Raw genomic sequence first — 144,179 nt, forward strand, 5'->3', positions numbered from 1 at the left:
GAATATTGTTCACTGTAACAAGATATCCTTATAATTTCTTTATCTTGTTAGATGAGTCCTGTATACACTTTACTACATTGGTACAATCAATGTAATAATTTTAAACATTACTATTCATTGGAATTTTTAATAAATATACTTGACATGATCTTCTGATTACCCTAAACTATTATAATTAAAACTATGCACAGGCAAATGTGCACCAACACACACATATACAATCCATTTTTCTCAACTAGAACATGATATGGTTTGGTAATATTTCAGCATCTGATGAAGCCTTTGACAGGCCAAAGCAATAGTAAACATTCCACAAAGATTGGGCTTTGTTTAGTGGAATTTGCAAGTAATATAAGAAGCCAAGTATGCCTGTATTCTGTAATGCCAGTGTTACATCTTTTATCCTTGGTCATTTGGAAAATTATAAATGAGTACTAATAGAACTATAGATTCAACATCATTCACAGTAATTGTTTTAAAAATAGAAATTTCAGAGACACATCCCTACTATTCCGTGTGAAGAATAAACATGAAATGTGACAATATTTTAAATCCAAATGTATCAAAAAGGATAGTCTTTCTCATTACCTTGAATCAAAATTAAAAAATGATTTTTAGTACTCCCAATTTAAGTATGTATTTAAAAGTTAATATTCTGCTAAATTAAAGGATGCAATTCACCTACCATATAAATTCTCTTAGAATAAAATTTCCCAATTCTAAATGTCGTATCTTCCTCCCTCATTTATATGGGATCAGAGAAGACTGGAGGGTCAGTCTACACATTTGTGTGTCTCTCTACTCTTATACTCTGTAACATATTAACTTAAACAGGTCAGTGATGGTGAACCATGCCTAAAGTGTAATATAAATGCCAATTTCCTCCAACAGGAACGTACTTCGTAGATTTAAGAGAAGATAGGGAAAATAGCTATTTCAACATTAAGTTTGTATTCAGATTACCCCATTTCAAATCAAGAATTTGTATTAGGTTTTTAAAAAAAATAGGAATTGGAAGATCTAACTTTAAAATGTGGACTTCAATTCCTAGAAATCCCTACCCAGCATGTTGAAGTACACATATCTTAAAGGTGCCAAGGTTAAGAAACACTGATCTAGGGGGAAATGAAATTTATTGGAAAAACTTGATTTGGCTTGTGCTTCAAAAAATTACTAGCTATTCAAGGCAGAAAGTTATGTTTCAAACACAAGAAAATTATGTTTACAAACACAACACAATAAATTGATCTGGGGACTGAATAAACACTTAAGATATAATGTAACTTAATTGAAATCCTTGTAAAATTGGTTGTTATAGAACAGAACTAAGCAACAGCACAGAAAATTTAAAGTGTTCTTAAAATGATCCTGTCCCCAAAGCTGTGATGAAATAATTATCTACATAGGAAATTAACCAAATACTTCTTTTCCATAAGACAAGATACTAATTTACCTGGCCACTGATAATATAATTCACTCTGATGGATTTCATATATCTGCCAATATTAAGGCACGAACAGCCTTTCATTAAGCTTTTCAAGGAACAAAAGTCCAATTTCAATCCCACACCTTTTGCATTTTGAATAACTATATCAAAAAGGATTTATGTTTTCAGGTCATTACCATGCAATTCTGTATAGTTTAATTTTGTAAGATACTGATCTTGAAGCTTAACAACCACATATCAAAGAAAAGCTTACCCAGTGTTGCTGGTCAAAATCCCTTTTAAAATAGACCAGTAACAAAGTAACATATTACACATTCATATATTTTTTTGCTTTGTGTAAATAGCAATGGTCTATCAGAAAAATAAAATCAGTAGTGAAGGCCTCATTTTTCTTGCATTTTATTTGAGCAGAAATGCAAAAAGCTTTTAAAGCTTCTTGAACAATAAAAATGGAGAGTGCACTTATATATGTATAAAAAGTAACTGACTTAGTAAATGGGGCAAATCAGTATAAAGATAACTGGAAATGCCTCACAGTAGAAAATATGAACAAGAACACAGAAGGACTATCAGCTTTAAAATTGTCATTTACCATCTTGTAAACATGAAAAAAAGCATTTCACAGATTAAAAGTTCATGGGAAGTAAACTTCTTTAAATTATTTGTCAGTTCAACCCTGATTCAAAAATATGGCTAGCAAAAATACAGATTTAATTCACTTATATCTTGAAGTGAGCAGTTGATCTTATTTTGAAAAATTGTTCCAACTCGTTCTTTGAAGATACATCCAGGGGGGAAAAATCTCATTTGAAACCCATCTCACAATTGTACATTTCTCATGTTTACACACACACACACACACATAGAGAATTAGGCTTGCTGCAAGATTTTCCATACTATAGATTGAGTCGTGGAGAAACTGATGGAGGAAAGCAAGCGAATTCTCTTAGAATGCTTCGTGCTACATCAAGATTATTCTGGGCTATTTCAAGGGCCCGCTTCACTTCTTCAAAAGAATAACCTTCTCCCATAAGTTTTGCAATCTTTGCATCAACGTTTTCTGTAGAAGTGTTATGTGCCTTCCTATGGTGTATTTCTGGAGCAGTCCTACGAGGAAGTGGTTTTGGAGGTCTGGCTGGTGCTTGCGAACAATCTACATAAAAAGAAGAAAAAAGAATGGTCATTTTTTACGGAGGCAAAGAAAGATATTCTGGCTAATACAAAATCATTGATTCTATTCAATTATCTCACCATCAAAGGTAATTTCTGAATTTGAACTGGACTGCATATTTGCACAGATAGGAGCAGAATTATAATTATTTTTGTTTAGTCAAGAACAAGCCCTACTTGTTGACGCAGCCTTCCATTCTTTTGAGGTGGTAAAATAAGACCCAGATTGTTAGGGGCAATATGCTGAAAACCTCTCAGAGAGGCTGTAAAGCACAGTGAAGTAGTATGTAGGTTTAAGTGCTATTGCTATTGCTATTATACATTACCAAACCATGCAAGAAAGATATAATTAAAATGACTTCATCTTAATTTTATTTGATTTTCTTTAATATTTTCCATGAATATCAGACCTTCATGTTTATGATTCCTCTGTTTTAGCAATATTTATCTCCACGATGTGCAGTTGCAAACATTACTATAAAGTATTATTGGCATTTATGAAAATCGGGGATGACATTTCAAAGCACAATTTAATAAATACAAATAAATTATTTCAGAAGTACAAGTAGTCCTTGATTTTTGACAATAGAACCCCAAATTTCTATTGCTATGCAAGACATTTTTAAGTGAAGTTTTGCCCCATTTTTTGCAAATTGTTGCCACATTTGTTAAGGGAATCACTTCCCCATTGATTTTTCTTGTCAGAAGGTTGCAAAAGGTGATGACTCCAGAACACTGCAACCACTATCATAAATATGAAGCAGTTGACAAGTGTCTGAATTTTGATCACATGATCATGAGGATGCTACAGTGGTCATACGTGTGAGAAATAGTCATAAGTTACTTTTTTTCACTACTGTTGCAATTTTGAATGGTCACTAAATGAACTGTTGTAAATCGAGGACTATCTGTAATTACATATCAGATTACCTTTCATTCTTTAAATTTTTGATTCAATGCATTCCAATAAATCAATTACAATGAAAGACAGTAGGGATTTTATCAACTTTCATTCCAAGAGGTTTTTTTTAAAATGCTACTGTCGCACTCTCAGCTCTGGATTTCTTTGTTCTATACAATCTTCATCATATGATTACTGTTACTATTAATGCTGTTCCCTTATATCTTAAGCATACATATAAATTGGATTATATAGTTATTATCAGATGTGGTCCCAGTAATCAAACTTCCTATAAAATTGATTTTAAAAAGTCTTCATTCCATCAAATGGCTCCACCATTTCTGATAATAAAACGGGATGAAATAAATATAGCACATAGTTTAATTTTTACTCAAGAATATATGTATTGTTCACAATATTTTATTTGATTTTAGTGAAATTCCATTAACATAAATTACAGAATCTAAATCTATTTTTAAAAATATAGAAACATAGAAACATAGAAGACTGACGGCAGAAAAAGACTTCATGGTCCATCTAGTCTGCCCTTTTACTATTTCTTGTATTTTATCTTACAATGGATATATGTTTATCCCAGGCATGTTTAAATTCGGTTACTGTGGATTTACCAACCACGTCTGCTGGAAGTTTGTTCCAAGGATCTACTACTCTTTCAGTAAAATAATATTTTCTCATGTTGCCTTTGATCTTTCCCCCAACTAACTTCAGATTGTGTCCCCTTGTTCTTGTGTTCACTTTCCCGTTAAAAACACTTCCCTCCTGAACCCTATTTAACCCTTTAACATATTTAAATGTTTTGATCATGTCCCCCCTTTTCCTTCTGTCTTCCAGACTATACAGATTGAGTTCATTAAGTCTTTCCTGATACGTTTTATACTTAAGACCTTCCACCATTCTTGTAGCCCGTCTTTGGACCCGTTCAATTTTGTCAATATCTTTTTGTAGGTGAGGTCTCCAGAACTGAACACAGTACTCCAAATGTGGTCTCACCAGCGCTCTATATAAGGGGATCACAATCTCCCTCTTCCTGCTTGTTATACCTCTAGCTATGCAGCCAAGCATCCTACTTGCCTTTCCTACCGCCCGACCACACTGCTCACCCATTTTGAGACTGTCAGAAATCACTACCCCTAAATCCTTCTCTTCTGAAGTTTTTGCTAACACAGAACTGCCAATGCAATACTCAGATTTAGGATTCCTTTTCCCCAAGTGCATTATTTTACATTTGGAAACATTAAACTGCAGTTTCCATTGCTTTGACCATTTATCTAGTAACGCTAAATCATTTACCATATTACAGACCCCTCCAGGAATATCAACCCTATTGCACACTTTAGAGTCATCGGCAAATAGGCAAACCTTCCCTACCAAACCTTCCCCTATGTCACTCACAAACATATTAAAAAGAATAGGACCCAGAACAGACCCTTGTGGCACACCGCTTGTAACCTGTCTCTGCTCAGAATACTCGCCATTAACAATAACTCTCTGATGTCTATGCTTCAGCCAGCTTGAAATCCACTGAACTATCCAGGGATTAAGTCCAATCTTCACTAATTTATCTATCAGCTCTTTATGTGGAACCGTATCAAAGGCTTTGCTGAAGTCCAGATAGGCAATATCCACGGCACCACCTTAATATTTTCAACTAGTACACAAATTTCCATTTAGCTTCAATATAAATTATTGATACAAGCAATTCTGCATTATATTACTTGCAATGTAACTAAGGAGATGGATATTTAGAAACACGTGTTTCAAATAGATATCTTAATATTTGAATAGCCTTATATTTTTTAAAAAAATATGTTTGAAGTTGTCAGCAATGAGAATCTTCCAGTATCAATGTTAGTTTGCTTACTAGTATCCAAAGTGCAATTAATATATAGGAAATATATATAATGCATGCCAAATTATGGATAGAATTAGCAAACAATGTAGAGTCCTTGGTGCTTCCCGGAGCTACACACCATTCAAGCCTCAGCAACATATATTATCTTCGATTGAAATAAATAATGCATGTAACTTATGCATAGCTATAGCTTATATCAAGTATACCAACATATACCAACTCTACATTAAAAAGATATCCAAATGATTTAACTTGTACATAATGCATATGGGAACATAATACATAAAATTCATGAAATTGAATTTTGAAAAAGTTCTGTGTACCTTATTGCATTACTATGGATACCTGTGCCTTAAACCAAGAGAAGGGGAGGAGATTGGGATGGTGGTGAGAGAGAGGCACGCCAGAGGGCGGGGTCCACTTCAGAGCAGGTAAGGGGAGTGCAAAACACGCAAGGAAAACAGGGCAGCCCAGCAAAGGAGGGAGGAGGGAAGAAGGCTCAACGCTGTTTTGCAAAGGAGCATTTTGCAGGCAAAGGGCAGGGGCGGGGCCTTTACGCTCCCCGAGGACCTACCAGAGCTGCTCGGGAGTCCGATAGTGGCAGCCGAAGCAGTCCCCGAGTTTCTAAACTTGGCATGGGGTTCTCCCAGCATTAGCGGACGCTGCTGCAGCTACCTCCACCGCTTCTTCCGCTTTGTTGTTATGCTGCCACTGGAGGATTTGGCTCTTGCTGGTGCTTTCCTGTCGGGCTGCGGCAAGGCCGCCACTCTGCATACGCACAGGGAGGCTGGCCTGGCGGGGGGCTGGGGGAGAAGGTGGTGACAGCCTCCCGCCCTGCCCCCCTTATTCTGAGTTGCGGTTGGGGCCTTTTAATCCCCCCTCAGCGGAAGCGGCTGCTTTAGGATCAAGGAGATGTCAAAAGCATGTGCTGCCCATCTGCTGCGACCAGAATTGGTCACAATGGAATGGCTCTGACAAAACCCGCAATGCAATGAGTCCATGAATGGTGAACCGCAAAGTGGCAAGGAAACACTGTAGTGCAGAATGATATTAAAAGCATCATCTGTTGGATCTATTTGCTCAGTATGCAATGTAATTAAGTGTAATTGAATTTCGTTTACTGGCAACAAACATAGCAACAGCAAACACACACACACACACACACAATCTTGGAGGATATGACTTGGTACAAGTAATACCTCTAACAGACTCCAGTTGGAGCAAAAAAGCTAAAATTAAGATTACTTCTCCTGAACTTTAGATACATTTTTTTAAACAGACATTCATGTACAGAATATCAATATAAAAATCAACATAGAATTTTCTGTTCACATTTTTCCAGGAATTTTTAAAAATCCAATTTCAGCCTTGTTTAGCCTTCCTCTTTTTTTTTTACACTATTTAATTGTTCAAGGAACTCTGGGCGATGAGTTAGGTCAGGACATCTGATTGTTAAAACATGATGTGGAACCTGTTGGATATTCCCTAATTCACCCAATTCTGTATTCTAAAGCAGCTTGTCATCAGAGTTGAAAATGGTCAAAATTTATTATCAGCTCCCCCAAAAAAGTACCCTGGAATCTCAGACCATTGTAGTAATTTGCAGATCATTTTAAAAATAAAATTTTTGGCATTCTACTTTTGACATACTCTAGTCAAGTATCTCTAGTCAAGTATGAGTTGATGGTGCTGTAGTACAATGATGTCACTTCTACTTGCACAGAGTTGAGTGACCATTTTTCTATCCTGGCAATAATACATTATCTTGTCCTCAGTGATACACAATAACCATATAAATTTGCTGAGAGATTATCTGGAGTTTGACGGTTAATAATGATCAGCATGTTGATGACAAAATTTCCTGTAACCTCTGAAGAGTATAGAGAGGCATATTCCAAACCAGGAGACAGCAATGGGATAAATAACAGCCAGTAAACGGAGACTTTATCGTAAGAACATTTTAGAATGGGTGATCTCCACATGAGAATTTCAGAAATTTGCTTGCTCTAAAAATGTTGCTCCTAACCATTACCACTACTGGAGTGACATATTTCTAGTTTTTTAAGTGTACTAATTATATCTTTACATGGATGGGGACAGTTTAGTTGTATTTGTTCAGGAAAGGGAAACTTTATATTTAGATTGCTGTAATATCAGCTACAAGGGTAACCTTGTGCTCCATGTGGAAAGAGAAGCCCACACAAAATGTGGCATAGCAGTTGCTAAGTAAGGCTCATGTTCATGCAAATGTTATGCTTCTGCTCCTTTCAAATCCAATATTATGTCAGGTTGAAGATTACGCTCTTTACATTATAAGATCCTAAATAATGTGGCACTAGGATACCTAACAGATCAATTATGCTATTACAGACCTGATTGATTGGTAAGATCATCATAGGAGGTTCTGCTGCCTGTGCCGAGACTGACTGATTGTCATCTTGCAGTTACTTGCAGAAAAGCCTTTTCTGTAATGATGCCTGTACCCTGGAATGCTCGGCCACCTGAAATTCATGAGGTACCTACTGTTACATCTTTTAGGTACCTTCTGCCAGGATTTCCTTCTATCAACCTTTGATGGCTAGTTTTGCTTTTGCTTAACACACCTTTACTTTGTTTGTAGTATTGTATTTAATCCTTTTGATTTTAAACAAGCCCAGCATATTAATGAACGAAAAGCACTTTAATAATAATGCATCTTGAGTTTGTACAATACTTCAGCACATTTAATTATGGATTTTTTCTTTGTAGTGACTGTGATGTTTTCTTCTCTTCTTATGCTAATAGCGAATATGTAGATTCTAACACCACACAGCAATTTTATTATAAACTACCGTAAATCAAGATTGACTCCCAGAAGTTTGCAACACAAAAACAGAAACTCAGAATAAAAACCAGGAATGAAAACAGTAGCACATAACCCTGATGCCAAAACCAAGGACAATAGTCAAGCTCTTTGGAAGTGATATGGAAAAGTTCTTGTTTTACTCCCTTGCAAACGGATTAAAGGTTAATACAAACTGGAGCTCTATAGAAGGGGAGGGGGGTTTGTTGATATCCTAAATCACATATTCTCCATTTTCAATTTTAATATATTTCAGATTTAATCTGAAAGATTAAAGTAACAAATTTATCTTTTTTTAAAATTATACAGAATATAAACAGTTCTGTAATTTTATTCCTGCATATTGGATTTTAATTACCTGAAGAAGAGGGCAGTTGGTCATAATCCTGGGATAATCTGTGGGCCTTTATATTTTCACTAGTTAATCTTCTAACAGGTGGTAAAGGAACGGAGCCATTTGTAGGATCAAAAAAAAGATCTGTCAAAGAAAAAATAAAGATCATTTTGTGTATTTCTGTTCAAAGGACATAAATTGACAAAAAGTTCATTTAAGGTTTAAAAATACACAACAAATGGATGGTGTAATATGTAAATTTTAATTTGATTGAGTTGAATTGTCTTCTAATGTGCACTTTGCCTTCTTTTTAATAGTTTGCTTTGCTAATCAGAAAAATTCTGGTTATTTTTAATCAAATACTGAGTTATGTCATAAAGAATTCATAGAAAACCTAAAGTATAATATCAAGACTATGCATTCTAAAAGTCTTAAACATTTAGTTTTCCTGAAATCTTTCTGTTCAGTTGTTTGTAGCTTTGTTTCCCACTATCTGCTATTGCTTTGTTGCAATGGTATTTTATAAACCTTTAACTTAGATCCACAGAAGATACACCCATGCAACAAAGCTTCTCAGAGCTTTCTTGTGGCCTCTGAAAAGAATTATGTGGCATATCTTCCTTTCAGTGGGAAGAAAAAAGACTCCCTAGATGAAGATACCTTTCATGAAGAGTGCTTGCCCGTAGAAGTTCATGTGAGATTTATGAAGAGAGCATTGAGAACAGAACTCTTGCAGAAATTGAGGAACACAGCTATTAAGTATAAAACAAAGAGATTGTTGCCCTAAAATAGGTACCAAGAAGAGTAAAATATTTAAGAAAGGAATATCAGCTCCTAACAAAGAAATTGATTGAGAGAGGAGTAAATTTCAGATGGTTGACACCGGAAGGTATAATGCTGGTAGGGTATGAGCAAAGACTGCAACTAGACAGGGTTAAAGGCAGCATTGACAAAGATTATACGTCCAAGATAAATTCTAATGTTAGATTGAATAACATAATAATAATAAAAGCTTTCACAAAACTATAAGAATGCAGAAAGAAACTGCCAGTCCAATTCAATAAATGATTGTTAAAATTAAAGATATTTCATTCAGGGAAGGATAAAAGAAAGGAGAGGAAGTAGGAAGGTAGAAGAAATAGAGGGTGGAGAGGGTAGAGAAGGAAGGGGCAGAGAACCATTTTCCAAAAGCGATCACTGCATGATAAACTTAAGCCACACCAAGATCCACCCAAATAATGCAACACTGAAATTCAACTTCAAAAAAGCAAACTATGACGCCCATCTCTCAACATTAAACTGGCAAACTCTATTCTCTAACTCTAACTCTACTGATGACCTCTACAACACATTCTTCCTAGAGATGAAAATACTCATCAGACTTTACGTACCATTTATATCTACCTCAATTAAGAAAAATAACCTCCCCATCTCAATAAGAAAATTACAAACAAGGAAAAAATCCCTCTGGCGTAATAACAAAAAATGACAAGTAGCAAACATCAAAAGCCGTTATAAAAGCATATGCAACCAAATAAAAGCAGAATGTCTCCACTACCACAGCATACAAGAGGAAAACCTCCCACGCACCAAATCCAATCAAGCCTTCTACAACTTTGTCAACAACAAATTCAAGGACTCTAGACCTATCCCACCTCTCAAAGGACCCAACAACAAAGAATACCTCGATGATTCATCCAAAGCTAACCTCCTCAACTCATTCTTTGGCTCTGTCTTTGTCAACAGCAATGGCTCATCCCCTAATTTCATCACTCGCACCTCAAACTCTCTCAACGACCTAACCCAAATAGACTTCACTGAAGACCAAGTTGAAAAAGCATTACATGACCTTAAACCTTCTCTATCAGTCATACCAGACGGTCTATGTGCATACTTCCTAAAAAAGCTCTCTTCTGCTATAGCTGAACTACTGAGCATAATTTTTGAAAAATCCTTCAGCACCAGCACACTTCTTAAGCTACGGTCGAAAGCAATGGTCATCCCCATCTTCAAAAAAGGAGACCCCTCTCTTGAAGATAACTACAGACCAATATCACTATGCTGCATCCCATGCAAAGTCATGGAATCGACTATAAACCAATCAACGACTCTCTACCTTGAAACTAATAATCTACTCTCTAACAAACAATTTGGATTCAGAAAAAAAACTATCCTGCAACCTGCAGCTCCTCCACTACAAAAGCATATGGACAACTCATCTTGATCAAGGAAAATCTATAGATGCAATCTATATTGACTTCTGCAAAGCCTTTGATTCAGTGGTCCACGACAAACTACTCCTAAAACTCAAATCCTATGGCATCTCAGGATCCCTCCACTGCTGGATTATAGCATTCCTTTCAAACAGACAACAAGTGGTTAAAATAGGAAGCACTATATCTACCCCCGTCTCTGTTAAAAGCAGTGTCACCCAAGATAAGCGTACTGGGACCAATGCTCTTCATTCTCTACATCAATGACCTTTGCAATCTCATCATAAGCAACTGTGTTCTCTTCGCAGATGATGTTAAACTTTTCAACACCACCGATAACACAACTACTCTCCAAAAAGACCTAGACTCTGTTTCTGATTTGTCTAACACATGGCAACTCCAAATCTCAACCAGCAAATGCTCTGTCCTCCACATTGGCAAAAAGAATCAGAACTACAAATACAAACTGAATAAACAAATTATCACAGATAACCCCCACTCGGTTAAGGACCTCGGAGTACTAATAACAAAAGACCTAAGTGCCAAAGCCCACTGCAACAACATTGCCAAGAAGGCTTCAAGAGTTGTTCAGTAGCTACATAGGATTAGATTAACAACTCAATGTTGTTGAGTTGTACATAATCCTATGCAGCTTCTGCTCTGGCAATCTTACCAGAGCTTACAAAACTTTCACTAGACCCATCCTAGAATACAGCTCATCTGTTTGCAACCCATACTGCATCTCAGACATTAACACCCTCAAAAATGTCCCAAGATACTTCACCAGAAGAGCCCTTCACTCCTCCACCCGAAACAGAATACCCTATGAAACTAGACTTACTATCCTGGGTCTAGAAAGCTTACAACTATGATGCCTTAAAGATGATCTAAGTATTGCCCACAAGATCATTTGCTGCAACGTTCTGCCTGTCAACAACTACTTCAGCTTCAACCACAACAACACAAGTGCACACAACAGATACAAGCTTAATATTAACCGCTCCAAATTGGACTGTAAAAAATATGACTAGAATAGGTAGATAGATAGACAGACAGACAGACAGACAGAAGTTAAAGAAAGTAGATGGGAGAGGAGAAGAGGGAAGGAAAGGAGGGTCAAGTGAGAAGATAATGGAAGTTCAGACTGGCAGACACTGATACTATTGATTTAGATTGAAGCCAAAGCAAGGTATTCTTGGTGATTTTTTTTATTATGCTTTGTTTATGGTGATATAAACATCTGATGTCTGGAGGAGGAAAAAAAATAAAAAACTTTATGCAAAAAAAAGAAGAGAACATATTTTAGATAGTTCCAAATTTCATCGCTGTTTTGCTGTTTATTCCCCACATTTTTAAGAAGTCCTTAGACTTATATTTAAAATTTTCCTTTCCAAAGGACTGAAGGAAACTTGCCTGGTGCTATATCCTCCAGACCCAAAAGTTCTTATTAGCCAAAAGGCAGTTAACAAGAAATTTCTTAATATGATTAGAAAAGGAAGTATGCAAACTTAGGCGTCAAGCACAGTTTGAGCAAAATTGCTATTCTCACATCTCCCAGAGTGCTAAACCCGCTGGAGACATTTGTGGTCTTCTCATAAGGAACAGCCGTCTGGGGCATTTGTGGGTATTCTCAATTCTTCTTGTCTGGCCACCTCTTCATTCCTCTGTGGTTGTTAGCTCTGGTTTTTGCAGAATTCTCTTTAATTTGCCATTTCTTCCCAGATGACAAAACTCCAAACATAAACTACTTCTTAACTTGAAGATCACTATACTATACCATTGCTACTGTATATTTTGGAAATGTAGGAAATTCATTTGCTTATTTTTCTACATAACCTCATAACTGATTTTATTCTGTATTCCTCCAAATTCATGGTTAGATATATGCTGACAGGCAGTTAAATATTTGAGAACATTTTTTATAACTAAATCTCTATAGTAAAGTAAAATAATTATCACCATCACCATCTCTTACCAGCGGGAGGGTGGTATAGTTCATGTCCAGATAGGGGTCTGTTTCCTACAACATGTGGTCTTGTTTGCTCAATGAAGCTATGGCGTGCAGGAGGTGGTGGAGGTGGAGGAAGGGAAGGTGGTGGATTGTCAGACAAATCTTCACCTGCATTAACAGAAAAATTAAATAAACCCATTATCAGATCATTTTCTAAAAGTTGATCTAATAGTATGGCAATTTTAATAAGTCATTCTCAACTTAGAATTACAATTAAACCTGGAATTTTGGTCGTAAATTATGTTGTTAGGTGGATCGCCACAACAATACTTTTTGGGAGGAAAGATAATCAGCACTATCTTAATTCAGTTATTTGTGACCAACACTTTAGGATTCCAGTCTAAACGTGTCCATTTGCAGGAACCAAACTGGTTAGTAGATAAATGATTATTATTTTGAACTAACTGTAGAACGTTAGTATTCCTCAAATTAATACCACTATTGAGCCCAAACTTTCTGCTGATAAGTAAAATATTTGTTAAGTGAATTTGTCCCATTTTACAATCTTTCTTGCCACAGTTGTTAAATTAATTACTGTAGTTGTTAAATTAGTCACACTTTTGTTAAGTGAATCTAGCTTCCCATTGACTTCTACCTGTCAGAATGTTGCAAAAGCGGATCACATGATCCTGGGACATTGCAATCGTCATAAATATGAGTCAATTGCCAAATGTATAATATGATCATATGTTTGAAAACTGGTCATAAGTTACTTTTTTAGTGTCGTCGTAACTTTGAGTGGTCACTAAATGAACTGTTGTAAGTTGTACATTCATAAAAATCAATGAGGTGTCATTTACTCTATACTTAGTGCAGGATCTTAGATTTACATATAGCTGTGTTTGAAATTTTTGTTATAAGGAGCTTGCTATATTTGAAAGAAAAAGAGAATATATAACCTGGAGGATGCACAAGCAAGTCATAATCAGACGACGTTCTATTGAGTACAGATGCATGTTTCAAATTTTCCCTCAATGGAGGTCGCAGAGGCGGCAAAGGTATTGGAATAGTAGACTCAAGGGCTTCTCCTAAATACCAAACATTTAAAATACCTTAATTTTTAAACTTCCAAAAGCAACATATTAATTTTTCCCTCTAAACATGCACTATTCATACCTATATCAGGTTGTTTCAATTTTTTCATCTCAGATGAAGTATTGTGCATTTCACTACTTATTCCAGAGCACTGACCATTCTCAAACACACTGAAAGCAAACATAAAACCTGTAGTTTTAATCACATAGAAGTTACATGGAATTAGATCAGAAATGAAATGCAAAATGAAAATACTTAAACTAGTACTAAGAAAATTTAACTTCAGACAACTTCAACTCTTTCCCTTTGCCCCCATTTTAATGATTATAACATCTTATTTTTAATAAAAGACAGCATCGTTATTTTCTAGCACCAACTGCACATGAACTCGATAGAGGCAATTCAGCACTCAAACCAAATAGTGTGATGAAATGACTGACAGTTAAAATTCATTTCATGTTTCTATAAAAGGAAATACGTACATGAATTTTTAATAAAATGAATAATAAAATAATAAGGGGGAAAGAGGGAAAGAGAATCTCATCTCAAAAGTCACTTAAGAAGTGACTCTGAAAAAAATTAAAATATTACAACATAAATATATATGAGACCAACTAAAATTTACTATACAGTTTGTACCCAGAGCCCCCAACAAACTCAAGGCCCCAAGCCTGGGCACAAAACCAAGTCTTCATGGATTTGCAAAATGGCAACAGGGTTAGGATCATCTGACAAGAGACATTCCAAAAGGAAGGAGCTACAGCAGAGAAGGGCTTATTTCCTTATTTCTGCCAGTCAATACTCCTTGACTGAAGGGATCTGTATCTTGCCTAATCTGCATGACCAAATTGGACACATAGAAACAATTGGGAGAAAATAATCCCTTTGTAAGCCAACTTCAGATCATAAAAGGCTTTTCAAGCAATAACCAGATCCTTGAATTGCAGCCAAAACCACACTGGAATACTGGTAACTCACAAAGCAGTGATGTATCCAACACATTTTACTATGCATATAGCTACATTCGGTATCAGTTGAAGCTTCTGAATGCTTTTTAAGAACAGTCCCATGTAGAAAGCATTGCAGTAATTCAGGAAAAAGGTCACAAGCCCCAAATATGCAAACGTGCTGTCTTTCTTGGGTTGAGTTGAAAACTAATGTATCCCATCAAGATTCTTACAGCCTCCAGGTAGAACAGGTAGTCCAGAATGGAGATACAAAGCTATTGATACCTTATCCCCAGTGATGGGCTACCAAAATTTTTACTACCACACTGTGGGTATGGATTATGCAGGACGCTGTGCATTATATTTCAACATCTTTCAGTGCAAATTGGGTGCTCTGGGTGGAGCTCCATTTTAGCTACCCCACTGCGTTCCCCCCATCCGGGCAGTAGCCCACCCCTGCTTATCCCAGACTGTTGGATCTCCTCATCCTATGTACCGTATTTTTCGCTCTATAAGACGCACCTGCTGATAAGACGCACCTAGATTTTAGAGGAGGAAAATAGAAAAAAAATATTTTGAGCCAAAAAGGGGAGAGGAAGAGAGGAAGGAGTGAAAGAAGGGAGTGAGGGAGGGAAGAAGGGAGGAAGGAAAAGGAAAGCAAGAAATGGAGGGAGGGAAGGAAAGAAGGAAGGAAGGAAAGAAAGAAAGAAAGGGGGAAGGGACAGGAACAGAGGAAGGAAGCAAGGAAACTTATGAAAGGGGAGAGTAAGAGAGGAAGGACTGAAGGGAGGGAGGGAAGAAGGTAGGAAGGAGAAAGAAAAGAAGAAATAGAGGAAGGGAAGGTAAAAGAGAGAAAGAAAAAGAGCAAGAAAGAAAGCAAGAAAGAGAGAAAGAAAGAAAATGAAAGATAAATAAAAATAGAGAGGGGGAATGAAAGAAATGGAATGAGGGAAGGAAGGAGAGAAAGAAAGCAAGAGAAAGAAAAAAGAATGAAAGAGCAAGAGAGCAAGAGAGAAAAAGAAAGAAGGAAAGAAAGAAAGAAAGGCAACTTCAAAGAAAGGCTCACTGAGCATCTCTCACTCTCTCTCTCTTTCTATCCCTCTTTCTTTCTTTCTCTTCCTTTCTCTCTCTCCTCTTTCTTTATCTCCTCTCTCTCCCTCCCTCTCTCTTTCTCTCCCCCCTCTCTCCCCCTTTCCCTCTCTTTCTCTCTCTCTCTTGCTATCTCTCCCCCCCTCTCCCTCTCTCTCCCCCCTCTCCCTCTCTTTCTCTCTCTCCCTCTCTTGCTATCTCTCCCCCCTCTCCCACTCTCTTTCTCCCTCTCCCTCTCTTTCTCTCTCTCCCCCTCTCTCTTTCTCTCTCTTCTTCTCACTTTCTCTCTCTTGTTTCCTTTCTGTCTGGGCAGATGGCTGCCTTCTGCCTTGGGGCGCGATTCGCCCCCTCTCCTCCGCCGCCGCCGCCTTCTGCCTTGGGGCGCGATCCGGCTTCTCTCCTCCTCCGCCGCTTCCTGCTTTGGGCGAGCAATCCCGGAGTCCGGGACTGTGTGGCTTTGCGCCATGAAGAGGAAACGGCTCCGGCAGCAGGGAAAAGTCGGCCGTTTTCTCTTCATGGCGTAAAGCCACCCTGTCCCGGACTCCCGGATTGCTCACCCAAGGCAGGGGGCGGCGGAGGAGGAGAGGGGGCGAATCGCGCCCCAAGGCAGAAGGCGGCGGCGGAGGAGGAGAGGGGGCGAATCGCGCCCCAAGGCAGAAGGCAGCGACGTTGGAGAGGGGGCAGATTGCGCCCCAAGGCAGGAGGAGGCAGCAGAGGAGAGGAGGCAGATCGCGCCCAAACGCAGGAGGTGGCAGAGGAGGCGGTTCGGGCGGGCAATAGGGCAGCGTGGAGAAGCCAGGGGCGCATTTGGCCGGAGGCACCATGGGGAGGCAGGGGCGGCCGCGGCTCCCTTTACTCCTATTGCCACACCTCCCCGCCCCCGCCCACCTCCCCGCGGGCTGGCAGGGGGATGGGGAGCACGCGCCCGTGGAAAAGGGCGCTCGGGTGTATTTGGGGGTGCACGCCTGCTCACGGGCGTAGCTTACGGGGAACGGTGGGCCAGGCAGCAGCTAGCCAGCCAGCCGGCGGGATGGCGCTTCCGAATTCGCAGCCTCCCCCCCCTCCCTGCCTGCATCTTCGCTCCATAAGACGAGGCTGATTTTTCATCCTACTTTGGGAGGAAAAAAACTGCGTCTTATGGAGCGAAAAATACGGTAAATAGGACAGGACAGAGAAATAAGCCCTGGGGTACCCCACAAAGTAGGGATCACGGGTTGGAACTCTATCCCCATCAACCCTAGCTGGAATGGAGCCTGGAGAATAAAGGAGAATCAGAGCAATGTAGCTCATTCCCCAATTCCCAAAGATGGTCCAGAAAGAACCATGATCAATGGAATTGAAGGCCACTAAGAGATCAAGAAGAACGAGGTCGGTTGCACTATTCCCATTTCACTACTGCCAGAATTCATCTAAGAGGACAGTCAATGCTGTTCCACTTCTGTACAGTCAGAACCCGACTGAAAAAGGTCCAGATAATCTGTTTCATCCAGTGATCTCCGCAGCTGCTACACAACCACCTTATTTACAAGCTTTCCTAAAAAAAGGGAACGTTGGAGACTGGACAAAAGCCAGACTGCTTGGGTCAGAAGATGACTCCTTCAGGATAGAGTGTGCTAATGCCTCCTTAAGAGCTCATGGAATCATCTCTACCCTCAAGGAGTTATTAATTACTGCCCAGACCTAATTGTGTTTATTTTGTTCATGTGTGTATGTACTTGCTGAAATATATGTTAAAAAGGTGATTATTCAGTATTTACGTATAAATATTAAAAGCTGTTAATTATATTCTGAGAATATATGTCAGCAAAAAGTCTATTATTTGTGCGTACAATGTTTAAAAATTTATCAGAGAGGTGCTGAAACCTGATACCAAAATATTTTAAATTCTATGTAAAGATGTAATGTTAAAGGTAACATTATGATTAACATCTATCAAATATAAAACTAAACTGAATGTCATGTCAAATGGTTCTCTACCATCATCTTCAAATAACCTTACCGAGTATGAGACTTCATATTATGGCAATGATGTGATTGTGAAGGCAAAGAAACAGGATGGGATGAAGGAATCTTGTACTCATCTTCTACATGTTCTCTTGATTTTTCAGAAAAGGAATTTAAAACAGCAACAGAAGACCTCAAGAGAAAAGTACACCAAATCCAGATGAGTTTTTGTTGGTACAGAAAATAAATATATCAATCACTGCATTTACAAATGGATTTAATTACATTTTTTTCTATTTTATTTCCACAACAAAGCCAAAAATAGAGTAGGTATGTGCATATAATGAGATACAAATGTGTCCCACTTCCTTATGGAGGTTGTGCACTTTGCTCTCTTCTTTCTTTTTTCCACAAGCCAAGGAGACACTCAGAAATTTGATTAACTGCAGCTTTCTTTGCAAAACAAATTCAGATGTCTCAAAATAGAGAGAGACACAAAGCAAAACTTAAGAAGTTTAATCCATACTATATTATTTTTAAAAAACTAGAGGTACTGAATATAAAATTAAGGAATCATAAGTTATATTTTCTTTAAATAAAATTTGAAATGCTGTACATATTAAAAAAAAACATTTGCTCCATGGAAATAATTCAAAAATTAACAATTCATTCATAATTTATAATGCAAATTATCACTAAAACATATATCAAAATACAACATACTATGAATCTATTTCCATAAGCTCCAAAGTCTTCCCATATCTGAGAGTTCAATTTCCAAAGATAATTTTAGGAACTGTCATTAATTGTGTATAGATGTTTTAAAAGCAGGCATTTAAGACATTTAGATAGCATTATAAAACTGAAAAGGTTCTGATTATAGTTGCAAAAACTCTAAGGACAAAGTTATGGCTTGTTAGTGTCCATTTTGGTTAGCTTTATGACAATTAAAAATCGAAACAATGGGGCAAAAATAGCCAATGCGATGCGAGGAAGTAAAAGAAATAACTAGTTCAAGCTATAATTTAAGGAGAGATTCATGAGAAAGGGAACATTTTTCTTCCAAAACAGGGTTTGAAATATTCATTTTCACTATAAGTCATTTTGTGCTACACAAACTTTAAGTGTTTCAGAACAGTTCAGGCTATAACCAAAAGGAAAGTGGTTTTTAAAATTAATTAATTTAATAAAAAGTAATATTCATACTTCTATTTCATTGAAAGGCTCATAATGATAAAATCCAAGAGTTTACTACTTTCTGTAAAGTCTCTGAAACAAGACAAAACAGATGTGTTTTTTTTAAAATGAGTATCCCAAATGAGTATTTAATTTGCCAGCAGGAACTTTATATAAAACTAAAGTAACTGAATTAATTGTATTAATGAAGATATATGTGATTCAAGATTATACTTGAACTGAAACTATTAATTTGGCATCTAGAATTGATCATTTCAGATATAACATTTATAGGCTCCTTTTCAACTATAAAAACGTCATCACGTGACGTTCCTGACGCTGCTGCTGCTCTTCGAAGGGAAGCCGCCAGAGCCGCCGCCGCCGGGAAAGAAAAAGTTGGTGCAGCTGCCTGGAGGTAACCAACTGAACCGCTGAGGAAAGGAGCCCCCCGAAGCTGCCAGTATTGCAGCCAACCCTACCCTTCCTGCAGTTTGGAGCAGTTACAAGGTAGAGACTGGGCGGCTGTTAAGAGGGCGGCCAGGAGGGGCGTGTCGGGATTCCGACTCCCATTCCTTCTCACCTCGTCCCCTCAGATCTTACATTTCAGATAGTAAACAAAATTTTCTGTTCAGTATCCAAATTTTTGTTCGGATACTGAAGCAAATTTTTGTAGAAAATTTTGTTCGGTATCCGAAATGTACGAAAACCAAGGCGTTTGAGAACCGAGGTACCACTGTATTTGGAAATTGAAAGCTGAAAAATTTGACTCACCCTAATATACAGTATGCGTTCTTAGTTTACAATGTTATGTTATTTGTTCTTGTTTTCTTGTTTTGCAATTTTAGTTCGATTTTATTCATTTCTATATCTTTAAACTTGTTGTTTCAATGTTTTTGAATGTTTTTTTAAAAACTGCTTTAAACATTTTAATCAAAATTCTTTCAATGACTTCTATAATTAAGCATTATTTGTGTGAATACGTGTCAAATCAGTGTTGATGCCTGGTGAGTGCCTGGAAATCTCTTTACAGTTCCCTTGGCAAGATTTTGAAACTGTTTTGCCATTGTCTCCTCTCTATGGCTGCAAGAGGGGGCATGGCTCAAGGTCACCCAGAGGTTTCATGACAAAGCAGAAATAGAATTTATAATATACTAGCAGTTGCCAGGATTTATGAAAAGTTGCAGAAAGAGTCTTTTGGGAGGTAAATCTACTCTTCCTCCATTTTAGAAAGTGTTTTTATCATTATTTAAAAATGAAACATTAGATCAACCTAATGACTCCTAAAACAGACTTTATTTCTCCAGGCAGAGCCTACTGTTTCAACAAACAGAGATGAAGGGAAGATGACTGGTTAATTATAGAAACTATTTTTTCACTTTAGTGAATCCCTTATTGACATAAAATTATTATTGCCTTATTAACTCATTAGTAACATTTTCAGAGTTTTGTACGCATCACAAATTCTGCATTTTTAAGACTTCAAGTAAAGATTTATGTTTTGTGATTATAATTATGCAGTGCCTGTTAATGGAATCTGAAGGAACTATGATATGGTAACTTTGAATATTTAGTCACAGCCTTCTTTAATGCTCTTCTAAAATACTTTAAAATATATATTTTTAAATTCATGTTTGAACAACACTTCTAGATAAATTAAGATCTGAAAAGTCCCAAATCTGTGAACATATTCTACTCAATACATAATTTTAATTCATAAAAATAAAAAAAATCTGCACCCTCATAATTTATATAATTAATGTTCTTAAATTGAACTTACTTCATATTTGGCATGGCTGAAACAACTGGAGGGGGAGGTGAAATGCGAGGCGGAACATCATATTCTTCATTACCTAGATGGCCATTTGAAAATATCTGCAAGAAAGAGATTGATTTCTCAGGATGGGAATTTGCAAACTATGTGCAAGTAAAATGCTCATTTACAATATTTTGAACCCATTCATCTTTAATTTCATGTTTCATTTTGCCTGTCATCAATATAAATTTCATGTGTTCAGCACTATAAATAATTCAGCTAAGGTTTCCTAACAATTTTTTTAACAGAACAGAATACTGTATGCAACAGTCAACGAAGCGGTGGAAGTGATGTGCCGGTGCCTGGAGGCTGTTGGGGCCTGGATGGGTGTCAACAGACTCAAGCTCAACCCGGATAAGACGGAGTGGCTGTGGGTTTTGCCTCCCAAGGACAATCCCATCTGTCCGTCCATTACCCTGGGGGGGGAATTACTGACCCCCTCAGAGAGGGTCCGCAACTTGGGCGTCCTCCTCGATCCACAGCTCACATTAGAGAACCATCTTTCAGCTGTGGCGAGGGGGGCGTTTGCCCAGGTCCGCCTGGTGCACCAGTTGCGGCCCTATCTGGACCGGGACTCATTGCTCACAGTCACTCATGCCCTCATCACCTCGAGGTTCGACTACTGTAATGCTCTCTACATGGGGCTATCTTTGAAAAGTGTTCGGAAACTTCAGATCGTGCAGAATGCAGCTGCGAGAGCAGTCATGGGCCTACCCAGGTATGCCCATGTTTCACCATCACTCCGCAGTCTGCATTGGCTGCCGATCAGTTTCCGGTCACAATTCAAAGTGTTGGTTATGACCTTTAAAGCCCTTCATGGCACTGGACCAGAATATCTCCGAGACCGCCTTCTGTCGCACGAATCCCAGCGACCGATTAGGTCCCACAGAGTGGGCCTCCTCCGGGTCCCATCAACTAAACAATGTCGGTTGGCGGGCCCCAGGGGGAGAGCCTTCTCTGTGGCGGCACCGACTCTCTGGAACCAACTCCCCCCGGAGATCAGAACTGCCCCTACTCTTCCTGCCTTCCGTAAACTCCTCAAAACCCACCTTTGCCGTCAGGCATGGGGAAACTAAACATCTTCCCCTGGGCACGTTGAATTTATATATGGTATGCTTGTGTGTGTGTATGTTAGTATAGGGGTTTTTCTTAAATTTATAATATTTTAATTAAATTGGATTATGTATTGGATTGTCTTTTCACTTGTTGTGAGCCGCCCTGAGTTTTCGGAGAGGGGCGGCATACAAATCCAAATAATAAATAAATAAAATAAATAAATAATAGATATCTAGGAGAGAAGCAACTCAAACTAAGAAATTTCCTGACAGTGAGAACAATTAACCAGTGGAACAGCTTTCAGAAGCTGTAGATGTTTATTTATTTATTTATTTAATTTGACTTCTATGCCGCCCAATCCTGAAGGACTCAGGGCAGCTTACAACAGTGTTCCATCACTGGAGGTTTTTAAGAAGAAATTGAAAAATCAGAACCGTATATGGTCTCCTGCTTGTGCAGGGGGTTGGACTTCCAAGGTTCCTTCCAACTGCTGTTCCATTTTGTTACTTAATTCAGCTAGGGTTCCATCACACACTTAAATAACCATATATCTTAAAAATATCTGATTTTTTAAAAGTTATTTTACTACACAATTTTCAAATAAATTATAATTAAATAGATCACTAAAAGATACAATGGTACCTCTACCTACAAACGCCTCTACTTACGAACTTTTCTAGATAAGAACCGGGTGTTCAAGATTTTTTTGCCTCTTCTCAAGAACCATTTCCCACTTACAAACCCGAGCCTCCGAAACTGTAACCGGAAAAGGCAGGGAGAAGCCTCTGTGGGGCCTCTCTAGGAATCTCCTGGGAGGAAACAGGGCCGGAAAAGGCGGGGTGAAGCCTCCGTGGGGCCTCTCTAGGAATCTCCTGGGAGGAAACAGAGCCGGAAAAGGTGGGGAGAAGCCTCTGTGGGGCCTCTCTAGGAATTTCCTGGGAGGAAACAGGGCCTCCACCCTCACTGTGGTTTCTCCAATCGCACACATTATTTGTTTTTACATTGATTCCTATGGGAAAAATTGCTTCTTCTTACAAACTTTTCTACTTAAGAACCTGGTCACAGAACGAATTAAGTTTGTAAGTAGAGGAACCACGGTACATTACATTTACCCTTACACTGAACTATTATTTAAACATTCATCTTAATTAAACTTCATATATTGTATTATGTATCTTCCAATGGTAATTCATGACATAAGTTATTGCAGAAATCTTGTATCATAACTCATGCAATAATGTTTTCTACTGATATCTGAATTTGCAGTAAGTCCAATTATCATTTCCTTTAAATGGCTTCCTTTTATTTAATTATTCCACACAGTTCTCAACAGAATGAGACTTCAATATTTCTAAACTTCATGCATCATACCATCTGGTTCTTACCTTGATACCTTCTAAAGGTAATTCAGGGAATCTGTGCTTTCGTAGAAATAATGGATCAGAACCCATACGACAATGTCTTCCATTCATATTTGAGCTTGCAGTAAGTCCAGGTTTGGGACAATTATCATTTGCTACTATTCGACATCCCACAATTTGATTATTCCCACACACTTCTCTGGGGCACCAGGCTTCAAGTGGCATTGATTGTTCTCTGGCAGATACACTTTCAGGATGATGCAAATGTCTACTTAACCTATTATCTGGAGGAATGGGTGGAGGCCTTTCAGGTGGAGGTGGAGGTGGATCTCGTATTGGTGGTGGTGGAAGAGGCTTGTCTTGTTTCCTCAACATACCAGGAGAAGACTGAGACATAACACAAGATAAAATGCTTCATTAAGTACCATATATTTGTACTATAAGATGCACCGATGTATAAAACGCACCAAGATTTCAAAGAGGCAAGTAAAAAGGTTTTGTCCTCCCCCACACGCAGAAACATTCTGCAAGCCTCCCAAACTCTCTGCGTGCACCATTTTTTGCAAAAATGGCCTGCTTTTCACCAATTTTTCTAGAAAAATGGAGCACACAGAGGATTTGGGAGCTCAGCAGAGTGCTTCGGGGGTAGGGGGAAGGCAAAAATGCTCCCATTTTTGCAAAATCATTTTTCACAAAAACTGGGCCTTTTTGCCTTCCCCCAAGCCCCAGAAGCACTCTGTGGACCTCCCAAACTCTCTGCACACTCTGTTTTTATGAAAAATGGGCCAATTTTTTTTTGCAAAAATGGGATGTGGAGGCGGGGCTTCGGGAGGCCAAAAATGGCTGTATTCAGTGCATAGGACGAACCAAGATTTCCACTCTCTTTTAGTATTGTATACTAAAGTATACCATATAATTTAAGTATATAATCTATACTTAGTGACAAATACAGTATATTGTATAGTCACTTTAATTCATACATCACTGGCTAAAATGATCAGGATGAAATAAACATTAATATTGCAAAATTATTTGAATGAATCAATACAAACACACCCAAATATAAAAGCAAATCCGTGTTATAAATAAATTAAGTCCAGAAGCCTAATCCTTCAGTGCCAATTAAGATAATAACATTAATTAAAATATCAATGAATAAACAAGTAAAATAATTAACTTTATAAAGGAACCTGTGATTTTTGAAAAGAACATAGACTAACTATCTCACTGACTTGAGCATTCCACTATATGGAGACATAGGATGGTATGTATATATAATTATCATAAAAAGTTACAGAAAATATCAAAATATTAACACAGGAAGGAGATTAGGCTGTTGGTTTGAGCACCGAGCTTGGCAATTTGTTTGCAAATGTTTCACCACCATTCGAGGAGACATCGTCAGTTCAAAACACACTGACAATGTCTCCTTAAATGATGACAAACATTTGCAGATTTCAACAGGAAGGAGAACAAAGAGTTCAACAGTGAAGTATACACCAGTTCATATGCTTTACTTATTCTAATTATTATTTGCTTTTCCAAATACACAAAATATTGAAAAGAGAAGCAAAAGCTTAGGTGTAGGAATGATCACAAGTTAATTGATTTAACTGGATTTGAATAAAAGCAGAAAAACCCTGAGTACAGGAACTAAAGAGGTCCTCAATATGCTTCTAAGAAAAATGTTAAATTCCTAAGTTCTATTAGTAAATTGTACTTTTACCTTTGGTGAGTTTGTTGGGCTGGCACAAGGGGATCGGGAAACTCCTTTCTGTATTAGGTCCAATCGAGGAGGTACTGGCGGAAGGGCAAGATGGGATCCTTGTATGGGATCAGGAAATGGTTTCCTTCTTTGAGCAAGAGGAGATGATCCTGGAGATGTCACTGGGGAATTCTGTCTTTCATTGCACTGCAAGAGAAGATGTTATGGAGCAACGTATGTCATATTCACCATTCAAGAGAAGCACCAGCTTGCAAGTTCTTACTAGGCACTTGTCAATTATAACAACATGAAATGTTCAGACTGGATTTTTGTCGCTCTATAGAGTCTTTCTCAAAGACCTGGGACAGGCGGATGTGAATATTTGATGGTGTTAGAGGTATCATCTCAGGATGCAAACTGTTTTGGACAAAGCTGCTTTTGTCCAAATTGACTGATGGTGAATTGGTCAATTCCAATACTGTTCAAGTGGTGCTCCAGTTGTTTTGGGATTGCACCCAAGGAACATATGACTATTGGTACTATGCTTGCTTGCTTGCTTTTTATTTCTATTTGCATGTCTTTGTATTTTATTATTTATTTTATTAATATTATTGCATTGGTATCCTTCAATCTCAAAAGATCACGGTGTCATGCTCCGGACTCCCCAGAGCATGAAGCCTGGGTAGGTTAGTGTGGAAGCCGAACCCCCTTCTCTATGTCTCTGAAATAATCCAATGGAATGGCAAAGGCCAATACTATTGGTTCCAGCTACATTACAGGAGTTATCAGAACGTGGCTGTACACAGTCACAAAATGCTTCAGGGACTCCGGCTCCAGATTTTGCCTCAAGTTTTACTCATGAAGCCTTTTCCAATGATGGATATAGCCATAAGAAAGTGGAGGTTTGTAGTCAGAGTTTCTCTTCTCCTATTGGTTGACCACGGCGTCTTTCATGTCTTGCTGTGCTGTTAGCATACCAGATCGCTTGCAAAGACTGCCTTTGTGACCATTGACCTAGTAGGTATATGGAGTGCTCAAGGAGGGTTGCACCTCTGGTGTAGGGGCATGTCATGCCCTTTTACCGCAGCTCATTTAGGGCAGCTTTTAGGGCAGCTCATTCACCTTTAGTCCCCATCTGTCACTCAGCTCTCATGTGTCACTTCTAGTAGCTGTAGCATTTGCAGCAGCCACATCCCAGGCAACAGCTTCGACAGGCTAGCCAAACCAGGCTGAGAGTAGCTGATGGGTTATTGACCTTCAGTGAGATAGAGACTTGTCTATCCTGAGCATGTGAAGACAGATTAATATTATATCCCACTTTTAAAGGAGCACTTAGCAAAACTTAGTTCTTTCTCTTCGCAATTTTATTCATAAATCACAGGCTCTATTCTTTAAATCAGAACAGAAATGGTTATTAAGTAAACAGGGGACCGAAGGAGAGACATGTTACAAAAATCATTTGTTGCTGCTCTCTCATTCAGGTAACTTCTCTCATATAGTGTCCTATGCCAGACCCGTTTTGCTTTAAAAAAAACCCAACTATTTATTCCTGACCTGATTTTCTTCACCGAGCAGCCCTTTCCTAAATAATAACGACAAATTGACAAATTGTGGCCTTAAATAGTTGATCCATCCATTGCTGCCTGAAACTTATTCAATTTCACGGTGAAAATTTGTTTGTCATGCCAACAAAATTTGGTAGAAAATATGTGCATTTTGATTTTTTGATTTTAAATGTATTATTACTATTGTATTTATGAAATTGCTTAAGTGCCACTAAATGAGGGATACCTACAGTTGTATCAGATTTGGATGAGAGCTTCATAAACTAATCATAATTTTGGTGTTAGGGTTGTTAGATACCTTCATTCTCATTCACTAAATTGTTTCCTTTGTGGGACAAAAAAGAGGAGAAATCACCCGCTTTTGCCAGCTAACATTCAGTATTTTGTTGGCTTTTAATAAATAATTATTGGCATTTTCATCCTCATGATATGTTTAATAACAAAGCAAGAGATGATAAGTCTGCTTATTCTTTTTCTATTTTTACCCCAAAGTTTTAATATGCTGCTTATTAATGAATGTTCTCTTCTATAATGTTTCTTTATATCAAGCCAACTCGACTACTGTAACGCTCTCTAGATGGGGCTACCTTTGAAAAGTGTCCGGAAACTTCAGATCGTGCAGAATGCAGCTGCGAGAGCAATCATGGGCTTCCCTAAATATGCCCATGTCACATCAACACTCCGCAGTCTGCATTGGTTGCCGATTAGTTTCCGGTCACAATTCAAAGTGTTGGTTATGACCTATAAAGCCCTTCATGGCACCGGGCCAGGTTATCTCCGGGACCGCCTTCTGCCGCACGAATCCCAGCGACCAATTAGGTCCCACAGAGTGGGCCTTCTCCGGCTCCCGTCAACTAAACAATGTTGTTTGGCGGGACCCAGGGGAAGAGCCTTCTCTGTGACGGCCCCAGCCCTCTGGAACTAACTCCCCCCAGAGATTAGAATAGCCCCCACCCTTCTTGCCTTTCGTAAGCTTCTTAAAACCCACCTCTGTCGTCAGGCATGGGGGAACTGAGATATTCTTTCCCCCTAGGCTTCTACAATTTATGTATGGTATGTTTGTATGTATGATTGGTTTTAAAATAAGGGTTTTTAGCTGCTTTAGTATTGGATTGTTGCATGTTGTTTTTACCACTGTTGTTAGCCGCCCCGAGTCTAAGGAGAGGGGCGGCATACAAATCCAATAAAATGAAAATGAAATGAAATTGATTGATAACTTGTAAAACAAGTGAAAACCTGCTCCTTCAACAGAGGCAAGAGTCAATATAATCCAGTCTATTATCTAAGTTAGACAACTAGCTTTATACAATTTGAAGTTTTATACTGCTTGATTGCCTCACTCTTTGGAATCTTGTAGTAATTTATGCTGGTCTATGACTATAATAAAGATTTGATTGATTGTAATGGCTTAAATTTAATCCTCAATCTTTGTTGGACCATTTAAGGCTGCTTATTTCTGTCAGTAATTTAGTGCTCTATCTTTAGTTTTTATTGGAGTTCTTTAAAATAAAAAACTAAACCTTAGCAGAATGTTCATCTTTACAGTTGGATGTTTTCTGAAACAAGGCTGTTTTTGCCTTCTGCAGTATCTACCATTATGTTTCTCAGGAGGTAATTCAATAAAAAAAGGTCTTAAATTACTAGGTATTTCATTTTTATAACAGTAATGCCATTTCAATTCTTTAATCTGATACTTTTATATTGAACCATACTGTGGAAGATCAATTCTAAAGTGTTCTTTAGATAAGTAAATGTAAAAAAGACTATCATTGGCATATAATTTCAATTTCTGTTCTCAGTTTACTAATTTGTTTCCTGAAAATATATCGGTGCTTATACACGTGTCTGCACATGTGTATTTTACATACACAGAGGAACATAAAATTATACCAGTGGCCAACTTTCTGCCTGGATATCAGCCAGCAGTCAGCATGGTCAAGAAATTCAAGCCAACCCAAATTGTGACGTTGTTAATGATTTCGTTTATATTTGCTTCCTTCTTTTACCATCATTTATTGGTTTCCATTTGCAAATTAAGTGGGAGAACTTCTAGAACTCTTTTTCCAAATTATCCTATATAGCAGTGGTTCCCAACCTTTTTAAATATAATTCCTACTGTTCAAAAAGTGAACTCCTACTCATGTGGAGGAAGCCTAAAAGACGATTAAGTTGGTTTAAACAATGTTCAAATTGCACCTATTAAAAATCAAATTGTCCTTCCTGTGGGGCGTTGGCCCCACGTTGGGAACCAGGGCTATATGGGCTAAGGCGACAGTATTACAGGCATAAACGCAGCTTAAATGCTATATACCCATTCAAAAATTTCTTCTACGTATGATAAGCCTACTTTCAACCAAGTTTTTTAAGTATCTTAGAATTTTTTGTTTAATCCTCAGAACATTTAAAATGGGTTGAAATATAGTAAAATAGGAAATATATTAGCAGTACATGCATAATCAGTTACGGAAAGAGCTTCAGCTATAAATAGCATACATATGTGAAGTGGTGACAAAATAGGTTGGCAGGAACCCCTGACTCAGCAGATGCTAAGAAACTACAATAGCATAGATACTAGCAATTGTAGTTCTGCAACATTTGGATTGACACAGCTCACTGTTCTACTGTAGAAATTAATCTTCAACTGTGATTAGCTTTATAATTAATGGAATAATATCTCTGATACCTGGTTTTAGATAGAAAACATAGGAGATACTCATGTATCCATACCTTTCCCATGGAAGCACTAAGATCTCTACAATTAGAAATAAGTTGTTGGACTAAATGGTACCCTATACAAAAGGATTCTTCTTATTTTCCAACACTCCCATGAAATAAAAGACAGAATGCAGTTTACAGCCAGTGAATATACAATGATGTAATTTAGTCTACTAGTTCATATTTTTATAGGTAGTCCTTGATTTAGAACAGTTTGTTTAGTCAGTATTCAAAGTGACAACAGCATTGAAATGACTTATGACCGTTTTTCATACTTATAACTATTGCAAATTTTTTAGGGGTATCAAACTCAAAGCCCGGGAGTCGAATCCTCCCCCAAAGTAGTTTGATCTGGGCCGCAGACCCACTTTGGAAACAGCGAAAAACTGGCCTGTGGTGCCAGTTGTCAGAGAAAACAGAGCTCAAGAACACCCCCATTTTCACTGGCAGATGGTTGTAGGAAGCTGTCGCAGCCAAAAACGGAGATTGGGAATGTGTTTTTGCTGGCAGAGTGCTCAGGCCACCATAGGTACCCTGACCAAATGACATCAAGCTGACCACACTCACCACAGGCACCTCATTCCCCCCCCCCCCAAGATCAAACACAACTCTGATGCGCTCCTCAATGAAATCAAGTTTGTCACCCCTGCTTTAATCGATGTATAAATTACAATTGTGTAAATATAATTATAATGATTATCAAGTCATTGCATATTTCAGGAAAAAGAAAAGTACCTTTCTCACAGAAGCTAATCGATTCATCATCAAACACTCTTCTCTGTCATCATCATCATCAAAATCAAGCATAGGAATACCAAAGCTGTCCAAAATACTGCAGCATCTTATGTTTTCATCTCTGGGATCAAAGGGATCTACAATTATGGGTTCAGTTCCCTTGATTTCGCAACGGCAAAAAGGACATCCTTGACCATCAGATTCCTGAATTATGAAAAACAAAAATGTTTAAATGCTGAGAAGTATTTAGCATTATTTTACTACATAGAAGATTCTTAAGGTAATGAAAAGCATATTAATAGTATTTTTGAAAACACAGATGTAAATATATAAAGATGTAAATATATAGAGAGGTGTGTGTATGGTTGTGTATATATAGAGAGAGGGGGGAGTGAGAGAGTGAGTGAGAGAGAGAGAGTGAGAGAAAGAGAGAGAGAAGGAGAGGGAGAGAGAGAGAGAGAAACCTTCAAATGGCAACACCACAATTTTCTATTACATATGATGTTGGGAAAGACCAATAGGAGTTGGACAGACTATCACACTTTGTTTTTACATTCATGCCTTTTGTCAATCTTAATATATATCTCAAACATATTTAGAAATAGGAAAAAATGATAACCAATTTCATTATATGCATAATGTTCAATGACAATAAAGGCTATTATTATTAAAAGAAGCATGCTGCTATTTGTGAGACTTTGGTTTTTATCTGATTAATTACATGGTGTTCACTCTTAGCAACCACACAGCTTAGTTGTGAGAAAATAGTACAAGATAATGATCAGGAACCTGTTCAATGCAGAATTCTTTTAAGAAATCTATATTCAATAAACTTATATTAATGCATTTATATTAAGAAAGTTAAGGCATTTTCCCTTTTAATTTTTACAAAAATCCTATGAAACAGATTATAGCAACTCATCAAAAGTTACCAACAGAATTATATGACTGTGCGGGTATACAAATATGGATCTCCTTAGTCTAATAATCACATTGCAGTGGCTTTATAATCAATACTGTTTATATATCATAGAACTCATATTTAATTTTCAGAACAGTGAAATTGCAATTTACATAGTGAAAAGTTTAGGCTGAGGAGTATAATCTTTAAATTACTAAGGACTAAACTGATGTTAAATTCTAAAGTCTCAGATCAGAAGAGCCATCAGAATCATTGTTAATCCTTCTTAGTCTTATTTAGAAATAAGTAGATTATATATTTAATTTTAAAAAAAATATAAATTAGGCATTTAATTTACTGAAGCCTTTTAAACATTATAATGCAAACCAAGATTTCCAAAATTCTTTTTACTGAGAGATTTAAACATAAATTGGACCTGGTCAGCTGAAAAATTGGTGGACGTCACTAGGCCTGCTATAACTAATGTAAGCGTATACAAATGAGCTATTTTTGTCTGTTCTGTTGAACTAAAACACAAAAGTATTTAAAATTAAAAAAAATACATGCACGCTCCAACCTATATTTTTCAGTTTGGGTTTTGGACAGATTCTTATCAGATTTTAAAATGCTTCCTACATAAAAAGTGCCAATTTATTCAGTGATTTCTGTTTTATGCTTTAAGGTAATATATAGATCTATGCAAAATTATATATCAATAAAAAAGCAAAATATAGCTATAGTACTATATACATAGAATTCAATTAGAAATCTTCATTTAGAGAAAAAAAATCATCTCACCTTACCTTATTTTAGTTGTATTTGTATTTCAGTTCCTTTAAAACTAAAGATACCCAACATGCACAGGGACTGATCGACCTTCGGCATAAAATATCATGCAAATGTGATTTTGTATTCACTATGGAGCTGGGAGTAACTTATTTTATTAAGTAAAACAGATGCTTTATTATGATAAAAAAAGTACCAGAACTCTCTTCTAAGGCATCTCTAACGAGCCATTATGACAGCAATTAAACATTAACTATTGGCAAGTAGAAACTGAACTGCTGCAATATATTCCCTTCATCAACTTGTTAATTATACAGAAGTTAAATGTGCAGGGAAATTTATTTTAAACAAAATGACTATTAATGAACGAAAACCTAATGTTCCATTTATTTGGATGTCACTTGCTAAAGTTACAGCTTGACTATATATTCAATGTTTTTGTTTTATTAAAACCTACATTCCCACTGATGTTATGACTCAGAAAAATTCTATGATTCTGTGTTTCTAATTCTATATTGTTTTCATAACTGCCCCCAAGAGAACATCCCTCTATCAACGAATAAATGGAAATATATTTTTTTAAAAGAGGATTCTTATCATTTATGCAGCTTCTTGATCTTATAGTTAATTTTTCTGATTAAGTCAATGTTGCAGATAAAATATTCTTAGTGACTGAATATTCATCTTAGGTGGGAGAATTATACTGTTGGTTGATTTTTGTATCATTTATTTGAGAATATTTTTGTTTCCGCACTCATTTATGTCCCTTTGCTTTTACAAGTGTCAAACCATTAACAGCTACTTACAAACAAAAAGTAATTCAGAGCATTCTTTTACAGGTTTACTAGAAAGGACAATAGAATTAAGTTACATAAAACATGGAAATGTTAAATTCAATACCCAGGTTTGTTAGTACCTAGTTTTTAAAAATCTTCTTGCTAACTGCCTACCAAAGCAGTGAATTTTCCTGATAAATAATATAAAAGAGTAGAAATCTTTATTGGCCAAGTCTGATTGGACACACAAAGAATTTTTCTTTGGTGCATATGCTCTCAGTGCATAAAAATAAAATATGCATTCGTCAAGAATCATAAGGTACAACACTTAATTATAGTCCTAATGTATAAATAAGCAATCAAATCATATTAGAAAACAATCAATATACTCTAAATTGTAAGGATACAAGCAACAAGTTAGTCATACAGTCGTAAGTGGGAGGAGATGAGTGATAGGAACGATGAGAAGATTAATAGTAATAGTCATGTAGACAGTGAATAGTTTGACAGTGGTGAGGGAATTATTTGTTGAGCGGAGTGATGGCGTTCAGGAAAAACCTGTTATTGTGTCAAGTTGTTTTGGAATGCAGTGCTCTATAGCGTCGTTTTTGAGAGTGGGAATTGAAACAATTTATGTCCAGGATGTGAGGGGTCAGTAAATATTTTCAGTCTTTTTTTTTTAACTAGTGCAGTATACAGGTCATCAATGGAAGGCAGGTTGGTAGTAATTGGTTTTTCTTTTCTGCAGATCTAATTATTCTCTGAAATCTGTGTCTGTCTTGTTGGGTTGCAGAACCAAACAAGACAGCTATAGAGGTTCAGATGGCAGACTCAATAATTCCTCTGTAGAAATGTATCAGTAATTCCTTGGGCAGTTTGAGTTTCCTGAGTTGGTGCAGAAAGAGCATTGTTTGTTATGCTTTTTCAATGCTGTTTTTAATGTTAGGTGTTGATTTTAGGTCTTGAGATATGATAGAACGTAAAAATTTAAAGGTGTCTACTGTTGATGCTGGTTTGTCTAGTATTGTGAGAGGTGGAAGGGTTTCTCTTAAAGTCTACCACAATTTCTACGGTTTTGAGTGTGTTCAGTTCCAGATTGTTCCAGTCGCACCACAAGGATAGTTGTTCAACCTCCCATCTGTATGCAGATTCATGGTTGTCTCGAATGAGACTGATCACTGTTGTACAATCTGCAAACTTCAGTAGTTTAACAGATGAATCATTTGAGATGCATTGGTATATAGAGCTAATTGTACAGGTATCTGATGTGATTCTACTTAGCTTCGCCTGTTGCTTCCTGTCTGTTAGTGTTCTATGTGTTCCATGTGTTCTATGCTTACAGTATTTTGAAAGAAGTTAAACTATTTCTTTACATATGAATAAACTATAATTTCAAGATTTATTTCTACAGCTAAAATATTAGTTAATGTATCAATACCAAAAAAAATGAGAAGTAGAAAAAGAGTATATATGAATTTGATAATAGAAAGACAGTTACCTGCCATGCGGTCAGGCAAGATGTACACATCAAATGTCCACAAGGTTCAATCTTCACATCTTTGTCATTTTCCGCACAAATTTTACAAAGCTGGAATGTGGAGCCCATTTCACAATATAATTCATATTGTTCCTGAAAAGGAATGACTGCAATGAAGAGCCTCTGAAAATGATAATATAAGAGCTACTTGGCTTAGCATTCAGGTTGTAACTTTTACATAATAACATATACTAGCAACACAAATTGCTACTGAATATATTCATATATGTTATTGCTTTTTCAAACAAATACATGTGAGTCTATTTATTTAAAAAATCTATTGCTCATAAACAACCATAATAAAGCACGCACAGAGCCTTGTAGCATCTTAACTAAAATAAGTTATTCTGACTGAAATCTGTTACACAAGAATCTACTTCATCAGAGAAATAAGGCATGATTTTGTTTTATTCAAACATAATCAGTAGAGACAGAATTTTTAAGCAGAAACAGAGAAAAAAAATAGTCTTTTGAATCCCATCCCAAAGTCTATCATCAACTGCATCCATTAATGATAACAAGACAGTAGTTCATTAAAATTTGGACAAATAGATTAATTCAGGTTTCTGAAAGCCCAAATACATTTTTGGTTTATCTAAATGCATCAAGCCTTTTAGAAAGGAATATTTTTCTAATATTTATTGGATTTAATAAGTAACTTTTTTGGTAATACAGTTGTTATATTGGTGGTAATAAAAAGCCTCAATCAGCATCAGAAACTGCGCTTAAAGTATATCTTTCTTTTAGAATTTTAAAGAAAGATTTGTTGCAGTCTCCTAGCCATTGAAATAAATACCTTTAAAATTGGGGGGAAATACAAAATATGAGTAAAAATCTCAAAATACTGTAAAAAGGTTAAATAGTAGAATCTTAAACTTCAAAGTGATGAATAACAGGAAAAAGAGAAGGGAGTAAAACTTAAACAAAATGATAAAAACAATTTTAAAAATCTTACCTGTCCCTTTGCCAGGATTAATTTTCAGAAAATTAAATGAAAACTAATTTGGGTTAAATTTTCCCATAGGAATAATAAATTCATTAAACTAACACATACTTAAAAGATATCTGAAATATTTTGGCAAATCTTTTCTTGGTATGATTAGCCCAGTCAAAGCTGGATTTTAAACTCATACTCAAAATTTTATATACAGATAAGTCTTTAATGAATATGAATAAATACATAACATACTGTAACATACACTCCGAGTGAATAATATACAATATACCTGTGTAACCTTTATATGATCATGTGGAATAGGTTCACAAAGTCCTGTCAGATCAGGATTATAACTTCGTCCATCTGGATAAAGATAGCTGAAATGGAAATAAATGTTTGGCTCTTCATTTATATTCTTATTGAATACTTAGATGATGAGTGAACAGTTTTGCTTTTTCTATTACAAATAGTCTTCAGTTAACTATGGTAATTGAGACAAGAATTTCCATTGCTTAGTGATGTGATTGCAAAGCTTGGTGTCATGTAGCAAAACTTAGTGATGACAGTTGCAGCAGTCCCAGTTGCCATCATTAAGTAAGGACTACATGGGTTTTTAAACAAGGATCTCACATGGCCATGACTTTCTGCCAGCCTGCCCATTGACTTTTCTCGTTGAAAGCCAGCAAGAAGTCACAATTTGCAATTATGACTGCAGATTATTGCAATTGTTGAAAATCTGGGCTGGTTGCTAACTGCCTGGATCATGATCATGTAGCTGGGAAGTTGCATTTGGCAAAAGTTTGATGACCAGTTGTAACTGCCATTTATTTAACACTGTCACCATTGCTGAATGAGTGATATTGAAAGACCATCTATATAGGTATCTCCTGCTAAAAATTCCTTTCTGGAAATGCCTGTTTTTTATTGAAAAGTCTATATTCTTAATGTCTTCCACAAAGAAGACCCTGCTAATTGCACCTCACTTTCCACTGCTGATTTCACTTAACAGTTGCAATCATTCTAATGCTGTTTACCCTAATTGGGGATACAAGAAAAAAATCTAAGTTGAACGTTTTAAGGGAAACTAAATTTCACAATTATGATAATCAAATCACATCAACAATACTTTAACTCAGGGGCATCAAACCCGATCACATCGCAGGCCATATCATGATGTATTGGGATTGTTTTCGTGCTTGCGAGCCAGAATGGGCGTGACCTCCACAGGCTATGCATTTGATACCCCTGCTTTAATTTGTGCCTGTTGTATTAGCAAACCATACCTTCTATATATAAATAATTTATACTCACAATCCTTCCCGGCTGCCATCAATTAGAGCTTGAAATAAAGGCTTATTGTGGGGTATTGTCTGTAAAATATTTCCATCACCAGTGACATAACCAATAGCCCACTGCCCAAGTCGAGTGCAACTTAATCTGAAAATGTAGCTATAAAACAAAGGACAATGATATAGTGAATGAAAGAGTTGATAAAGGCAGGATAAAAATAAATTAAAAATTAAGAAAGAAGATTTAGAATACAGTGGTACCTCTACTTACAAACTTAATTTGTTCCGTGACCAGGTTTGTGAGTCGAAAAGAAAATTTCTACTTAAAGAAAAGTAAGAAAAGGGAATTTTTCCCATAGGAATCAATGTAAAAGCGAATAATGCATGGAGGCAAGGAGTAGCAGAAGGGATGGGGGGGTGGGGGTGGAGACCCTGCACAGCAAAGCTTGGCTCCAGTTCCCTTGCGATTATCAGAGCCTAGAAACTTAAAAGTGCTTGTTTTGGCTGCTGCTCACAGTAGCAGCAGCCCAGAGAGAAGTGAATGTTCGTAAGTTGAAAATAGTTTGTGAGAAGAGGCAAAAAAACCATGAACACCCGGTTCGTATCTCGAAAAGTTCGTACGTAGAGGCGTTCATAAGTAGAGGTACCACTGTATTTGTGTAATCTAAATTTACCAATATTTTCCACTTTGGTTAAAAAAGTAGATAAATAAAAACTTATGTTGAGCTTTATGGAAATCTAACTATTTCTTAATTTAGTTGTAATCAGACCCAGCGTTCAGCTGAAACTTAACTGTTTGACTAACTGTGTATTATAAAGATTAAAGGCAGTTTCTTTACTATCAAATAGTTCTACGTGCTACATGGTTGCTCACTCAATTCCTATTTATAGTGGACATTGTTGTAAGTGGCTCACCATGTCACTAGTTTTCCTATCACACACTGTTTGGAAATGACAACAACACAAATCATTTTCTTTTTATAGAAAATCTAGTTGTTCTCTATAGACCCCTAGTTTTATATGTTCAAATGTTCCTGTTTCTACATATTGTTCATGAGAATAATTATTATGATTTTGAATTACTTCCTCCCAATCCCCCTGAACTAAATCATTCCTTCCTGCAAAGTTTCTGGTTGTAGTCCAATGTCATTAAATTATGAAATTTCTACCCATCCAGAATAGGCGTTGAATTGCTTACCTGAACGCCTCTTCTCGTACGGTGAGCGGGTACAGCAGTCACATGGGTTGCTCATGTCCAATCCGGTGGAACTGAGCCTAGTATTAAAAAAGCTTGCCGGATCCGCCCCTTCCCCAGAATTCGCGAATCCATAGACTAGGCTCAGTTGTGAAGCTCTGTAGTGTTCAACTCTCATTGTTAGAGGAAGAAAGATATAGAAAAAGGTAAAGAAGACACATACAAGGGCGGGAAGTGACTGCTGTACCCGCTCACCGTACGAGAAGAGGCGTTCAGGTAAGCAATTCAACGCCTATTCTCCGTACTGAAGGAGCGGGTCCAGCAGTCACATGGGACATACCCAATAGATGGTCCCTAGGGTGGGATTAGCTTGCTATCGTGTGAGATAACGGATTGGAGTACCCTTCTGCCGAAGGCAGCGTCCGCTGAAGCGTAAGAATCAATCTTGTAGTGCCTGATGAAGGAATTTGGTGAGGCCCAAGTGGCTGCTTTGCAGACCTCCTCCAACGGGGCTTGAGTCGCCCAAGCGGCTGAGGTGGCTGCGCTCCTGGTGGAATGCGCAGTGATGTTCCTTGGAACTGAGAGGGAGGCCGACTCATAGGCCTTAGATATAGTCCCTCTGATCCAACGGCCTATTACTGTTGAAGACACTTTGGCCCCCATGACTCTGGGATGATAGGCTACAAAAAGTGCTTCTGACCTCCGAAAAGGTCCTGTGCGTTGGATATATATTCTCAGCGCTCTGGTGAGATCCAGGGTGTGCCATCTAATTGCCAATGGATGGTCTCGTTGGAGGCAGAAGGAAGGTAGGACAATATCCTGAGATCTGTGGAACATGGAACTGACCTTGGGTAAGAAGGTGGGGTCCAGTCGCAAGACTACCTTGTCCTGATGAAATTGACAAAGGTCCCGCCTGATCGAGAGAGCAGCCAGCTCCGAAATGCGCCGGGCAGAGGTAATAGCCACCAGAAAGGCTACCTTAAAGGCTAGGTACCTGAGGGATGCCGATTTTAGGGGTTCGTATGGTGCCTGCGTGAGGGAGTGGAGAACCCGTGGCAAATCCCAGGATGGATACCTGTGGACCTTGGAAGGTCTGAGGTTGGCTATGCCCTTAAGGAATTCCTGAACTTCAGGGAAGGATCGGAGAGGCTGTCTGCGGGGACCTCCTAGGACAGATGAAATGGCTGCCAGATGACGCCGGAGGGTGCTGGTGGAAAGTCCTTTATGGAAGCCTTGCATAAGGAAGGAAATAATTCTGTGAATGGGGATGCACAGAGGGGAGATACCTTCCTGTAGACACCACTGGTGAAACTTGGACCACGTGTGGTCGTAGATTCGATTGGTCGAGCCCCTCCTGGCCTTTAAAATGACCTCCACTGAATCTGGGTCATGACCCCGCAGTTCTAAATCTCTCCTGATAACAGCCAGGCGGTGAGGTGGAACCACTCCGGGTCTGGATGGAAAGAGGCCCCCTGCCGCAGCATATCCCCCGAAACGGGGAGTCGCCAAGGGTCCTGGACGGACAGCTGTTGGAGATCCGCGAACCAGGGCCGGCGGGGCCAATGAGGGGCGATTAAGATTACTCTGGCCCTCTCGGTGAGGACCTTGTGAATCACGTCCGGGAGGATTGGAATCGGAGGAAATGCGTAGAGTAGGCCTGGAGGCCATGGACTCCGGAGGGCATTGATTGCTTCCGCTCCCGGGGATGGAAATCTGGCATAGAAGCGAGGGAGCTGGGTGTTCGCATTGGTCGCGAAGAGATCCAGGACTGGTAGGCCGAATCTGAGGGTGATTTGATGGAACAGGTCTTGATGGAGGTTCCACTCTCCTGGGTCTATCGTTGCCCGGGATAGCCAATCCGCCTGGACGTTGAGACTCCCGGAGATGTGATCGGCTAGGAGCGACTGGAGATGTTTTTCCGCCCAAAGGCCCAACTTGAGGGCCTCCCTCATGAGAGCCTTGGATCTCGTGCCCCCCTGTCTGCAGATATGGCTTTTTGTGGCAATGTTGTCGGTGAGAATGAGAACGTGCCGGTTGGGAATGCGAGGAGAGAAATGCTTCAGAGCCAGGGAGACGGCTCTTAACTCTAGCCAATTGATTGGCCTGGAAGCCTCCTCCGGGGACCACGTGCCCTGGGCTATCATCCCCTGGGCGTGGGCGCCCCATCCCGATAGACTGGCATCTGTGGTGATGACAAATTGATCCGGGCACCTGAACGGGGATCCTCTGTCCATGGCCGGAGACTTCCACCACTTGAAGGATCTGCGAACACTCAGTGGGATGACAATGCGTCGATTTGAGTTGCTGTGCCCTGATCTCTGAAAAGGCAACAGAAGCCACTGGAGTTCCCTAGCATGAAGGCGAGCCCAGGGAATGATGCCTATGCATGACACCATCTTCCCCAAAAGGGAAGATAGAGTAACTATGGATACTGAAGGATTAGATAAAATGTTAGAAATTAACTCCACTATACTGAGTTTTCTCTCGGGAGAGAGAAAAACCTGGGAGGATTTTGAATCAATAATGGATCCCAGGTGAGAAATGGAAGTGGAAGGTTGGAGGTGACTTTTATCAAAGTTGATGGAAAATCCATGGTCCTGAAGGACAGACATGGTGACAGCAAGGTCTGTTTTCACTCTCTCTAGGGAGTTCCCATGAATTAAAATATCATCAAGATAACATAAAATGTGAATGGGAGACGCCCGGATATAGGCCGCCAGGGACCCCAAGAGCTTTGTAAAGACCCGAGGGGCCGAGGAAAGGCCAAATGGCATCGCTCTATACTGGAAATGCCTGCCTTGAAAGGAAAAACGTAAAAATTTTCTGTGGCATTTGGCTATAGGGATGTGAAGGTAGGCCTCAGTGAGGTCTAAGGAGACCATGAAATCTCCTGAGTGAATGGCGGCCAAAATAGAAGACAGGGAGTGCATTTTAAACTTCCTATATTTGATGAATAGGTTTAGTTTCTTTAAATCCAAAATAGCTCTCCAACCTCCGGAGGACTTTGGAACCATAAATAGGATAGAGTAAAAACCTAGGCCCTTCTGACCGGCAGGGACCGGTTGAATGGCTCTGATGGACAAAAGATGAGAAATGGCCTCCTCCATACGGTTACAATCTGAGGATGACCTGGGAGAAGGGCAGGAAATAAAACGTTTAGGGGGAGGAGAAATAAATTCTAAAAGAAGGCCTGTTTGAACAGTGTCAATGACCCAAGGGTCCTTGGAGGTGAGACGCCAATTAGAGGCGAAATGAGCCAGGCGACCCCCTATGGGAATGGAGGCAAGATTACCATCTAGGTTTCTTTGAAGCCCTGTTAGAGGAAGCTCCCCTTTGGAAACGAAACCCTCTACCCCTGGAGTTCCTGCCTTGGGAACGAAAGCGGGGGGAATACTGACCTGAAGATCTCTGATAGGAAGCCGCTTGATCTTGCTGGCGCCCTGGGCGACGAAAGGACTGCGTTTTGGTAACCTTTTTTGTGGTTGGACCCAAAACCTTCTTCTTGTCCGTGGTCTCCGTGAGGAGTGGATCCAGAAGATCACCGAAGAGAAGGTCGCGCTTTAAGGAGCCCTGGGATAACTGCCACTTTTGGCGAACTCCCGCTTGCCAAGGGCGAATCCATAGGAGTCTTCTTGCCGTTGTAGAGGCTGCAATAGACTTAGCAGAAAATCTAGTAGATTGCAAGGTGGCATCAGCCACGTACTGGGCAGCTGCAAAGACCTTGTTGAAGTCTTGTTGACCTCTCAAGTCATCAGGAGGAATGTGCTGTTGAAGCTGGCGAAGCCACAGCAGCATGGCTCTGGAGAAGAAGGAGGCCGCTGCAGAACTTTTAATGGACCAGGAATCAGCAGTGAATCCTCTTTTGAGCATCAGCTCGATGCGCTTGTCCTCTGGACGGAGGACTTCCTCCGCCTCGCCTGGTACAGCCGCTGCCGAGTGAAGAATCTTGACAGGTTCATCTGGTTTGGGAAAGGAAAGAAGCTCTTCATAGGAAGAGGAGAGTTTATACAACTTTCTGTCCTTGGTAGAGGGATTAAGGCCAGAGGCTGGAAAATCCCACTGTTTGAGTAAGGCATCTTTAAACAATTTAGGCATAGGAATTACCTCGTTATCCTCCTGTTCCTCTGTGAAGTAAGGTAAATTCTCCTCCGGGGGATCAGTGGAAGTGGAGGCTTGTTTCTCCTGGGCCGCTAATCCCGTAGAAATTCTAGCTTTGAGGAGGAGAGATTTGAATAGTTGAGAAGGAAAAATAGTAATTGGAGGAGGAACTTTTATTTGGGATTCCTCATCCTCTGATAAGCCCTGAAAAGGGTCTTCATCCTCCTCTACATCCTCATATTCATCCTGGGAGGATTCTGAATCATCCTGAGTAGGAGCTCTGACCGCTGGGGAAGAACCCAAGGGGCGGGAGGAACGAGAAGGAGGAAGAGGTACAGGAAGCTCATTGATGGAGGAGAGTTTGGCATCAATGGCTTTGGACAACACAGCAAAAATAGATTGGAACTCAGGAGGTAAACTGGAAATATCAGCAGAAATGGCAGAAGAATCCCTAAAGGCCTGGGAGGATCCTGGCTGGGGGGAATCTTCAATAATATCTGGTTCCTCTGGACCTATGCCCCATAGGTTAGGTTGGGGTCTGTCTAGGTTTGGCTCATCCAGAGATAACACAGGGACCCCAGAAGGAGGCAGACTAGAGGCCTCTGGTGGGTCTTGGCTACTGATTACTTGGGCCTGCACTTTTAAACGTTTTGCTGATTTGTCATGGATTTTTTGTAGGGCTAGGTCCCTTCTCTTCTCGGCCCTGGTGACCTTGGTCGAGGGGCGGGCCCCTGGAGAAGAGGAGGAAGAGGCCTGGGGGATACTAGTAATCTCATCGCCTGTAGGCCTGGCCTCTCTGGGACCTTTAGTTGTGCCTCTCTTGGGAAAGGTAGCCATAGTCTGACAGTTAACAGAAGACAAGGCTGAGCCAATGACTGAATTAAAAGGAGAAGATTTCAAGGACTTCCCAAGAGGAATGGATCCTGCTTCGAGGCCTCGAAGCTGCTGAAACGTGAGGACAATCTGGGCAAACCCAGAGTTCGTGCCCCCAAATCCAGCGGGGCCAGCCTCCCTAAACTTAGTAATTAAGTAAACCAAGGCACTCTGGTTGGAGGCTTAGCCGGTGGAGAATTTAGCCTGGGACCCCCAAGGCCCGCTCCCGGATCCACGCGGTGGACTGAGGCCTACGCGGCTGGCAGAAGGCCAACACGAGAGGCCTAGATTTTAAAAAAAGGGCGCGAAGGCCTTCGCGCCGAAAAGATCGCTGCTGAGAATTTCTAAAGGGAAAGCGATCGACTAAGTCCAGGAGACTAGAAGGCGTCTCACTCCGCAGGAGGTATATTATAAGCCCTTAAATATTTATATACAGTAAATAATCAAATTTCAATGGTATAAATACTTGCACTAGGACCTCCAGGCCTAAGGATTAGAAGAATCCACAAGCGGCCGCAGGAATCGTAACCGGCAAAACCGCCGGGGGAAAACGAAACCGCAACTTCTCCCAAGGAAAGAAAGCCAAGCCGCGTTTTTTTCTTTTTTCCTTTTAAACGGCTGGCGCAATTAGTGCAAGTAATAAAATAAAGACAATAAATCTTACTACTTTTTGAAGGAAAGAACGAAGGGAAGGTGTTAGAATGTCGAACGAGCTATCACAATACAACCGCAGGATATGCGAACTGAGCGAATTCTGGGGAAGGGGCGGATCCGGCAAGCTTTTTTAATACTAGGCTCAGTTCCACCGGATTGGACATGAGCAACCCATGTGACTGCTGGACCCGCTCCTTCAGTACGGAGAAACTTGACTAACTAGTGGCAACCTTCCATAATCTACTGAAGTAAATTGGCAAAAAGTATTGAGTTCATTACCTTCCTGGTTTGGTGCTATATTTCTGTAACCGTGCTTTAACTTCATCATAAGTCAGAAATGCCATATATCCAGGATGAGTCACAGCTAGGAAGTTCCAGTTTCTTAATATTGAACCCCAAGGCTAAGCGTAAGTGAAATATATAAAATATGTATTTATATGTATATACTTAATATATTATATTTTTATCTCAATTTCCTCTAATAATAAAGGAAATATTTTCTATAACACGTGCTACATACCCATCAAAGATAACAGCCATTTAAAGTTAGTTACAGTGAAAAATAAGGCATTTTAATGTAATGTTCAGATTAGAAAATAGCTTAAAAGTGAGCAAAGAATTAAGAATCTGAATAGTATCACAAGTTAATAGAAATAATTCAAGACTGAAATAATCCCATTTCAGATCCCAAACTAATGAAAAATACAAGCTTTTATTAAAATGATGAAAGCAGTATCACACTGAAAGCCCTTTGAACTATTTTGTGAAAAGGAGCAGGGTTTCTGTCAACTGCTTTCATAAGTCTGCAGTTCACCCTGTACCATTTATATCATGCCTAGATTAAACCAATTTCATGTTCTGAATAAAAATGTAGAGTAATTAAAAATAAAAAATGAAAGCAGCGCATGAACGGAAATGGAATTTAATTGGTAACTTAACTCATGATTTACTAAGCCAAGATAATTATGCTATATCAGTTCATGTTTTCATGTGAATTTATTTCAAACAGTAATTTAAAAAAAACAATTGTCTGTGTACCTTTTAAGGTTTTATGTTACCCACAAAACTAGTAATATGATGTTAATTGTATTACCTCTGCTATGAAAAACGTAAAATATATCAAATTTAATAAGAGAAATGGTATAGTGAATAAAACACCTCCTCCTAGTAGGAAAAAATTACAAAATCCTTCCATTTGTCTAAAATTGCAAAATCCAGCTATGTTCAAATAATAGAAAAAAAGCATGTTCAGTATTATTTCAGTTTAGCTAAATTACCTGAAATAATCTTGTGAAGATATCAAATTCAAAAACTGAAATATAGTCATTGCACGTTAGATCAATAGTAGATTTCAAAGCCATTGCTTCCAGACCAGAACTAATCTGATGCACCTCATGAAGACATTGTCGAAATACTTTCCAAGGCACTATGGTCCTACAATAAGGAAACAATATATATTTGTGTATATGTATATATCTATATATGTTAGATAAGACACCATTTTTAATTAGACATAGCTGTCTTTAATAACCACTTATTTGGTAGTTAAAAGTTAAAACAACACTGAAAGAAGAGGAGTTATGGTAGGTTCCCATAATCATGGGCATCACAGTGTCTCCACGATCATGTTGATTATGATTTGGTTGCTTTGCAATTGGCTCACAATTATGACATGGCAGGATCCAGCAGTTGTGTGATTGTCATTCGCAATTTTCACTGCTGCCTTCTGATAGGAAATTTCTCCTCTGTTCTAGGTTGGTTGTCTCTTTGATTATTTTCCATCCATTGCTTCTTGTCCTGCTTTCAAGGGCTTTGGATAATCATCCCCTGGGATACTGGAACACTGGTATCCTTCTTTTCATTAAACTATACATGTCCCAACTCCTACACCTGTTCTTCCCATGTTTTAATTTTCAGTCCCCTAATCATCTTTATTGCTCTTCTCTGAACTCTTTCTAGAGCCTCAACATCTTTTTTATTGTGGCAACCAAAACTGGATGCAATATTCCAAGTGTGGTATTACCAAGGCATTACAAACTGATACTAAACTTTTGAAAAAAGTATTAACATTTCATGTGATTTTTTATTCTACCTCTTTATTAATGAAGCCTAGGACTTTTGGCAGCTACAACAAGTTGCTGGCTCATATTTAATTGATTGTCTAGAAGGACTCCCAAGATTCTTTTCACAGTTACTTCTAATGACCCAGGTATCACCTATTCTATACCTATGCATCTGGTTTTCCTTCCTTAAATATAGAATTTTACTTTTCTTACCACTGAATGTCATTTTGTTAGATAAAGCCTAGTGTTCAGGTCTGCTGAGATTCTTCTGTGTGTACAGCATATTTTCTAAAGTGTTGTCTATTTCTGACAGCTTAGTGTCAACTGCAAATTTGATGAGTTCCTCATTTAAATCATTTATGTAGCTATTGAAGAGAACTGAGCCTAACACAGAGCATTGAGGAACCCCACTGCATACTTCCCTTCATTAAGGATTTCGCACTTGAGTGCATTTGGTCAGCCAGTTACAAATCCATCTAGTGATAATCCACATTTTTCTATCTTATCAGGTAGTAAGCTACGGCCTATTTTATCAAATGCCTTACTGAAGTCCAAGTAAATTATATCTACAGCATTTTGCTTGTCCACAATTTGTCACATTGCCAAGAATGCAATAAGATTTTGCTTATCTATTGACTTTTCTACCAACAACATTTCTATTTTACTTGAATTTCATCTTTTTCATGCTTTTCAAGCATATTAATGAAAGTATTCAAGAATCAAGAAATCAACTTGGAATTGAGATAGCAAGGAGCAGTAGATTTGGAGACTACTAGGAAGTGGCTATTTCCTTATTCTAAAAAAGCAGGAATACCTCCACAGCACAGTAAAGGGTAAATAGCCAGGGTGTTGAAGAGTAGTATTACTTTCTGGAAACAACTGTAAAAGGGAATGGAATTGTTGCAAAACTGTGCTCCCAGGACCCAACCCTAGATTTATTTAGGAGACGAGCACAGCCAATGTTATTAAAAGCCATTAGGAAGTTCAAGCTAGCAAACTAGCAAAAACATATACAGTACTTCATATCCAATTCTTGGCAGAAGTTATCAACAAACCAAAGCAATTTTCTTCCAATTTCCTGATTGGAATGCCTGTTAAAGTAATTAGATATTTTTCTTACAAATGTACCTGGATTTACAAAGCCATTGCCTTCTCACACATTTTAGGCACATGTATTAAATTTAAGAGGAGATCTTCCTTATCAAAGAACATTGTTGCTCTTTTTCTAAATGGCCTTTTAGCCTACTTATTTGAACTGGAAGACAAGTGGTCTCCATCAAAAAATATATTAAATATCTCCCTGAATGGGACAAAATCCAACATGATCAGATATCAGCTAAGTTAAGCAAAAATCAAGTAAACAATTGCAGACTGCTTACAACTTCAATATCTACCACTATAAGAATATTCAATGTGATAAGATAGGAGCTTGCTGTATGTACTATGACATTTAATATTTGTGTCAGCAAGACATTTAACTATAAATAATTTATTTTAATTACAGGTAGTCTTCGATTTGCAAATGATCATTTAACATTCCGAGTTACCACAGCCTTAGAAAGGGTGCTTTATGGTCTATAAAGCTCTTTCAGCATTGCAATGTTATGCTGCCCTTCTCTGTGGTCACATGATAGCATTTTGAGTGCTTGCCATTTTGGTCACATTTACAATTGGTTGTAGTGTCCCTGTGATCATGAGGCTGTGATCTGCAATGTTTTTTTATGATTTCCTGTGTTTTTTGCCAGTTTCTGACAAAACCCACCCATTTAGGAACATGGATTCATACTGATTTGCTATTTAATTGATACATATTGCGATATGTAAAGACTTGTGATATATACAACAAACCAATTCAATAGTGTGCTCTTCTCATAAATCCTATCGTCTATATTTAGCAATAATTTAAAAGTTTATTTTTTTATTGTCTATCACAAGTTTCTATAAAGAACTTATCACAAGTTTCTACAAAGAACTATCACTTGATAAAATATACTAATAAGATAAAACAATTGAAATAAGATTGAATACCAGAGGCCATTTTCAAGTACAATGAAATACAGACTGTTGATTGGATTAGAAGCATTTAATACTTTATATGTTTTTAGTCTGATTACCATAATGTCTTGAAAGTTTGATTCGTATATATTTGTGCCCAAGTTAAAAAGAAAAAAAAAGCATTTTCAAACTAACTTTTCATAACAAATTTAGCTTCAAATATGTAATTTAAGGCAATTAGACTTTTTGATTAGAGGAGTTTTCATGAGCAGTAGGTTTCAGGTCTTCTTTAGACAAGCAATAACGCTATGCTTCTAAAAACAATTCCACAGCTGTTTATAGTCTGCTTCATATTAGCAATTTTTGGGAAGCATACTTACATCAACCATTCTTTGCAAACTATTACCAAAAAGATCCATTTTAACTGGGGGGGGGGGGAGAGAAAATGTCAGTTTTCAGGAATTTCTGTTAAAATATGAAAGTGTACCACTGAATTGTTTGTTGTTTTTTATTATTTATTTCTTGCATTTATTCAATTTGTAGCTCACTGAAAATAATTTGTCATTTATGATAATATTATACAATTTATATGAGTGAATGTGAATGAACTAAAAAGTAATAAAAAGACACTCATGAAATAACCACTAGCAACTCTACCTTCTATATTGATATAGCTGATACTTACTTTTCTCCAAAGAACTTCTTCCAGAATTCTGCAGCATCTGCTTTTGTGATACGAAAGTTATCACCCTGGAATTGAGCATTAGGGAAGATTGCCTTTATCTCTGCAAGCATATGACTGAAGATGAGGGACAATTTTGTAAGATTTCGTCTGCCAATACAAAAAAGAAAAATAAAGAAAAAAACTGAACAAAGAAATTTCATTTAACACATAAAAACGACTACAATCATACAATAGGAATTCCCCTTCCTAAAATTAGGAACTAGCAATGACTTATAATTGGAGAAGATACACCAATATACAAACAAGCAATGGAAAGGCAGAAGAGTAATCTGAGAATAAAACAGTTTAAATCATTGCTGACAAGCAAAGAGCTAACGTGGATGGGGTTACTGTTTCAGGAAGAAAGACAAAAAAATGAGGAAGCACACTTCTTTTCAAGTTATTTTGAATCCATCAATCCACATTGCTTTACATTAAAAAAACCAACCCTCACTTGGCTGTAGGAAACCAGCAGGGAGTCACAAATTGCAATCACATGATTACAATTGTTGAGAATCTGGGCTGGTTGGGAATCACATGACTGTGGTGAGCTGTATCTGGCAGAATTTTGAGGAACAGTTTTAATGTTTATTCAACACTGTTTCAAGTTTTGCATATCAAAATGTCTCAGAAAAAACTGTCAAACCTACTCCAACCAAATAGCACCATACAACTAGCTAAAATCCTCCTTAAATAATAACCTTAAATAAATAAAAGAACCAGCAGCCCTAGAAGAAGAAAAAAAGAATTCTCTACAATACACAGTAGTAACTGTAATAGCCACTATGTAGGATAAACAGGCAGAGGACTAGCAGAGTACATCCATGAACACCAATAGTAGTAACAAGACTTTATGAAAACTCTTCAATTTCACAATACAGGGACCATAATTTGAACTGATAGACTGTGAACATCCTAGACCAGTGATGACAAACCTTTTTCTCTCTCTCAGGTGCCGAAAGTGCGTGAACTATTGTGCTTGCATGAGTGCTTACACCCATAATTCAATGCCTGAGAGGGGAAGTGGGAAATGGCCCATTTCCCAACTTCTAATGGGCTTGTTTTTTGCCTCCCCTAAGCACCAGAGGCTTCCTGGAACCTGGGGAGGGCAAAAACACCCTCTCCTACCCTCGGAGGCCCTCCAGAAGCGGAAAATGTCTTCCTGGAGCCTCTATGTCAGCCGAAAATCAGCTAGCCGGTGCGCACATGCGTGCTGGAACTGAGCAAGGGCAATGGCTCGCATGCTGGCAGATATGACTCCGTGTGCCACCTGTGGCATGCGTGCCATAGGTTCACTATCACTGTCCTAGACCAACTAAGTCCAAAAAAGCAAAAAAATAAAAAATAAATTCAGGCAAATTAGTCATCAACAGCACATAGAGATAAAAATACTATTCAAGAGAGAGAAAGACAACTGAGACGCTAAACACAAAAGAAAAGGATTTGCCTTGCGACCAGCAATCAAACCCTGATAAGCAGAGATTAATACCAATATTAAAACTAGATGAACAATTAAGAAATAAACAATATCCCAATTAAGAAAGCAGCAAACAAACAACAACCTAAACAATCAACATAATCACTATCAAGAACTACCAAGAACACTCTCACTAGCAGACAGGACAAGCCACACAAATGATGAGCAAGCCCCATTCCCTTCTAGAACTCATGATGTTATTCAATTGGGTAATGAAATATCTGCAAGAAAATAAGCAATTTCAGAAAGCACTAGGGGCTCCACAGTTTGTTAGTTTGTTGAGAAAATGTATGTAACTGCCAATTTACCGTCAGTGACTTTGGCAGTTTACAATCTAAAAAACAATCAAAAGCAACAACACCCCCCACCCACCCCTAACAATAATCAGTCAAATAAGCCACTTTATGAGCTCCACCTGACTCTGGGTTCCCCAGACCCCTTCAAAACCTGGTCTTCAGGGACTTGAAAAGTCTGATAAAGTGGAGGCCAATCTTATCTCCCTAGTATGTTCCATAGGGAGATAGATACTACAGAGAAAGCCCTTCTTCCTGGTCCTGCTACATGAACCACCTTTGAACACAGAGCCTTTTGTGCCTTCCCATTCTAAGGGGTTAGGTAGTTGTGAGTAGGTAAAGATGGTCCTTCAAGTAATCCAATCCCAACTCATGTAGGACTTTAAAGGTGACCTGAAATTGACAGCCAATGCCGTTCCCCATGGAGAAATAACATAGGTGAACATCAAGGCTTACAGAAAGCTATGCAGTCTGCTGCATTTTTAACTAATTGAAGCTTCTAGATAGTTTTCAAGGAAAGACCCGTGGAATGCACACTGCAAGAAGGGAAGTGACTAAGGCATGAGGGTTCAAGGGAGTCAAGACAGGAAGGGAATAGGGTATGAATGACTGTGAGAAAAATTGTTGGTCCAAGAAATATTATCTTTTATTGGTACTTCAGTCTTGTTTAGGTTGATATTCAGGCTGAAGAGCACAGCAGCAACTGATAATTTGTTCAGTATCAATTGTAGATTAATGTTTTTCTTTGCCTGAACAAGAGTTATCAGCAAAGAGGGTTTCTTAAATGACTGTCGGGAGGCATGCGTTTAATCATCAAAGGTCAAAGAATGCTGCCCAATTGGTACCTGTTAATGTATGCGCAAAGTAACCCTTGAATAATAAGGATATGCACATGGAAACATTTATGAGAGTAGCTATGAATACCGTAATTATTATTCAGCCACAAACCATACACTAACTTGAGTTAAAGTTAACTTTAAGAAATAGCACAATCCAATATACAGTACAGGTCATACACATAATAGTCAGAATAACAGTCCAAATAATATCCAATTACAAAGTCTTCTTACTAGTCGTGTCATGCACAATAAACAAAGATACCAATGTATAAACACAGCTTAGATACAACAGAGAACAGAATGTCAAAGAAAGTAGATCAGAGAGAGAGTTATCATCTCTAGCTTCCCCTTATGGCAACCTGCAACACAATCAACCAATCAGAAATAGCATATAGTTAAACCTACAGACATACATTTTTGTTTTATATATTTCCAACCCAACTGACTGGATAGATTCCTAATAGCACCTCCTTCAGACTGGGTAGCATATGACAATATTCAAGTGAAAAACCGATTGAATAGAACTGGGACTAGCATTCAAACTTTATCCCATTGGAAATGGCAAATGAAGCTGATGTATCCGGTGGATACAAATGATAAGTCACTTTCCTAAGTGATTTCTTTTTGAAGGCCTTTCTGAACTTGATCTTCACTGACAAGTTTAAAGGCTTTAGCTGTTATACTCTACAATTGGGCAAATTAGTGCTGCCTGTTCACCTGATCTTTCAACATTTTATCCAGCTAATCAATCCTCAGATCCAGTTGGCTGGAAGACATTAAATCTTGATGGAACCACAATCCTGCACTCATCTGTTTGTAGGGAAGATTTCTACTTCTATCATATCTATCCCAGATTGGCTAACAAGTAATGCAATGATTTAGCTTAGCAACACTATGCTTAGGAAGAATCCATTGACCTTGGGATGGAAGAAGAAATGACCACTGGAGCAGGAAGCAGCCACCATTCAAGCAAACTGGAATATAAGTAGGCTTTTATACTAAATCCAGAGACTCAATTATCATCCCAAGCATTTAATCTTTATTTATTTATTTTATTTATTATTTAGATTTGTATGTCGCCCCTCTCCGCAGACTCGGGGTGGCTCACAACAAGTGAAAAAACAATCTACAACAAATCTAAATTACTGTTTAAAAATATTTAAAAGACCCCATATTCTAAACACACATACATACAAACATACCATTCATAAATTGTATCTGCCCGGGGGAGATGTTTCAGTTCCCCCATGCCTGACGACAGAGGTGGGTCTTAAGGAGTTTACGAAAGGCAAGGAGAGTAGGGGCAGTTCTAATCTCTGGAGGGAGTTGATTCCAGAGGGCCGGGGCCGCCACAGAGAAGGCTCTTCCCCTGGGGCCCGCCAACCGACATTGTTTAGTTGACGGGACCCGGAGAAGGCCCACTCTGTGGGACCTAATCGGTCACTGGGATTCGTGCGGCAGCAGGCGGTCTCGGAGATAATTCTGGTCCAGTGCCATGAAGGGCTTTAAAGGTCATAACCAACACTTTGAATTGTGACCGGAAATTGATTGGCAACCAATGCAGACTGCGGAGTGTTGGTGAAACATGGCCATACCTAGGTAAGCCCATGACTGCTCTCGCAGCTGCATTCTGCACGATCTGAAGTTTCCGAACACTTTTCAAAGGTAGCCCCATGTAGAGAGCATTACAGTAGTCGAACCTCGAGGTGATGAGGGCATGAGTGACTGTGAGTAATGAGTCCCGGTCCAGATAGGGCCACAACTGGTGCACCAGGCGAACCTGGGCAAACGCCCCCATCGCCACAGCTGAAAGATGGTTCTCTATTGTGAGCTGTGGATCGAGGAGGACGCCCAAGCTGCGGACCCTCTCCGAGGGGGTCAATAATTCCCCCCCCCCAGGGTAATGGAAGGACAGATGGAATTGTCCTTGGGAGGCAAAACCCACAGCCACTCCGTCTTATCCGGGTTGAGTTTGAGTCTATTGACACCCATCCAGGCCCCAACAGCCTCCAGACACCGGCACATCACTCCCATCGCTTCGTTGACTGGACATGGGGTGGACTCAGGTCAGAATTTATTTTTATTGTCAGTCTCCACTACAATGGAGTTGACCTTTACACCCAAATAGCTGTTTCCTCAGGAAGAACTTTGTTGCAAGGTTGGCTTGTTTAGTGGAGCCCTGAATCACTGACTCCAGTGTATTGCACTTCAAAGGCCTTGGAGGTGAATATGAATTATAAAAAATTAATGATCTACTATGTGAATTCTGCTGTTCTATTTAATTTATTAATGCCTTATTTTAAGCTATGGAATTCTATTGAGACTTTTGATTGGAAATTAGGTGTGCATCATATTATTTATATTTAGGTAATGATGGAAGAGACAGCTGTAGCTGATTCCCAATACTGCTGGTTCGTGAGCTTGCCTCATTATTCTATATGTCTTATTTTGTTGGATTTATGAGTATTTTTCTCCCTCTTTTGGATTTATTATAGAAATCAGGAGAACACAATCTCAGGTAACATTACTTGGTCTTCTCTCAAGGAAAGGATTATCACTATAGGCTGTACTGGTATCTAGACCAACAGAATGATAGAACATGGTTCTCAACTGTTTCTTCACCATTTAAATATATTTTATGGCTACAGACCCCAGCCATGAACCCCCAAAGTTTAAAGATTTAAATCATAACATGTTTTCACTCCCCCCCCCCCACCAATGACACTGTGGCTCTCCAGGGGTCTGCAGACCACAGGTTGAGAACTACTGTGATAGAAATGTTTGATGTTGATGCTGCATCTTGATTATTTCTTGTACAAATGGTACAGCACCACCACCACCACCTATTTACTCTTTCTTCTTTCTGGAAGAAGATTGAAGAGGTGGGGTTTATTAGAGGCAGAAAGAAGTCTTAAAAATCTATCTACAGTACATCTAGATGAAGTAGACATAACCTTTTCCTGTTAGCTTAATCTTTGCTGACTGAACAGCCAAAATACATCACAAAAAATAAAATTTCCCATCATCTTCTTAGAGAATGAAATCATTTTCAGTTAAATGAAGAATATTTTCATTGCCTGAATATAGATACTGGAACATGTGTTGGGTTTGGGTTTTTATATATTTTTATATGTCAAATATTTTTCCTAGAAGACTTTTATTGACAAGTTATACTTGTGCTTTGATTTTCATTTCTGATTGACTTTTTTTAAATATTGTATTTGTGAAATTTTAAGTATTAAAAGCTAAACAACAGTGCTTTAGCAGCAGATGGACAGGATATTTAAAAAGGAATTTAAATCAACTATTAAATACTGTCACTTCCGAAAATCAATAAAATATTACCTATTCTTATCAAAATAACCATTTTATTTTCTTCTGTTTTGTTTTAGGAATGTGTTGCTTTAAACCCTAATCGTTATGAATTGATATGTAATGCTGAAGAGGCATTAATATCACATTAAAATGCAGCTATATTGCACACTTATTCTGTTTTAATTAGCAATACACATTATATAATTAATATGTTCACCAAGTTTTAAAGTTGTATATCTTCAATATGCTATAAATAGGTTTTAACAAATAGTTTTTTTTATGTTTGTTTTTAATTTGCTTTCTGTTGTAGCATACTATTGCTACAAAATTGTTTACTGTGTTTTATTTTTTGCATTAATGCTTTTAACTATTTTGTAGCAGTTTGGGAAAAATAAGATAAATATTTAAGAAATAATGTAATTCAATTATCATATTTATATTTACATTTGAAGCAACCCTTCAGATGAGATTTTTCTCTCTTGAGAAAATACATTAATGAGTAATTTGGAAGCCTTTCCAAAATGGACTCATCTACTACTATTCTGTGATGTATTATTTAGCATTTATAAATCCCTGATTTATTTATTCCCTATTCTGTTTCTCCTGATCCTTCTGCTTTTATCTATTGCTACATTCAATTTCTTTATGCAGCTTATGAAATCTCATTTACTGGAAAAATGAAATAGTCTCCCTTAAAAATACTTCACATCTTTCAGAATCTTTATCGTGTGGCAAATTTCAAATATCTTTTTTGAAGTCAAGGCGGGAGGGGGAAAAGATAAAGTTTTCATGTTTGAAAGCATATATATTATAAATTATAACTCCCAAACTTATGATTGTATGGTTTCTTATATCTTACAATTTGGTAGAGTATAACCTTGTTCCCTTTCGAATTCTTCTATCTGGGCCAGTGCTGCAAACGAAGCACCAAGCATTCAGTATTAAACTGGTGCTTTCTGCTGAAATATAGCAGTAAACAATTTGATTGCTCCATGAAGCTCCATGGCCATAATAATGTTTTATTTTTAAAGTTTCAGTTCCAATTCAGTGTAGTGGAAGGAACAATGTTTTTACTTAGATTTTAAAAAATAATGATTATCCTATTCACTTCCATTATCCTGCTTTTGAAAATAGCTCTCTTTTGACCTAAAAAAATAATCTTGTCTCCAAAAACCTCCCTACCCCAAACAATAGCACTGCTATTTGCTAGATACATGACACATGTAACTAGGACCAATTTTTTCTCTTTCAACCAGACATATACTGGTTCTAGCTACGAGTAGATCTCCTCTGTAAAATCCCACTTAACAAACTTTACCTAAGTTAGTAGCTTAAGTAACTTAGATCAGGAGGTTCAGAGCAAGATCTGCTAGCCAAGGAAGGAAAAAACTTGGCTTTAGTAGTTTCCTCTTCATTCAGATATTCCACTCTTCAGACAAGTGGAAAATATTGACGGACAGGAAGAGGAGCTGCCTCCTTCTGAATTGAAGTCCCGGGCACATATTGGAAGGGATGTACAGTACTGTAAGCCTGGGGCCACCATGTGATAGACAGCTTTTAGCTCTAGATAATCTTACAAGCCAGTTGAAGAAATGATCCAAATATCTCTCCCCCACCTCCTCCAGAGCAGAGCTAGGTAGTTGTGTGACGGGCAACTAGTGGCAAGACCTATTTTCTCAAGCAGAACAAAATGCCTGCACAGTACACGAAGCAACCATCAGGGCAAGCAGCATAGCAGTCCAAAGGCATTAGGCATTGCCTATTCAATTGAACTTGGATAAGCAATCATTCAGCCTGATGGACAATATCTGATTCTTGCACTTCCTGAATTTGCTACTAGTTTCCCTCATTTCAGCAGACAGGCAATATTCTTTTTATATTAACAATACAAGAAAGAAGTATCCTTATCATCTACTTTATCTTGATCTGGTTAAAATGAACTTCATCATACATTAGTCTGCTTCTCTAACCACCAGCACTTCCCATGGTGCTGGACCTGAGCACAGATGGCTGTTCCTCTATAGCAAGTTGCTAAATGTAGTTCACATAGTAGCATAAGCTACATAGTAGAATCTGCTAGGCCTATTTATTGTCATCAACAGCACTGACTGGGTCTGTTTGTTCAGGGTTATACTAATCAGCATTGATATCCTCTCAACTAGTAGAGCTCCTTGTATAAAGACCGTAAGACTGTTGGTTATTTCCACCATGACATGAAAGAGAAGCAGATTCTAGACCAATTCCAAATTATACTTCTCTTAATTTTGGGGACTCATGACAATTTTTTCATGGCAAACTTCTTATGCAACTCTGATAAGTCCTTGGTACTATAAAAATAAACTCTCACACTCAGTGAGAAGCCAATAAGAACAAGCCTTATAAAAACAAAAAACAGAAGGAAACTAGTTAGTCTGCTCAATAAATAAATTCATTCATTCATTCATTCATTCATTCATTCATTCATTCAAGGATGTATTGGTAGTATACAAAGATATAACAAGGTTTATACACATGATACTAGTAAGAGAGAAACATTAGGACAAGGGACGGAAGGCACCCTAATGCACTTATGCACGCCCCTTTACTGACCTCTTAGGACTTTGATGTCAACAGTGGATAATTTAAGGGTAAAGTTTTGGAGGTTAGGAAATGATACTACAGACTCAGGTAGTGAGTTCCATGCATTAACAACTTGGTTACTAAACTCATATTTCCTACAGTCGAGTTTGGAGCGGTTTACTTTAAGTTTGTATCTGTTGTGTGCTCGTGTATTGTTGTGGTTGAAGCTGAAGTAGTCGCTGACAGAAAGGATGTTGCAGCATATTATTTTAAGGGCTATGCTTAGGTTGTGTTTAAGGCAACATAGTTCTAAGCTTTCTAAACCTAGGAAACAGGTTTTGTTTGTAAGTCTAGTTTTTAGGGTATTCTGTTGCAAGTGGAGGAGTAGAGGGCTCTTCTAGTAAAGTATCTCTGGACATTTTATGAAATGTTTATATCTGAAATGCGGTGTGGATTCTAGACAGATGAGCTGTTTTTAAGGATTGGTCTGGTGAAAGTTTTATATGCTCTGCTTAGTAGTATGAGATTACTGGAGCAGAAGCTTCATAGGATTAGGTTTACAACTCTTGAAGCCTTTTTGGCGATGTTGTTGCAGTGGACTTTGGCACTTAAGTCAAAGTACCAATAAGGGGAGAGTACAAGAAACAACATACTGTAAAGAGAATATTGTTTTTTAAGGAATGATATAGTTAACTGCAGTTGCTAGAATTATTTTAGTAGTATCCTTAACTTTCTCCAGTAAATATTATTGTCCTTGGATTTTTTATAAGCTTATCTAAGCGTTTCCATTTGTGCCTGCAGTTAAGGCCTAACAGATACTTTTCTGAGAAAAGACTTTGGATGCAATCAAGAGAGCTTGGCCTTAATAACAGTTGAGTTTTGGCAGTCACGTTTATTAAGCCAGACAGTGGCCATAGCTTTTGAGTTCTGGGAAAGCATAAAGCTTGTCACACTGTGCGATTCAAAAAGACAATGATATTTTATTATATTTTCTACAGTGTCTTTACTTTCAAAGGCACTCTAAAAGTTAACAATAAGAAGAATCAAGAGCAACTAAAGAATATATAGACCTAATTAAAGTGAGCAAGCCATCGATATAATGGTTTAGCTTTCACTTGTTTAGTTACCTTTTCCAAAAATTGAATTCTGATGGTTTATTTTGAATTGTTGACTCTTACCTTACCTTACAATGCACACACCAATCCTCTGCTTGGGCCATATGGGAAGCCACAACTGCATCTTTTTTCACCAGAGCTTTGAAATTAGGCACCTTTTGATCATCCTTGCACTTTGTGTTCCATTCTTTTTAATTCTGTCATTTGTGGAAACTTCAGAATGCAGTTAAAATTGTAAAATGTTCAATCTTGATTAGACTGCTAAACATTGGTGTATTGGTGTGGGTTCAGGCATTTTCCGAAGAGATGTTCTCCCTTGTAACATGCTGTGGCCAGTTTCCATTTATGGTGGGTATCCACCTGCCAGTGAGAAGGTGGATACCCCAGAGAAGCCTGGGGGTTGTTCCTAATGACCAGGATGTGAACCTGGCAGCTGTCAATGAAGCATCCACCGTAATCTGCGCTGCCACAATCAGCTTGCTAACATCTTGCTGAGTTTGACCTCAGCCCAAGGAGGTCTGTGGTGGCCTTAGCCATATGAGGGAAGCTCTGGTGAAAAAAGATGCAGTTGTGGCTTCCCGTATGGCCCAAGCAGAGGATTGGTGTGTGCGTTGTAAGGTAAGGTCTGTGAGGCGGTCTTCTGGTCGAAGAGACTCTGCAGGGTCTCCCAGTACCGGGGTCAGAGTGTAAAGAGCTACAATCGGGGCATCTACAGATGGTATTTGTAGTATGTCAGCCAGATCTGGGGCAACATTGTAGACCCTCTTTTCCACTGCCGATGGACTAGGTCCCAATCCCGTGGTGGTCCATTGACGGGTTATGATACCCATAAACATCTTAAGGGCAGGAATCACTTCCTGTGGAGCAGGTTGGTCCAAGAACAGCAGATCTGTTTTATCTTGCGGTTGTGTGGATTCTGAGGTTAAAGGGGGCGGGGCTAATGCTGCCACGATCTGAGCTTTCTGAAGTAGTGGGCAAAGGAGATGGATGAGACCTTTCAAATTACAAAGCAGTAATTTCAGCTAAATTTAGGGACAATAGGAGTGATTAAGGGACAAAACGTTGAGCGTTGGCATTCTGCTCCGGATGATAGTATGATAGTATGACTGTGATTGGATGAATTTAATTGAATGGTTTTAATTGTCAGGGGGGGTTTAGACTGAGATTTTACGTTTGGGTTTCTTAAATTTTGTGTTTTGTATTTGATTTTATCTTGTAAGCCACTCTAAGTCCACTGGAGAAGGGCGGACTAGAAATACAAACAAACAAACAACTCACAAGGCAACCTCTGGGAGTTCAATCGATCATTCCAATGCCCTTCTAAGAGCCAACCAGCTACCAGAGGACTTCAAAAAGGCAGGCACGACTTTTCCCGCCTGATAAGAAGCCTCCCTGCTGGTATCTGCCCCTCTAAGGGAGAGAGAACCGAAATGGGCAATTTGGGACTTTTTTCTACCTTCTAAGAACCCCCAGGGTCCAAGGAAGAAGAGGATTAGTTACACAGATGGAAAGGGAAGAAATTGAAAAGGAAACTCCCCCCTCCCTTTGGGAGCACGAGCAGTAGTTCTTGCTTCTGAATTTTCCCCAGTAACTTAGAATGGACACAACTCACAGAGGAAAGAAAACTTTCATATGAAAACTTTTTCTCTTTCCTGCAGCAATTTCCAAAGAACACTTTACTAAGAAGAGCTGTAGCACAATTTGTCCCAGTAGAGCGAGTGAGGAAAAGAATTGGAGCCAGGAAGTACATCATCAACATAAATAGAAGCTTTGGCAGGCCCAGTCCAATCATCGAGCAGACAGGATTAACCCATGCATGGCTGCTATATCCACCATGAGGAAGAACTTGATATTCTCTCTGTTCCTTTTTAACATCTAGTGAGGCCATTAGGAGAGATCATTCATCGCTAGGAGTTGAGGTATCACTAGTATTCTGATATTAAACTTTATAACTCCACCCCTGGTGAGCCAAGTGACATTCAAGTTTCAAGTTCAAGTTTCAAGTTTTATTGGATTTATATGCCGCCCCTCTCCGAAAACTCGGGGCGGCTGACAGCAATCATAGACAATATACAATAATAATCCAATACTAAAAGCAAATTAAAACCCCTTAATATAGAAAACCAGCACACATACAAACATACCATGCATACCATTGTAACGGCCTAGGGGGAGAAGAAATCTTAATTCCCCCATTGTGGCTGTCCTCTTGTGGTGCATAGAGGCCAAGGCAAACTGGATGGGGAACTACAGGCTTCAGTTGAACCCTGGCAAGAACAAGTAGTTTTAGGTGCCGGGAACTTTAATATCTGATATCTTAATATATTTAATATCCTTAGTTCTGGATGGAGTGGCACAACTCCAAACATACCCAATCTGCAACTTGAGGATTCTCCTTGACTTGCAATTCCTGCTCAAAAAACAGGTGGCAGTCGCAGCCAAGAGAGCCTTTGTACCAGTCTTATGCACCAGTTCCAGCCTTTCCTGTATAAGATGTCCCTGTGCTCAGTCACTCAAGCCCTTGTTATTGCATATTTCGATTACTGCAATGCATTCTACATGGGCTTATCTATTTGAAAGCTACAGCTGGTGCAGAGTGCAGCAGCACAGGCAATTCTTAGGGCCTCTAGAGTGGCCCATGTTACACCATGCTCTGTGAACTGCACTGGTTACAATTTTGCTTCGGGGTGCAATTCAAGGAATTAATTATTGCCTTTAAAGTCCTGCATGGCATGGGTCCACGTTACTTGAGGAACTGTCTCACCATTATGGGACTGGTCTGCCCCATCCACTAGCAGAGGGGCATATTGCGGATCTCATCAGTCCAGAAATTTTGGTTGGTAGGGCCAAGCAGAGCCTTCTCTCCCACCACTCCTACCATTTGAAATATCTTACCCCGAGATGAGATTGGCTCCTACCCTTCTGACCTTTTGCAAGATCTGCCTCAGAATTATCTGTGTTTTGTTCCTTCTTTGTTTATTAACCAATAAGCAATAAAAACAAATTAAAAACAGATTGTGCGTGAATTCTTGGAAATTTCATTGATACTTTTGTTAATATAGTTTTTAATGTTACATTATAAAAGACATGTATCTAACAAAGCTATTTCCTAAGGTTAAAACCCAATTTTTTACATAACATTTTAAATCTCTATTTCCAGCTTTCACATATTCTAAGGACCTCAAAAGCATCAATTTACAATTATTTGTTCTCACTTCATAAGTATCTTGGTAAATGCACTGTTCCTTAGCAGTAAATTTCTGGCAGTGGAAAAAGGAGTGATTGTTGCCATTTCATAAAATTGGAAGGAAAAATTTTAATTCTTCCCTTTATATTTTAATCCCATTTTGGTTGCTTAAAGCTTCTTAGCCACTGAAACAACTCACATTTTATGGGAATCTATCTCATGAAGGACAAAATCAAATGCAAGGTTAAGACAAAAATTATTTAAGAACAAAAAGACATTTTCATGTTCAAAAAATGGGAGACTTTTATAGCAAGACTGTTATTGAATCTCAATAATGACTTATAGATTAAAAATCTTTAAAACAGATAGAAAAGAAATGTCAAAAACTAAACTTAGGGATATTACTAGTTATCTAGTCTGTTAACACACTCGTGTTAATTTGCCAAAATAAACTGAAACAAGGGTCTACTGTTCTTACCTGCTTTTTAACTAACCACAAAATATATAAACAGGAAATCTGTTTTCAGCATGTTACGCTATAGAATTTTAATACACATATTTGCTATTTTCACAATAGCAACAAATTTTAATTATTCAAGATTTGTAAGTTGCAATGCATATAACATAAAACTGTCCAAAAACTGGCTGTATCAAAATCCAAAAATTATGTTTCTTCTCTATCATCTCATTTTTGACAATTAAACATCAGATCCAGACACTAAAAAGGAATACTTTGCTGGGACAATTCATAGCTACTTTCACAAAATCCTACAAAATAATACTACTACAAAATCCTACAAAATAATAATAATGCCATTCTTAATAAGCAGGAAAAGATTGAACTTTAAATGTTTATAGACATAAATTGTAAGATTTATTGAAAGACAATCATTTTAAAAATATACCAACTGGGTGAACTATAAATAATACAACTATTTGAGTTTTAATGTCTATTTGTGAGGTCTCTAGGCAACTTGTATTAAGGTAAAGTGTTATATAATTAAAAAGCCTTTAAAAAAGCAAGAATCTGTTAAATAGACATTATTTAGTTAAAATTTTAGTTCATTAGTTCATAAGTTCATTAAAAATTTAATGAACTTATTTGCAATCTGATATACTCTAGACTGGTTGAAATAGTCCCTTCATCTTTTTGTGATGGAAATAATACAGCACGGTATCTTCCATTACCTATATAATTTCTTGCTTCATGTAAAATTAAGATTAAAGGTTTTGGAACAAGTAGCACAAGAAATCAAATTCAATTTCTCTCTTTTTGGACTGCCTTGTTCTGAACCTATTGACTACTCTGCTCAGTTCAAATGAAATAAGAAAATAGAAAACTTCCTGGATTTTCATAGAAAGCTTCCCGGGTTTGGTCCCTGATGAAAGGGCGATGTATGTATATCCAAAAGGCAAGATACGATCATCTGTATTGAACCATTAAAAGCATTAACATTTTAAATTATTAAGTTTTTAATATTCAGAAATGTGAAATATTTATGTTTCTACCAACAGCAAAACAAACTATAGTGGCTAATGTGGCAGTGACCTCTTCACATAAGAACAGGAATAACAGACAACCAAACACTCAATACATGAAAGGCATGAGGGACTTGTAGGGCATGTCAAATTTTCAACTTTCAATTTCCAAACAGCAATGGGTCCTCAAAAGTTGCGAAATACTTTGGGGATTGTAAAGCTGGTTTGGTTTGGTTACCTTAATATAATTTAGACATACTTAGCAGGTAAGTATGCCGCCCCTGCGGAGAGGGGCGGCATACAAATCTAAATAATAAATAAATAAATAAATAAATATCATAACTTTTTAACATTTTGTTCATTTCCTTTGGGGGGGGTGATTACATTTATTCACACTTATCTCTTTAAGCTCTCAGGAACACAACTTTAAAACAAACTAAACAACTTGTGATGCCTTGTGTTAAGGAGTGTGCAGAACAACCCTTGAGTTATCAAACACATGCACAGAGGAAACGTGGGATTCAGGCAGATATCCAGGAGATATGAGTACTTATTCAGTCATTCAAAACAGATACATTACAGTTCAATTAGAGTTTACTTTAGAAATAGCACAGTCAAGTTAAACAGTCGAGTCACACACATTCAAATCAGTCAACAAGCCTGTCTTTGTCTTACATATCAGACATACATTACAGTTTACAAATACATCAAAATTAATAAAGAGTTTACTACATCAGTCACAGTGAATCAGCAGAAAGAGCAGAGAGAGCTTTTTAGCTCTCATGCTTTCATGCCTTATTCTATTTCATTCTACCTGTCATGCTTTCTAGCTCCCTCTTAGGGCAATTTCCAACACTACCTCTTAAAGCTATAGTACTTCAATATAAACAAACATTCGTTGTTAGCTTGTTTATATACTGCAAGCCCAACTTTTTGTACAGAGTACTAATACCTTGGGTTATCATATTTAAGAGATATTTATTTATCAAATTCCCCAATATCTTCAACAAAGGTCGTTTTCTAGAGTACTTGAGAACTTCTTTAGAAGTCAGAGATATATAGCCCATACTGATCTGTATAGCAATCAAATATTAGGAATTACCCACATGAAATGTTTTATAGCATTTTGTATTAAATCATAAAATTCCTTATCATATTTTTGATGTCACAAAATTTTTTATAATTTTTTCCAAATTTCAATACCACAGGAATTAGGGGTCATTAATTTTGGACCCATTCTGTACCCACTCAACATTCCTTGCTTCAAAAAGTTTCCCCCGTTATATAATATTTATTCCTGTTAAAGGCTACAAAGAAGAGTTTTTGAAATATGTACTATAGATACAGTATTTCTTGAAGCTATGGTTTTAACAAATATAATTTCTAACTAAAGAGAGATGCTTTAAAATGATCCAAACAAAAATGTCCAAAGTAAGCTATAAAAATATTTGTGCAGCAGTTAGTAATTGGAGAAAAGGAGAGGGGGTATTTTTATGTTCCTTAACTTTGGGGGGAGGAGGCGGTTACTTTTTAATTTACTTTTCAAAATATTTGTGTGTGTGTGTGTTTATATACTTTTTGTTTGTTTGCGTGTTTTATTTAACAAATGCTAAATGTTATAAGTACTTGCTTGTGACTGGCAGCCTGGTTGTTAAATGAAGTAATTTTTTTTTTGTTTTATATTTTTTGTATTAGTTAATAAAGGAAAAAACAAATAAAGAAGATACTTTTATTTGTGTGTCCAACAACAAACCCATTTACTCCTCTCCTCAAGAACACCAGTCTCAGCTGAGAAAATTTAGGCAACCTTTTTTTTTTTTTTTTACAATATTTTTAGCTCTGCTTCCTCCTTCCTGGTAGCCTTCTTTGAGAGACCAGATGGTTTGCTGGTAGAAAAATAAGCTGTTTCAAATCCAAGTCTCTTTGAAAGGTTAAAGAAGTTTTACAGGCCAATAACAATAATAAGAGAACCCAATAACAGGGTGTGTATCTGCATGTGTACTCACTGTCTCCTTTACTTTTTCTTTTCATCGCTCTTTAAAAGCTCTTTACCCTCAGCTCTTCTGAGACCAAGTTTGAAAATACTCATACTTATTCCCAGTACGGCTGGTGTTTCCTTTTCACAACAGCTAATGGTTTTACAGTGGTATCTATTTTTTATGTTTAAAACTGCAGCAAAATCTATATTCTACTTATTATATTCCTTTTCATAACTATAACAAGGATTGCAATAATATAGATGCATAATAGATATTTAATCCACTGTTATTAGCTCTATCTTATGGATCTTACTACTATAAAAAGGTGCATAAATCCGAACCATAATCTGATAATGCATCATATGGTATTAGAACTTACATATGAAATAAAGGAATGCTGCATATTTACTACCCTGTTTTCCACAAAATAAGTCATCCCCTGATAATAAGCCCAAGCAGGCTTTTGAGTGCATGGCAATAAGGCCAAGAACTTATTTCAGGGTTTAAAAAAATATAAGACAGAGTCTTATTTTCAGGAAAACATGGTAGATATCATCTGGCTATAAACTGGCAACGATTAACCATACTGCTAATTGCCTTTGGCTTTTTTCCTCACTGCTATTAAACTTTTGAAGCTTATTAATTCCATGCAGAATATTATATTAAAAGTTTAAAAACCAACCAATTATCAGGAAGTTATTTTTTTATCAATTTTCTAATGTTAACAGACAATCTAAAAGAAATTTTCATGTAAGTGATCTTTTATATTATATTTATTATTATATTTACATTGCACCTTTTTCTATGAGAAAATGTATTATTACAACTAAAGACCTCCCAATCAATCTCTTATTTACAGTCTAACAAAATCAGGAAATACAGGTAGTCATCGACTTACAATTTATTTAATGTCTGAAGTTACAAGGGCACTGAAAAAAGTGACTTGTGTGTTTTTCACATTTATGACTATTGCAGTGTCCCCATGGCCATGTGATCACAATTCAGACACTTGGCCACTGGCCATATTTATGACAGTTGCAGTATTGCAGGTCATGTGATCTCCTTTTGTGACTCTGACAAAGTCAATGGAGATTCACTTAACAACTGTGAAATTAATTTAACAATTGCAATGATTCTCTTAAAAGTGACTAGAAAGGTTATAAAATAGGGCAAAACTCACAATGTCTAACCTTTGAATAAATGATCCATCAGTCAAATATATTGTACTATTGTGCTGCAAGGAATCATAACAGCCCACATAAGAGATAAAATTATGTAACAAATGTTACAACACTGCAATGCAAGTTTATCCCCTTTTGTTTGTGCATCATAACATCAGTTACACACTCAATGAGTATCAAAGTTTGGATCACAATTCTTTCTTCATTTCCCTGACAAAATTGTTGGTATTCTGTGGACACAGCTGGAAAGCATATAAACATCTTGCAAGGGAATACAAACTATTTCCATATTGTTATATGAATATGACTATTTAATTATGAGAAATAAAATATGTACGAAACTCTTCTTCTTAATGTGTTTCCAAGGAAAAGGATATTTCAGATTAAACTATGAAGTCTTAAGGAAGATTCCATCTCTTAAAATTTATCTCTCTGTTATTTTGACACATAGAGGGGGAGAAATGTGCTAGAGAAACCACTTGGGTTATTGTCCAGCATACATTATCCATCACTTGGAAGAATGCATACTGAATAAGCAATTTGGTACAGAGAAAGAAATTATGCAAATATAAAAGAGTAAGTAAAATATTAGTTATTCTTATGAATTATTGCAATGTTTTCTGCATGTGACTGTCCTTAAAGTAAACTAATAGTCCAAGAATTTAGGTTCATTGTAGCAATTTTAAAAGAACTAAATGCAATTTGAGACTGTAGTCAACATTTTTAAACCTGAATAACACCCAATCACATTATGGATTGCATCTTCCTATTCAGCCTACCTACACTTATGAAATTTTGCAGGTTTTGTATGCAGGATACATCAATTTTTTCCTCCTTCACCTATTTCAGGTGTGTCAAACTCAATTTAATTGAGGCCGCATCAGGGTTGTGTTGGAGCGTGGGGGGCCAAGGTGAGCATGATCAGCTCAACATCACTCATCAGGCTCTCCTATGATGGCCGAAGCGCTTTGCCAGCGAAAACGTGCTTCTAAGCTCCGTTTTGGATTCTGACAGCCTCCTGCAACCCTCTGCCAGTTAAAACAGAGCTCAGGAAGGGCACACGCAGCCCACCCAAGCTCTATTTTTGCAGGAAGATGGGCCTGTCCTTCACTGTTTCCAAGGTGGCCCCGGACCTTGAGTTTGACACCGCTGACCTAGATGATTTAAGTTCATAGTTTTCCATTCATTTGACTTCTGCATGATTATTAATGATTAAACTAATGCAAACTCTTGTATGCAAAAGTATACCTTTTGCTCTAATATCAGCACTGTCTCCTTAGCAGAAAAACTTCAAACAGGTATTCTTATAACTGTTTTCCAGTCTCTGACATTAACTGAGAGGCATTTTTCTCCATTTCACTATACACTTTTTTCCAGCTGTGCAATGTTTGACAAGTTCCTTATATGCACAGCCCATTTCAAAACACCCTTAGCATCTCAATGTGATTTAAACTTCAATGTTAATTTGACCGTTTCAAAACCTTCATTTCCTGGAATGTTTAGTGATATACTCATATGGCAAGAATGACTCAAATTTTCATTAACTTCAAACTTCTGACAGGTGTAGTAATCATGTTATCCTCAAACACTCTTGGGTACAATGATGATTCTATGGTGGATTCTATGATGGTTTGCCATCCAGACCCTGATGCAGCAAAGTAGCTTCAAAGCACATAATTTCCACTATCATGCTTACAGTTGATAAGAGGTTCTTCTGGCAAATGATATATTAGTTTTCATTAAACCAATCTTCTAGGAAGGTGGCCAAATAATACAATTTTGCCTTATGTAACCAAAGCATATTATTCCAGAAGTTGTGGTATTTGCCTAGATCTAATTTGTTGAGTCCTTTCCAATAGTAGACTCATAATTTTTTATATTAATAATGAGGACAGTTATCTTTATATCAAATAATAAAAGTCTGGATTTTTAGAGACTTTTTTCAACATCTGGAATTATATTATTAGGGTGAATTTGCTGAGACAATCTAAACTTATTTTAAATCTTTTCCACTTGTACTTGATCTTTCAGACAGTGGAATGACTGAGATCCAATTATTTGGCAATCTTTTAAAATCCCTTCTGAGGATCACGGGCATCTTTAACTTTCTTTCAGAAGGGCTCAGAGAGATCTTTTAATCTAGGAATGGTAATATCACACACAATAAGAAACAAATCAAAATAAATATTTAAATAAGATTAAGCTTTTCTAGATCTTCTATAATGATATTTTAATCATTAGCATCCAGTCTTGCATCCAATTCTGATTTTATGTATTTTGAGTTATGATAAATGTTAGGGTATATTTACTTTTTCCACATACAGAATCTGTGTTTATGTGTATTTAAATTATGCAGTGGAATACCAAATGTAAGAAGTACATATTTATTATATTACATCCCCTTTATATATTAATATCATTAAAATTAAGATCAAATATATGTATGTTGAAATATGTTAAAAGTAAAATGTCAGTGAGTATATTCATTCAATTTTTCAATTACAGCTGTATATTTTTCTAAAATCACTTCCCATATTTTTCATCTTAATTACAGATATAAATTAAGCAATCATCAAATACACCAACCAAGGTTTTCATTATTTTTAATTAAAGAAAGATCATCTAATTCTTTTCATTTTATTATATAGTTGAACTAGTATATATTTTGATGTTTGCAGATGAAAGAAAAAGTGTAAAAACATTGTTGTACAAACTCTATTGTAAAAAAACTTGAAAATTAAGATGTTTTAATGACAGAATCAACATAAAGATTCTTAGCAATTATCATTAATTTTCTTGAGCACATACAGAGACACTGAAAAAAACACTACCATATAAAATCTTTCAGAACTAGACAAACAATGTGCCACTTCAAAGTGACTGCATACATATTTGTTTATTTCATCTACTTTCATCTTACATAAATAGCCACTCTTTCATATTTAAAATTAAAGCAATATGTTGTTAGTAAGTTATTCAATGAGGTTAGCTTCATTTGCTTGAAATCTGACAATACTTAGGCACCAATTATTAAGTGATTGTGTATATATACCTAATGGGAAACGATAGGTTGTACTGCAAAATATTTGCAGCTTTATTAGGCTTAACACACAATTATCTGTGACAGAAAAGTCAAGAGCTCAGAAACTGAGCTAAGTGATAACAAGCCAGCCATAGTTTATCGACATATAAAGGAGAATGGCTTTAGTCTTAACAAAGATTTTTCCTCATTCATGTTTCTAACGATAGTGTCCCATTACCATTTCAACAAGCCATAAATACATCAGTTTCAGGGAGCATAGATGATTATAGTAAGTTATACTGAAACCATTTCTTGATTTTTATTAACATTTTTATATTAAAGAGATATGAACAGAATCTGAAATATCTATTTTATTGACTTTTAATTTTGTTAATAAGTTGGACTCCTAATTAATTCAAAAGTTTAAGTTACTAAAAACATATTCAGAATATAGATGGGTTGTGTTATTAATCTAAGCATTTCCAACATAAGATTGTGTTATCCAATAAATTACTATATCAGTTTTATTGGAATAAAATTCCTTTAAATGATATTTGAAAGAAAAAAATCTTTGTTCATGTGTGAGAAAACAAAAATAATCCTTCCTCTATTGATGACAATAACATTATCATCATGCTTCTGTTAATATATTCCACCAGATCTTGCCTTGGTCATTAAAAAAAAAAGGAAATCTAAACTTTTCTCCACTATATTATTTCTTCTTGGTTTGCAGTGCCCTTGTAAGATATTTGATTTGGAAAGCAATTTAAAGTATCAGTCTAACTTATGCCAATATAAAATTGCTAATTAAGATATACAAATTGTTGATGGCTTTTATATTTTAGGATCTATCATCATCAGTAAAGGAACAAGCAATCATAAAATACATCATAAATTAGCTGTTGGTAGAATAGGCCAGAAAGCCCTGAAAAAGGTATTCAGATGCCATTGGAGTCCTCAGAGAGGAGTGGCATATAAATCAAATCAAATCAAACAATCAATCAATCTCTATTGGTTACCACAAAAGAGCCGACAGACTGCACCCAAAATCTGGGTCATATGATTCCCATGGAAATGAAATTTGACAAACTTTATAAAACACATTATGATATAAAAATTAATGTACATTAGAATTTATGCCATTGTTGAAGGCAGTGAAGAATCTGGTAAGGAAATAAAGTAGTACCTCGTGATATGAACCCCTCATCTTACGAACTTTTCGAGATACGAACCCGGGATTCGGGTTTTTTGTACCTCTTCTTACGAACTTTTTTCACCTTACGAACCTGCCACCACGAATGCCGAACCCGGAAGCTCAGCAAAAGTTCGGGTTCGGCCGAGAAGCGCCACCGCCCGGCTGTCACCTTTTGAAGCAGCCGGGGGGCTTCTCACTGTTCTCCTGAACGCCGAATCCGGAAGTTTGGCAAAAGTTCGGGTTCGGTGTTCAGGTGAACACCGAGAAGCGCCGCCACCTGGCTGTCACCTTGCCAGAAGAGCCGTGGATCTATAAATAATACAACTTTGACATCACGGAGATGTCCTTCCTGGCTGGCCGAAACGTGGACTCCATTTTCATTTCTCATAGCACAACACTTATACATAAGCAAAATTTAACTAGCTTTATAAATGATGCAAAACAATAAAACAAATATAAGGCAGAATAATTTCAATTTACTTAGCTTGCTACCTGAACAGTAGCCAATTAGTTACAAGTGATTCAACATTTAAATATAAAACTGTTTCTGTGTATATCCATTTGATGTTTTATTCTACTTATTATGGGGGGGAGAACCTAAGCTGTTTCAAATATGAAATGATGGATTAGGCCACTTTAAAGTCAGAAATCAAGAAAACCTTTCATGCAACAAAAGGATAAAAGTACTAAGTTCTTCCACTTCATGTTTGCCACCCACTTTCCTGTCTCAAAGTTGAAAGGTTTTCCTCATTTTTCAGCATTTCTTTCTCAAAGCAACATTTCTTAACTATCTACTTAGCTATTAACTTTATCCAAAATAGGAGTGTTCAGTATTTTAAAAATTGTTTTCTATAAATGAAGTTAATACATCAAATAGGTGGGTACCCATGTTCTTGTATCACACAAATTCTTAATTTTAATTAAAAACATTATAATTATTAAAATATAGCTTGCATTCTGAGTTAATAATGATTAGTGACTCAGAATGCAAGCTATATTTTAATAATTATAATGTCTTAATATTTTAACAGCAATTTTAAATGCCATCTTTTTTGTCTTTTAGAGACATTTCATAATTTAAAATGAGTACCAAACATGTTTTTAATTAAAATTAAGAATTTTAACCTTAAAACCTGGAATATTAAATAAAGAGTATATATTTTAGAATATAATCGTTATTTCATATATATATAGAAATACAAGTAGTTCCATAACAGACTTCAAAAACCCATCTAAGTCTCATCTAATACTATTAGTTTACAGGGAAACAAGCGTCAACACTGACATTTAGAAGCTTTTTCAAACATACAATTAAACTGCAACTGGTCTAACAGAATATGCAAAACTATTTTACAAACAAATGAAACTAATTCTACTACAAACTGGTATTTCCAATAAATTAATCTTTATTTCTGCTAAACAGTCTAAAATCTCAATTGTCGCTCTCCAGAAAACATATCAAAAGGCTATCAATTTGAACAATACAAACTTGTGCATACATTAAAATGTTACATATTTTCACTCTGAATAGCAGAGTCTGAATTCAGCAAAGCCTGAATTCCATTCAGAAAGTATATAGAATGTTCCCAAAGAGGAAAAAATATAAATATACACTAAAATAATTACACAGTCTAAATAGATATGTAAATTCTCTTACCTGTCTTGTGACTGTTCTTCGTACATTCTTTCTTTTCCCTCCTTAAAAAGTCGTATAGCTCGTTTTGACTTTTTCATAAGACTATCAATATAGATTTTAAAATATTCATTTTCACTGAGCTGTGCAAGTTTCTGGTTGTCATCATACTTGCCCAAAATAAGTCTCAAGTGTTGGTACGTATCCGGTAAAATGTCAAGTATGTAAGGTGGGCTATTTTTCAACTGAAGTTTGGGATTCTGACACAGTCTGACCTGCAATTAAAGAATAATTTACATAAACAATTAAGTTCACCCATCTCAAAATTTATTGTGCATCAGTAAGGTACTGGTAGGAAGCTTACACCTATAACACTACCTAGAATTCAACTGTTCAGATACAGAGACCTGGCCTATAGGTGCTTTTTCAGGAGGCTTTTTTTTCTTTGAAGAAAAAAAGGAGATGAATATATTCTTTCTTCATTTTTGAGGTGTCATCAGTAAGTTTCACTCCTTATCCAAGAAGCTTCTTCAGCTCTGACAGGATTGTGGGGAATAGAAGGATTTATATTTTTTTCAGGAATATACTGTATGTATTATAATATAAGACATATATTCTCTTCCATTCTCCACTATCCTGTCAGAGCTGCAGAAGCTTCTTGAATGAGAAACGAAACGTCTTCAAAGAAAAACAAAACAAGAAAGTCCAGTTGCCTCCTGAAAAAGCACCTTTGGGACAATCATGAGCTGGATGACTGAGAATCTCTACAGACTTACAGAGGCCTATTATGAATGCTGGTCAAAAACACTGTTGGTTTTTAACTAACGACTGTAGAAATAATTTTACTATTATTGAACAACGAGGGGGGGAAATAAAAACAGCAAGATATAAAGACAAAATTGATTAATCAAGATTATTAAATAAATACAGCACCTTACTGATTACACCTCAAAAATGAAGATAGAATATAGTCATCTCTTTTCTTCTGGGTACCGTATATACTCGAGTATAAGCCGAGATTTTCAGCACAAAAAATGTGCTAAAAAAATCTAACCTCGGCTTATATTCGAGTCACTGACCTGAAAACTCCCGGGGAGCATTTTCCAAAGCTGCGCAGTTCAGATGTGAAAGGCAGGGAGGAAGGAAACCTCATGGCTCTGGAAACACAAGGCTTTTTTCTTTGTACGGCTGCTCTTGCTACAGCCCAGACGGCAATACCCCTCAGTTGCCTGATTGGCAGCAGGCTGAACCAATCATAGTTCCTCCTCTACACAGAAAGGAGGTACTGAGAGAGCTGCCTGATTGGCAGCAGGCTGAACTAATCGCAGCTCCTTCTCTAGTAGAAAGAGGGAAGGAGCGGGAGGGTTGAAGGGACTTTCAAAAGGAAGGAAAAGTGGATGAAAACAGGGCTTCCTCTCCTACTCAGAAATAGAAGTCCCTTCCAGTAAGCCAGCAACATATTTTACAAGTAAAATGTAAGTTACCCATTTAAATTTGATTCATTTCTAGGAACAGAAGAGGTAACTTTGTAAGAAAATATTGCTTCAATGGGGATAACTGTAATTAATTTTTTTCTTCCAAGTGGATTGTTAATGCTGACTTGTTTAAAAAAATACAAAGGTTAGAATAATATAATAGTATGAATTTTGGCATTAATCATTTGTTCTATATAATTAATATGAATAGATTTACCTTTTTTAGAGTGTGGTTTATCCTTGTGCAAGATAAATATCACGTAGAAGATAATGATTGAGAAACCCCGAAGTGTTATTTACTGATCTATTGAGATAGTAATGATTTTAACTTATGAAATATATTTTAAATGGCATGGCAGGCTGTTCCACAGATTCATTGTTCTAACTGTCAGGAATTTTCTCCTTAGTTCTAAGTTGCTTCTCTCCTTGTTTAGTTTCCACCCATTGCTTCTTTCCTGCCCTCAGGTGCTTTGGAGAATAGGTTGACTCTCTCTTTGTGGCAAACCCTGAGATATTGGAAGACTGCTCTCATATCTTCCCTGGGCCTTCTTTTCATTAAACTAGCCATGCCCAGTTCCTGCAACCGTTCTTCATTTTTTTAATTCTCCTACAAAAACAATTTTAAGAAGCTACAGTAGAAGAATATTCCATTTTTATAAGTTACCAGTAGCCACTGCATTTTCCACCCTAGGCTTTTTCAATTTCCATCCCAGGTATGGTATAGAACTGTTAATTTATTTAAACCACAAATCTGTCCAAGCAGTTTGTCACAACTTATGTTACCATTGTTGTTATTATTATTTATTTACTATATGTCCCAGCATGCATAGTGATCTTTCCTTCTATTTATCACCAAAACCATTTTTTAAGGAAGGGTGGGCTGAGAGAGTATGACTTCCCCTAAATCACCAAGTGGGATTCCATAGTATCCAAATACCATTATCTTTATATTATTTTATCTTATTAGTAAGCTTCTCAAAGTCATCAGGACTGGATAGCCTAAATACATGATAAAAATTAAAATATATAGAAATGAAAATAGGTGTTTGTCATTACACAGATAAGTCAAAACCTTACACATGTTGCTTGTGTGTAACAAATATTCCATCTGACTAAAGAGACGGCAAACCCCACAGGCCAATACCATATTTCCCCCAAAATAAGATCCTGAAATAAGTGCTTGGCCTTATTGTCTTTCACTCAAAAGCCGAATTGGGCTTATTGTCTTACTTTGGGATGTCTTACTTTGGGAGAAACAGGGTATATACTGCCCAAGGAGCTGCTGATACAGTTCTACAGAGGAATCATTGAATCTGTCATCTGCACCTTTATAACTGTCTGGTTAGGTTCTGCAACCCAACAAGACCAACACAGACTTCAGAGGATAATCAGAACTGTAGAAAAAACAATTGCTGCCAATCTGCCTCCTATTGAGGACCTATATACTGCACGAGTCAAAAAGAGGGCGGTGAAAATATTTACTGACCTCTCACATCCTGGACACAAATTGTTTCAACTCCTACCTTCAAAACATCGCTACAGAACACTGCACACCAAGACAACTAGACACAAGAACAGTTTTTTCCCATATGCCATCACTCTACTAAGCAAATAATTCCCTCAAAACTGTCAAAAATTTTACTAAGTCTGCACTTCTATTTCTACTAGTTTTTTCTCATCATTCCTATCACCATTTTCCTCCTGCCTAGGACTCTATGACTGTAACTTGCTGCTTTTATCCTAAGATTTTTATTAATATTGATTGTTTCTTCATTGCTTATTTGACCCCTATGACAATCATTGTGTTGTACCACATGATTCTTTACAAATCTATATTTTCTTTTATGTTCACTGAGAGCATGTGCACCAAGACAAATTCCTTGTGTGTCCAATCACACTTGGCCAATAAAGAATTCTATTCTATTCTATCTATTCTTAAACTGAAAAAATAGAACAGCTACCTGTTTCAATAACTTGCTGCTTGTATCCTAAGAGTTTTATTAATATTGATTGTTTCTTCATTGCTTATTTGACCCCTTTGACAATCATTGTGTTGTACCACATGATTCTTTACAAATCTATATTTTCTTTTATGTTCACTGAGAGCATGTACACCAAGACAAATTCCTTGTGTGTCCAATCACACTTGGCCAATAAAGAATTCTATTCTATCTATTCTTAAACAGAAAAAATAGAACAGCTACCTGTTTCAATAAAGGTTCTTGCAAAGACCAAAGCCAATTAAAAGAAAAAAGTATAGTCAGTATTTTGTCTTTTGCCATAAGATTAGCAAAACATATGTTGTGTACAAATAATATATAAACCATTCATTTACCAATCAACAGCAACACTGAAAAAAGTGACTTACAACTCATATATGGTTTGTCATATATGGTCCTCATATTTCCAACCAATTCAGCACCCCCATGAGAAAAAAATAGGGTACTTGGTAACCAACATTTATTTACGAGGGTTGTAGCATGTCCAAGTCATACAATTACCATTTGAGACCTTCTCAGCCAGCAAATCAATGGGGGAGGCTAGAATTGTTTAATTAAATGATTCACTTAAAAAATGATAGAAGATCATGAAATCACTTAATAACTCCTTTGCTTGGTTATAGAAATTCTAGTTCCAATTATGGTCATAAGCTGAAACGCATCCATACCATGTTTCCTTTTCAGTTAGTGTTACATTTCAGCTATTGTGTAGTTATTCTGTCTGTTTCTATAAATGTTTTAATAAATAAACTATTACAATATTTCAGCTGAATTTTTGGAGTTTCTGAGATAATTTTCTAATTCAACTTTCATATAATTGTAGTGTTTTATAATTTCTAAACACAACATGATCTGAAAGTACACTCATTTTGTAATCAATAACAAGATGTATTAACATCACATTTTTACAAATTGAATTTGGTTATTTTCTGAAGTACAATAACGGTTCAAGAACTTTTCTGTCTAAAGACTGAGCATGTATTTCAATATAAGTACCATACTACAGTATATAACTAAGCAATAGGTCACATTTAGCTAATAATAAACTGAGAGAAAGTACTATTGCCCCCATTTTTAAAAGGCCAATATTTCTATTTTGTGAAAACAACTTTTCTAGGTTTTTCAAGAAAAAGAAAGAGAAAATCTACACACCAAATCACTACCTGCATAGTTCTATAAAGGTATCTAACTGCAATTGCACCATGGAAAGCGGCCCTTGTACGTCAGTCCTTTAACAGTTCTTCATAAGGTTAAACTTAATTCTAGATTAAGACTGCACTGCTGCAAAATATGAATCGACATAAACATTTCATCCATCAAATAATGAGCAATAGTTTCTCTTAAAAATGTTTCATTGATTCCATATTTTATAAGGAATGAGGTCAAAAAGGCCCAAAACAGTTTTTAAAGTATGAAAACTATAAATTAGGTATTTATATGGATCTGTACGAGTAAAGAGCAAATGGCCAGACTTAGTAGCAAAGACAGTTCATTAAAATTCAGTAAACATAATACTTATCACAGTTAAGAATTTATTATTATCATTCTATTCAATACCAAAGGATACCGTGTAAACAGATTATATATAATGTGTTTACACAGTAAATGAAGCAGGCTTCCTTAGCACAGGAAATCAGAATGGCCTCACACCCATTACACCACTTCCTCCTGTGCAGTTAATGACTTTCAGGTGCTAAAAATTTGGCCAGAATAAAATTGGGTCAGATAGATAGATAGATGGATGGATGGATGGATGGATGGATGGATGGATGGATGGATGGATGGATGGACGGACGGACAGCTATACTGGACCAGTTTATAGATTATTTATTCATTAGTTACTTAACAAGGCTGTGTCCTGTTTCACACTAACCAGTATATAGACCATAATGTATGGCTACATATAACACCAAGCCACATTTTGCAACCCACATTACTTCTTAATACAAACTCAGTCATAATCAAGATACAGAATTTGCTATCAAAAGATGTAGCAACAAATCAGGAAAGTAAGAACTACTAAATTGAATTTGGATAGGAGACAATCAGAGAAATACCAGTGAAATAATTGCTAGATAACAATAGCTATATTTTGTTGTAAATTACTATTAAGAAAAAGCAATATACAAAATTATACATGACATATTTATAGAAAATATTTAAAAAGCTGTTACTTATGCTTATATATATCAGATGTTTTTGTATAAAAATATTAACATGAATGTAAATATTGCGTCAAATTTGGAAGTTTTGTATCACAATACTACATCTCTTCTCTCTTCCATTCAGCTTTCCAAAGATCTTTTTGACTATCATGATATACTATTTAGGTATTGCTAAATAGGTTATCGTCAGTTTGAAACAATATATGTATCTGGCTTCCCCCATTGATTCTGCTTGTCAGAAGGCACAAAAGATGATGACATGACTCTGGGGCAATGAAAAAATATAAGTCCGTTGCCAAGGATCTGAAATTTGATCATGGGAATTCTGCAACAGTTGAATTGTAAAAAACAGTCCTATGTCAAGCGATGTTGTTTTTTAAATCAGGGCAACCTGGTATACCCAAATATGAAATGGAGCATACTGCTTCCTCTTTCACCTTTCAGCCCCAATCCAGGAGCCTTCACAGGCAGTCATTTTTGCAACAAATAAAAATAAACACAGTCCCAAATCTGTGCTACTGTAACTTGACACTAAATAAATTGTTATTAAGTTGAGGACTACATGTATATAAACTTAGTTCAGAGGATGAAGAAAATTTAAATGAGTTTATAACATGAAATTTTAAAAAATCCCCAAAAGATACCAATTTTAAAGAAAAAAACTGGCATATTAAATATACATTTCACTGACCATTGATTTAGAAAAATGTAAAAACAAAATATCTAATTTTCAGTGATAAAAATGATAAAAAGGTTTTTTTAATTTTAAACCAAATAACATGGGTTTTTTCACACACATAGACCATGAACATCAAACAGATACAAATCCTACTTCATAGAAACATAGAAATATAGAGGTCTGACGGCAGAAAAAGACCTCATGGTCCATCTAGTCTGCCCTTATACTATTTTCTGTATTTTATCTCAGGATGGATATATGTTTATCCCAGGCATGTTTAAATTCAGTTACTGTGGATTTATCTACTACATCTGCTGGAAGTTTGTTCCAAGGATCTACTACTCTTTCAGTAAAATAATATTTTCTCATGTTGCTTTTGATCTTTCCCCCAACTAACTTCAGATTGTGTCCCCTTGTTCTTGTGTTCACTTTCCTATTAAAAACACGTCCCTCCTGGACCTTATTTAACCCTTTAACATATTTAAATGTTTCGATCATGTCCCCCCTTTTCCTTCTGTCCTCCAGACTATACAGATTGAGTTCATTAAGTCTTTCCTGATACATTTTATGTACATTCTTGTGGCCCGCCTTTGGACCTGTTCAATTTTGTCAATATCTTTTTGTAGGTGAGATCTCCAGAACTGAACACAGTATTCTAAATGTGGTCTCACCAGCACTCTATATAGTGGGATCATAATCTCCCTCTTCCTGCTTGTTATACCTCTAGCTATGCAACCAAGCATCCTACTTGCTTTCCCTACCGCCTGATTGCACTGTTCACCCATTTTGAGACTGTCAGAAATCACTATCATTTTGTTGACCGAGTTCACAAACATCATAGGTGTTCGGATTAAGCCCATGATTTCATATACCACACTAACTCATCAAAATAATATCAGTTATGAGTTTTAATATTCTTGTTTCTTATTTGTGTTTGAAAATTTAAAACTGTTACTATGTAATAACATTGTGCAAATCCTCCAAAAAAAAAACCCTTCTCAACTGAAATAACTTTGGCAGAAAAAATGTGGCAATGAGATCAATTGATGTTAAGGTACACATTTAAGTGTGAAGTTTTTTTTCTCTACCTCAGAAAAATATATCCAACTAGTCTATGAATTTTGGATTGCAGCCTACCTCTCCTTTAAAAATTAACACAACTGAGAAAGTTAATTTAAATTATTTTCAAATCCTAAATCCATTTAAAAATATGGTCTCAACTGTTAAGAGTAAACTTTTTCCAGACTCATGTAGCTGTTTTGGGAACTGCTTGAATATTTCCAGATATGTGCATGCACTCACACATAGATGTAATGAGTATAGTGATATAGCACCCATGAGACAACCATATGAGCCTAAAAAAATGATATGGCTGCTTCAACCATTTGAAAATACTGGGCACCAAGCTCTTCTAAACCAATTCTTTAGAATAATTTTTGCAGTAGTAATATTTAATTATTGCAATATATCTTGTAATCCGAAGTAAATAGGCAATGTATAAATGTTTTAAATAAAAACTGAAACTGAAATGCTAATAGTTATCTTATATTATGCATTTAGAGCATAGCTCTCATGAATGAATGTATTTGGTCCCGGGATAATGTAGCAATATCAAATCTGGATCAGTCACTGGATAAAAGTATACCATGGACAACTCTTTTTATATTTTTACTTTGGGAAGTAAGATCATAATCAGCAGTCAAGTGGTTATTCAAAATGATCCACATTCAACTTTTGGTATTTCTGGTCAAACAAATCAGAACAAAAAGTGATGTGAAAGATTCAGGCTTTAATAGGCAAAGTCAGACAGTAAAATATTTTGTGCTGGAATAGTCAGCTCATTATGTTACAGTCAATGTAATATAACTAGAATTGCATACTTATGTCCTGTAATTTTCCAACATTTTCAAGTTACAGTATGTCACAGAATTATAGAGTAGGAAGAGCAACTGAGATCATCATGTCCAACTTCCAGGTTAATGTTGGAATCCAACAAAAGTTTATTTAGCCAACAAAAATATAACCCATAAGCAGGTAATTGTTTTCACACTTAACATTTTTTATTAAATAAAAGTTTGTTCCTTTAAAATTGTACTAAGCCATGAACTAAACATAAAAGTGTAATTTTAAAAAATGCAGATTTGGAACTGACAATGACTTGGCAACTAAATAAAAAACAAGTTTACCAAAGGTTTAAGTCAACAATACATTTTAAATTCTGAACTGATTCTAATTAAATAGGTTGCTATAGACATATGTTTTGATCTGAGTTATTGCTACAGTTTTGGTAGCATTCACTAACTTTAAACAACTTTCATGAGGCACCCAAACTTGATAGTACATCAGAATTCCTGGAAAAAACTGTAACCACCTTGCCATACAATAGTAGTGGGAAGAATATAATGCGTAAAACCCTATAAGGAATTGATGTGCCTTGATGATCAATGTAAATGCTTTAAACTGTTTATATCAGGTCTATTCCTCATAAAGAATCCATGAACTTTTTCATGGAAACATGTTAGACAACTATTACACAAACAGTCTGGTGGCCTCTTAAAAATGTTTTGTATGCTATGTGGAAAAATGTTACACGGTTCTATTCATTTAGCATTTTCTACTTACAATTGTGATGTTTTAGGAACACTACAATGAAAACACCTATACAAATCTAGGTATAAAATGCAATTTGCAAGGATTGAAAATGGACCATTATACTAAGCTTATCACAAATACTGAATATATAATTGTAAGAACCTCCATAACAATACATTTTTGTTAAAAAAATACTCTCATTTCCTTCTATCTGTATTTCATAATATATGCTCCTACTACAACAATCTACAAAACAAGTAATTCTAATTTAGGACAGATTATATTTTAGTATGTTACTTTATCCTCCAATGATGAATAATTTTCCAAGATTTGGTTACATAATAACCAAATCTTGGGCCATTAAAACTGAGGATAATGTTTAAATTGTTGTTCATCTGGTCAAAATAATAAAAGTACTTCTCTTTCAGCAGATTTGATTGCATGCATACATTAGAGTAGATCTCAATCTGATTGCCTGAACTGAAGTTTCATTTTCAAGGAAACAGTACAACAACATAAGCCAAAGTGGTATAAAAGAAACAAACTGCATATTAACAATCTTACAATTGAAGAACTGTATATTTAAATTATATTTAACATTATTTTATACTGAGAATAAACATAAAGGCTGAATAAGCATGTAATATCTATCATGAATCTGAAAACACACATTGTTTTGTCTAATCCATCAATAATTCCTGTGTACATATACTTTTGTTACAAATATAATTTACAGACTCACCACTTTATCCATTAATTTCCAAGTTTTTTCCACAGTCCTGCGATCAGCAGCTGCCTGCTTGGGGGGGCCAACTGCATCCTGAATAGCATCAATGAATCCCAGAATACGCCCTTTGCGGGGGTTTCCTCCTCTGCCACCTGGGTTCCGGCCATTGAGGGAATTGGCCATCTGGGCTCTTAAATTTAGAAAAGAAAAGAAATATATATATATATGCAATGCTGTGATACTGTTGTTCCCCTTGCCCTGAGGTAAAATATATCAACACTGACTTCGCATAGTCACTCTAAGGCAAAATATATGTAACCTATACTGGGAGTTTTAACTTTTGGATGGTGAAGCAGCAGAAAAACCTGCTAATCTTTATCCAGAAAGAAATTTGATTAAATCTGTTAATGGAGCACATCTTAAGGAAATGTACAGTTTTAAATGGCATGCACACTGTTATCCCCCCCCCCTCTAGCTCTTTTTATACCTTTAAAAATGTTTATCAGCCCACCCTCAGTTTTTATGCTCACTTTTCCAGGTTAAAACTTACACTTTCTCACAAACAATTCTTCCCCAGTATGGTTCACAAGGGACAAATACATCTGTCGAACAACAAAGGTTTTAACAGCCATATTACCAACCTCCCTCCCCCACCCAGCATCTGGTCGCAGAGGGGGAGGAGGGGGAAAATTACATGTCTTCCCTTACACACCAATACACATAATGGGACAGATACATTAAAAATACGTACAATTGGGCGACTACACGCGATACTTGTCTGCGGGTACCGTTATAGTTTGTTTGTTTTTAAAGTACCGAGAAAAGAAAAGCAATTCCAGAAGGGAAGGGGAAAGGGAAAGTTGCTTTTTTTGGTTGTTGTTAAATCCACAGTATATCCCAAGATGAGTTTCAAACCAGCGTCAGCCTCCTTTGCCTTTTCCTGGGCCAGCTTTGGAGAGGTCGGAGGTTAGGCAACTGTGTCCCCAAGAAGTGCCGCCTGGCGAGCTTTTCTGCCGCCTCACGGCGCTCTCTTGTTTTCTCTTTCCCCCGCCTCCCCTCCGGGCACACAACAGCCCGCAGCGCAGCCCGTGTTATTAAATCCCAGCAGTTTTCCTGGTTCCGGTTTCTCGGGGAGCGCGCTCCGTCCCTCCGAGCAGCCAGCAGCAGCACCAGCACCGCCACCACACGGCACGCCTTAAGCCTCAGCAGCGAGGCCGGCCGAGCCAAGAGCGATGGGACGCTTCTCCCCCAAGTCGTCGCGGTTGCTGGGCTTCCAGAAGGAAACATGGGTAGTTACTTCGCCACCGCGGGCCCGTTGCGGCGGCGGCGGCAAACGCAGCAGCAGCAGCAGTGCTGTTCTCGCCCGCTCTCGCTCCTGGTTCGGCGGCGCGAGGGTGAGGGGCGTGTGGAGGCGGGCTGCGGGGGCGGAGTTAAGGAAAGGCAGGGACCGGAGGCGGCGAGAGCCGCTGCAAGCCAAACGGCGGGCGAGTTTTCCTCAGGGTGTCCTCGCCGTTCGGAATCCTGGGATAAAGAAACCCCCGGCGCGCCGCCAGCGTGCCCCGAAGCGCCAGCTCGCGCCGGAACTCCGCTCCCTCCCCGCCCCGTTCTAACGGTACCGGAGTTCCGTATTTCCCAGCTGTTTGCCCAATCAAACGTGAGCGCGCGGCGGGAAAAAGAGGGAGGACTGAACTGAATACTGAAAAGGACTCACATTCACACAAGCAACGAGACTTCGCGAGGGGAAAGGGGGCAAAGGGAGGCGCAGGAGCTCCTTTCCTTAGTCCTCCCTACTTAAAAAGAAATTGCGGGGGCCGTATTGGAAATGTGTTGGTCCTCCGGCGCCTGATTGATAAAGGGAAGGACCAATGGGAGCGCGGGCAACGACTTCCGGCTCTGCGCTCTCCTCCTACTCCGACTGTGATTCATGAATCAGTTGGAAAGGTGAAGCAGTGGGCGAATTCGGGACTTCTGCAGAACATCTGTAAAGGGGCCGGAAGTAGCCCTTATGGAAAAGAGATTAAAACGACTTTTGGGGGTAGGGGGAGATGAGTAAATAGTCATTGATTAAGGCGATAGGGAAATGCTTATACAGTCATTAAGGGAAATGGAATTCGTGGTCCTAATCTCGATGTATTAAGTCCTTTTATTGCCTCACTTCCCCGTCCGCGCACGCATGGATTTAAAAACCAATATTTAGAATAATGTGTCATATTGTCTACCGAATTGGTAATCTGATAACACTGGAGGTGAGATATGTTTGGACTCCACAGCACTTAAATTGTGGCTAGACCTAAAGAAGATGGCATTGCGTGAACGCTGAGAATCACGTCTACACAATACAAAGTTTTTAAATCCCCCATGTAGAATTCAGCACTACACAAAGATAAGTATATCCACAGGATGTAGTTTTAACTTGTGTATCACCATAAATAGCAAGTTTATGTAAGAGCAGCCACAGCAGTAAACACAAATTGCTGGTAGATAAAATGAAAATATTTACTGACCTCTCACATCCTGGACATAAATTGTTTCAACTCCTACCTTCAAAATGACGCTATAGAGCACAAGACAACTAGAACAGTCCCTCCCCCCCAAAAAAATCTATCACTGTGCTAAACAAATAATTTCCTCACTACTGTCCAAACTATTCATTAAGGCTGCATTACTATTACTACTCTTCTTTCCTATCACCCATTTCCTGCCATTTACTGTCTGAATGTAAGTTTTTGCTTGTATCTTTTTAAATGTATCTATCTATATTTATTTACCATTTGAGTTCCAAGGGACCACGCAGGTCATCAAGTCCACCCCCCCCCCCAAGCAGGAAACCCTACACTACCCCAGCCAGATGATGGCAGTCCAATTGATGTCCACATCTCGGACATCAACACCCTTGAAAATGTCCAAAGATACTTCACCAGAAGAGCCCTTCACTCCTCCACTCGAAACAGAATACCCTACGAAAGCAGACTATCAATCCCAGGTCTAGAGCTTAGAACTACGTCGCCTAAAACACGATCTAAGTATTGCCCACAAGATCATATGCTGCAACGTTCTACCTGTCAATGACTACTTCAGCTTCAATTGCAACAACACAAGAGCATGCAACAGATTCAAACTTAATATTAACCGCTCCAAACTTGACTGTAAAAAATATGACTTCAGCAACTGAGTTGTCGAAGCGTGGAACTCATTACTTGACTCAGTAGTGTCAACCCCTAACCCCCAACATTTTTCCCTTAGACTATCCACGATTGACCTCTCCAGGTTCCTTAGAGATCAGTAAGGGGCATGCATAAGTGCACCAGTGTGCCTTCCGTCCCTTGTCCAATTGTCTCTCCTTATCTCGTTTATCTTTTCTTCCTTTCAAATATGTTCACCTATACTTTTACATCTTTTCTTCTATTCTTTTCTTTACTTATCTAGTCTCTTCAATGTGTATTATGTATTGGACAAAATAAATAAATAAATAAATAAAATAAAATAAATAAGTGATGGGGCATTCACAACCTCCACTGGCAGATCTTTCCACTGGTTGATCACTCTCACAGTCAGAAAGTTCTTCCTTATTTCCAGGTTGAATCTCTCCTTGGTCAGTTTTCATCTGTTGCTCCTGGTCTGGCCCTCTGTTGCCCTGGAAAATAGTGTGACCCCCTCCTCTCTGTGGCAGCCCCTCAAATACTGTACCTGTATACTGCTTTCATGTCCCCTTTGGCCCTTCTTTTCGCTAGACTATTCATGCCCAGTTGCAGGAATATGTCTTGGTTTCCAATCCCCTTATCATTCTGGTTGGTATAAATTTGATTGAAATAAATTTAAAATAATATATTTGTAATATTAGAGGGGAAGATGTATAATGAATAATGAATGAAAGAAGTTAATGGTTTAAATTTTGGAATTTGAATGAGACCTGCTTTTACTTGTTTTGTAAATGATATCAGCCAGATATATGATATATAATATTTAATATGAATTGACACATCATTTTTGATAATAAGTAAATGTGGAATTTCTTAAGGGCATGTTAAAATAGATGTTAAGAAAAACAAATGATGAGTAAGGAAATAAGGGAATGAATGAAGCACAAAGGCTTAGATTTATTAAGCAAGAGAGAAGAACAACTAGCAGAAGAAGTAAGAATAGCATTAAAATTTAATTGAAAAATGAAACAATTTGTGTAATCCAGGTGACAAAATTAAATAAAGGATGTAGCATGAGATTAATGATATATACCAAGAGTAATGGATATGAAATTAAGAAGTACCATATTTTCCGGTGTATAAGACGACTTTTTAACCCCTGAAAATCTTTCCCAAAGTGGGGGGTCGTCTTATACGCCGGATACTGATTCCACAGCACCGTTCCCCATAGGCTGCGCCCGCGCAGACCAAAATACCGCCCCGCGCGCAGTCCCCATCCCCCTGCCAGCCCATGGGGGGGCGGGGGCGGGTAGGCGCTGACAGTAGAAGGCGCTGCCCCCGCCCGATCCGCTCCCTCGCCTCCTCTTCCGCTGAAAGAAACGCGCCGAAGCTGCCTGCTTAAGCCTCGCATTGCTCCACCCTGCTTCGCCCTGCCTGTAATCCTCCGTTATGTTTTTTTTGGGGGGGGGGGGACGGCAGGAAAACCCTGTGCTGGCCAGGAAAGCCGGGTTTGCTTTCCGTGAAAGCAGCGTGCCTTTTAAACACGCTGCTTTCCTGGACCTCTTTCCTGGGGGGGAAGGGGAGTGGCCTCATCCCCCACCCACCCAGGAAAATGTTGCAAGAAAGCAGCGTGTTTAAAAGGCGCGCTGCTTTCACGGAAAGCAAACCCGGCTTTCCTGGCCAGCACAGGGCTTTCCCGCCGCTTCCCCCCGAAAACACAACGGAGGTCCAGGATGACAGGCGAAGCGGGGTGGAGCAACGCGAGGCTCAAGCTGGTACCGGAAGACCTCCGTTGTGTTTTCTGTTGGGGGTGGGGGGCAGGAGGACCTTCATGGCTTTTCCAGGCAGCTGGCTTGAGCCTTGTGCATGTCAGCAAAGCCGGAGACGTGGAGAGAAAGGAAAGAGAGGGAGGGATAGAGGAGAGGAAAGAAGGAGGGAGAGAAGGGAGAGAAAAATGAACGAGAGGGAGAGAGAAAGGGAGGAAGAGAGGAAGGAATGAAGAGATAAATATAAAGGGAGAGGGAGGGGAAGGAAGGAAAAGAGAAAGAGAAAAAAGTGGAAGGAAGAGAGAAGGAAAGAAAGGGAGAGAGAAAGAGAGAAGACAGGAAGGAAGAGAGAGTGAGAGAGGGAAAGAAAGAAAGAGTGAGAGAGGAGAGAGGAAGGAAGAGAGAGAGAGGGAGAGAGAGGAAGAAAGCAAGAGAGAGAAAGGAGTGGAAGGAAGAGAGAGGGAGAGAGAAACGATAGAAAAAAGGGGGGAAGAGATATGAGAAAATGATTGAGGCAGAGAATGACAGGAAAGAGAGAGAAATAGAGAGAGAAGTGACTCTTGATTTAAAGCATATGGTAAAAGCACTTAAATAATAACAGAGAAAAAAAAACCCAGCCCTCACCTGTTTTTATTAATAGTTATGTTTTTGGATTTGCTGGTTGTTTTAGTTTTAATAGTAATAGAGTTTGGTTTTGTTTTATTATTAATTTATTTTAATAAAAAAGTAGAGATTTTATTTGTTTGTTTGTTTGTTTGTTTGTTTGTTTGTTTGTTTATTCTTCTATGCCGCCCAGTCCCAAGGGGACTGCCGCTCAGACACTATACTTTTCCGCCGCTTCTTTCTTCTCCGCCTCGCCTCCGCTACTCCCGCTGCCACCTTTGCTCTCCCTGCCGGGGGTAGTCTTATACGGCGAGTATATCTCAAATTCTATATTTTAACTGGAAAAGTTAGGGGGTCGTCTTATACACCCAGTCGTCTTATACACCCAGTCGTCTTATACACCGGAAAATACGGTATTAATGTTTATATTTACTAGATAATACACGTTTATTAAGATGTATTAAAATAGTGTTCCCTCGATTTTCAAGGGGATGCGTTCCGAGACCGCCCACGAAAGTCGAATTTCCACAAAGTAGAGATGTGGAAATAAATACACCATTTTTGGCTATGGATAGTATCACAAGCCATCCGTTAACACTTTAAACCCCTAAATTACCATCTCCCATTCCCTTAACAACCATTTACTCACCATTATTACTGGTACTCACCATTGAATAAACACTTAGTGATCCCGATATTTATAAACATAATTATTTATTAACAATAATTATTATTTTTTGTTATTTATTTGCAAAAATTATTAGTTTGGCGATGACGTATGACATCGGGCGGGAAAAACTGTGGTATAGAAAAAAAATCGCGGAGTATTTTTTAATTAATATTTTTTGAAAAAACGTGGTATAGGCTATTTGCGAAGTTTGAACCCGCGAAAATCGAGGGAACACTGTATATGATAGGCTATGTATGTTTTAGTGAGGAGAGAAATAATTTTAAAAAAATATTTTTGTAATTAGAATTATCTACTCAGGGAAGGATTTAGAGGATGTAAGAGGAAGTAGGAGAGAAGGATAGAAATGAGAGAGAATAGAAAGGGATGTAGAGAAGCAAGAAGGAAGGAAAATGAGATGGTAGTAGGAAAGGGGAGAGAAGGTGGAAGATAGTAAGTTTTGGAGGTGGAACCTGAGATAGAAATAGAGGAGTAGAGAGTGAGAAGATTGAGATAGATTGAATAATAAAATTAAAATTGAAATGTAACTTAGGTTACTGTATCACTGTTTTTAAGTGATATGCATATTAAGGTATATGTTATGTTATGTATGTTTTTGATGTGGAGAAAAAAATTAAAAATTACCAAAAAAAACCCCGCTTATAGAGGGGCTGTAAAGCACTGAAGCTGCCATTGCTATTGTGAGCTAGGTACCAAGTGCTCAGAATGCAATCATATAATCACAGGGAGCTTGCAAAAGCTGCAACTTCTAGGATTAATCTTAAATCCCCTTCATTTAGAACTATTGTAACTTTAAGTGGTCACTGAAAGAATGATCATAAAGCAAAAACTACATGTATAAAGTCTGTATAATTCCTAGTGAAGAAAGCACTGTAGAATAAATAAAGGCAGTAGTTTTTCTAGTATTAAAATATCTTGTATGGCTCTGCTAAAAGTTGTAGATTTCACTTTAGATGGGCATAAAGACTTTCTATCCAATGTTCATATATACATATATAATTTCTTCCAAAGTTAATGCCCCCTTATACTATATAGGTACTCTTCCTTGCATTAAAGTAATGACTGATTAAGTTAGTTTATTTTTTCTCTTAGATTTCATAAGTATTATAGGCAAAAACTGTTTTCTCATGCTGGGAGCAGACTCTAAAGAACAGTTAGTTGAACAACTGTTCCGCTAAACTTTAATGTGCAGGGTTTAAGTTTAATTTATAACATTATAAAAATGCATAAGTTTAGGAAATTAATTTGTTTTCATTGCCATGCCACTTTTTAAATAATTTTATTCCAGCTGCTAAAACAGGTGCTGTGGGCACTAACTAAAATGTAACAATATTCTAATGCCTTAAAACTACTTTTCTTATTTCTTAAATCTACTTTAAAATATTACAAAACATTAAATCGTTCTTATTTTATTCAAAACTCATTGAAATATGTCTATTCAATTTTTCTGTCAATTTTGTTTCCACATTAGTGTAGGAAGTTAGTTACTCCCCCCCCCCCCCCGAATAAAATATTTTAGACAATATTAAGAATATTATATAGAATATCCCTGGCTGAGAAACATGCTTTTAGGCAGGAAATAAAGTCACTCTTAGTAGCCCCCACCTTTGTCAATATGTCATCAAGGAATGGCTCAGCTTACTCATCCCCCCCCCATCATACTGAATTTTTATAAATAATAAAATTGTGTAGTTTAGCAGTGTAACGTCTTCACTTTTAAGGAAGAGGAGCTCAAATAATCTTTAGCTTTCATTTGGAAGAATTATTAGTTTTAAGGCCTACCCTTGCTACAAGCTTTTGACTGTTTATTGCCCTCTTAAGTTGAAGGTTAATTAATTGTTTGGCAGTTGAGGAAAGTTATTTTGTTTTTAGGTTAAGATAGGCAAGTTAGGCCTGGATAACCCTGGTAGACATAGGATACAATAAGGTTTCTGTGAAGAATTCTTATTCTTAGTAAAAGTGTTATTTTGTATATAACAATATCCTACAAATAAGAAAGTAAATACTGTAGCTTGCTAGACAAAAAGTGTCAGAATAGATTGCTTTGCAGCCACTCATCCTTACGGTCTACTGCCAGTAAAGCTCTTTCTTTAAGAGCAGAAGAAGGTCTTGACAGATGGGGTTGTGGGGAAGGTTGCTTTTTTGTTATTTCAGCTATACAGGTATTACCAGTATAGTCTTGTTCACCCCTGCTAGACCAAATTTAGCCATCTCAGAAGAAAAAAGTGTGACAGGAAGATAGGGAGAGAATTGTTACATCTGAAATTGAAGCTGATTTTCCATTCCCAGAGAAAGCTATCCAACTGACTCCATGATCTTGAGATTACAGGCTACCCATGTAATAAAATTCCAGGAGAATTATTCCTAATATGTAAATAAGATGATTTTTGTGCGCAACATTCAAATTGAGTTCTCTGTTTATAAATTCCTGTTTAAAAAATGCACTTTGAAAGAAAGAGGGAAGTATGTGTGTATGTATCTATCAGCTTTCACACACATCAAACTGTCTGGCTGGTGTTCAGGTATCAGGGTGGAGACTGAGCAGGCTTCTGTTTAAACCTTGCACTGTGGTGTTTTGTAATGCAATCTTTGGAAATTCAGGGAATTGAGCTGTTTTAAGGGCAGCTGCTCTGGTATCTGAGACTTGATTTTAAGGTTGGTTTTTATGATTACTTGGGTTCTGGCTCAGTTATTTCAGGGAAATGGTAATCATTTTTTATCCATTCATATATGCCCAGTGGCATTTGCACTGCTTTATATGCAAAACAAGAATTACACCATCAGGCTTCATATGTTTCTTTAGAATTTCTGTTTACGGTACCTATTTTAAAAACATGTTGCAGATTGGTTTTATTGGTCAAGAAGTATGTAAAAAAGTCCATCAGAGTGAATTCTATTTGAAATATTTGAGTAACTGTCAGGATAGAATGCTGAGTTCATTTGTCAGTAGGAGTTCTTCATATCACAGTGAATTTACTAGCATTTTGTTCTTCAATATCATAAATTGTGAGCTGCCCTGAGTTTTCAGAGAAGGGTGGCATACAAATCTAATAAATAATAATAATAAATAATAATAATAATAATAATAATAATAATAATAATAATAATACTTCCAATGATATGATTTGAAATTAAGATTCTTCTAACCAATGTAAATATTTGAGAGTATTAATATATATAGTAATTATATTTACAATAGAAGCATTTATAATAAGTTTGCAAGCTACTTTCTCATCTCTGGGATTCTAAAACTGCAGATGCATTTTGTCTTTTAGTAGTCTTCTGATCCTCAGAAAAATGATTTGTATTGCTTCAGAGGGCAGTAATATAGAATAACGATGGCATACTTGAAATTATTATTGTAGGGATATAAAATAGATAAATGGATCTGGCTATCAAAAATTATACTGAGGGAATATGTACTTTAACCAATTAAATTATATAATACGCATAGTGCTTTTGGCATAGTACAGTAGATTTTAGACAATCTTGTTGCATTCATAATTATATTTTACAAAATTTACAAATCTTTAGAAGATAATATTATTTTTGGATATTTTTGAGTCCTTACATTTTTAAGAATTGCCTAGGAAAAATAAAAGTAATAAATTTTGTTGCTATCACTTGTAATGTGCAGGCATAGGTGTAGTATTTTTTTTGTAATGAATGAATGTTGGTCAAGTAGTTCCAGGCCAGGGTTGTCAAAATTGATTTCTTTGAAGGCTGCATCACAGATGTGTTTGACCTTGGAGGGCTGGGGTGGAGGTGGCCAGAGTTGTGTGCGGTCCTGGTGGGCATTTAACACAGGCACAAGATGTATTTTTCCCCTTTCTTTCCACAGTTCTTTACTATAACAATTTTCCTATCGCTTCTACCAGGTATTACTGGCAAACATTACTTATTCTTCACATTCAATTACACTTTTTATTTCTAAATTTATACCTCATTGTTTAATAGTAAATCGCTTTTCCAGGCATAAATATAATTGTAATCCAGTCCAAGTCAGTCCTCCTGCAGCGCTCCACGTTACCTGTTTTCGGCCTCCTGCAGCATCTTCCCAGCCGCTAGCAGAAACACTGCAGGCCAGTCCTTTGATATTCCAGGCCAGCCCAAGGCCCAGATCTAAGCATTGAGCTTGACATCCCTCTTCTAGGTTGTCTAATAGTCTTCAGAAACCTGTACACACTAGAATATTACATGTCTATAAAACATTAAATTTGAAAGGGTGATTTTTAAGAGCTTCCAGAAAGACAATTCAGTGAAGAAAGCATTCCCTGAAATTAGGAAATAGGACAGCCAGAAAAATTAAGAAGGCTTCCATAACTTACAATAATTTTGAGGCTGAAATATTGATAAAGTGTTGGGTCTTTTATTACTGGAGAAAAAGAATCTGCTGGAAAGACAAGAAGCAACTGCTTGCACTTTGGAACATTTATCTGAATCTTTCACAGAATATTTTCTGACTAATAGGAAGATGAAGATCATGAAGCACTTTTCAAATTCATGAATCACTGCAAAGAGAATGAGTACTGTATATGAATAACTATGATAGTTATGAACACAGATGTGGGAATTTAGGACATTGAATTCACTGGATCATTGATTTCAATAGCATATGTAATTCTGTGGTAATTATCTTCCGTGTGTCAGAGAATCCAGGAATTCTCTGAATTAAGAGTGTTCACTGTGGAACTCAAATCATGTACTATATATACAGTGATCCCCCGATTATCGCGAGGGTTCCGTTCCAAGACCCCTCGCAATAATCGATTTTTCGGGATGTAGTGGTGCGGAAGTAAAAACACCATCTGCGCATGATGCGCGCCCCTTTTTCCATGGCTGCACATGCGCAGATGGTGGAGTTTGCGTGTGGGCAGCGGGGAAGACCCAGGGAAGGTTCCTTTGGCCGCCCAACAGCTGATCTGCTCCGCAGCGCGGCAGCAGCGAGGAGCCGAAGATGGGGTTTCCCCGTTGCCTGGGCAACGGGGAAACCCCATCTTCGGCTCCTCGCTGCTGCCGCGCTGCGGAGCAGATCAGCTGTTGGGCAGCTGAAGGAACATTCCCTGGGTCTTCCCGCCGCCCAGGCAAAGGGGAAACCCCAAGATCGCTTGCCACTTGCCCGTTCGGCCGGCCGCCCGGCCGCTTCGCTTGCCCGTTCGGCCGCCCACCCGGCCGCTTCGCTTGCCCGTTCAGTTGTTCAGTATAGGCTAGAACCTTTTAATCCAGATAATCACAAGGACTGAATATAGAACTACCATCAGCCATATTGTCTGTGGATGAGATCAAGTTTGTTTATTTAACCTCTGTGGGATTTCCTGATTCAGACAACCAGGCACGTACTGGCAGCTTAGCACTGAAGACCTTGGGCAAACTTAAGAACTTTCATAATGAGGTCTCTGAACCAATATAAGAAGAGCATTTACAGCTCTATACATAGAACTCTATGACACAAATAACATTGAGGTCCCAGATTTTGCCACATTAAACACCAGCTGGCTGGAACATCCAAAACTGAATGTGGCATAGAAACTCTCATATTAGTTGAAGATCAGGTCAGGATTTTATCCTATAGAGTTGACTTATCTCTCATTTTGGAAAAAGCAGTAGAGCAGAAAATTAAGAGTATCTGGAGTGTCTGTATATTCTTATTAACCTTGGACTTAGTTCAGGCCAGAAAACTAGTGATGCCAAAATTGGATGACATTGAATATCAGTCTGGTCAACTGATGGTCTCGGAAGTATGTTAGATGGGATGTTATGAACCTGCTAGATACTAAAAGGGTTTTTTAACACTACGTATAACAACCCTCTATCTGGAAAATATTACCAAAATATATCTAGATAAGCACACTTAGCTTTATGAGGATGCGGAAATTGATACAATTCAACATCTCTCTCTCTCTCTCTCTCTCTCTCTCTCTCTCCTTTTTAACCAGAACCTTTATACATACCTCAAAAAGGATATTGTGGACCTGTCTTTTACTAAGTGCACCTGAGAGAACAGATAATTTTTGCCCCTATTTTGAGAGTGAAACTACAAAATCAAATAGTAGCCAAATATATAGTTACAGCAGTTAAAACAAAGTGGCAACTCAGTTCAAATCCTTTCTTTTAAGTGTTTAATATTATCTGGTGGTAATCTATTGACAATTTTTTGATAATAAATAAATGATTTAATTTAAATAATGACATGGTCTCTGCAATTCAGAGCAGCAGTGCATCTGCTAATTAATTAAAATAGCATTGCAAAATTGAAAAACAGCTATAGGAATCAATTGCTAACATTCCTTTTTCTTATCTTTTTAGCTTGATGTAGGAGAGCTATAAAAAGTTGAACATTCTACAGTATTATGTCTTCAGCTTGTTTTTGAAGAATGGCAAAGATAAAAACACTAAGATGTCACTTTGTGGAGAGTAAAAAAATGGTTCAGGTTGAGCTTGACCCTGTATGAATGTATCGATGTAGCATTTTTGCTAGTAGGGCAGAAATAATTGGCACAGTCTTCTAGTATTGTCTACAATTCTGTACTCTCTGTAGGCCTTCAGTCCATGTACTAGCTTTGCATAATCATGCATAGTTTCTAAACCAAACAAAGACAGTCAGATGTTACTACCTGCTAAATAATTGTGCAAAAAATTATATGGAAAACTAATAGTTTGTACTTTTATATTCATCTTTTTAAGCTATTCACAATAATTTTGCTATGGAAAAAGAATTCTGCTGCGTTAGATTTAATTCTGCAAAAATAGTTTGTAAACTATTATAAGGTTAAGGTCAAGATTCTGAACTAGACAGATTCTGGTATGTGTCTAGTAGTACAGTACTTAGATCTGGCACAAGCAAGACATTTATATTTTGAAACAGAAATTGAGATGGCTTCCTGACTTACAGTAAAATAATTGCCAGAAATAATTCTATTTCCTTAGAATGAAAGCTCATCTGAAGTTGTAAGTGTTTTCTGGGGAGGTGGGGGTGGGGAAAGCAAGAGAATGCCAAATTATAGGTATCTGTATAGCCCCAGTTCCCTGTGGCTTAAATCTACAATATTTTATTGCTTATTCTTGAGTTTTCTTCCTTCATGCAGCTTGATTTTTCCATGAATCAACATGTTCTGCTCATCTTTATTAATCTATTTATGTTAAGTGGATCCTAAAATGCATACTGATAAAAGTTGATAATTTGTCATGCTTTCATAGCTGCCAAAAATTGAGTCTCGCCATGTCTTTTAATAGCGTTGGTCTCTTTCAATTCTGCTTCCTCTTCTACAAACTGTTTCTGCCTTTCTATTGTCATAATTGCAGTGGCTCAGGAATCAATAGAAGAAAAAGTGACCGTCTCTACTTGTTTACCAAAATATATGACTATAAATACCAAGTACCTTTTCTATTTTCTTTCCCATTATTTAAAACAATGCTGTAATAATTATTTTTAGTGGTACAGAGTTACCCTGTAAGGGTGATCTTGCAAAGTTGTAAGATACATGAAAATGTATGTGCTGTTGCATTAATTATTTGTGTTAATGGTTGTTTGGCAATCTAGTATTCAGAATTTATTGTATATCCAGACTGCATTATGTTTATTGGACAGTAGGATGTATCAATAAAAGAGAATATTTGTAGCTCTGGATTAAATTGTGGGATCCTTGGTGGTCTCTGACCTTGGAAGTTTACTTGCAGACGTTTCATTACCAAACTAGACAACATCATCAGTGCAGTGCATCTTGCAGACACATCTGTAAGAAAACCACCAAGCTCAGACAACTCCAAGGATCCCATAGTTAGAAGTATGTTTTACATCAGATGGTTTGTAACAATATATATGAAAACAAAACGTTTACATCAAAATAGCAAAAATACAATAATAATTCTTACTCTTGTAAGTACTGTATATCATTTACATTTCTTGAAAAATAAATAGTTGAGAAGTTTGTAGACTGTGTGTAGTATCTTTTGATTGAATGTACTAAACTATTATTTATAGATTTTTCTAGTAAAGATAATAAATATACTGGGAATAAGCAACCAATGTATACATTTTAAATTAAAGATTTGAAACCTGATAATTTTTGTATGACTTGATTGCATTTTACATTTTGAAGATGGTTTAAAGATACAAAGTGCTGGACTACATCATACATGTGGATGGGATAGCTTCGGAATGTATGCCTCTTTCAAAACATTTACAGTGATCCCCCGATCATTGCGAGGGTTCCGTTCCAGGACCCCCCGCAATGATCGGTTTTTTGCGAAGTAGCGCTGCAGAAGTAAAAACACCATCTGCGCATGCGCAGATGGTGTTTTTACTTCCGCAGCGCTAGCGAGGAGCCGAAGATTGGGGTTCCTGGGAAGGGGACTCAGCTGGGAAGCGGCGCTGGGGTTTCCCCACCGCCCACGCAAACTCCTCGCTGCCGCTCGCCCGCCCTTCGCCCGCCCACGCTGCTCGCTCGCGCCGCTTCCCAGCTGAGTCCTGAAGCCAATTCGCTTCAGGACTCAGCTGGGAAGCGGCGAGAATGAACGGCGGTGGGCGGGCGAAGGACAGGCGAGCGGTGGGCACGCAGGCAGGCAGGCGGCGGAGAAGCCGTTCGCTCGCGCCCCTCGCTCACGCCGCTTCCCAGCTGAGTCCTGAAGCCTATTCGCTTCAGGACTCAGCTGGGAAGCGGCGAGAATGAACGGCGTGGGTGGGCGAAGGGCGGGCGGGCGCGCGGGCAGGCAGGCGGCGGAGAAGCCGTTCGCTCACGCCCCTCGCTCACACCGCTTCCCAGCTGAGTCCTGAAGCCAATTCCCTTCAGGACTCAGCTGGGAAGCGGCAAGAATGAACGGCGTGGGCGGGCGAAGGGCGGGCGAGCGGCAGCGAGGAGTTTGCGTGGGCAGTGGGGAAACTCCTCGCTGATGCCCGCTGTTCGCCCTCCCGCCAGCAAGAGGGGGAAGACCCAGGGAAGCCGCCCAGCAGCTGATCTGCCCGGCGCCATCTATGCATGCGTGCCCATAGGAAAAAGGGCGCGCATGCGCAGATGGTGTTTTTACTTCCGGGTTCAAAAATCGCCATATAGCCGTTTCGCAATGATCGGGAACGCAATACCCGGGGGATCACTAATTTTCAGTTTAATTTTCCCAAGGAAACTGCCAAAAAAAATTAGCAATCAGAATCAAAGGTATTCCAAAAATCACTGTGAATTGCATGTTCTCCTGAGCGTGCAGATTGCTTTTACTGAACTAATTATCTATGTTTGTCCATCCATCCATCCATATATTGCTATGCTCCAAAGGACATCTGTGGTTTTCAATATTCAGTTATATGTAAAAATACATAATCATTGCTCTATAAGAAAAAGCAGCAGAACTATGGAAGCTCGCAGCTGGCAACTGACTGCGGGTTACTCACGAATCCAATGTGAGAGAAAAAACCTCGGACAAGAAACTTGACTTTTTGGTGAGGCAACCTGGATTTTCTCTCTGGTGAAGCAACCTAGATTAAATCCAGGATGACCCTTTTATTGAAAGCAAACAAAGAAAGGCAGGCTTCTGTGATGCTACATTTCACATGGGTTTGTTACACCAATTCAAACTTATAACGTATTAAGCGTACAAAATATAACCAATAAAAATCACATAACTTGTGCTACATTTCAAGGTGCTGATTCATGAGAAAAATAAAGCAAGAGCGAGAGAAGGGCCCCATCAGCCCACCTCATGATATATAATGTTGCACTTTTCTTAGGCTAGCAGCAAGGAAAGCAAGATAAGAGTGCAGGGAAGGAGAATGTTGCTAGAGAAACTGGGTCATCATACGTGTCATGCTCAAGGTCTATGCTTTTCGCACGCACATTCCAAGACACTAGTTCCCGCGTTCCCACATCTCCCCTGTTTTTATTTTTTAAAAGATAGACTCTTTCTCCTCGCTGGGCAGAGAGAAAGGTTGCTTCTTTGATATAGCTTCCAGCTGATGCAAGTGGGCCTCTAAGTCCAGAAGGGGTTTAATTTCCCTAGTGAGAATGACCTTCCTATTAGAGGGCAGAAGACTTTTAAAGATTTGTAGTAATGATGGAATGCATTGAATACAGCAGCAAAGTGTTACAAGAACTATTACCACAACAATCATAGCAGTTAGGATAATACGTAGCCAGGAGCCATCCGGAAGCCAGGACCAAAGGGCATCCCACCAGGCAGGTAACACATCCTCTCGAATGTGAGATGCAAGATCCTTTAAGTTGTCCAATTGCTTTTTTATCAAATGTGAGTTGTCTGAGATGTTAAAGCAACACATGTTTTTTACAGACTCACATCCTAGATGATGTAACAATAACAAAAAGTCTATAGCAGCTCTATTCTCCAAAATTGCATGTCAGAGCTCTATTTGTTCTTGTGTTAAGGCAGCAATGGCTATTGATGTAGCGTTAATGGTTTTTGCTAAAGAACAGGCAATGCGATGCGCTGTTCGTTGGTTGCCTGCAGCCAAACCAGGTACCCCCACTAGGGATACCGAAAGTGAAACATACTCAGCTTTGCTCAAAAGTTTTATCTCATCGTTGCATGAAGTGTCGAGGGATAGCAAAATAGCAAAACTAACAAACAATTCAATAAGCACACAAGGATTAAAAAAGAGAGTGATGATTAGGTGTTTTTTGATGAAGCAACAAATATCCCCTGGGAGATTCTTCACGTTCTTTGTAAGGCAGTGGTTGTGGGTGCCCCTGCCCAGTCTCCAGGTCAGGCAGGGGGTCAGCCAGTTGTTGGAGTGCTGTCATCTCTGGAGGTTCCCGCAGGAAGGGGAGGTGTGTGTGAATGTCCATGTCCCCCTTTTGTGCCTGCATGTTTAGGAAGATATGGTCTTACGTGTCTTCCTGGTACCCACAGCACCCGATCGTCAAGCTGTACTGCAGCGTAGCCTCGCCCCCAGGTGATAAGATCTGCTGGGCCTCTCCAAGTGAGATCCGGTAGCTGACGATAATAGACCAAAGGCCTGGGGGAGGAAACTGGAACTGTGGAAAAATGACGAGTCGCAGCAGAGGATGAAGGAGTGCCAGTTAGATTAAGAAAGTTTAAAGTATATAAACAAAGATTAAGAGTGTTTTGCACCGCTGGGAGGTTAGGGGCGGTTTTCCCCTTCATCTGATCGTATCTGTCCAGGGCACGCTTTAGCGTTAAATGAGCCCTCTCTGCGAGAGATTGGCCCTGGCTGTTGTAAGGAATCCCAAATTTATGCACAATGTCCCACTGGTTACAGAAGGCAGCAAAGGCCGCACTTGTGTAAGCAGGTGCATTATCAGTTTTCAGTTCTTTTGGACATCCCAATGATGCAAAGGTGCGAATACAGTGATTTATAACGTATCTTGTGGCTTCACCTCTTTGTGGAGTAGCCATAACGTAGCCTGAGTATGTATCAATGGAAACATGAAGATATTTCCAAGAAGCGAAGGGAGGATATTGCGTTACATCCATTTGCCAAATCTGGCAGCATTCCGTACCTCTAGGGTTGACCCCCATAGGTATGGAGTTCGCTTGTTGGCTACAGGTGGGACATTGCTGAATAATAGCAGATGCTTCATTTGCTGTTATGCCAAATTGTTTCATGAGCGCCTTTTTATTCTGGTGAATATAAGAATGACTTTCCCAAGGAGTCAGGGCTGAAACAACAGCCATAAGGGAGACGGAGGCAGTTGCTGCTGAAGCTGCAGCGTCTGCTACATTGTTTCCTTCTTGCAAAAATCCAGGAAAGGGTTGATGACTCCTAATATGGGAAACAAAAAATAAACACTTTCGTGCCATGATTAATTTTTGCAAAGACAAAAACAAAGACAAAAGGTTTGCATCCAATGATGGTGACAGATAGGAATCAAAAATGGAAGAAACAATTTGAGTGACATACAAACTGTCAAGAATCAAATTAAAAGGTTCCTTAGAAAAAATTGTAAATGCCAAAATAGATGCAGCCAATTCAGCCCTCTGAGCAGAGGTCTGAGGGGGAGTAATTTTTGTTAACCACTTACCCTCGTGCAGCCAGGCACATGCCCCATAAGTCTTGCTACCATCTGCGAATACAGTGACAGCGTCAGAAATGGGAGCAGGGGACAGTGGGGAGTGCCATTGAAAAGGGACTGTCCTTACAAGTGACAGTCTTGGGTCAGGGGGCGCATGACAAGAAACCTCCCCGGGCCAATCAGCCAGTGCGAACTGAAGATGATCAGAGTTCACAAACAAAGGATCCCATACTGATAAAGAAAAGGGTATATACAACACAGAAGGTTCAATTCCAGCCAACAATTTTGCTCTGTGCTGGCATTTGACAATGAGTGTAGCAAAAAGATGAATCTTCTGAGAGACAGTGGTGCGTGGGGTATGAGAAAGATGAATCCATTCCAGAATTAATAATTTTGAGGACTTTTGTGCAAGAACTGCAGTGGGGAGACCCACAGTGTTTAATAAAATCATGACAAGAGGAAGATTGGCTTCCATCCTGTCCACCCACATGTGCTGTAGAGCAGCATTGACTTGTTGCAAGGCTTCTAAATGAATGGCAGTTAATTGAATGAGATCATGGGGTGCTGAGCCCAAAGTGAGTGCAGAAAATAAAGGAGCCAATTGAGAGGTGGTAAGTCCCACATAGGGACGCGCCCAATTTATGGATCCCAAATATTGTTGCAATTTAACCAAAGTAGTGGGTGAAGTTAATTTCAAACAAGGTAACTCAGGAGAAGCATGAGAAGCAAGCAATTTGTGACACAAATAAGAAAAAGGTTCAGATTTTTGGATTTTTTCTGGAGCTATGTGCAAACCATGTTGATGTAATATGGCTGTTAATTCTTTTAAGGTTTGCTATACTAGGACAATCAACAAACACAAATAACAAAAATGCCTTTTTAAATGCAGGATTAGTGCAAAATCTCACCCCCACATGTTAACATGAAAAGGCAAAACAACAGGTTTAATATAAACATGTAATGACAAAGCAGGAGGAAAAAAAACAGCTTCTACAATCTTGCTAGCTACAAACAAAACAGAGACCAAAGAAGGCTCATATGACATAACAAATACAATCTTTGGAGTGGGGCTGGCTGCATGCCACCCCCCTCTAGTTTCCCAACTGAGGGAAAAAATTCACAAGACACAAGCCCAATGAAAACCCTTTTTGCACCAGGGACATACAGTTTTTGGCTTGCTGGTTTTTAAAGTGCCTTTAGCAGCACCTCCCCTGGGGTCTCTGCATTGAGATTTCCCCACATTTTGCAGTGCCAATGCAAGTGTTTCCATATTATAAACAATAATTCCAACTATACGACAAGCTTATATTTAATCAGCCAAACCCACATAAATTTTACTAAGCAAAGGTTAAATTATGCATTTGCAACAATTTCAATAAAACCTGAGACATAATGATTAGTAATACCATACAAAACTACTGCTTGCTTAAGATCTCTAATTAGTTTCATAGGAAACAGCTCAATGTTAGTAATTCTCTAAAACACAGAAAAACAATAACTATATTCATCCACCAGCAGCTCCCCCCTTTCTTTTGCCTGTTGGAAACCTTGTCTCACTTGTTTTTCCCTTTGGAACAGAGGCTATCAGGGAGCTTTCAGCAGCAGGGGGCAATTTAAAATCAAATTTAGAGTCAGATTGATAAGGTGGCAGAGTGTCCGAAACCCTGTTTAGTGCACTGTCGTGAGACTGAAGACAGTCCATGACCACCCTCCAAGTGAACAATACCTCATGAAGGTATGTTCCCAATTTAGCCCAAACAAAAGATTTAAAAGAGCCTTTCTCAGGATAAGCAAGACAGTTTTTATAAATATATTTGAGAAGGCTTTTGAGGTCAGTTTTAGAGGGACTATACGAATTTTTCCCATTAGGCTTTAAAATTATTGAAGCCTTGACTAGTTGTCTAAGTTCTTGAAGGTGCGCAACCTGAGGTTTAGAAAACTCTGTCCCCATACTCACATAAGGGTACTTCGTGCTCTGACGACCGGCCCTGGTTCGAGGAGCTTTCCTGCTCTGATGAGTACGGAGGTGTCAAGGAACGCAGTCAGTTGATGGGGTAGACCACAATGCAATTAATCACGTCGTAGGTCACCAGTTATGGAAGCTCGCAGCTGGCAACTGACTGCGGGTTACTCACGAATCCAATGTGAGAGAAAAAACCTCGGACAAGAAACTTGACTTTTTGGTGAGGCAACCTGGATTTTCTCTCTGGTGAAGCAACCTAGATTAAATCCAGGATGACCCTTTTATTGAAAGCAAACAAAGAAAGGCAGGCTTCTGTGATGCTACATTTCACATGGGTTTGTTACACCAATTCAAACTTATAACGTATTAAGCGTACAAAATATAACCAATAAAAATCACATAACTTGTGCTACATTTCAAGGTGCTGATTCATGAGAAAAATAAAGCAAGAGCGAGAGAAGGGCCCCATCAGCCCACCTCATGATATATAATGTTGCACTTTTCTTAGGCTAGCAGCAAGGAAAGCAAGATAAGAGTGCAGGGAAGGAGAATGTTGCTAGAGAAACTGGGTCATCATACGTGTCATGCTCAAGGTCTATGCTTTTCGCACGCTCACACCGCTTCCCAGCTGAGTCCTGAAGCCAATTCCCTTCAGGACTCAGCTGGGAAGCGGCAAGAATGAACGGCGTGGGCGGGCGAAGGGCGGGCGAGCGGCAGCGAGGAGTTTGCGTGGGCAGTGGGGAAACTCCTCGCTGATGCCCGCTGTTCGCCCTCCCGCCAGCAAGAGGGGGAAGACCCAGGGAAGCCGCCCAGCAGCTGATCTGCCCGGCGCCATCTATGCATGCGTGCCCATAGGAAAAAGGGCGCGCATGCGCAGATGGTGTTTTTACTTCCGGGTTCAAAAATCGCCATATAGCCGTTTCGCAATGATCGGGAACGCAATACCCGGGGGATCACTAATTTTCAGTTTAATTTTCCCAAGGAAACTGCCAAAAAAAATTAGCAATCAGAATCAAAGGTATTCCAAAAATCACTGTGAATTGCATGTTCTCCTGAGCGTGCAGATTGCTTTTACTGAACTAATTATCTATGTTTGTCCATCCATCCATCCATATATTGCTATGCTCCAAAGGACATCTGTGGTTTTCAATATTCAGTTATATGTAAAAATACATAATCATTGCTCTATAAGAAAAAGCAGCAGAACCAGGTGCTTTGGTGATATCATCTGAGTCCTTGAATCTCCAGTGTAAAAAACCAACAGAGTTTAGAAAGCCATGGCCTTGGGTTGTGAGACCAGCAAATCTTATGTTATATTATTGCAACGTAAGTTAAAGTTTGGCTAGGCATTTCAAGGACAAGAGGTATTTCACATTTGGAAGGCCTCCTGGCTTGAAATTGGCTATTATTTAAATACTAGCAATGAAGCAAAAAAAATTGCCAAATCTGAAGGTGAATGACTAATTTTTGTCTTCCGGGACAGATGAATAGTTTTCTGGGCTAAATACTAACAGCTGAGCATTGACATTGTTGTCCCCTTTTACCTCTGACTTTGTTATTCACTGTTGCTTATTCATTCTGCCGAAAAATAGGGCTGCCTGGAATAATGAGAGAGTTGGCAGCTAGATATTTTTAAAAATAAATAAATAATATATTTTTTAATGTGAAACAGGGCTTTGTCTGGCATTTATTAATTCCTAAGCCAATTAAGGAGCACTTGCAACTTATTACTGATATAAGTGTATTAATTCAAAAAATGACAACCTCTTCAAATCAGAACTGCAATTTTGAAAACATCTGGATGCATTGTAAAAATGACTGTTTACAAAATGTTTCCTATAGCAAGTGTGAATAAATTCCATTTAATTGAAAATTTGCTAACCATCTCAGTGGAATATTTGTAGGGCCCCAAAGCATTCCTGCATAAATATGATGCTACAGGCAAGGCTTTGTACCATATCAAATACTTTTATATTTAGTTTTTTAAAGTTCAGAGAAATATTTTGATTAGCTGATAAGATATCCTATAAAATAGTCCTGTGGAATTTGAAATTCAATTCCAAATTCAGATTACAACCATTGAATTTTTAAGAAATTTGTTGCTAAGGCAGATTATTTTATGTGATCCAATTTATACTGTACTGCAAGACAAGTGCCATTACTATTGCCATTACTCTGGAAACTAAATATAAAGGTGATGTGATTAATATATTTTATTTTTCAGCAAAATATAGTTAAATAACCACTAGCAAGTAGATCCTCTATATATAATTTAGGAAGCAATTTGATCTCTGTTTCCAATATATAAGATAAACCATTAGGAGGAATAATAGGTGAAGCAATGTTCCAAAAAATTAACATGCATTTGACATTTAGTATCATTCATTTAAGACATTTTGATAGGAGGAAAATACTATTGGTAATTTAAGCATTTGTGGTCTTGCATTATCCATTTTCTTTGTGATAATATTGTGACTGTTGGGTTTCATTCTGCTATACTTGGTTTATCTGAAAATCAAAACTGGGGAAAAACAGATTAGACTAACTACTTCTGCAAGTATATTTTAGACTGATATTCTGACACCTCACAGTTTCAAACACCGCATAACACTTACAACATTGGACTATGAAAGGGTAAATGTAAATACTTAACAGTAAGTGTCCATGATCTTTTACTAAGGGGCTTTCCCCTTTTCAGTCGAACTAGCCTTGTTAATGTCAACGGAAGTGAGAAATGTAACCACAGGCAATGTGTCTCTGCAGTTGTCAAGCTCCCTTTTCTTAATTCTGCAAATATGAAACTTATAACCTTTTAAGAATTGTCCTTAATCCAATATTTCTGTCACACATTTTTATATTTATGCACTATGTATTCTCAGGCAGAATCTTATTTACCCAGTTAGCACAACATAAAATTATCAAGCGCTCAAAAAGAAGCTATTAATTTGCATTAGTACAAAAAAAATATCATGAAATGTTATTCCGTTGGTAGGAGGGTCATTTTTTAAAAAATTAAAAATTGCTGCAGCCACCTTCATTTTTCTGTTTAGATTCCTCAGTGTCCTCAAGATAGTCATCATTTATTATTTTCTTTTGGCAACCCATGTACTGTTAACATCTGTTCATTTCAGAGAGGCTTTGGATGAATTTTCAGAGAAACTGAAATAAACCAGTTTTAGCAGTAATCTTTGATGGGCTACTTTTGTAATTTCAGTACAATGAACTCATAACATTTGGTAATTTGGTTAGCTACAATATAAAAATGTGGCTGATTGTGCTTTTATCATGTTACATCATCTGAATGATGTAGTTGTGTATGATGTAGATCAGTTGTGAATACATTCAGATTTCATCACATCTAAGGCTTCCAGTACAAGCAAGTCAGTAGAAATGACTCAGATTTCTATTTCTCTCCATAGTAATAAATCTTAAAATTTCGAACTAGATAAATATTCAGTGTGAATTAATGAGAGATAGCAAGCGTAGTGTTCTTTATAAGTATTTATTAAAGTTGTTTTTATTTTCCATATTTATTATTTTTATAAATAACTCAAGGGACAAAGAGTCTCCGGAGAGGAGCGGCATACAAATCTAATAAATAATAATAATAATAATAATAATAATAATAATAATAATAATAATAATAATAATAATAATGGGTGGCGCAGCAGGTAGAGTGCTGTACTGCAGGCCACTGAAACTGACTATAGATCTGAAGGTCAGCAGTTCAAATCTCATCACTGGCTCAAGGTTGACTCAGCCTTCCATCCTTCCGAGGTGGGTAAAATGAGGACCCAGATTGTGGGGGCAATAGCCTAGCTCTGTTAAAAAGTGCTATTGCTAACGCCTTAATTGACTTGCTATAGGTCTGCCTGGAAATTTACTCTTACAGTTTCCAATATTATGTTTTTTTCCCCTCCTGACTAATAATAGACATGCTTTTCCAAAATCTTTGCTTCTTTCTTTCTTCTTTGTAGTTATGTTTGACAAGTTGATAAACATTGTGTACAAAAGATATCTCCGGTGAGGATGGAGGAGCAGTTTTTGCTATTTTTGCCTTTATCTCATAAAGATGTACATAAGAGCCAGATTTTACATTGTAATGCCACAATGGATTTTTCACCCAAAAGTAGGCAGACCTGATACATGCATAATAAACCATAACAATTTGATGTTCCTTCTATTATGTTATTTTCAGAAATCTGCTGATCAAATTATGCCTGAAAAATGTTGCTTGCTGCTGATTAAACTGAAGCAGCTTCAGAAAAGAGCCATGTTTTCAGATAGCAAGCTCGCCAACTGAATATGGAAGCAAAAAATAATAATTGAAAAAACATTTATTTGTTGCTCATCGTGTGAATGTGATTGTGGTATCCTCTGGGTTCATAGGGTTGAAGAGGTCTTGGTAATTTGTTAGTCTAATCTTTTGCCCAATGCCAAAACTCTTCATACTATTCTGGACAAATGGCTATCTAGTTTTTGTTTTCGTTTTGAAAAATTCCAATGATGGAGGACCCACAACGTTAGGGGGCTTGTTGTTTAATTGCTTAATAGCTGTCATGGCCAGGAAATTCATTGTTAGGTTAGCTTTGGATATCGCATTTTAAAGCTTCCAGTGTAATTATATGTGGGATAGACCTTGAGAGACAGTATTGCCTAGGGCAGGGGTAGGCAAAGTTGACTCTTCTATGACGTGTGGACTTCAACTCCTAGAATTCCTGAGTTAGCATGATTGGCTCAGGAATTCTGGGAGTTGAAGTCCAGAAATCATAGAAGAGCCAACTTTGCCTACCTCTGGTCTAGGGAATAGTCATATTATACACAGCATAATCTGTAGCTACATAACAAGTAAAGTAAAAGTCTCAGAAGAGACTCTCCCTAAGTCCTTGGGCTGTAAATGTGACTCTGGGACAATTATACTTTCAGACTTGCAAGACTATGTTAATATGGCTTTACAATAAAATAAAATTAGTTTATGTAGTCATATCAGATCTACATGGTAAGTGGAGTATTTTGTGCTCTTAGAGCTTGATTATTACTTCTTGCAGACTAGGTAACATGATCAGACGTACCTGGTAAGGTTGACATCCAACCTTAAGGTCAAATTCTGGGCACTGCCACATTGAAGAAGACATTGACAAATGATGATGTGCAGACAAGAGTGACTAAGATCATAAATTACAAGCAAATAGATTTTCGTTGGACAACAGGAGAAATGATGAACTAACTGCAGGAAGTGTTTAAACAGAAGCTGGATGACCATCTGTTTGAAAAGATAAGATAGTGTATTCTGATGGCCCAGGATTAGAAAAAAATGGTTTTCAAAGTATATTGTATTTTATTGGGATATTTTATTTTTCCATTTTTAAGCAGAGCAGAAGCTTAAAAACAGCATCCAAATGTACTTTATCAATACTTTATTTAATTTATAAATCTTCACACCACCTTTAGATTTGATTGGTAGGTTTGCTGTACAAAATCTATTTATAGCAAGAATTCTGATGTGTATTTAACAAAAATGTCATTTCAGGTTTTTAGATCCTTTGTTTACTATGCCCTAGGGATTTTCGCACAAACTATTATACATATTACTAGAAAAATAATACTTAGTACAAGTATCCCTACATTTTTGGCACCATAGCACACTGTTACCGGATGTTAAGTGATTCAAAACTATAATGCAGACCACCTTTTGGCTCAGACACATTTAAATTCTGAAAGCACATTGTGGATTCATTCACAAAATAGCTACCTTGGAAGATATAAGAGCTTCATAATGGTGACAAAATAGTAGGCCTGTGGAATTTTGTCTGTTTTCCAAAAATACATGGCAATATGATTTAAAAATGAAGTAGCCAACATATATCAGTTAATGCTAACATAGCAAATGTTTTCTGTAAATGCACAATGCAAGATCAGAAACCTGTTCTGTATAATGGAATTGACAATTGAGGCTTTGAAGTATTACGATAGCAATAAATTGTGTTGCCTCTGTGCCACAATAAGGCAATTTATTGTTTCTGTAGTACAAACCACCATTTGAGACCCTTATATAGAGCGCTGGTGAGACCACATTTGGAATACTGTGTTCAGTTCTGGAGACCTCACCTACAAAAAGATATTGACAAAATTGAACGAATCCAAAGACGGGCTACAAGAATGGTGGAAGGTCTTCAGCATAAAACCTATCAGGAAAGACTTAATGAACTCAATCTGTATAGTCTGGAAGACAGAAGGAAAAGGGGGGACATGATCGAAACATTTAAATATGTTAAAGGGTTAAATAAGGTCCAGGAGGGAAGTGTTTTTAATAGGAAAGTGAACACAAGAACAAGGGGACACAATCTGAAGTTAGTTGGGGGAAAGATCAAAAGCAACGTGAGAAAATATTATTTCACTGAAAGAGTAGTAGATGCTTGGAACAAACTTCCAGCAGATGTGGTTGGTAAATCCACAGTAACTGAATTTAAACATGCCTGGGATAAACATATATCCATTGTAAGATAAAATACAGGAAATACTATAAGGGCAGACTAGATGGACCATGAGGTCTTTTTCTGCCGTCAGTCTTCTATGTTTCTATGTTTCTATGAGACAAATTATTCTAACACCCTTAGAAAATACCTATTTACCAGAAAACCAGATAACTCTCTTACATGCTATATTTGGTGGGATCCAGACTTCCTAAAAATAAATGTGATATGGGCAAGTACTTTGCACCAAGCAGCACTCTACATTTGTCATATTTTTTTCAAACATGGAATGTTTGTGCACCAATAGACATCTTTGAAAACTGGCAACTATCATAGATTTACAACATTTGGGCTATTTGGAAGTGAAGCCTCCCAATGCTATTTTGGGTCTAAATATGTTGCTTTATTTTTAAGAGTATAAAGCAATTTTCACTCTTATAAAAGGAATCTATAAAATATTTTAACACTTGGATCTACTAACTGCCTTGATTATCCTTGCAAAAAAAGGGATCATATGTTTATAAAAGAACCTAGCTCTTGTGGAGGAATATTATTTATCTGCTACATTTTCCTTTTCCGGTTGTAATGATTCATGGCATTTTGAAAAGAAAAAAAATGAAAGAAAATGTTATTGACGTAAGGAATTGCATAAGAGCAGATCTTTCCAACTATTTATGACTCTCCAGTAATGCTTCATTCCCATGTGGTATGTATTTCTGCTGCATTTTTGTGAATAACTGCGCATACTCCCTGTTGACTGTTTGCAGGAAAAGGAAATGTTGTTGATGTTAGTAATCTAGACTTTGATTCCCGCCCCCCCATTAGACAGGATTCCCAACCACAGATTTAGCTATGTCATTTGGAAACTTAATCATTATTCCACTAGTTGGGAATCTAAAACTGAAGAAAAAGCTTTACCTTCGCTCAACACTTGCAGCAGCCTTATAAGGATATGAGGGTTTTGGATTGAGCAACAGTTTTCTTCTGTGGAATGTTATTTCTGTCTGAAATAAAAATACTGGCACGTTATACACAAATAACCAGATGCTTTTAACAATACTTCAGAGACTTGAAGTATATAGATTCCCTGTACTCTGACAATGTTCTGTCGGGCTCTCTGGTAGAATCCTCCCAAAAATTCACAGGTACAAATTTCAGACACACACACGTTTGAAAATTCAAAACAATGTTCTTTATAATGAAAATTCACTTAAGCCAAGCCCTCTTTTGGTATAGCCAAGAGCACTCGTCTCCAAACAAACTGGTAATTTGTACAAGTCCCTTATCAGTTCTGTGATACTTAGCTTGCAGCTGTGAGGTAATTCAAAGTCCTTCTTCTTTCACAAAGTGAAACACTTTGGTCTGGTTTAGTTTCAAAGCGGGGGAAAATCAGCACACAAAAAGTCAAAGTCAGTAAATCAGTCATGAAACACAACAATCAGATAATCCTCCACAATGGCCAAACTCACAGGCTGCTATTTATAGCAGCCTCACTAATTACCACAGCTCCACCCAACTACAGGTGGCCTCATTTTCTTTGATAATAATCTCTCAGTTGTTGTTGCCTATGCATCGCTCTCCTCATGCGTGGCTGTATCATTAACTCTTGTTCTGAATCCAAGGAGGAGCTAGATAATTGATCTCCTTCTGAGCTGTCTGCCACACTCTCCTCCTCCCTGTCACTCATGTCTTCTTGGTCAGAGGAGCCTTCATCATCAGATTCCACCGGGGGGGGGGGGGGAAACAGGCCTGCAGCATGTGGATGTCTCCCCCACATCCACAGTCCTTCGGGCAGGCGCAGGGACAGAGCTAACCACAACAGACAACAACTTCAAATATAGCTAAAATTGTTAAAAATCGGAATTATTTTGTATTTTGATGATACATCCCAGCCAGGGCTGTCAAAGTTTACGGCTCACCACCCTGACACACTGTCCATGCCCAGGCCTAGTTTAGCAAAGGGGGAAAAAGTTGTAATGTGTCATGTGATACCACCATGACGACACGAGTTTGACACCTCGGTATATAGAAATAATTTTTGAAAAGGCATTTGATTGGTAGTTTTATTTTATCCAATCAATGAATTGGATAAATTTATACTCTGCTGAATTGGTGAAGTACAAAGAAATTATAATTTATATTTTAGATATAATTTAAATGAAATGGTTTACGCACTAGAAGCTTAATCTTACTAGAATTAGAATTCCTTGCTGTACAGCAGCATTGAATGTTCAAGGAAAATATTGCTTGACAATGTCTACTAAATAAAGCACTCCTTCCACATAATCTGTGAATTTCCAGATTCAAGGAAGTTTTTGGGTGCAGATTTAGTTAATGTGATATATACCCAGAACTTTCAGTCCTGTTACTGTCACTTCAGAATGCTTTGTGGATCACACCTACCGGTAATAATTTTCTGTGAGTATAAGTGGAAACTGATAATGTTAAGCAAGATGTTTTCACTTCTTTAGATATTGTGATTAATTTCTAAAGGTTGAAGTATCTTTGGGAGAGATCTTGAGAACATTTGGTTTGTAATTTTTTTAAAAAATTGATGCTTGACAAACCAATATTTAAAGTTAAGTGGGTAAATGAAAAGAGCAACATGCAGTGTTGATATCTTAAGGTCTTTTTAAAAGGAAAAAAAATACTAAAAAGGTGCTACCTAAAGAGTGCCAAAGTGCAACATGGGGGCTCAGAAGCCATTAATAACCATCAATTAAGTCTTAGGAGACACTCCATAACCTACAAGATACAGATCTTTTTTGCCTCACACAGCAGAGATGAAATTACACATGTGCTGGATTAGATACATATGGATAAAGGCAATGTTTGAGAAACCTGGGACCATTTAGAGAAGAGCTGCCATATTCCTGGCCTGTGGTCCAGATGCATCATGCTGAACTGCCCATGCAGTTTACTGAAGGGGAGGCGGAGTCCCAATACATCACTACCATGACTACATGAGTTTGAAACCCCTGTTTTAGAGCTTTAAAGATTAATGACTTCAGAAAAGCTAATCTAGTAAGCAATGGCAGCATTTTTCTTATTTATTAAGTTTGTTAACTGGTGAATATTATGAATCCCAGCAACTTAAACAGAGTAAGAAAAATAAATTAAAACACAATAAGAAAACCTAATAAGGAAAGGAGTGATATAGTTTAACATTCACTCTATAACCCTCTCCTAGTACTAGAATCTTGAATAATTCAAAAACCTCAAACAAATGGTAACAATATTAAAATAAAAGATATATGCACAATAAAGAATAAATTATAATAGCAAAGGATCATATCTCAAATCCCCTCAATAGAAGGTCTAGAGTTTACCCCTTGCTAACTTCTAAAAGAACATTATTACGTTGTATGAACTCATTCAATTAAAATAAAGTTTTCTTCACCTCACAAAAAAGAAACCACCGTATTTAAGATTTCCTGGAAGAACCTTCTTGGGTGAGAAAAATTGTTTGAAGTACGCAATCCTGCAAATATTTTAATAACAAAATGTGGGGTTTTATAGCTAGCAGACACAACCACAACTGATAAGACGGAGTGGCTGTGGGTTTTGCCTCCCAAGGACAATTCCATCTGTCCATCCATTACCTGGGGGGTGGGGAATTATTGACCCCCTCAGAGAGGGTCCGCAACTTGGGTGTCCTCGATCCACAGCTTACATTAGAGAACTATCTTTCAGCTGTGGCGAGGGGGATGTTTGCCCAGGTTCGCATAGTGCACCAGTTGCGGCTCTACCTGGACCGGGAGTCACTGCTCACAGTCACTCATGCCCTCATCACCTCGAGGTTCGACTACTGTAATGCTCTCTACATGGGGCTACCTTTGAAGAGTGTTCAGAAACTTCAGATCGTGCAGAATGTGGCTGCGAGAGCAATCCTGGGCTTCCCCAGGTATGCCTATGTTACACCAACACTCCGCAGTCTGCATTGGTTGCTGATCAGTTTCCGGTCACAATTCAAAGTGTTGGTTATCACCTATAAAGCCCTTTATGGCATTGGACCAGAATATCTCCAGGACCGCCTTCTGCCCAGCAACCGGTTAGGTCCCAGAGTTGGCCTTCTCCGGGTCCTGTTAACAAAACAATGTCATCTGGTGGGACCCAGGGGAAGCGCCTTCTCTGTGGCGGTCCTGACCCTCTGGAATCAACTCCCCCCGGAGATTAGGATTGCCCCCACCCTCCTTGTCTTTCACAAACTTCTTAAAGCCCACCTCTGTCGTCAGGCATGGGCAAATTGATTCCCCTGGGCCATTTCTGTTTTATGGAATGTTTATATGAGATGTATGATTGTTTTTATATTAAGGGTTTTAAACTGTTTTAATCATTGGATTTGTACTGTTTTGTTGTTGTAAGCCGCTCCGAGTCTTAGGAGCGGGGTGGCATACAAATCTAATTAATAAATAAATAATAAATAAAACCAATCTCCTATATTCTATCTCTTTTCCATTTATCATTTGCTCATAGCCCTAACCTGGTTCTTCAGGTCTTCTCAAAGTGTACACATTGCCACTATAACTGAGTCCATCTGCCTTGCTCTTGGTCAACCTTCAGAGCCTGGTCCAGAAAGCCAGATTTTTAAAAAAATAATATGTCCAAAATAGGATAATTTGGGCTGTCCGCTTGTGCCTCATCTGGATCGATTTATTCAACAATTGATTTGGGTTCTTTTTCTCAGACATGTTATTCTCAGAAGTCCTGTTCACTACCTAATGGATCATCATAATAAGCTTCCTGATAGTGCATCTTCAAAGTCCAATTTTTGCTTCCATAGAGTGTCACAAGAAATAGTGTTGCTTACACTATTTTGATCATTGCATATAATATGCACACCACATCTGAATATATTTATCAAAGCATTTATGTCTGTTAAGCCAAGTGCTGGTCTACAGCATATTTTGTTGCTTGTTCTTTTACTGTTGATGTAAATCGCCTATGGATGTTAGTGGGGAAATCATTTAGCTCAAGTAGTTCGAGGATTATCTGAAATTTAACGGATCTCTTTGGATTAGTTTTGGAAGATAAATAACCCATTAGGCTATATCACACGCAATATATTAATCCAGTTCCCTAACTTAGTTATGGATTTCATCTAAGCATAGCTAGAGGATCTGATATACAGTGATCCCCCGATCATTGCGAGGGTTCCGTTCCAGGACCCCTAGCAATGATCGGGTTTTCGCGAAGTAGCGCTGCGGAAGTAAAAACACCATCTGCGCATGCGCAGATGGTGTTTTTACTTCCGCAGCGCTAGCGAGGAGCCGAAGATTGGGGTTCCTGGGAAGGGGACTCAGCTTGTCCGCCGCCCGCTCACGCATCGCCCGCCCACGCCGTTCATTCTCGCAGCTTCCCAGCTGAGTCCTGAAGCGAATTCGCTTCAGGACTCAGCTGGGAAGCGGCGAGAATGAACGGCGTGGGCGGGCAATGCGCGAGCGGGCGGCGGACAAGCCGTTCGCTCGCGCTCGCTCTCGCCGCTTCCCAGCTGAGTCCTGAAGCGAATTCGCTTCAGGACTCAGCTGGGAAGCGGCGAGAACGAACGGCATGGGCGGGTGATGCGCGAGCGGGCGGCGGACAAGCCGTTCGCTCGCGTTCGCTCTCACCGCTTCCCAGCTGAGTCCTGAAGCGAATTCGCTTCAGGACTCAGCTGGGAAGCGGCGAGAATGAACGGCGTGGGCTGGCGATGCGCGAGCGGGCGGCGGACAAGCCATTCGATCGCGCTCGCTCTCGCCGCTTCCCAGCTGAGTCCTGAAGCGAATTCGCTTCAGGACTCAGCTGGGAAGCGGCGAGAATGAACGGCGTGGGCGGGCGAAGGGCGGGCGGCAGCGCGGAGTTTGCGTGGGTGGTGGGGAAACTCCTCACTGATGCCCGCCGCTCGCCCTCCCGCCAGCAAGAGGGGGAAGACCTAGGGAAGCTGCCCAGCAGCTGATCTGCCCGGTGCCATCTACGCATGCATGCTCATAGAAAAAAGGGCGCGCATGCGCAGATGGTGTTTTTACTTCCGGGTTGCAAAATCGCCATATAGCCATTTCGCAATGATCGGGGTCGCAATACCCGGGGGATCACTGTATATCTCTTCCAAAGATGGTCTTCTACAATAGCAAAATAAATCTGAAGCCAGAATGAAATGGATTTGTAAAAATAAAATTATCCCTAGCTGGCTTTAGAATGCCTGGAGGATATAAGCCAAAAGAACACACTCTAGGTCAGGGGGGTCTTCAACCTTGGTAACTTTAACCCTTGAGAACTTCACTCTGCCAGGAGTTGAAGTTCGCCGGGCTTAAAGTTGCTAAGGTTGGAGAACCCTGTTCTAGGTTACATAGCTACAAGCCGTTGTCTATACTCTCAGACTTCCATAACTGATAAATCACAAAACTGGAAGGTTCAGACACATATTTTATTCACTGAAGCAAACATCAGTAAACTTTTCACCTCTTGAACAGGTAGAAGAAAAATGCCTTTACTGATTCCCAGGGGCCATGACTATTTACTCAAGTGTACATTTAGTTCCACCACAACGCATGTGCCATTTTATTCACTAGCTGTAGAATAGTCTCTTATTAAAACCAAACAAAAAATCTCAAAATTGGCTATAGTCATTTGAACTTTCCAAGAATATTCAATATTTTTTTGGATTGTGGATTCTCCTGGGTTGGATTCTTGGAAATCTCTTTCAGGTTACCTTGTTTGTCCAGAAACAGGTGTCCTGTCAATGCATCTGAGGAAGTATTGCACTTAATGCATGTGCACGCACACACACATTCATAAAATTTGAGAAATAGAATTATTATTTCCCTGAATACATTTTATTAGGGAAATGAAGATCGGAATGATTTTGACATTGCATTTGTTTTCTTGTTAGAACAGACTTTCAGAGACACTAGCATTATATTAGTCTTATACTTTAGGGTGGTTCTCTTTTTTTTCCAATTCATTTCCCTTCCACTTTTAATTATTTATGTGCTGCAAGTTCAAAGCTGAATATTTCACTTAATCATATGCTGCAGAGCAGTGACTCCATGGTTCTGGTTCACTGAACTTGGGTGAAGTCTGACTAATGGTTGTGCCTTATGATTGTACATGTGACCAATTCAGATCATTAAATATAAAAAAGAGGAATATGCAATTGCTAAGAATTACTATTAAAAGAAATAATTCTCAAGTCTTGCAAATTTGGTTTTTGATATAGGTTATATTCTTCTAACACACTTACGTACAATAAATTATTGCTGAGATGAAAGTCAGATTCTAAATTTCAGTATCATGTTTCTAACTTATGAGTCTTGAATAACTTGGCCTATATTACTTGAAATGCTGCCTGTTAGACCTGTTAGATTGCTGCAGTCAATAAGAGGAATTTTATTTGTGTATATATAATCTATATGTATTTAACTCAGGTGTTTATATATTTAACTCAAGTGCTTTTCTGAAATCTAATGTACTTTTATAAATATAAGTTATGTGAATTGTTTGTTCTGTTTTATTCTCTATATCACTTAGAAATTATTCAATGAAGAGTGGCTTCAAATTATTATTTGAATAAATAATGAGTCCAGTGCATTGTCATATCTAACTTTTTAATAAAAAGACTTTTGTGGTTACAATTAAGAGAATTGAAGGCAACCGGGCTTACCCACTGCCAAATTTGTTGACAGAGCCGAAAGCACAAGTTCCATCAATTCTCCATACAGGAAGTGGCTAATCGGCCTCCCAGCTTACTGCGCAGGCTCAAGCAGGAAGGTGAGGTGGAGCGGTATATTTAAATGCCGTCCTATCCTCAGATCACCCTCTTTTCCGGATCGTCACTGGATGCACCCACTCGCCCTCCCTTTATCGATTGGTGTGTTAGGGTTGCCAATGTGGGCTGAGTAGGAATTTTCTATGGCAAGAGCACCTTTGTTGAGACCCGTTTTTTTCACCTACGCCACACCAAAGTGGTTGGGAAGGGACAGGTAAGGGGTGCCTTAGTTGGCAATTCCGTTTCCATTGTTCATTAATTTGAAATTCCCTTTGGTCACTGGCAGAGGGGCAGGTCAGGGCGGAAATAGGTGTTAGCAGCAGCGTGTTCTCCTTTAGGATGTCTTTTGGAAGGTGATTGGTTGCACCTTGCCAGAAGCTCCTTATGGAGGGGGTGCCATTGGGGTTCACCTGTGTCAGGAACCCGGAAGGGAAACAGGTGAGCCTCCCCACATGCCAAGTGGTGTGACGGACAGCAAGGGAAAGGCCAGGGAGTACCTTCCCTTGCTCAGCAAAAATCTTCACCCTTAGCTGCTTAGAAATGTTTTGACAGGGATTCCGCCCCATTTGTCTTTTACCTCTGCAGGTCTTTCACAGAATTTTATTAATTTATATCAATAAAGTGACCGATTTTAACTCCAGTCTTGTGTCCATGCGTTATTCACCTTCCAAGGCAATTGAAAATAATTATCCAAGAAACAAAAGGCTTGCAGAAATGGCAGGGGTGGGGGTGTCTAAATAAATAAAGCTTCTCAAAACATCCTAATGGCCCTTTTCACCTGACATCCTATTGGGGTCGAAGTTAATGTATCACATGAACTCTATAACCCCAGTCAGCAGTAAAGAGAATAGCTTTAACAAACAACCAAAGACCTGTTCAGAGCTATATTTAACTACCTCCTCTCCACTCCCTTATATAAACAAAAAAAGGGCTTAGTGGGAAAATAATCCTCTTTCCCTGGTGCCTCAGAAAAACAAAGTTCTATTACAGCTCCAGCAAAATTGTTGAGAATCCTCTCCTGGTAGGCCCACTTCATTTATTTAATTTCCAAAACTTTAAGATAGATGATAGGGGTATATTCTAGATAAACAAATTGGTTGAAGTCCTGCTCTTCTTTAACATAGGTCAAACATGGCACATGGACCGATCTTTTATTGATTTTTAATGCATAATATCTAATGCATTTAATATCTCTGGGACCGCCTTCTGCCGCATGAATCCCAGCGACCAGTTAGGTCCCACAGAGTTGGCCTTCTCCAGGTCCCATCGACTAAACAATGTCATCTGGCAGGAACCAGGGGAAGAGCATTCTCTCTGGCGGCCACGACCCTCTGGAACCAGCTCCTCCCAGAGATTAGGATTGCCCCCACCCTCCTTGCCTTTCGCAAACTTCTTAAAACCTACCTCTGCAGTCAGGCATGGGGGAACTGAGACATCTCCCCCTGGCCTATATAATTTATGAATGGTATGTTTGTGTGAGTGTGTCTTGTTTTTTTAAATAAGAGGTTTTTAGAGACTTTTTAATATTACATTTGTGATACATTGTTTTTTGTTATTGTTGTGAGCCGCCCCGAGTCTGCGGAGAGGGGCAGCATACAAATCTAATAAATAAATAAAATAAATAATAAATAAACCAACATATAATAATCTGTAGGCCTATGTGAATCAGCCCTAAACTGAACTGGAGATTTATGGCTGAAAGAGGTCTAATTCAATTTTAAGTTTGTGAATCACCATCTGAAAAAGCCCAATTTGATTCAATCTGTTTCAAGACTCAAAAGATAATTTTTAAAAATTGGCCTTAGTGTGATAAAACTATAATGATTATTATTTTTTAAAAAAATATTTTTCCAGTATCTTTGCATAAAACAAATATAGAAACTGTTGCTGATGCAATAAAACCTCAAAATTCTTTCTTAGTTAAGCAAAGACAGCCTAATTGTACAGATTTTTTTAAAAGTACTTATATATGTCTTAGTCAATGCAGGGTTACTCATTCAGATTGTTGTAATAAAACAGCCTTTGGATTACCTTAGAATCTTTGCCACATATCTTGCCACATCACAAATTGCTTGCTCTGCTAAATGCTACATCCCACATAAGAATGAAGTAGGATTGTCAGTGGGATACCAGGAAGTGGGAGTGAGATGTCATTTGTTTATTCATTTGGCTTCAGTAAAAGAGCAGAAAGCAATCACACAAAGCAAACGCTTTCATAAACAAAGCAACAGGAAGCCAAAACATTAGAAATTCACTTGAATATTATAGTGACCAGTTAGGGAATATGCTCACTGTACTTTTTTTTTCTTTTGAAATGAATGGATCTTTGTTCAGAGCAGCGTTTTACAAGAGAGCACATTTGAAGCACAACACAAATGATCCAGGCATCCTCTCTCTAGTCTATAAATTCATTTTTATGTATAGGCAGCACATGATACAAGATGTCTAGTCAATAATTCATTAGCCATTTTTAATCTTTCCAGCCACTCCTAAATTCACAATGATATTTATTACTTATGGAGAGTAATACACATTTACAATAAAATACTTTTGCTCTTCAGATGACTCAATTTTGAGATTAATGGGATGAAGAGATCAATTCTGCAATTTTATATGCAATACAATGTTTGCATATCTGAGTTAGTGTCCATAGGATTGCATTGCATGTACCTTTGAGGCTATCTAACTACTCCTGGTTTAGTCCTACTTTTTGTAACCCTTTATTTGTAAAGGCAATGTTTAATCCAGAATCTATGAACTAATCAGATGGGGGTTTTTTTAAAGAAAAAAAAAGTAAATGTAATGACTTTCCCCCCCTTTCCAATTGTCAAGGAACCGTTGAAATTTCAAAACTGCCTGTTTCCAGAAGCTATCAGCTATTCTGAAAAAGAAAATTAAACATTTTCATGGTTTTGGTCTTTTCTCTCCATCTCCCCAAACAGGCTTTGAAACTGGAAAATGTTTTATACAGATGGTTCAGCTCTGTATGAAAATCAAAGGAAAACGCACATCCAAATGTGAAAAGAGAGACTTTGAACTTATATTTGAGAATGGATTGTTTTAGAAGGTCAGCACATAATTTTTTGTTGCTATTTTATCTTGACAACCTGAAGAAACTATCAGTATGGATGAATATTAAAGGTTACTATTCTTCATTTCATGCATCATAAGAACAGATTTCTTAGGAAATGAAGTGCAGTTTAATATCTCTTATGTCATCTATTTATCTTATTCAACTTGTACCTTACATATTTAATATACATATAAGGACGTCAAGGTTTGTTTGCAATTCATACCTTTAGGTCAAAATGCGCTTATGTTGGAAAAAAATATTTTCTAACATCTGCCTGCAATACGGTAGGTTACCTTAAATTTATTTATTTATTTATTATTTAGATTTGTATGCCGCCCCTCTCCACAGACTCGGGGCGACTCCCAAATATTTGGGAGAGTTGGTCATACTTAACACATTAAACAATAAAATAAAAAAATGTAGTATAATACATGAACCCAAACCAAGGTTTCCATTTAAAGAAATGAAGACAAATTCAGGATCTGACTAAAATGATTAAATTTAATTAATATTAATTATTAATTAACTAAAATTAATTAATGTTAATTATTAAATTACTGAAATTATGGGAGATAATCTAAATGGAGACACTGATACAAGATACCTTAAGTGCTTGGTGAAAAGGTGCATTGTTGGTGAAAAGGTGCATTATTGGTGAAAAGGTGCATTATTGTAATCATGATCATCATCTAGAATGGAGATACAAAAGTCAGAGACCAGGTGGTGTAAAATCAAGTTGCACACACAAACACTTGTACATGCCACTGTAGACTACAGTGAATCTATGGTATTTTGTATAAACAAGTCAAAAGCAAAAACCAAAAAGTTATATAGATCTTACTGTAAATTAAACACTGAGTATGGGCTCTTTCTTCTCTCTTCTTGGTATTAGATTAGATTAGATTAGATTTATTGGATTTATATGCCGCCCCTCACCGCAGACTTGGGGCGGCTCACAACAATGGTAAAAAACAGTACATAGTAACACATCTAATATTTAGCAATCTAAATTACAGTTTTAGGTTAAAAAGTCCAAAAAAAAGAAACCCCAATATATAAAAAACAATCACACAATCGAATCATATACAAAAACTACATGGGCAAGGGGGAGATGTTTCAATTCCCCCATGCCTGACAGCAGAGGTGGGTTTTAAGGAGTTTACGAAAGGCAAGGAGGGTGGGGGCAATCCTAATCTCTGGGGGGAGCTGGTTCCAGAGGGTCAGAGTCACCACAGAGAAGGCTCTTCCCCTGGGTCCCGCCAGACGACATTGTTTAGTCGCCGGGACCCAGAAAAGGCCAACTCTGTGGGACCTAACCAGTCGCTGGGATTCGTGCGGCAGAAGGCAGTCTCGCAGATATCTCGCAGGTATTCCTTTGTACAATGGAGTAATTACAGACAGCTTTTGAAAATAGAAAGGAGGTAAATGTGACTGCAGATGAATGAAATGAAGTTCAATATTCGGAATAACAATAACAGAGTTGGAAGGGACTGTGTAGGTCATTTAGTCCAACCTTCCACTCAAACAGCAGGCCCTACCTACCACCATATCAGACAGATGGCAATCCGGTCTCTTCTTAAAAGCTTCCACTGATGGTGCAAGCTATTCCATTAGTTGATTGTCTTTCTTGTCCAACCCCCTGTTCAATCAGGAAACCTTGTATCATTTCAGACAAATGATAGTCCAATCTCTTCTCAAAAACCTGCACTGTTGGAGCATCCATAACTTCTGGAAGAGACTAATTCCACTAATTAATTGTTCTAATTATCAGGAAATTTCTCCCTAGTTCTAGGTTGCTTCTCTCCTTGATTAGCTTTGCTTCTTGTCCAACCTTCAAGTGCTTTCGAGAATATGTTGACCCCTTCTTGTTTGAGGAAGCCCCTTAGAACATTGCTACCATGTTACCCCTAATTCTTCTTTTCATTAAACTGCAACTGTTCTTCATATGAACTGCCTTCAGTGCCCTAATAAACTTTGTTGCTCTTCTCTACACTCTTTCTAGAGTCTCAACATTTGTGGCTTTTTGTATTGTGGATGCAATATTCCAAGTGTGGTCTTACCAAGTCATTATAAAATGGTATTAACTCTTCAAGTGAAGTTGATAGTATTAATGCAACCTGGGACTATTGGCTTTCTTGCCAGCTGCAGACCCAGCTGGCACATATTTAAGTGATTGTCCACTAGGAATTCAAGAACTCTCTGGCAGTTACTACTGTTGAACCAGGTGCCACCTATTCTATACTTGTGCAATATGCTTTTTCTTGCCTAAATATAAAGCTACTTTTTTCTTGCCTAAAGGCAAAACTTTTCATTTAATTATAGGATACTTTATATTTATTTATTTATTTATTTTTATTTATTTATTTATTTTATTTATTTATTTATTTATTTTGTCCAATACACAATACACATTGAAGAGAATAGACAAGTAGTAATATATATAAAGAAAAGGATAGGAGAAAAGATATAAAAATAGAGGAGAAGATATATGAAAGGAAGAAAGGAAGAAAAGATAAAGGAGATAAAGGAGAGACAATTGGACAGGGGACGGAAGGCACCACTAGTGCACTTATGCACGCCCCTGTTATGCCACTGTTCTTTCAATCTCAAAAAAACTATAAAATGTATGTCTTTAGTGAAATGCAACAGACACAGGAAGGTGATTAGTAATATCTTATGTTTCTTTTTACAGCTAAGGATAGACTCATCTTGTTAAGAGTTAATAATTAGACTTGACATTCAAAGCTGCTATAGTATTGCATTTCAAAGAATATTACTGTAGTACCTTCACATTTTAAATGATATTCTTGTCTTTCGTCTAGTTTTCTTGCATCCTTTATCTGTCAGAAAATAATTCATCACACTGAATATATGCAATACATACTCACTTTGATCAATATACATGCAAGGTCTATGTAACTTTATGCTCTTGCTTTTGACTTGACTGTGTGCAAGAGACCATTGATTTACTATAGCCTGCAGCTTTAGAAATAATAAAGTGATCTTTGGAGTCTTTTCAATTATTTGTATTTCTCTCCAGTTTTCCATTGCATTGCCCTACATCCATAAGATTCCAAACCTCTTAGACTCTTCTGCAGTCAATTCAAGTATGGAAATTATGCATTGCTCTTCATAAGGGTCACCAGTAAACAAGTAATTGTGCTTCTGAACTACCTAGAAACAAAATGGAGAGGCAGATTATTATCAAGCACTCAAATATTACATTTTCTGTCATATGTTTTATGTTTTCATAAAAGGTGATGTGTAGTGAATAAAAATATTCAGGCAATTCTTGCACAGCTCCCTGATTTTATGGATCAGGGTTAAGTTACAAAATTATATGTTTAGATATTATTATAAGAAAATCATCAACCTGATCTTACGTAGCTTCTGCTCTGGCAATCTCACACTACTCACCAGAGCTTACAAAACTTTCGCCAGACCCATCTTCGAGTACAGCTCACCTGTCTGGAACCATCTTCGAATACAGCTCACCTTCTGGGACCCATACCGAATTTCAGACATCAACACCCTAGAAAAGGTCCAACGATACTTCACCAGAAGAGCCCTTCACTCCACCACTCGAAACAGAATACCCTACGAAAATAGACTTACAATCTTGGGTCCTTAAACATGATCTAAGTATTGCCCACAAGATCATATGCTGCAACATCCTGCCTGTCAACAACTACTTCAGCTTCAACCGCAATAACACAAGAGCACGCAACAGGTTCAAACTTAATATCAACCGCTCCAAACTTGACTGTAAAAAATATGACTTTAGCAATCGAGTTGTTGAAGCATGGAACTCATTACCAGACTCCGTGGTGTCAACCCCCAACCCCCAACATTTTTCCCATAGACTTTCCACGGTTGACTTCTCCAGATTCCTTAGAGGTCAGTAAGGGGCGGGCATAAGTGCACTAGTGTGCTTTCCGTCCCCTGTCCAATTGTCTCTCCTATATTTTATAAATCTTTTCTCCCATCCATATATCCTTTCTCTACTGTTCATTGATGTATTCTATTCTCATATCTTTTCTTCTATCCCTTCCCTGATATTTACTACTACACGTTTTTATTATCCTTAACTTTCAATTTGTATTGGACAAAATAAATAAATAAATAAAATAAAATAAATTTTGAATTTTTAGTCATATTGATAATCAAAACTTGCTAACTCATTCATTCAGTGACTACTTGGCCACAAAGGTGCAGTTCAACTATGCTGTACTCCTACACTGAAGGCATTTCAAGATGTGAATGTATTGTATGTCTATTTGTGTACAATATGTGTACACACACATGCACAGGTACTGTATGTACTTATACAGTATGTATAAATGCATCCATATCCAGCTTGCTAACGAAGAGTACTGAAATACACACATGGAAAGTAATTGTTCATCAGACTTCCATATGGCAGTCTAAGATCCTATAATCAGTTTATTTCCTAAAAGGTGCATCAGATTCTGTTTTGAACATCAGGCAGAAAATTTGTGGGACTGCAATAGCAATCTCTTCTGCATCATCTGCTCCCAGATATTTTACAAAGGTACTATCGACTCTGACAGCCTATCGGTGGTCTATCCCGTTGAGGCTGCAGTGTTATCTTGATAACATTTTTGTGCAGGAATCGTCTCCCTCCAAGGTGACAGAGAATATTTTACTTACCATAAAAACTTTAGAGGACCATGGGTTTTCCATAAATTGCACCAAAAGTCATCTCATCCCAACAAACCGTTTGGTCATAGGGATCATTATTGACTTCAAACTGGGGGCAGGTTTTCTTCTCTCAGGAAAGACATTATTGATATGGTACCTCAGATCCAGAAGAACCCCAGGGTTTTGATAGCATCCTTTCCTATTTATTATTATCATTATTATTATTATTATTATTATTATTATTATTGTTGTTGTTGTTGTTGTTGTTATTATTTAGATTTGTATGCCGCCCTTCTCCGAAGTAAACAATACAGCAACAAATCTAATCAATTAAAAATTACAAACTAAAAACCCAATAAAGTAAAATCAATCAGCCAATTCATTCATAAACCACACATTTCATTTATTAAATGGGGAGAGGGAGTTGATCTAATTGCCCCATGCCTGGTGACATAAATGAGTCTTAAGACTCTTACGAAAGGTAAGGAGGGTGGGGGCAGTGTGAATCTCCGGAGGGAGCTGATTCCAGAGGGTTGGGACCGCCAGATGACATTGTCTGGCCGACAGGACCCGGAGAAGGCCAACTCTGTGGGACCTAACTGGTTGCTGGCAGAAGGCGATCCTGTAATTAATCTGGTCCGATGTCATGTAGGGCTTTTTTAGTGAAAATGACTTCCTGCATTGGTATCATTCCCGGGGCACAGCTCCATGCCTCAAATCTTCAATGGTTTCTCATCCCCTTTCAATGGGCTAACTGTCCAGATTCATCAGGCCTAATTACAGTCACTGACCAGGTCCTTGCTTCGCTGCTATGGTAGTCGTCTCCAGCCCTTGCCAAAGGTTATATATTTCAAGAGCCTGATCACATCGTTTTAACCTCTGATGCCAGTCAATTTGGTTGTGGGGACTCTTAGAGAACCATTTGGCACAAGACCACATGTCACAGAAAGATCTACAACATAATATTAGCTGGCTGGAGTTTCAGGTAGTCCACCTGGCTCTGCTCCAATTTAGAAGAAAGTGCTCACAGGAAAGAATGTCCTAACAGATAATATAATGGAGCAAGCCCATCTTAATTACTAGGGAGGTACTTAGTCAATTCCCCTCATCAGTGAATCCTTCCTTTTAGGGACCTGAGCAGAAGCCAACCTCCATCACAGTGGAGTATATAGCAGTTTCAGACTGCCTAAGTAGACTGACTATGGATCACACAGAGTGTCAACTACATTCTGCCCTGTTCCGGGACATTTATCGCAAGTTTGGTGAACCTACCATGGACCTCTTTGTATCGAGCCTGAATGCCCACTTCCTCAATTCTACCCAAGGTTCAGAACCACAGGGGCCAATGGGGTCAATGCCCTGCACTGCAGTTGGCCAGACGGCCTGTCGTACATTTTTCCTCCCTTGCCTCTAATCCTGGCAGTGATCAGTAAGCTGATTGCCAAGAAAGCGGAGATCATCCTGGTGGCACTGCACTGGCTCAAGCATCTGTGATTAATGGACCTTGTCAGTCTGTCTGTGACTTGACCTTGGAGGATCCCTCCAGAGAAAATCTTTCTCAGCCTCCTCATCCAGAGGCTCAGTGGCTCCACCTGACTCCTGACACTTGAGAGGGAGCTCCTAAGGAGGAACCACCTCTCTGATGAGGTCATTGAGACCATCCAGGCCGCCAGGTGCCTGTCCATGGACAGAATCTACAATGCCATCTGGTAAGTTACTCCAAGTGGTGTGCTAACCACCTTTTAGTTCCCACACAGACCTCTGTTCACACTGTATTGGACTTCCTCCAAGAGGGACTAAATAGGGAGCCCACCCATGTTATGCTACACAGATAGATAGTGCCCCTAGCCATGGTAGTAGCCGGCAGTAGACAACATTTTCTTGCCTACCCATACATAGATTCCTATGGGGTATCACATATCACGTCTTGTATCTGTCCTGAAAAGGACAGGTAGACTGTGCTTTGCAGGGCTTTCATCCATTCCCTTCCTCTCAGTTCAGCTCTGTCTATGACCTGTGTACTTCAGGTATCTCTTGTGTCCCACTTTCATTTCATAATAGAAGAGAGCATTTTAAATAAAGATTATTTTTAGTTTTCTTTCATACAAGCACCTGCCTGGACAAAGACTAAATTAAAAACATATCTTTTATAAGCCTTTATCTTTCATACAGTATTTCCATTATATAAAGCCACTATCTGCTATTTAATGTTTTTCCCCGCCCTCGTCTGTCTGTGTCTCTCTATCACATGTGAATGCCAGGGGAAGAATAGCTCCTTTTTACTATGAAAAGTGCTCAGAGGCGATAACACTTGGGTGTTCTCTTAAATTTATATAAAAATAAATAAAAGGGACTTTAAAATTCTATCAAGAGGCTTTATAACAAAGAGGACTATTAGGCATTTCTAATAAAAACATATATCTGGTTAAAATAAAGTTTTTTTAAAAATAGAATGTGAGATTGTATAACAGGTCTATGTCATTGCAATTTCAGGGAAGTACCTAAAATACTTTTAGTATTTTAGTATTATTTTTAAGCCTAAGACTCAACATTCCTCTTTCAGGTTCCATATTAATGTGACATTTCTCTCTATATTTGTGGCTACACTGATTTTAATAAGTGCTCCTTTAGCTCTAAGCACTAATTAATGTTTGTTGTTTTCAAAATTCTAAAGTTGTTACAAATTTACTGTAGATAGGTAAGAATAACAGAGTTGGAAGGGACCTTGGAGGTCATCTAGTCCAGGTGTAGGCAAAGTTGGCTCTTCTATGACATGTGGACTTCAACTACCAGAATTCTGGGACTTGAAGTCCACAAGTCATAGAAGAGCCAACTTTGCCTACCGAGTCATAGAAGAGCCAACTTTGCCTACCTCTGATCTAGTCCAACCCCCTACTCACGCAGGAGATCTATTCTAGGGATTCAAACCCCCGAATTGCCAACCTTTCTGATCGACAACTAAGGCTAAGCATTTTTTTTAGCAAGTACCGCTTGATTTTAGAATACATATAGTAAAGAGTGCTTTGTGTTCACATTTGTCATTGCTATGTACACGAATGTTTTTAATTTTACATATTTTGCAGAAAAAAAGACTTGCTGCTGAGGATTGTGTGTATACTTTTGAAAGCCAGAAGACAGCTGAGCTTTGGATTCCAGCTTTGTATTCCACTGAACTTCCTCAGGCAATACATTTATAAGATGGCAAAGAGTGCCCCTTCGAAAATATTTAAGAGTTATTTTGATGAATCTTCCTGAAGTGACAGTTTGATTTTATTTCCATGCCAGTGGTAATTGTTGCAACAGCAACACTTATCTATCTGAGATGAACTGGGGGGATAGTTAGCCTGATGCTATACAGATTTCTGGATTAAAATGTTTATTCTAAAGTAACCAATGAACATGATATGTCCCACTGAAATGGTTTTTCGCTGATGTGAAAGTTTATTGGAGGGGAGCAGAAAGGATGGTGAGCATTTACAAGTAAATGTTTTCAACAGGTTTTAAAAAAATATATTTTAAAAGGGAGGTATTAAATTAGAAAGCCCTCTTCCTTTTGCTCTGTCCCCTCCTTTTTCTTGAAATAATTTGGGTATTGAATCCAGAGTTCTCACCCATCCACTTATGAATGGAATGGAATGAACAAATAAATTAGGCACGACTATTATATGTGCATGCATGTGAATTGTGGAGGAGGTGCAAGGCTTGGCTTGCCACTAAAAAATATTTCAAACATTTTTAAGGACATAACTGGGTACCTCTGTCCAATATGGATTGCTTACTTTACATAATGAATAGTTTCAGTTTGATTTACCATATTTATGAGAATCTGTAAAACATGGTATGAATTGCTGCTGTCAGATTTTCTTTTTACTGTTCCTTCCTTGTAGAGCTATAGTACCTGAATACAAGATTTATCATATTGCTAATCTTCTCTAGCCAGAATTTAACTCCCCATTAATTTGTCTTCAAGAGGTCTGATTTTCTTATCACTAATAAATATGCTCAAGGTAGGCATAGAAAACAATAATTATATAGATAGACCAGTGATGACAAACCTATGGCACACATGCCACACCTGGCACGCAGAGCTGAGTCATATCTGCTGGCACACGAGCTGTTGCCCTAACTCAGCTCCAGCATGCATATTCAATTCAATTCAATTTATTAGATTTGTATGCTGCCCCTCTCCAAAGACTCGGGGCGGCTCACACCAACAATAAAAACAGTATAACAATGGAACAAATCTAATAATAAAATTACATTAAAAACCCCCAACAATTTAAAAACCATACAACACATACATACCAAACATAAAATATAAGAAAGCCTGGGGGAGATGTCTTAATTCCCCGATGCCTGGCGATATAGGTGGGTCTTGAGTAACTTGCGAAAGACAAGGAGGATGGGGGCCGTTCTAATCTCCGGGGGAGTTGATTCCAGAGGGCTGGGGCCTCCACAGAGAAGGCTCTTCCCCTGGAGCCTGCCAAACAACATTGCTTGGTCGACAGGACCCGGAGAATGCCAACTCTGTGGGACCTTATTGGCCGCTGGGATTCGTGCGGTAGAAGGCGGTTCCGGAGGTATTCTGGTCCAATGCCATGAAGGGCTTTAAAGGTCATTACCAACACTTTGTATTGTGACCGGAAACCGATCAGCAGCCAGTGCAGGCCACGGAGTGTTGTAGAAACGTGGGCGAATCTAGGAAGCCCCACGATAGTTCTCGCGGCCGCATTCTGCACCATCTGAAGTTTCCGAACACTTTTCAAAGGTAGCCCCATGTAGAGAGCGTTACAGTAGTCGAACCTCGAGGTGATAAGGGCATGAGCGACTGTGAGCAATGACTCCCTGTCCAAATAGGGCCGCAACTGGTGCACCAGGCAAACCTGGGCAAACGCCCTCCTCGCCACAGCCGAAAGATGGTGTTCCAATGTTAGCTGTGGATCGAGGAGGACGCCCAGGTTGCGAACCCTCTCTGAGGGGGTCAATAATTCCCCCCCAAGGTAATGGACGGACAGATGGAATTGTCCTTGGGAGGCAAAACCCACAGCCACTCTGTCTTGTCTGGATTGAGTTTGAGCTTGTTGCCAGTCAGCTGATTTTCAGCTCGCGCAGAGGCTCTGAGAGGACATTTTAGGTTTCCAGAGACCTACCAGGCCCACTGGAAGTCAGGGAATAGGCCATTTCCCGTCTCCAGAGGGCCTCTGCTGGAGCAGGGAAGGCTGTTTACACTCACATATGTGTGATTGCACGCACGCGTGCACTTTCACCACCCGAGGTAAAAAAAGTTTGCCATCACTGACACAGACTGTCCTAATAGTATAATCTATAAATGAATCATTATTCATTTATGCATACAACTTCTTAATTCTGTATTATCAATAGTAGCCAACTGCATATGTAAGCTATAAAACATTTCAAATACCTGCATTGTATTAATTCATCCATGAATATATGACTTAAATTACAACCAATAGAAGTAATTGCATTGGCTGCCGATCAGTTTCCAGTCACAATTCAAAGTGTTGGTCATGACCTTTAAAGCCCTAAATGGTATTGGACCAGATTACCTCCGGAACCGCCTGCTGCCGCACGAATCCCAGCGGCCGATAAGGTCCCACAGAGTTGGCCTTCTCCGGGTCCCGTCAACCAAACAATGTCGTTTGGCGGGTCCCATGGAAAGAGCCTTCTCTGTGGTGGCCCCAGCCCTCTGGAATCAACTCCCCCCAGAGATTAGAATGGCCCCCACCCTCCCTGTCTTTCACAAATTACTCAAGACCCACCTTTATCGCCAGGCATGGGGGAGTTAAGATATTCCTTTCCCCTAGGCCATTACAAGTTATGCATGGTATGTTTGTGTGTATGTTTGGTTTTTATAATAAGGGTTTTTAGTTGTTTTATTAATTGGATTGTACATGCTGTTTTTATCGTTGTTGTTAGCCGCCCCAAGTCTGCGGAGAGGGGCGGCATACAAATCCAATAAATAATAATAATAATAATAATAATAATAATAATAATAATAATAATGTATAAATGAATCATTAGTCATTTATGCACACGACTCCTTAATTCTGTATTATCAATAGTAGCCAACTGCATATGTAAGCTATAAAACATTTCAAATACCTGCATTGCATTAATTCATCCATGAATATATGACTTAAATTACAACCAATAGAAGTAATTATTTTAATGACCAAGTTTTTCCTCTTCATTTTCAGAGAAACCAGGCTTTTCACATGTATTTCAGCCCATGTTATCCCTGCACTATACAGTGCTAAGGGGGTAGTTAAGTCATTCAGTGAAGTGGGGTGAAGGCAGTCAGGGGAACATTCTGTTCTTACGTTATTCCCAGAACTATCACTTCTAAGAGCTTTAAATACCTTTGCAAAAGGAAGTTAAAGCAGTCACAGGCCTTTTCATGCCAAGTGTACTCGTGGAAAACATCTGTTATTAAATGAAAAAGGGAAGTTAAAAAAATATTGCCTACGAAAAAGAAACAGACAAGCAAAAGATCTTTAAATATGGGTGTATGTATTTCCATTTCTGGAACAGTATCCTTCCAGACTTAAAGTCAGCACCTTCTCTTCCAGCATTCCGGAAAGGTTCAAAAACCTGGCAATTGTCCCAGACCTGGGCTTGATGTTTGTATTTGCTTAATGGCCTTTGTTTTGTTTTGTGGGTTTCGTTACTAGAGTATATTAGTCCAGGCTGTCGATATATTTTTAGTTGTCTTTTAGCTTTGTGCACCTAACAGAATCCACTGGAGATGGGCTGCCAAAAACGTTGAATGAATGAATTAATTTCATGCAAAACAAGGATTGTCATCCAATTTTTTTTAAAACAACAACACAAAAGGGATATAGGGAGCAACAGTTTTTTCAGGGCTTTTTCTTCAGGCTGACTTATTTCTGTATTACTTTATTCTAGAGAAAAAGATGAAATGGATTGTGGACATCACTGCTCAGATCAATTTGCACTATTCCTACTACCATATTTTTTGGAGTATAAGATGCACCTTTTTCCTCCCTAAAAGAGGCTGATAATTTGGGTGTGTTTTAAACTCTGATTGTACCTTCCCCTGCAGCCCTAAATAGTGGCTAACAATCTTCCCAGCTCTTATCTTGCAGACTCTTTCATCTCTGCAAAGAATGTTTTCCAAACCCTAAGTCTTTGCAGGTCCCCCCCTCCCATTGGTCTAACTTGCTTCAAATGTTTCTTTCCAGCCTTAACCAGGTGCTAACGATGTTCCCAGCTCTTGCTGGCTTGCAAGCTCTTTCATTGTTACTCTCTGGGAAGAATGTTTTCCAAGCCCTAAGTCTTTGTAGGGTTTTTTTTCCCATTGTTCTACTGGTTCTGAATGTTTCTTTCTAAGTGCTAATGATGTCTTAGGCTTAGGGCCGGATTATCTACGGAACTGTCTCTTGCCGCATACCTCCCAGAGACCAATTAGAGCACACAGAGTTGGCCTCCTCCAGGTCCCATCAGCTAAACAATGCAGGTTGGCAGGACTGCGGGGGAGGGCCTTCTCTGTTGCTGCCCCAGCTCTATGGAATCAACTCCATTGTGTACTGCTCCCACCCTGCTGGCTTTTCGTAAGGCCATGAAGAAGTGCTATGCTGGCAGGCCTGGAGGTCCTAAATCAACCACTAGCTTGACTGCGTGTGTGAATCTGTATAAATGGCAACTACGTGTGTTGCTGAATTGTTTTAATGAGTTTTAATTAGGATTTTAGAATTTAGCCTTTTTTTTCCTTGACTACATTTTTATTGTTGTTTGTAATTTACACTGTTGTAAGCCACCCTGAGACCTTCAGGGTTGGGCAGCATAGAAGCCAAATTAAATAAATAAATAGATAGATAGATAAATACTGCACCTGGGCAGGTAGCGAAATCGCATGCGGATACGCAGGTGTGCTTGTGTTTCGGTGTGAAAATTAGACAGGCAAGCTTTTTCAAACAGGCCTTCAGCATTTTTATTCACTTGAGGCTCTAAAGAACAGGGATAAGTTTTCCTAGCAATTTAGTATTGGGAATTGAACTGGTTTTAGATAGTGTGTTTAAACTATGTCTGAAAGAATGCCATTCAGTACATCTTTTCATCTTGGGTATGCTGTGTCATTTTGTGCCAACACTTAGGATTCTTATATGATTCTTTTTTGATAACACACAAAATTTTCATTTAGGCTCAACACACAAATTCCTTATTTTTCAATGCAGTCATCAAGTTACATTTACCATTGCCTGAAAGTAGCCATTCAACTAGTGAATGCTGAAGGAAATATTATTTTAAAATTATGAAGAATAAATATTGTTAGTCACTTTAAAAAAAACCACTTCAGATAAGAAAGGCTAAATATATGCGTGGTAAATTATCTCTACCCAACTTACATAATCAGTCTGAACAAGTTTCAATGAAGGTTATTTAGCAACATGCAAATATTTTTGTTGCCTTGGTCAAACTCTATATTTCAATCAATTTGTAAGCTAACACAATCTCCACATAATATATTTTTAATATTGATGTTCATTCTTTCGCTGGCTGGGGAATTCTGGGAGTTGAAGTCCAAATATCTTCAAGTGGCCAAGGTTGGGAAACACCCCAAATTGGCCATGGATGGCAATGAAAAGTACTAAAGAGGAAAAATATGGCTATAATAGCCTCAACTAATCAATAGGATTTTGACAAATGCAACCCTTGATCATATAATGACCAAGAAGTCATTATGTAATGGAGATTATACAGCAAGAAAAAAAAATACTACTTTAACATTGGATGGCTATAGACAAATTTGGTCTGCCTTTGTAATAAGATGAAGATGAGTCACATGCAATGTCCTAAGTATATCTCTTCTTACCTGGTTATCTCTGAATTATGATTACCAAATAGTGCAGAAAGAGTCCAACGTCTGTTAGAAGGGCCTAAATCAGTGATGTCAAACCTTTTTTGCTCATTTGCCCTCAGATATGGCTCTGCATGAAACAGGTTCGCCATCACAGGCCTAAATGTACAGTAGAATGCCAGTAAGATATTTTTATTTGTAAACTAAGCTAATGTATCAATTTTGCAGCTGCTTATGCATTTGTCTCACCCACCCTTGGAGAAAAATGCCATCTAAATTTTATTTATCTCTTTAAGAGTCACAAAATGCTACTCATTATTTGATGTCTATTGGACTGGTAAACAATTGCTCTTTGCATAGTTCATGCATCGAATGATATTATGGCAGGGAAACAATATTATACTTTTCGGATCTAGATGGTTATGCTGATAAACATGTAGTGTGTGTAAGTTTTGGAAAGCATGTTTTTAAATATAGAGGAAAATATATTTAAATGCTTTTAGCATACACAGTAGAATGTAAAAGTGATCATCTATTATATATCCTTTATGTTATGTTAATGCATATTGTTTTTCTAGTTTTAATGTGACACAGATTCAAAATTATTTCATATTTTTTAAATATAGATTATAAAATAAAGACTTTATAAAAAAACAGAAGTTTATATAATATTACAATAGTCCAGTTAAATGATAAAGTAGTGCATCAATTTTTGTTTATTTCATATGGAATCATATGGCATTCATATGGAATTGATATGGAATCATTTAAATGATTCTGAACACACAACATATGGAAATTAGACTGGTCTAAATTGAGATGAAAATAGCTAAATATTGTTGGAGGGTTCAAAAGTACTTAACATATAATAGAATGTTATCACTGTTATTACTTAAGAATAAACTTTAAAAGGGGACAGGACTTTCCCTATGGACCTTTGATTCTGAAATCTGACACTGGAAGAGGAGGACAAAGGAAAGAAGGAGAGGAAAGGTACTATTTAATTTTACCTCTTTTTTCATTCCCTTCCTTTGTTATTTCTCCTACTCAAACAAACTCCTATAGTTTTTTTGAGTTGCAGATAATTACTGACTAAATTTTTAACTAGTGTGAGTATAACCATCTTGTTTGGTAAAGAGGTTCTGATAGCAAGTTCCAGCCTATGTTAATCTAATCTAGGTTGTTTGGTGTTAATCTAATCTAATTTGAATCCTAGTTTCTTGTTTTCTCATAATCCCATATATCTCTTATGTATTCTGCAGTCCATTGGAATAAAATCTGCAGACATATTATGAAGAAGGGATGAGACCAGCTCAATTTCAAAGATCATAGTATTTTATTCAAAATCTGTAGGTTTGGTTTTTTTTTTAAAAAAACTCTACCTACAACTGTAAATTATAGGAATATTGTGCCCATTGTTCAGACAGATATGTTACAGGAATTTTGTGCAAAGGGAAAGGATGCTTGGAACCAATAATAATGCTATTTTCTAAATGTGGAAGGCAGGTGTTCAGCATTAAAATGGAAGTACAAGATTTAATTCAAAAATAAATAAGTTATATCTGCTAGCCAGGGATGGGTTCACTTTCCTTTGCCACTGGTTCACATCGTGATGTTTATCATCATGACCCCACATGCGATTACACTTCAAATCAGAAATTAGCTCAAAACACAGTTGAGGAGCTGGTCAGATGTGCTTTGCGTGAAGAAATAAAGGTTAGTATTAACCCCGGAGTAGGTGGGAGGACTCTTTTTCAAGCAGCAGACAAGCAAAAGCTGTCCAAACACAGAGAATTTTGGCAAAAATTTCCGAAAAAAGACGGTGGCACCCACAGACCAGCATTGCCCAAACTGGATTCATGATGCTATCATTGCATCACCAGTGAATCGCTAATGGTTTGGACTCCTGCTGTTAGCTAATGTAAAAGATTCCAAAATCTTAACCCAAATCCATTTAGGACAGTATTTCCTAACCTGGGCAACTTGAAGATGTCTGGACTTCAACTCCCAGAATTCCCCAGCCGGCATTTGCAAGCTGGGGAATTCTGGGAGTTGAAGTCCAGACATTTTCAAGTTGCCAAGGTTGAGAAACATTGACTTAGGGCAAGAAACTAGGTTGAGTGCGAGTTCTTTTAATCTGAAAGATCTCTTCATTTCTACAAGCTACTGCAATGTAGGCAATGGATATGACCTGAGCACAAGAATCTTTCCCTGCTGATAAACACTGGCTTCTACAGGCTTTCTCACTTGTTCCCCAACCAGGAAATTTTATATAAATTCTGAATACTCCCCCGCTTTTTTTTTTTGGTTTAGATGGCACAGCATCAACCTTTGTAGCACATTAAAATATCAAATGATAGAATAAGAAGTATATCCAGACAGTAGATTGTGAAACGATAAAAAAATGATAAGGCTATAATGAATGTGGTGATAACTGTTTTGCTTTGACGATCTATTTGTATCTGCAACTAAAATGTCTGTTTTAAGGCACACACTTCAATTTCATTTTTGCTTCCGGCTTCCCTCATAACAGCAATAAACTGTGACTACAGTGGCAATTACCGCTGTGCTTGACATTTATAAAATAGAAAATAAGGGATTTGAAGCCTACAGATTCTAATTTGGGATTTAATTATGTATTTTACAGTTGTTTCTTGAATGTTTACAAAACAGACAAATAATTCAATCAATGGAATATATCACTATGTGGAATACAAATATGGTATGTCACATATGTGGTGTGCAAGTATTATAAGTCATGTTTGCCCAAAATATCTGAAATGTATTTAAATCACATTAAGTTTTAAAAATTATTAGTTAAGCTACAATTAAGCTACAAATAGCAACAATCAAATAATTACTGAGATGGCATTTGGATAAATCATTCATTGTTTGCTACTACAGTATTTGTTTAACCGTTAAATAAAGTACCAATGTGACCAAAGGAGGCTTTTAAAAACATCTAACAAATCGACAGAAAAAATATATTGACTATATGGCAATAACCAATAATTTAAAGGTATTTATTTATTTATTTACTTACTTACTTACTTACTTACTTACTTACTTACTTACTTACTTACTTACTTACTTACTTACTTATTGGATCTGTATGCTGCCCCTCTCCATGGACTTGGGGCGGCTCACAACAAACAAGGAATACACAATAAAACAATTTGTAGCCATCCAATGTCAACCATGTCCTGCTTTTCAAAAACGTCTTATGCAATATGATTTTTGAAACAATATTTCAACATGCATTCTGAGTAAACTACTTAATGATTTAAAAATCCTCATTTTTTTTAAATTTTTTTTTTTAAAAAGAAGTAGAATCTAATGTTAAACATATATTACTTGATCAGTTCATTGGTGAAAATCATTTGAATTCATTACTATTCCTAATACAGCTTTACCATTTTTATATGAATACAAACATTGCAAGAACATTGGCATAAGAATCCTGACATTTAAGAAAAGAAAAGACAAACATTGGTTATGGCAAAAAATACAGTTTTGCTCTTTCAGGAAAAACTATAGTAGAGATGTTTTTCTGAGGTCAGTGAATCAGACAGATAGCAGTGGTTCGAGGATCTGGAATTTATAAGTCTTTATTGGTAGAACAGCAGCATACCACTGTAAAGTTATGCATTTTGTTAGGGTTATTTTATTTTATATTGTATTTTATTAACTCTACAGCATCTTTTTATCCTGCAATCTTCCAATCTTGTCAGTTTCATAGATGTAATAAGATTTCTTTTTTTTTCAATAAATATTATTAATTTTCTTAAAATAGACAAAACTGACAAACATACATTTAACATAAAAATGGGGTTGTATCTTCCCCGCTTATTCTAGAAGTAAAATTTCAATACAAAAAAAGAATACATTAAAAAAAAGCTTAAAATCGACTTATTACTTTAAATGAAAAGAAGAAATTTGTTTAACTTTTTATAGTAAATCTTCATACATAGATTAATTCATAACTCTTAAATCATATGCCTACTAGGTCTAACATAACACTTAAATCATATCTCTGCTAATACAATTCTCTTATTTATTTATTTGTTTATTTTTACTTTTAATATTAATATTTCTTCTTGTTTATCCATATATACACTTTGTTCCATATCTCATAAAATTCTGTTTCTTCTTGATCTTTTAACTGTCTTGTCATCATATCCATTTCAGCGCAATCTAATATTTTCTTAATAACTTTCTCTTCTTTGGGGATATTTTCCCCTTTCCAATTTTGCGCATATATTATCCTGGCCGCGGTCAAAATATGAATAACTAAATGTAAAATTTCTTTCTTATATTTCTGATTAGTTATATTGATATGGTCGATTGACTAATCAAATAAAGTTGATATTGATTGATTGATTGATTGATTAGTTATAGCCAGTAAATAAAATTCCGGGGTTATTTCTATCTCCTGTTTTACTATTTCTTTTATTATTCTTTCTATCATTTTCCAGTAAAGCTTAACTTTGCTACACATCCACCATTGATGGTAATAAGACCCTATTTCCTTCTTACATTTCCAACATAGTGGAGAAATCTTTGGGAACATTTTTGCTATCCTATTTGGTGGGAGGTGCCACCTATAGAACATTTTAATTTGATTTTCTTTTAGGGAAACTGATTTTGTCATTTTCCAATTTGAAATCGAAACATTTTCCCATGTATCTATATCTATTTCTTTACCAATATTTTTGCACCAACTTATCATGTTATCCTTTAAGGTCAGATCTATATTTTTATGGGCAATCATATATTTATAAACTTTCCCTATTAATTTAGTCTGGTTAGTAACTAATAAGTTACCTAAGAAATTTTTATTCTTATTAAAAATGTATGTCGTACTGTCTCTTTGAAATCTAGACTGAATCTGAGCGTATTGCCACCAGTCAATTGTAATCCCTTCTTCTTGTAGTTTATTTCTTGAGATGTAATAAGATTTCTTATGTGCATATGTATCACTTTTCTGATTTTTGAAATATATATTGGGTGGGCAGGAGATTTATTCTAATTGTCAATTATTTATGTATCTTGCATGGCTTAGAATGTAGAATGATTTCCTTGTCTAACAACTGTCTTGTGGTATAAGATATAAGCAGAAGTGGTTCTTCCCGGTTCGCCCAGTAGAGTCCCACTGGTGATGTCACAGAACCGGTTGGTCAGTGCTAATCCGTGGGCGCCACCAACTTAAAAAAAAAATCATTCATTTTTTATTTGTTCTTCTTCTGAGCATGTGCAGAAACCGAGTTTCTGGCACTGTGCATGTGGTCAGCATCTTGTTTTTGGCTTTTGGGGTAGGGGATATTTTGGCAATTTTTGAGCACTGTGCATGCGAGCATGCACAAAGCACACATGCCCATGAGGCATGGAGGAAGAAAATCGGAAGTGAGATAAGTTAGAACCCATCCCTGGATATAAGACACAGTAGTTAGGCAATTCAAGATTCTGAACTTAGAACTTCTATTTGTTCTGATTTATGTAACTGATCTGAAAACAGTATTTAAATATTTATTGATTATTTGTACTTATTTATTACTGATAAAACCTTGGTCACTTTTCAATGTTGTCTTTTAAAGGTTTGTTACTATAAGCAAAAATTAAAACAAAATTAAAAAGCAGCAGTATTCCTAACCATCAACATTTATGATTCTAAAAATATAAAGTCAAATTTATTTACTCGTAGTATTTACTTTGTAGATTTATAAGGTAATCCAACTTGAACAGAATCTGGACATCATATAACAGAAAAATAAATATAGCAAGTAACATAAAATGATATAAATATAAATTATTAACCACAAACAATAATAATACAAACAAATGATACCTTCAGGATAGCTAGATAAAAATAATCTCAGCATACATATTGAACAACCCATCTTTATTAAATTCAGTCCAAAATTTAGTAGGACTGGAAGACACCTCCTGAAAATTAACAACCAAATGCTCAACTCTAAATGAAATTCTACAAATGAAAGATAATACTGAGAAGATATACATCATTCTTATCAATAATAGGATATTTAGGGGAGCACTTCTGTCCTTTTGTAAATATTCATTTAAATGTCTTCCAGCTGTCAATGCATGCCTGTAGACAAGCCAGAGTGAAGTGCCTTTTAACTGTGATACGATATGCAATACTATTTAAAATGAATACTTCTTTTTATTAACTAATTAGGAGGGAATAAACACTAATGTACAGATTGGGAACAGTTAGTTCAGCAAGTACCAATAGTCAGAAGCAATGGGGAAGGATTAATTCTGAGAGTGTTAAAAAGCCAGTGATTCAATTAAAAAGATTAGCATGTTTATTTAACCCCTAAATAATGCATTTAATTTGTAAAATCAAATTTGGGAGATTTCAGATGTAAGTCCTAGCAGCTGTGTTTTCATGTTAAGATGCTTGTGAAAAAATATGTTTCCCCCCAAATTAACATATGTCTCTAATTAGTATTTATTAAATAGGTTTATTTATCTTATTATAGCACTTTTTTTGCCAAATATTGAGGTTTTGTTGCATAATCATTAAATTATTTATAAAATAGAATAGAATTCTTCATGGGCCAAGTGTGATTGGACACACAAGGAATTTGTCTTGGCACATATGTTCTCAGTGTACATAAAAGAAAATATAGATTTGTCAAGAATCGTGAGGTACAACACTTAATGATTGTCATAGGGATTAAATAAGCAATGAAGAAACAATCAATCTTAATAAAAATCTTAGGATACAAGCAACAAGTTACAGTCATGCAGTCCTAAATGGGAGGAAATAAGTGATAGGAATGATGAGAAAAAACTAGTAGAAATAGAAGTGCAGATTTAGTCAAAAGTTTGACAGTGTTGAGGGAATTATTTGTTTAGCGGAGTGATGGTGTTCGGGAAAAAACTGTTCTTGTGTCTGGTTGTCTTGATGTGCAGTGCTCTGTAGTGACGTTTTGAGGGTAGGAGTTATGCTTGTCATATCTACAACTTTCTATCATGGCTGATAGCTTGATGCCTAATTCAAGGCAAATGGCTCCGTATTAGTACAAACCATCACAAATTCACAATCAAACTGAAAAAAATGAGGCCATTCAATCCAAGAGAATACTATTCAGCAAACGTCATGGCTGAGCAAAGACCTGACCTGGTTTCTTTGATCCCAATCTATAATTTATTCACTTTCTACAGCAGGTAATGATATTCACTGCATGAATGGCCTTGTAAACTGCCCAGAGCCACTTGGTTCAGTTGGGCAGCTATAGAAATTGAATAAATAAATGAAAAAAATGTTCATTTATTCTACTCGTCTTGTGCATTCCAATACAATCCAACAGTTAATCTGAATATTAAGTATATATTTTAATGTTGTTAGTATATAATGTTTTAAAAATTACTTATTATTTTAGTAACAGATCTGAATATATTTTATTAATCAATGCCAGCATTTGGTGGGGGTCAGGTTTTTAAAATTGAGTTAATCAACAAATGAAAATGATGATCATGGTGATTTTATTTTGTTTTTCACAATGTTCATATTTAATCATCCCATTATTTCTTGGACTAGAAGAGCTATGAGGATCTCTTCAACAATATGCAAGGAAAGCCTGCAAGTTAAATTCTGTGTCCTTTATATAATGTTCACTAGGTGACTTCTAAATATCAAACTTGTCATGTGATTCTCCTGCAGACATTCTTGTATAGAAACTGAATGTCACACAGGCAGCTGGGTTTCAGGCATGCAAAATGCTGACACTAGTCTTTATTAACAGCTAGATTAGAAGCATGTTTTTGCCAATAATCCTTCAACAACAACAACAACAACAACAACAACAACAACAACAACAATAATAATAATAACAACAACAACATCACACAGTCCTAGGTGCTTGGGAAGCGCCCGACTGGTGATGAAATACGAAATCCAGCATGGTGATCTCATTTGCTGTGTTGCACTGACATAATAATAATTTATTAGATTTGTATGCCGCCCCTCTCTGAAGACTATAACTTGTACCTTCAAATTTCCGTCTTTACCAAAAGCAAAAAAGGAAGCCTAGTGAAATTCTTTCATCTTCTAGTTAGTTTTTATTATTTGTATTTTTATTATTGTTGTGAGCCATCCAGAGTTACCTTGTAAGATGGGTGGCCGTGCAGATATTTTAAATAAATGAATGAATAAATAAATGAATAAAATCTTCTTCACTCTGTTTTTCTTTTTTGTATTTTGTTTCGCCCATAACCTCTTGATACAATTTGTATGCAATTTGGAGCTGGATTTATTTTAATTATATCAGTGTTATAAATTACAACATATACTAATGGGTTATGAATAGATGATTGTGTTATTTCTTTCTTCATGTCCTTACTCAACTCCCTAATACCTTATTCATAAAGCATGGAGAACAAGAGGCAGACAAGATTTTGTGCCTCTTATAGAGGGAATACAATCAATGATAAGAGGTTAAATAAATAAATTGAACAGAACTGAGCAAGAATAACAGTTTTGTATTGCCCATACTTGTCTCACATCTGGGTTAGAAATAAGCATCCTTGGATCCCATTAGTATCTGGATAGGAAAGTACCACAGAATTTCAGATCTATAAGTTGTACTTAAAAAGTGAATAACAATCCAGAAAGATGCAATAGCAATATCCTCCTAGTATTATCAAGTAAACTGAATGTAGTTACCTAGAATTATACCAGCAAAGAAGGGAGGAAGGAAAGGTCATCATAGTCGTCAACCATTCATTTATGTTCACTCCTCAGATCAGCAGTCTCCATGCCCCTCTGTCTTACACTACCTCCTTCAGATCCACCATGGTCATCCTGGTTTCATCCTTCGTACTATCTATCTATGATATTAGGGCAGCTCCATCTCCTTTTCCCATTGACTTGATTGACATTTTGAGTAAGTCAGCTCTCATCATATGACAGCCTCTGTTTAATGATCTGGCTTCAAGTTATATTTTTGTTGAGGTTTGGTCTAGGACTTACTTGTATCTTATTTTTGCAGTGTGTGGATATGTAATACACTGCTCAAAAAAATAAAGGGAACACTTAAACAACACAATATAACTCCAAGTAAGTCAAACTTCTGTGAAATCAAACTGTCCACTTAGGAAGCAAATCTGATTGACAATCAATTTCACATGTTGTTGTGCACATTCAACTTTCTACAGAACAAAGTATTCAATAAGAATATTTCATTCATTCAGATCTAGGATGTGTTATTTGAGTATTCCCTTTATTTTTTTGAGTAGTATAGTTGCCTCCAATACCAGAGTTCAAAGGCATCCACCTTTCTCTATCTATCTTTTTCAGAGTCCGGATTTCACAGCCATAAATAGCAATTGGAAAAAGTATTCTATTAACTAATTTGCACTTGATTGTGAGGCTGATGTCTTTACTCTTCCAGATGTTATTCATGCCAGACATTGCAGTGCTTCCAAGGTCTTTAAGTCTTTTAATCTCAGGGCTGCATTTAGCTGATTTTAAAGCCCAGGACAATTAATTCCTTTATTGTTTCAATGGTCTGATTGTAGATCTGCACTTTGACCTATATGTTCTCTGTGATTATCTTTGTTTTCTTGATATAAAAATGCAGTGCAATTTTTTTACTTTTATCTTTGATTGTCAGGATTAGCGACTCTAGATCCTTCTTGTTTTCTGTGAGCAATGTTGTATCATCTGCTTAATGGACAGTAGTGGGTTCTAAATTCCGTGTTATCGGTTCATGCGCTTGCACACATGACTATTCTGTGCATGCGCAGAAGTGTCCCGGGCGGGTGGATGGAGCCTTTCCCCATTGCTGCTACCAGTTCGCTGGACCGAACCAGGACCAACCCACCACTGATATTGGAAGTTGTTGATATTCCTATCACAGATGCTAACTCCATAGGTAGATTCCTCCAAATGTGCATTTCTCAAATACAATTTCTCTGAGCATGTTGAATAGTATAGGTGGGAGGTTGCTATTTTGCCAAGTGTCTTTTTCAAAAGTGTCTTCGGAGAGGGGCGGCATACAAATCTAAGTAATAAATAAATAAATAAAATAAATTCTGAACCATTTGGTGTCTCCATATTCTGTTCTTACAGTGGCTGCCTGAAGAGAATACAATGACTCACATTTCACACAGAATGAGATAGATGTGAGATGGGGGGATTCACTGCTTGATACCATATCTTCTACATCATTGAGTTGATCCATAAAGCAGACAAGTTGAGGAAAATTAGGTCACCAAGTCTTTTTCCCAGGGAAGGGAAGATAAAGGAAGGGAAGGAAGAAGGAAGATTTCTGATTCTCCCTGCCATCTTCCCACAAGGAAACTCAATTGGGGAAGCTTTGACTATGTCACAAAGGTGTTGGATGAAGGTGGTGCCGTGGATATTGCCTACCTGGACTTCAGCAAAGCCTTTGATATGGTTCCACATAAAGAGCTGATAGATAAATTAGTGAATATTGGACTTAATCCCTGGATAGTTCAATGGATTTGCAGCTGGCTGAAGCATAGACATCAGAGAGTTATTGTTAATGGCGAGCATTCTGAGCAGAGTCAGGTTACAAGCGGTGTGCCACAAGGGTCTGTTCTGGGTCCTATTCTTTTTAATATGTTTGTGAGTGACATAGGGGAAGGTTTGGTAGGGAAAGTTTGCCTATTTGCCGATGACTCTAAAGTGTGCAATAGGGTTGATATTCCTGGAGGGGTCTGTAATATGGTAAATGATTTAGCTTTACTAGATAAATGGTCAAAGCAATGGAAACTGCAGTTTAATGTTTCCAAATGTAAAATAATGCACTTGGGGAAAAGGAATCCTCAATCTGAGTATTGTATTGGCAGTTCTGTGTTAGCAAATACTTCAAAAGAAAAGGATTTAGGGGTAATGATTTCTGACAGTCTCAAAATGGGTGAACAGTGCAGGCAGGCGGTAGGGAAATCAAGTAGGATGCTTGGCTGCATAGCTAGAGGTATAACAAGCAGGAAGAGGGAGATTATGATCCCGCTATATAGAATGCTGGTGAGACCACATTTGGAATACTGTGTTCAGTTCTGGAGACCTCACCTACAAAAAGATATTGACAAAATTGAACGGGTCCGAAGACGGGCTACAAGAATGGTGGAAGGTCTTAAGCATAAAACGTATCAGGAAAGACTTAATGAACTCAATCTGTATAGTCTGGAGGACAGAAGGAAAAGGGGGGGACATGATCGAAATATTTAAATAGGGTTAAATAAGGTCCAGGAGGGAAGTGTTTTTAATAGGAAAGTGAACACAAGAACAAGGGGTCACAATCTGAAGTTAGTTGGGGGAAAGATCAAAAGCAACATGAGAAAATATTATTTTACTGAAAGAGTAGTAGATCCTTGGAACAAACTTCCAGCAGACGTGGTAGATAAATCCACAGTAACTGAATTTAAACATGCCTGGGATAAACATATATCCATCCTAAGATAAAATACAGAAAATAGTATAAGGGCAGACTAGATGGACCATGAGGTCTTTTTCTGCCGTCAGACTTCTATGTTTCTATGTTTCTATGTTAAGCTAGAAGGAAGTCAGAAGTCAGAAGCACTGAAAGGGTGTCTTTTGAAGAAAGAAAAGGGAGGGGCGCCCCTCTTGCCTTTCTTCCTTCCCACTCACCCTTTAGCCTAGCCTTGCTTCTTCCACCTGCCCCCTTTAGCTGCTCCTCCCTGCCCTCTGTTCGCCTCCCTTCTAAAGTTTGGGATTTTCCTGAAGGATTTGCACGCATTATTTGCTTTTACATTGATTCCTATGGGAAACATTGTTTCATCTTATGAACTTTTCACCTTACAAACCTTCTCCTGGAACCAATTAAGTTCGTATGATGAGGTACCACTGTATGTAGTGTGAATGAAGAAAAATGGGCAGGTTTATTGGTAGTAAGCTGTATGTTATTTATTTATTTATTTATTTAATTTACTCGATTATTTTTATGTTGCCCTTCTTCTTAGACTTGGTGAGGCTTACATGTTAGCAATAGCACTTTTTAACAGAGCCAGCATACCAGTTTGGATATTTTATAATATTACAGTACTTGCAATAACAAAAAAGGGTGGGTAGAGCCAGGGTTTTCACTTTTCTTTAGCTTGTAGGAAGAAGTTTGTTTGTGCATTTGCTTATTTCCTAAATTATTTTAAATTCATTAAATTAATGATTTGGGGCATTTGACCTCATAAGACTACAAAAAAATACAGTTGAAGTTTTCATGAAATTTCATGTTCAAATTGTTGTCCCTTACTGAAAAATACGTGCTGGTTTCAAAAATATACAACCAGTTTGGATCTTGTTTGTGAAGGATCTCCAATATTTTTTTTCTTAACTTTACACCTTTAAATTTTTAGAGTTGACAGTTCCCATCATTCCTGGTCATTGAATGTAAAGGATTATGCTAATAGAAACTGTAACTGAAACTAGGAGGTGAATGGAAGGTTGCCTCCTCTGTTAATTCATGTCCTTGTTTTGACATAGATCTCTGGATGAAGCAATACTTGGTTCTAAAATTTATTTTTCTTTATCTATATAATAGGAGACAATGTCAACCAAAAACTACAGT

The 144,179-nt window shown here is 37.8% G+C and overlaps 1 protein-coding gene across 6 annotated transcripts; it reads right to left on the minus strand.

The window, feature by feature from the left end:
* Positions 1-1,833: 1,833 nt before the first annotated feature.
* On the minus strand, positions 1,834-82,474 carry CBLB (Cbl proto-oncogene B). 6 transcript variants are annotated; one of them, XR_011558962.1, is made up of 20 exons: positions 82,384-82,471; positions 80,688-80,862; positions 71,059-71,309; positions 47,722-47,868; positions 44,256-44,412; positions 43,258-43,379; positions 36,181-36,318; positions 35,159-35,246; positions 33,894-34,025; positions 29,933-30,136; positions 24,939-25,124; positions 23,237-23,599; positions 20,760-20,854; positions 17,862-17,999; positions 13,908-13,996; positions 13,691-13,819; positions 12,756-12,899; positions 8,592-8,711; positions 7,764-7,892; positions 1,834-2,600 (listed from the first exon to the last, which is right to left on the minus strand). XR_011558962.1 is itself a non-coding variant. In XM_070750097.1 (19 exons), the coding sequence occupies exons 2-19, from the start codon at positions 80,853-80,855 to the stop codon at positions 2,344-2,346; spliced, it is 2,928 nt and encodes a 975-aa protein (XP_070606198.1). In that variant the 5' UTR covers positions 80,856-80,862; positions 82,384-82,474; the 3' UTR covers positions 1,834-2,343. The 6 variants fall into 6 exon arrangements, 4 of the variants coding, with proteins under 4 accessions (XP_070606198.1, XP_070606196.1, XP_070606197.1 ...); XR_011558961.1 differs by lacking the exon at positions 82,384-82,471 and adding an exon at positions 81,424-82,275 and having other exon boundaries at positions 33,894-34,055; XM_070750097.1 differs by lacking the exon at positions 7,764-7,892 and having other exon boundaries at positions 82,384-82,474.
* Positions 82,475-144,179: the final 61,705 nt, after the last annotated feature.

The sequence above is a fragment of the Erythrolamprus reginae genome, chromosome 4 (assembly GCF_031021105.1).
Source record: "Erythrolamprus reginae isolate rEryReg1 chromosome 4, rEryReg1.hap1, whole genome shotgun sequence".
NCBI lineage: Eukaryota > Metazoa > Chordata > Lepidosauria > Squamata > Dipsadidae > Erythrolamprus > Erythrolamprus reginae.

What these genes read in the sequence shown, in the direction of transcription:
- CBLB (XM_070750095.1), bottom strand. Translation starts at nt 80,855, where the DNA reads ATGGCCAATTCCCTCAATGGCCGGAACCCAGGTGGCAGAGGAGGAAAC. An exon ending in GATGGCAGCCGGGAAGGATT is followed by an intron (nt 35,247 to 36,180) that starts GTGAGTATAAAT and finishes TTTCCATTTCAG; the next exon opens with CTATCTTTATCCAGATGGAC. An exon ending in ACTATACCACCCTCCCGCTG is followed by an intron (nt 8,712 to 12,755) that starts GTAAGAGATGGT and finishes TTTCTTTGACAG; the next exon opens with ATCTTTTTTTTGATCCTACA.